The 133,388-nt window shown below is 38.3% G+C and overlaps 3 protein-coding genes and 1 pseudogene across 4 annotated transcripts; 3 read left to right on the forward strand and 1 right to left on the reverse strand.

Moving 5' to 3' along the window:
- The first annotated feature begins 692 nt into the window (after positions 1–692).
- LOC127648969 (dual specificity testis-specific protein kinase 2-like) lies at positions 693–53,465 on the forward strand. Its single transcript, XM_052133835.1, has 10 exons — positions 693–988; positions 17,503–17,624; positions 26,217–26,265; positions 42,317–42,463; positions 45,753–45,835; positions 46,989–47,073; positions 47,175–47,258; positions 47,454–47,540; positions 50,099–50,240; positions 51,374–53,465. The coding sequence occupies exons 1-10, from the start codon at positions 764–766 to the stop codon at positions 52,285–52,287; spliced, it is 1,938 nt and encodes a 645-aa protein (XP_051989795.1). The 5' UTR covers positions 693–763; the 3' UTR covers positions 52,288–53,465.
- Positions 53,466–53,765: 300 nt separating this feature from the next.
- On the reverse strand, positions 53,766–61,084 carry LOC127648970 (target of EGR1 protein 1-like). 2 transcript variants are annotated; one of them, XM_052133837.1, is made up of 7 exons: positions 60,585–61,084; positions 60,416–60,456; positions 60,235–60,331; positions 59,987–60,145; positions 55,941–56,200; positions 55,658–55,820; positions 53,766–55,247 (listed from the first exon to the last, which is right to left on the reverse strand). In XM_052133837.1, exons 1-7 carry the CDS (start codon positions 60,696–60,698, stop codon positions 54,597–54,599), a joined length of 1,485 nt encoding a protein of 494 aa, XP_051989797.1. In that variant the 5' UTR covers positions 60,699–61,084; the 3' UTR covers positions 53,766–54,596. The 2 variants fall into 2 exon arrangements, with proteins under 2 accessions (XP_051989797.1, XP_051989796.1); XM_052133836.1 differs by having other exon boundaries at positions 60,229–60,331.
- A 293-nt stretch (positions 61,085–61,377) lies between these two features.
- Positions 61,378–73,818, forward strand: si:ch73-382f3.1 (uncharacterized protein LOC100151273 homolog). Its single transcript, XM_052133838.1, has 4 exons — positions 61,378–61,762; positions 61,909–62,062; positions 67,523–67,695; positions 69,390–73,818. Exons 1-4 carry the CDS (start codon positions 61,538–61,540, stop codon positions 69,762–69,764), a joined length of 927 nt encoding a protein of 308 aa, XP_051989798.1. The 5' UTR covers positions 61,378–61,537; the 3' UTR covers positions 69,765–73,818.
- A 2,001-nt stretch (positions 73,819–75,819) lies between these two features.
- On the forward strand, positions 75,820–93,108 carry LOC127649702 (elongation of very long chain fatty acids protein 4-like; annotated as a pseudogene).
- The last annotated feature ends 40,280 nt before the right edge of the window (positions 93,109–133,388 follow it).

Raw genomic sequence — 133,388 nt, forward strand, 5'->3', positions numbered from 1 at the left:
ATGTAGCAGAGAATTTGGCTAAGACAAAAAAATATTTTAATTCCATTGGACATTATGATTATTTGGACTGTGTAACCGATGTAATTTTAAGCTTGTGTTGCGATACACCGCAATATGTTGTCTGCACTGTAGCTCGCTTTGCTGTTCTTATTTTTTCCAGTTAGGAGGACGATGCTTAATTCCTACTTATTATTTTTATTTTTTGCTATTTTCACCTATTTGCCTTAAAGGGATAGTTCATCCAAAAATGAAAATTCTCATTTACTCTCCCCCATGCCATCACAGATGTGTATGACTGAGTACATTTTTGGCTGAACTATCCCTTTTATTCTGTTAATAATTTAATGTTTTAATAATTTGGCAATTTGTCCTTGGTAGTGTGATTAATTGTTATCCAACCAAACAGTTTTTTATAAATTTTTTTAGAACAAAGTTCTCTCGAAGAGCTTAAAGAGATTGACCCTGGAAGCATAGTTTATTTCTCTATGAATACAGAGGCCATATTCTTTTCAAGATAAAGCTTGTTTCATAATCTTTAGTCTACTGTTTCTGTTTGACCTTCTTTGAATAGATTGCTTCGCTATTTGAATCATTGATGCAAGTAGTCAAATATCCAGTTATTGTAAGAATGGCTAATTGGGGAGATCCCACATTTAACAAAAATATTTTACTTTTTATTACTCTCTAGGTCTGCCAAGGACAGTCAAAAATGTGAACTGGTGATTGAGGGGTACTCTACCTGATTTGTTGTCCACCAGAAGCAATGGAGCGGAGCAAACGCAACTCCATTGCTGGGTTCCCCACACGGCCAGATCGGCTGGAGGACCTTGATGGCATAGGAGTTGGGGCAGAAACTGGTCCACCACAGCTGGACAGAGTGTGTTCCTCTTCCTACAGGGCTCTCATCAGTGCCTTTTCTTGCCTGACCCGACTTGATGACTTCGTCTGTGAGTGGATTGGCTCTGGGTTTTTTTCAGAGGTCTACAAGGTAAGATGATTGTCTGACAACAATGTGCCATTGACATTTAAAGTTTATAACCATGTTGACACTGTCTTACCGAAATAACTTGAAAGGTGCACATATTTCCAGAAAGAACACCAAGAGCTCAGTAGAGCAGTGGTGCTGTAGTCCTGCTCCTGGAGAACCACCTCCAGTGATTTGTTCAAACAGGAGTTTAATTGTAAAACACTTGAGCTTATGTGGATAAGCTTTTTCATCTGTTTTAGAGTTGTAACTACATTTTTGTCATCTAGGACAGGATTTTTTATACAGGGGTCCAGGTACCCCCAGGGGGCCACTGGGGGGTCTGGAGAAATGTAAAAAAATTAAGTGTAAATATGTTTGACATTATCTGCATTAGTGTTGTCAAAAATACTGGTACCAAGTCGGTACTCAAACAAAAAATTATTTACGACACTAGAATTTCTGAAGGTACCGGGCTACCGAGTACCAGGAACTTTCGAACGCTCACAACAAGCAAAAGATGACGACAAGCAAAGCTGCTGCGGAGTCTCAACTGAATCATGTCGAAATGAAAAGTGGAAAAAGCCAGGTTTGGAAATTATTTGCATTTGAGGCTGATGAAAAGGGAAACATCATAGATCAGCAAAAACCTATTTGTAAACGCTGTTTTCACAATTTTCTGACGGAAGGAGGAAACGCGTCAAACTTAAGACAGACACCCGGATTTATTCAAGTAAATAAAGCAGGTGAGTTTAAAAGCATATTATCATTTACATTAGGGCTGAAACGTTTAGTGGACATTATCAACATCGTCGAAAATGCAAAATTGATGAGAAAAATGTTCGTTGTTGAATAGCTGTTTGATCTCATTTAACGTAACATGAAATCACATTAAACTGTAACAATGACGCGTGAGAGCAGCAATTCACGCCTGCTGGAGGAAGAATTACACAGATCAGTCCAGATGCACTCGAAACTTTCACAGTTTATTTTATGTAGATCCCAAAGTATTGGGGAATGATGAAAAAAAAAAAAAAGTACATTCAGAAGCACTCTCGTTGTGGAGTAAGCCGAGGCGGAGCTCTTTAAAGGAAACATCCCGCCGTAACATCTTAAATGCACTAAAATTGCTTTATTAAAGTTCAAATAATACAGAAGCAGCTCATGTTAATAACTATAAACTCAGAAACTGGCATTTCTCTGTGTGGTCGGTGCCTCTTTAATGAGTTGTGTGAATGTCCTGATCTAATGGGGAGAGATTGAAACTGCACCCAGCTGAGAGAGAGACTCTATGGCAAGCCGTTTGAACTTTTATTCATTTCCAGGATATGAATTATTGATATCAACAATTAAATTTTCACTAGTTAAAATGTCTATTCTTGATATCAAGAATTACGTGGTTACTAGTAAAAATGTCTATTCTAGATATCAACAATTGAATTCCCACTAGTAAAAATAAAAAAAATTTGATATCTGAAAATGTATTTATGATATCAACATAATTTCAGATATCTAAAATGGCTTTCTTACTAGTAACAATAACATTTATGATATCAGATATAAACATTTTCACTAATGAAAATGGAATTATTGATATCAAAAATGAACATTGTTACTAGTAGCAATTCAATTGTTGATATCAAGAATAGACATTTCAACTAGTGGCAATTTAATTCTTGATATCAAAAATAAAGGTTTCTACTAGTACGAATTTTATTTCTGATATGTGAAATTGGAATTTCAACAAGTAAGAAATCAATTCTTGATATCAACAATTGATTTTGAATTGCAGCCTATGGTGACATTTCACTAGTGAAAATACAATTACAGATATCAAGAATTAGCATTGTTACTAGTGGAAATGTAATTTCTGATATCAAAAATTGCCATTGTTACTAGTAGATATCGAATTCCTGATATCAATAACTATCATTTTAACTAGTGAAAATTGAATTGTTGATATCAAGAATTCATATCCTGGAAATTAATAAAAGTTAAAACGGCTTGCCATAGAGAGACTGCCACGGGGACATCATCCGTCGAGCGCGCACGCTAAATGCAGCTAAATTAGAACGCGATTGCTCGCGACTTGTTTAATCATAATATCTAATATATATATATATATATATATATATCAGTGAGGAAAATAAGTATTTGAACACCCTGCTATTTTGCAAGTTCTCCCACTTAGAAATCATGGAGGGGTCTGAAATTGTCATCGTAGGTGCATGTCCACTGTGAGAGACATAATCTAAAAAACAAAATCCAGAAATCACAATGTATGATTTTTTAACTATTTATTTGTATGATACAGCTGCAAATAAGTATTTGAACACCTGAGAAAATCAATGTTAATATTTGGTACAGTAGCCTTTGTTTGCAATTACAGAGGTCAAACGTTTCCTGTAGTTTTTCACCAGGTTTGCACACACTGCAGGAGGGATTTTGGCCCACTCCTCCACACAGATCTTTTCTAGATCAGTCAGGTTTCTGGGCTGTCGCTGAGAAACACGGAGTTTGAGCTCCCTCCAAAGATTCTCTATTGGGTTTAGGTCTGGAGACTGGCTAGGCCACGCCAGAACCTTGATATGCTTCTTACAGAGCCACTCCTTGGTTATCCTGGCAGTGTGCTTCGGGTCATTGTCATGTTGGAAGACCCAGCCTCGACCCATCTTCAATGCTCTAACTGAGGGAAGGAGGTTGTTCCCCAAAATCTCGCAATACATGGCCCCGGTCATCCTCTCCTTAATACAGTGCAGTCAGCCCTGTCCCATGTGCAGAAAAACACCCCCAAAGCATGATGCTACCACCCCCATGCTTCACAGTAGGGATGGTGTTCTTGGGATGGTACTCATCATTCTTCTTCCTCCAAACACGGTTAGTGGAATTATGACCAAAAAGTTATATTTTGGTCTCATCTGACCACATGACTTTCTCCCATGACTCCTCTGGATCATCCAAATGGTCATTGGCAAACTTAAGACGGGCCTTGACATGTGCTGGTTTAAGCAGGGGAACCTTCCGTGCCATGCATGACTTCAAACCATGACGTCTTAGTGTATTACCAACAGTAACCTTGGAAACGGTGGTCCCAGCTCTTTTCAGATCATTGACCAGCTCCTCCCGTGTAGTTCTGGGCTGATTTCTCACCTTTCTTAGGATCATTGAGACCCCACGAGGTGAAATCTTGCATGGAGCCCCAGTCCGAGGGAGATTGACAGTCATGTTTAGCTTCTTCCATTTTCTAATGATTGCTCCAACAGTGGACCTTTTTTCACCAAGCTGCTTGGCAATTTCCCGTAGCCCTTTCCAGCCTTGTGGAGGTGTACAATTTTGTCTCTAGTGTCTTTGGACAGCTCTTTGGTCTTGGCCATGTTAGTAGTTGGATTCTTTCTGATTGTATGGGGTGGACAGGTGTCTTTATGCAGCTAACGACCTCAAACAGGTGCATCTAATTTAGGATAATAAATGGAGTGGAGGTGGACATTTTAAAGGCAGACTAACAGGTCTTTGAGGGTCAGAATTCTAGCTGATAGACAGGTGTTCAAATACTTATTTGCAGCTGTATCATACAAATAAATAGTTAAAAAATCATATATTGTGATTTCTGGATTTTTTTTGTTTTTTTAATTATGTCTCTCACAGTGGACATGCACCTACGATGACAATTTCAGACCCCTCCATGATTTCCAAGTGGGAGAACTTGCAAAATAGCAAGGTGTTCAAATACTTATTTTCCTCACTGTATATATATATATATATATATATATATATATATCACTACTCATTTCTTATCATGAAGAAAATTGGCAATATGCAGCTTTATTAATTAGAGAGCACTTTGCACATTAGTTTGGAAATTGTTTTTTATTCATTCTATTTTATGCTTGTTTATTTAGGCTTTTTTTTAGTACTTGGTAAAAACTTAAATTAAAAGTTGAAGCAAATCTTATATAAGTGTTCAAAATACTTTAAGCATGCACTGTTCAGTTTTGTTATAATTAAAAAAGAATATATTTAAATTAAAGTGTTGCCGAATGGCATATTTCTGTTCTTAGTTCTGCTGCTAATGTTTTGTAGACTTTGTTAAAAAAAGAGTGTTGTTGAGTAACCTGTTTTTTCTTTGGTACCGACTACTGAAATTTTGGTACCGTGACAACACTAATCTGCATATACATTTGTTGAACTTTTAGCTGTCACCTTTTATCTTGCTCACAAGGGGTTTTAAGGCCATATTCTCAGTAAAGCTGCTTTAAAATAATATTTATTGTTAAAGTACTATTCAAATACTTCTGAATTTAATTTAGAAAGTTTCTCTTAAGGTTTATGTACAAATATAAATAGTTCGGCATAAATTATCAGGGGTTTCAAGGCATCAAAGTTTGAAAATCTGTAATCTAGGATAACTCCTACATTTATTAAGCACCTTGAGGTGTAGCTGGTCTCAAAGATGGAGAGAAATTAATGGAAGTGGTTTTAGATGTTTGGCCTAAACATCTGTATATCTCAAAACTTTTATTTTTTTAAAGTAGAGGTTTTATTCCACTTCAAAGCTGTTTAGATACAGTTGGAGCTGTGGCGCACAATGTAGTGCATGTGTTCACAATGCATAAGAGCTATTGGCTCATTGTTCAAATCTGGCCATATGTCCTGATCCTATTCCCTCTAATCCCAATAGTTTTCAGTCTCTGACTTCTTGTCCTTGCATATAAAGGCATTAACCCATTAATACGTATGTTTAGATAATATGTTAGAGGGTAGTTTTAGATAGTCCCTTGCCTTTTCTTTTTAAAGAAGGTTTGCTTAAAGAAGTTTAAGTTGTGTGTCAACCAGTACTTTTTCGCACCTTCTTCGTAGTGGCTTCTCACTGAGTTTTTCAAGCTTAAATTGCTGTCTGGTGGTTTGCTGGCTTTCCTTGATGCAACAAGTATCTGCACAGTTCTCAGTGTGTGTTATTGATGGTACCATATTGTATGTGCCTGGAAACAAAAGGCTGTTTTTATTACCAGGGGAAGTGTAGAACAGTGACAAGTCAGATAATGTCATTCCTGTTGTATACAAAGAGCTTTGTGCACTGTAGAGGTGATTAGAGTGGCTAAAACTCATCTCTTGTATTGTGGTATTGGTTAGCTGTTTCCTGCATGTAAAGTCCTGATGAACTCCAACATTAAATTGAACTGAACACTCCCCTTGATTCTAAGCATCAGTAGTACACTAAGCTCTGATTGTTTATATTTACTGAGTAACCCAATAAAGTTTGGAGGTCAGAAAAGCCCTGGGAGAACAGTGTTTAATCATGCTGCCCATTACCACTATAAATTCCTCTCATAAAATGTAATTCGGTTTAAAAAATACACTTGTATACAAATTACACATATATTTCAGATACATTCTCTTAAAGCAAGTCTAAATATCTTAATGTTGCTTCTCGAGTAAATGTATCTTGTTTGAAGGATTTCTAGACCATTTTAAATGGGGAAAAAAAGACAAAAACACTTTTCCCTTTAATTCAGTGAATGTCATTTAGAGGAATTTTTAAAAGATGATTTTGTCCTCTTTATTGTAAGTAAGAACATTTAATACAACCTTTAAGTCGGTGGATCTTTGTCATTTTTAAGAATCCGGCTGATCCGGGCTTGTCATGGTTGGCAGACGCTTTCCATTCTTTAATGATTCTGTATAATCTTCTAACAAAAGTGAAGCCAATGCTGTAGCATAAGATCTAAAAACAAATCAGTGGCAAAACTGTCTGGCCACGGAGCCTTGCCTGTAGGCAAGGCCTTAATTACCTCGTCAAGCTCCTCCGAGATTATCTCAGAATCAAGATAATGTTTTTGCTTAGTCCTCAGGAGTTCTAATGGTTCCACAAAGTTTCTAATATCTTCATAGACTAAGACATGGAACTTTAGAGATCAAGATGGTATTCTTTAAAATCATTATTAATATAAGTGGCAATTGTTTTACCACATGCTGTATACTCTGTACAATACTCTGGCCTGCTGCTCAGGGGTGTCAGCTCGAGCACGTAAGTGTCTTTTAATGTCTCCAGAGCCCGAGGATTTTTAATTCTTTTACATATTGTCTTCCTAGTACAGTTAAGGATCAGGGTGTGTCGAATCTTACCGGTTTATGACATAAAAAGTATTAAACCAGCAAACTGCACAGAGCTCGCCGTTCACACGTCCGAACTTTGCATAGCATCACGTGACTCCCATTTTGTGTTATTTTTATACTAACTCATGTTCATATTAATTTCAAAATCTGTTCATTCAGTTTTGGGCTTTTATTTTGAAAAATTATATCCAAAACCACTTGCCATAGACATACACTTTCTGCTTTGGTTTAATGAGCTTGTTGTCAGTCCACGCTGAACTTAAAGGTGCACTCATCTCTAGTGATGTGATGATGGCAGCGGACACTGGCCGCTACACTGTACTTGTACTTCTCGATTTGAGTTCTGCCTTTGACACGGTAGATCACAGTATACTGATCAACCGGCTTCAAAATGAGATGGGACTATCTGGATCTGTCCTACAGTGGTTCTCTTCCTATATTCAAGACAGAACCTTTAATGTTTCTATAAACAATGTACAGTCAGATGTGACCAATTTGTCCTGCGGAGTGGCACAAGGGTCAGTTTTGGGGCCTATTTTGTTTTTACTGTACATTTTGCCACTTGGTCATATTATGGGTTGTTTTAAGGATGTATCGTATCATCTTTATGCCGATGATGTCCAGTTGTATTGTTCTTTTAATGATGCTGAGTTCCATCGATTGTCACTGTTCTTAGAGTGTGTGTCCTCTATCAAAGACTGGCTGGCCACAAACTTTTTGCAGATAAATGCAAGTAAGACTGAAACATTGATCTTTGCTCCAGACCATAAGATCCCGGTGATCAAACAGCACCTTGGCTCCCTTGGCTCCTCTTTCAAATCCAGCCTCAGAAACCTGGGGGTTGTGTTTGACCAGGCCATGTCTTTGGAGATACACTCAAAACAGCTTGTCCGAAACTGCCTCTATCACCTCAGGAATATCTCTAAGATACGTAAAATGTTGTCAAAGAAGGATCTGGAAATTATTATTCATGCTTTCATATCAACTAGACTTGATTATTGCAACTCTGTCTTTACCTTCATGAATAAGTCTGCTGTGAACAAGCTGCAAATGGTTCAAAATTGTGCTGCTAGACTTTTAACTGGTGCCCCAAGAAGGTCTCATATCACTCCCGTTTTGTTGACTCTCCACTGGCTCCCTGTAAAATATAGGATTGATTTTAAGATTTTAGTGCTGACTTTTAGGGCATTAAATAGTCAGGCCCCACAGTACATCAAGGTCCTTTTGAGTCAGCACTCCTCTAGCCGCACTCTTCGGTCTTCTGGCCAGAACCTTCTTATGGTCCCCAAGACTCGTTATAAAACCCGTGGGGACCTGTCTTTTCAGTCTGTTGCCCCCAGACTGTGGAACGCCCTGCCCCTGTCTCTGCGTCTGGCTGACTTTGTTGACTCTTTTAAAAAAGATCTGAAGACTTGTTTATTTAAGAAGGCTTTTGGTTGATGGGTTTTAACTAGTGTCACTTTGATTTTACATATGTATTGTATATATTTTTATATTGTTTATATAAGATTTTGCTTTTACCTTTCTCGTGTACAGCACTTTGTGATTTTATCTGTGAAAAGCGCTTTAGAAATAAACTTTACTTACTTACTTACTTACTCAGCGATTCCTGAGAAACACTGTTGATAATCGAACTCTACTGCCGAAACAAACACACCCCTCCCTGCAGTGCTCCTTTGGAATCACTGCCCCCCAAATTCATGCACGCTAGACGGTTTTACGCACACCAGCTCCAGGCAACTCAAAACTCTCCTACTACTAAATCTTAACATCACAACAACAGCATATATGGGTTCCGTGAAACATAGCAAAATTTATGTTACCCACCTTTCGAGAAGAAAGAGCAATTTCTGCATCCGTCTTCAAGCCTGTTACCTCTCGGAGGTCTCTCCACTGTTGAAAACCCTCGCCGATGTTGACGCGGCGCCTAGCACTCGACTTATCATAATCCTTCTTTTTTTAGTTTCTTATTCGTCTGACCTTTTTCTCTTGGTCTGTTTCTCAGCCATCTATCCTCGGAGTTTGGAAATTTAGCATCAGCCAGTTTTGCCGTCACTCTTCTAAGGAATTTCCCTCTCGCTCTACCCCCATCCTGAGCACGTGTATGAACCACCTCCTATTGCTGATTGTCTTGAGAATTGTTATGTGGATTGGTGTGATTTTTGTCCCATTTACAGAGCCAGGGCTGTGTACAAATACTAGATTTTTTTTTTTTTACAGCTAGCAGACTAAGAGGAGATATTTGCAGAATTTGACAGTTGGATTAGAATTACTTTGTGCACCTTTAAGACTGATAGGAAAGATTTCTTGGAATGGGACAACACTCCATTAATTAAAACAAATACTTTGATATATCGACACAGGCCACAGCGGCATATAAACAAGCGAATTTTGTGTTTTTAAACTGGTGTCATTTATCTACACCAGGGGTGCCCAATACGTCGATCGCGATCTACCAGTCGATCACAAAGCCAATGCTGGTAGATCGCACAAAATGTAAATGTACTTTCGTTAAATTTTAATAGAAATAAATATAATGTCTTTCCTTTTAGTTTCTGTCTGACTTGCACTTGACGAGTAAATATTGACCAGGCGAGGTTTTGTTTATTCAGTTGCCATGACAACTAGGTTTGCGCACACGCGCCTTCCATGGACTTCTGAGAACAGAGCGCGAAACTGCGATACTACTACCCGGATTAGGCAAAACTGTCTGATTTCATTCAGTGCAAGTCATCAGAATAAGGTAAATTCCCTGGCTATTGTAATCTATTGTGCTGTAGGTGTTTTGGGTTTAGTTTTAAAACTGAATGATATCAACATTGAACATTTTATTATATATTTTTTATTAATTAAAGACGAATTCCATGTAGGGATACATGCAGTAGTCCCAACAAGCATTTTCTTATTTTAAATGAAACTGTGTTATTTTTTAGTTGGTAGATCTTATTGACTTGGTCATTTAAAAGTAGATCATCACACAAAAAAGTGTGGGCACCCCTGATCTACACACAAAGCAGTGAAAGCACAGGCTAACTCCGCTTACAGCTACTTATGCAAAAATTGAGACACGCTCAATTTCAGTCAGCACCTGCACATTGCACGCAGACACAACAAGTGGCAATCGTGCGCACATTCAGAGCCATTCTATCAAGTGGAGCTACAAGATTAGCATAGCAATGCGTGGGTGGTACACTGGTGAGGAGACAATGTGCTGCCTCAACATAAAGATCAAATCACTCTCTGAGACAACTTTATTCCCAAGTCATATAAAAGATTTGTTAAAAATTAACATTGTTCATGAATGGCCCATCACTTCTAGGGATGGGCAATTGTACTCGAACGTGACAGCGACTAGCGATCATAAAAACGATGATCATGTGAGTTTAAAAAAAAGAGATTTTTATTTTTTCTGATTGGTTATAGCAGAATTTTGGGCAGCACCTTGAGCTCTGATTGGTTAGCGTTGCCAGAGCATGCGGTCAGAGTCCAGATGGAAGAACAGAGAGAAACATGGCTTCAAAGTTGCATAGTGATGTCTGGCTGCAATTCGACAAAATAGATGAAAATACAATTCAATGCAAAATGTGCAGCGCCAAGCTGTCACACAAATCTACCACAAGTACAATGCGTTATCATTTAGTATTTGTACATAAAATGTCTTGTGATACCAGAGAGGCAACTCAGACGAGCATCGCATCTTTTACCGTCAGACAGAAATGCAACGTAGCCAGAAACAACCACAGCAGAAAGTACCTGAACACAAACTTATCCAGTACTGTAGCAACATTGGATCCAAGACACAAACATCTGAAGTTTCTTGAGCTTCGAGAGGGAGAGAGTAAAGGAGAATCTGAAACCGCTTTACGACACCGTTACAAATTCTGTCACACCCATACAAAGTGACTCTCAGCCTGATCGAGCAGCAGTTACTGTGCTCAACGCTCTTTTTGGTGAGTATTACAGCGCAAGTGTTTTTTTTTTGTTCGCGTGACACCGAAATCTAAAGTTACTTCAGTGAGCCGTGCATCTCTGTAAACCAGGATCCCTTACTGTGGTGGAAGGTAAATGAGAATCGGTTTACAAAGCTAAGCATTGTACTTCGCTGTTCCTGCGACATCTGTTCCAGCGGAGCGCGTTTTTTCCACTGCCGGCCTAATTGCGAATAGACTCCGCACACGCTTCTCACCTGTGAAGGTAGACCGTCTCTTCTTTTTGAACAAAAATATGTAGGTGTTTACAAAAATAAAACGTGTTAAACCTTCTTTCTTTAGCTTTGAAAATAAAACTAAGCTGTTCATTTTTGTTGTTGTTTCAGAAGCTGAAATATGCTGCTAATGTAATATTGAAGAGAACGTTTTATTTAAAAATTACAGTTGAATAAAGTAGCCTAAAAGCAATAATGTGTGTTCATTTTTAAATCACATCTGATAATAAAAACACAGAGACAAGTAATATTAAATAAATCAGAAGCCTATATAAAATAATATATAATAAATCTAATACATTGACTCTATTTTTACTTGCAATAACGAATGCAGAATTAAAGTTTAGTGTTACAGAAATGGCCTATATTTGGAGAAATTATGAAAATCAACCCTTTTTTTTTTTTTTGTCACAGTTTTTATCTTGGGATGAAAATATCCTTTAAATTATATTCATAATTCATCAATAATCATCATGTGGTGTTCAGTAATTTAAGTCAGTTTTACTCCTATTATAATGTCATAATTTTAGCCTATATATATATATATATATATATATATATATATATATATATATATATATATATATATATATATATATATATATATATATATATATATATATATATATATATATATATATATATATATATATATATATATATTAGGTGATGTCAGCAATCTCTTGATCAAGTAGATGAAAATACTGTAATATCTGCCATATACACTCACCTAAAGGATTATTAGGAACACCATACTAATACTGTGTTTGACCCCCTTTCGCCTTCAGAACTGCCTTAATTCTACGTGGCATTGATTCAACAAGGTGCTGAAAGCATTCTTTAGAAATGTTGGCCCTTATTGATAGGATAGCATCTTGCAGTTGATGGAGATTTGTGGGATGCACATCCAGGGCACGAAGCTCCCGTTCCACCATATCCCAAAGATGCTCTATTGGGTTGAGATCTGGTGACTGTGGGGGCCATTTTAGTACAGTGAACTCATTGTCATGTTCAAGAAACCAATTTGAAATGATTTGAGCTTTGTGACATGGTGCATTATCCTGCTGGAAGTAGCCATCAGAGGATGGGTACATGGTGGCCATAAAGGGATGGACATGGTCAGAAACAATGCTCAGGTAGGCCGTGGCATTTAAACGATGCCCAATTGGCACTAAGGGGCCTAAAATGTGCCAAGAAAACATCCCCCACACCATTACACCACCACCACCAGCCTGCACAGTGGTAACAAGGCATGATGGATCCATGTTCTCATTCTGTTTACTCCAAATTCTGACTCTACCATCTGAATGTCTCAACAGAAATCGAGACTCATCAGACCAGGCAACATTTTTCCAGTTTTCAACTGTCCAATTTTGGTGAGCTCTTGCAAATTGTAGCCTCTTTTTCCTATTTGTAGTGGAGATGAGTGGTACCCGGTGGGGTCTTCTGCTGTTGTAGCCCATCCGCCTCAAGGTTGTGTGTGTTGTGGCTTCACAAATGCTTTGCTGCATACCTCGGTTGTAACAAGTGGTTATTTCAGGCAAAGTTGCTCTTCTATCAGCTTGAATCAGTCGGCCCATTCTCCTCTGACCTCTAGCATCAACAAGGCATTTTCGCCCACAGGACTGCCGCATACTGGATGTTTTTCCCTTTTCACACCATTCTTTGTAAACCCTAGAAATGGTTGTGCGTGAAAATCCCAGTAACTGAGCAGATTGTGAAATACTCAGACCGGCCCGTCTGGCACCAACAACCATGCCACGCTCAAAATTGCTTAAATCACCTTTCTTTCCCATTCTGACATTCAGTTTGGAGTTCAGGAGATTGTCTTGACCAGGACCACACCCCTAAATGCATTGAAGCAACTGCCATGTGATTGGTTGATTAGATAATTGCATTAATGAGAAATTGAACAGGTGTTCCTAATAATCCTTTAGGTGAGTGTACATAACATTATGAGAACACTATAGAATGTTGTGAATTCTTTTTGCTTGCCCGTGTTTCAGCGCGCTGTTAGAAGAGCACATCCACAACGGGAGTTACACTCTCTGGCTATAGCACGTAACTGCATTTGCATCCTTTTGTGCAGATACAAGTTGTAATGTTACGTTTATGTTGTGTATCTAGAATATCTGATTAATCTCATAGGATGTGTCATAGAAGGGGCTTCAGTTTACTGGAGTTAATTTATTCTTTAGCTTCACCTAATTCAGCTATATTTCGGATGTTTCTTTCTCGATAACATTGATGCAGCATAAGCAGTGTTATTTTTTTTTATAGTCATGTTTTCATGTTATTTTATTTATTTAACATAAATTTTCGTAACAATTGTAAAGTATTTTCATTATCTCCATGACGGACACGCCCCGCCCCTCGAGTACCTGTTTTTTCAGACCTATCAATGATCGAAATAAGAAATTGACAAAAATGCCCATCCCTAATCACTACATGACTGCCACTATATGGGGGAGGGAAAAAAAATTATTGTATGTGAATGTTGGAGGCAGCTTTAGAATCTGTAGGGTGTTGGTTTAACCCACGTGTTGTCTTTCGGTCATTTTGACCCAAAGAGCATTTTCTTTTGCCTGAAAATTCGAGTTATCCTATTGGACTAAAACTTGGACTAAAATTTCATATTATTCATGCAATCTTCATTTGGACAGTCCTGAGCTTGAGTACTAAAATAAACAAATCTATATTTTACTAGTATTAGAGTGCAGATGGAGTAATTGGTTAGGTGTTAATGTAAACGGTAGGGTTGAGAATTGCCACAGACCTCCCGATTTGATATTACAACGACATTTAGTTGCAGATTCAATATATTTTGGGATTCTGTAATATTGCTATTTGATATAATATTTACCTGTTAACTCCCCTTTTTTAGAAATAAATGTTTAGTGAAACATAGTTGTCTGTCATGACTGTTTTTTCATTCTGTAATACAGAAATGGCAGATAAATGGTAGGGATGTGCAAACTACTAATTGATCAGTATTGATAAGTTGATTATTTGTCTGGGCTATTAGTCGATTAGGAAAATAACATATAATTACACAAACTTTTTCTTATTTAATTTTTTTTCCCAACTAGTAGGCTTATACAAACTATTATTTAATGTATATAAGATAGTTTGAAATTAAGCCTCATTCTTTGGACTGAATTTGAACTGATAACCCATTGGTGTAATTAAATTTAAAGTGAAAATTTTGGTTAGTTTGTCACCATTTCATTAAATTATTTGTATTTATTATTTTATTATATTACATTTTGCAATGCATTATATTATAGTAACTAAATATTTTAAATAGATTTATTATATGTATGTTCCTTCCTTTTCATTTTGTTGGTAATATTAGTTCCGCTTACACTCCCTTCGGAAACAAGTGAAATAAGGGCGACATGCTCTCTCGTGAGTTAAATAAATGACAGGAGACTGGAGCAAGAGCACTTGTTTCTGGTCTCTACAGGTGTTGCTCTTAATGCTGTTTGCTAATTAATCATTTAATAAAGATGTTTGAATTATACCCCATCTTGTATTCCGTATTATTATGATTCCTGTGCCTTTGCGGAGACTGAGATGCTGCTTCCGCAGATAATGATAAAAAAAAATGCTTCACGCAGGACGCGCCAGTTTAGTGTAAAAAAAGCCTTTAGCAAACGGAACCGAACTCAAGAGTACTTCTGTTACTCTTAAGCATGAGAGGGAGTTGTGGAGCACAGAACTGCTCTGAAAACACCAACAATGCTGTAACTTAATATTCACTGGACAGAGAAGCGCAACTTTGAAAAGTTGCAAAAACTTTGAAGGGAGCAGACTATTTATTTATTTATTTAAGTATAATCAGTTTCAGTTTAATAATCGCACAAGGTCATATTGCGGTTTCGATTTTACTTCGATTAATTGTGCAGCCCTATATATATATATATATATATATATATATATATATATATATATATATATATATATATATATATATTTGATAAGAATAAGTGTTTCAAAATTTTGTACCGGTAGTCTGTATATAGTTTATGTACTTGTTGATAAACTCAAACACTTTGTGAACAGCACAGTTCTTGTCATGAGAATGGCCTTAGCTTCTGACATGGCATTAAGCAAATATTTACCTACATGCCTTCAGGCAGGGACTCGGGCAGCCCGAAGTGACAGTGCGCAGTCACACTCATTTGTGTGTGAAAAGAATTTGCTTGTATTTTACGATTTCAGACGTTTCTAACATTATAACTTGTGACTATTCGAGTATGATCTTATCCATTCACATTGTTTATTGTGATCACTTTTCATAAGTGATACAGTGGAACAGTCACAGATGAGCACTGTGCGTGTGTCTTTGAATGAGACACTCATGAGCACAATGCTTACACACACATTATCACACAAACCACCTCTGCACTCACATTCTGCCTGCTTGCATATTGCACCATATATATACAGAGATTAGGGTTTTTATTGTGTACTGCTTTGTTTAATGTTTGTACATGCTGTTTAATGCATTATTACAGCTGTTAGAAGTCTCTCTGAGTGATTCATGAGAATTATGTAAACACTCATATAAATGAGCACCATATAATTTATGGAAGTGTACTATCATTCAAATCAGCATTCATCTGTTATATATGCATATTTCTGTTTCATGTACATCAGCTAAAACTTAAATAGCAGCAAGTCCAAATTCCAAGCTTTTAAAAGAATCTGCTTTAAATAAAATATCTAACAGTTGAGTGTTAAAGTATTAAAAATTATAACTTAAAAAAAAAAAAAAAAAAAGTGTGTGTGTGTTATATATATGTATGTACATATGTATGTATATATGTATATATATATATAATATTGCCCCACCCTACTGTCAATTTTACAATCCACCTCATGAGCTTGACGCTCGGCTTCCATAGGAAGGAATTGAAAGCGCTCACTCCCATTCACTCACTACGCGCCAGTGGGAACATACGACAAGAAAGCCAAACTGCTAGCGTTTTTAGCAACACGCATGTCTACATGTAGAACACAGGCTAAATATCGAAAATTACTCATCATGGAGTTTTTTTGTTTTGTTTTATCGCCCAGCCTAGTTGGGGGCTTCACTAGGAACCTATTCTGTCTCAGTCGATTTAAACAAATGAGTCTGATTCTGTACAGTCAGACAACATCAGGAGCTTGTACAAACATCTTCAACACCCCCAGAGGAAGTTGGAGAATCCCTAAATAATCATATTGCTCAATGTTGAAATCCATCTTCATTTGAGGAACTGAAACATTTTCCTAGGACACTAGATTTGTTGCATGGAGACAAGCTGTGACATGATAATAGCAGAACAGACTGTGAGTTTAGGTTGTGTAGAGGAGGCAACATCTGGGCCTGTGCATCTAACAGGCGCTCTCACTGCAGATGAGTGGTTCGGTGGATGCACAAGACAGACTCCTCCTCAGCTGCTGAGGCTAGAAGTGGGGTTGGTTTCAATACAGGAAACAAAGTATTGTTTGCGTTTTTATGTCACCTCTTGTTAGGCCTATATCAATATCATGCTAAAAAGAGTCAACACTCTTGAAAACATTTACTGAATTTGAGTATACTACAAATGCTTTGTAGTAATCCTTCAGCTGTGTTGTATGTCCAGCTCTGCTAACAGCTTGAGGAAGTCAGCATTTTCAGATATAGGAGATTCATATTTTTTTCACTCGAGGACATCCTGTGGTTGATATTTTGTTTCTTTAATGTATTTTTATTGGTCAGCTCAATGAATTCACAAAGAGGAAACAGAGAGAGTTCTGCAGAAGCACGTTTCATAGATGTTGCAAAACTAACATTTGTCATTAAGCAGATCTTCATTAAGGCAGTGTTTGTGTTGATTTCCTTTCATCAGGTCATGCTAGAATATTGGTTGTGTAATAATAACCATTTTTAGAAACCATCTTTTTTTCCAGATCTCATTTGCTATTGCAATGTGTGGCACATCTCCGTTCAGTGGTATTGTTGGTTTAATGTGACCGGATTCTGCAATTTAAGGACAATCCTTGAAATCATAGTTGTACATGAGAAGCAATCGGCCGAGATACACTGAACATAGAGCTGTATTTTATTCCTTTTAAAATGCATTATGCAAACATTCAAAGCATTAAAAAGAACTTCCTATTACCCATTTTAGTTATTGCCATTATATTAGGAAGTGTGGCATATAATTGCTCGTTGGTCTGTGTGTTTTAGGTGCGTCACAAAGCCTCGGACCAGGTAATGGCCCTGAAGATGAACAAGCTGAGCAGTAACCGTGCAAACATGCTGCGGGAGGTTCAGCTGATGAATCGACTCTCCCACCCCAACATACTCAGGTTTGCTTACTCTCAAATCCATTGCACTCAGTGTAACTCCAACCTCTGTGTCTTCTCTGTTAATAAATTGAAGCAAGTTCTCATGCTTTTATGTTTAGTTGATTGTGATCAATTTATTGAGCTGTTGTGGTACACATTTACCTATTCCTTTAACAAAATGTTTTACCACAGTTTTGTATGGTTGTTGGGGTCATTTGAACTTGAAATCTAAATGAAACACTTTTGAAAATAACCCAAAAACATCCATATTACGGACACATTGAAGAAAGAATCGCCAATCGATAGTACCTTTTTGTTTTTACTCGCCAGATTTTTGTTGACATTGAAGCGTAATGCAACTGAAAAAGATAATAAGCATCTTCACTTAAATTATTAATATAGAGTATATGACTTCAAACGCTATATAGTATATGAGTGTGTATGTTTTATAGAATATTTAGCTTTATCATTTTAATCACATTTTAGCTTTTTAAAATTGTACAGATTTCACAATTGCATTCTATCAATTTGCATTTATAAAAATGATACAAGTTGATGTCACCGTTTGAAATTCATACACAATGTTTTTTAACACAAAAAAAAAAAAGTGGGAGGCACATATACAAACGGTTGTAATTCCTACACCGTTCACCTGATTTGGATGTAAATACCCTCAAATTAAAGCTGAAAGTCTGCAGTTAAAGCACATCTTGTTCGTTTCATTTCATATCCATTGTGGTGGTGTATAGAGCCAAAAAGATTAGAATTGTGTCAATGTCCCAATATTTATGGACGGACGGACAGACGGGCGGGCGGGCGGGCGTGCGTGCGTGCGTGCGTGCGTGCGTGCGTGCGTGTGTGTATATATTAGAGATGCACCGATTGCAATTTTCTTGGCCGATTTAGATTTTTTTTACAAGTGTGACCGATACCGATTTTGTTTTTTTTTTTTTTAATTTTCTTTCTAAGAACTATTATTGACCGCATATTCAAACAAAATCTACCTTTCTTCAATGCAAAATTGTATATTCATAATAAAATAAATTATTAAACATTACAATTTTCCCCAAACTGCACTAAGTTACAGGATCTTCTCTCACTTAAACAACTGGAAAGAGGTAGAAATAACAATTAACTGCAAATGAGTTGCTTTATATAACAGATGTCATTTTCCACTATTTTTATAAATGGACCTTTTTCTCTTTATTACTCATCTAACAAAACCATTCCAAAGATCTGAAAACCATACTTGTCAACACTCCCGTTTTTCCTGGGAGTCTCCCGTTTTGTTATTTCTCCCCAAAAAAACTCCCGTAATTTGTATGGCCCAAACCACGTTATATGAATAATCACATCAATATATTATTCCAAGGTTGTCCAGTTGCCAGATCTTGAATGAAACGCATCCTACTCACACAATCGACACATCATACACATTACAAATAATTTGTGACCTCAACCTAGCAACCTACAACCCATTTGCGCTGTTGATATCTGCGCAGGCAGTAGAGGTGGGATGTTAAATCAAGCATCACTGGTAGATGGGAGAAGAAGACTCAGCTGGTGGGCCGGTGAAAAAACTAAATATACATGTAAATTTAACAACAGCTGGACGGAAGAATTTAATTTAATATCCCGAAGCCATATCGACAATGCCCACGCCTTTTGCAAAGTGTGTCGCACTGATTTTAATATCGGACACGGTGGGAAGAATTACGTTACTCACAACGGCACAATTTGTATGTATTTAGCCTGCCTCCGCCATCCAGCACCCCCTCTTCCCATCTCCCGGATTTGTGTACCCAAATGTTGACAGGTAACCAACCGGCTGCATGTGTGACATGACACGAGATTAAACAACTCGGGCAACGCAATGTCGGAAAAGTCTACTCTGTATCTATCAACTGTAATTTATCAGATTTCTGAACCCTCTGTCCTCAACTATGGAGAACAGCTGGTCATCCAGGGCCATGAATTCCATAATTTTCCTCGTAATTGCTTTGGTCTTTTCGCTGCTCATTCCAAGGGATGATAAGAGGGGCTGCTGACTTGTGACTGGCTCTGAGCTCTGGCTAGCTTTAGCCGCTTTCCCTTTTTAGCTTCTTTTTTAAAATGGGCATTTTCAGCTGGGTGATGGTGTTTTAAATGTCTAATTAGGTTTGTTGTTCCGAAAGATATTGTGGTGGTTCCCCCACGGTTTACTTTGGCCTTACAATTATTACAGATTGTGAACTTTATGTATTCTTCACTCACAGTGAAGATCTTCCACGCCAATGACATGTTTACGTGCGGCTGTGACGTTATTGCCTGCGCCGCTGGCAACAAAACGGACCGGCTTGGGATCGGTAAGACTTGAGGCTGACCGGCCGGTCTCCGGGCCGAGCATGCGGAAAATCGGCTAATTCCGGTCCCTGGCTGGTCGATCGGTGCATCTTTAATATATATACATATACACACACACTGGCAGCCAAAAGTTTGGAATAATGTACAGACTTTGCTCTGATGGAATGAAATTGATACTTGGAGTTCTCATCAAAAAACCCTCCACGTGCTGCAATGACAGCTTTGCAGATCCTTGACATTCTAGCTGTCATTTTGTCCTGATACTCCATTGACATTTCACCCAACGCTTCCTCTAGCACTTGCCATAGATGTGGCCTTCTTGTCGGGCAGTTCTCACGCACCTTACAGTCTAGCTGATCCCACAAAATCTCAATGGGGTTAAGATCCACAACACTCTTTTCCAATTATCGGTTGTAAAATATCTGTGCTGCTTTGCCCACTCTAACCTTTTACTTTGTTTTAAAAGTGGCTTTTTCTTCCCATAAGGCCTGTACCCTTGGGACTACTCTTTAATGTTGTACATGAAACTGGTGTTGAGCCAAAAAAAAAAAAAAAAGAATATCACAAAGAATGTGATGGTTAACGTTTGATTTTAGTATTGCATACATTTACAGGAGGTGTACGCTCGACTTCACATCCTAGCACAAAAACTGACTGTGTGAAGCAGTGCACGTTTATTCAGTATGCAAGACTTGTTGGACATAATAAACATGGGAGTGAATTTACTATATAGAGATTGGAGACTTCACCAGCAAGTGGTGAGCCAGCTGTGTGGAAAACGCGGGCAAGCTGCCGTGTCTCTGCATTGCCTGAAAACGCTTTGTCGTATGAACCAGTGTCAAAAGCTAAACTCATTATGTGCTCTATAGGGACTGAACAGCAACCAGAGAACATAGTTTTGAAAATTTTAACTTTAGCAAATTGAGCATTCAATTTGTTTTATAGCTGTATTGTACAGTATCTTATTATGCATTGGCATTGTACACTTAAGTTTTTTTGCCAATAAAGTTTGATAGAAATTGAATAGAAATATCTGCGATTAATTAGTTACAATTTATTAATTGACTCACAGCCCTAGTTTAAAGCATTTGGTATTCTTTCCATTTGGCTATGTCTTTGTACAGCAGCATTTTATTTTGTGGGTGAATGAGAAGGGGGAAGAAAGCAAAAGAGAGGGGTCTGTGTGTGTTTTACAAGCATACCATTGTACGAAATAAACTCTTGTTAAATGGATGTGGAAGTATTCTAGAGCAGACAGGAGAGGGCTGAGGGGATCTTTGTTAAACAAATCCCAACACAGATCTGCAATAAAAGCCAGGTCTGGGGTTTATGGGGCCATAACTCTAAAAACACAGGTAAATTTGTATCCTGTGCAATGACTTGTGTGGGGTGCCCATTCCGTGACCATTGATACATTGTGTCGTGGCTGAGAACAAATTAGTGAAAGAATACTGCATGTCTATGTCTGTTAGTGGAAGAGCTACTGCATGTATAATTGGGCACATGTTCATTAAACAGCATGCATTGTGTTATTGATGTTGGGAGATTCAAACCACTCCATAAAGTCTTCTCCAGCACATCCCAAAGACATTCAATGGGGTTAAGGTCAGGAATCTTTGGTGGCCAATTAATGTGTGAAAAAGATTCCTCATGCTCCCTAAACCACACATTAACAATTTGAGCCCGATGATTCTTGGCATTGTCGTCCTGGGATATGTCCGTGCCGTCATGGAATGAAAAAATTCATTGATGGGATAACTTGGTCATTCTGTACATTCAGGTTGTCAGCTGACTTTTAAGTTTAATGCTGCATAACATTGCTGAGCCTAGACCTGACCAATTGAAGCAACCCCAGATCATAACAGCAGTGTTCTGGTTTACATGCACCATTTAATGGTGTGCTCTTTACTCCTGTATACATGCGGCTCAGCCAGTAAACTGCTTTCTCCACAGCAACATAATTTCCCTGCGATGCTTGAGTGAAGCAAAATATGGTATCAGAAGAAGTTTTTTTTTTTATTCTCCGTTGCTGCGCTTTATTTCCAGATATTCCAGAGTTGTTGCTGTGTTTGTTTCCTTACCTCTCTACCGTGACCTGCAGCGAAACTGCGCTTCAATAGTGAGGTTTCCCGTTACATAAAACTCTGTGATTCCCTCAATGTATGAGCGCATATACGTGAATGTGAGGGACCGTCAATATTTTACAGTGGTGTTTATAAATGGGTTTAGTGTATGTGCTAGGGCTGCCCCGACCAAAGATTTTCCTAGTCTACTAGTAGGCATTAGTTTAAGCCATTAGTCGACTAGTCGCATGTTTATGATATTAATTGAATTACATAAAAACCAATTTCTGACCCCCCAAATATATTTGAGTTCCAGGGCTGAGAAAGAATGTTATAAGTAACATTGCTAACACTGTTCTACATTACGAAGAAATACTAAACCATAATAATGAGCCTTTAAAATATACATTTTACACGCACAAAGCGAGCCACAGTGACACCGGCAAAAGCGGTAATGATCCTGAATGTGTCGGAACAACCATCAAGGAGACTGTCTGAACGTTTTTGTTAATTTATAGTTTGAAATGCACATTAGGGTTTTGCCGACAGACAATTATCTCGGGGTTCCTGATCGTGAAATGCATCAGCTTTTGGCGATCACTCTTACCATGTCAAGACGATATTTGGTTCATTTTCCCATAAATGTATAAATATTATCAAATTAATGTTACATATTTTTTGCGGTTAGACACACACAGATACGTGCTTGAAGAAACACACTTTATTATATTATTAAGAGCAGATGACACGCCGTCTATTCGTCTATGACAGGCTGTTTGATGCGTGCTGTCTCGTGGAACGTGCATGTAAAGGGTTCTCACTCTTTCTTTTTTTTTTCTTTTTTTTCTCCCCCAAGAACAGTATTGGCTTTGAGTGCTGCATATGACCTCTCAGCTCAGGAGGTGCTTTGAGTTCAGTTCACTTCATTACCACAGAGCAGTTAATTGTGACCACAACTCTGCAGCCTATACATCTGTGATTTTAAAACCTAAAATAATACAAAATCACATTCACCTCGAACCATGATTTATATCTCTGATTTATCATCTTTATTATTATTATTATTTTTACATTTATAATTGTTTTTATGTCTTCATTTGTGTAAGTAATGTTCTGCCTGCATGATTAGATGGATGCTTGCCTGATGTAAATGGAAAGGTGGTTACTTTAATATAATATAATACATATATTATTTTTATCACTTTACTATTTTAATTGCCTTTTCATTTAGTTTGGAGTGCAAATTGAGTTTAAAAATGTATTTGATTTAAGTTTAAATTTTTTTTTATTTAACTTTCAATGCAAAATCACTAAAGCAAGAATATTCTCCGATCCCTCGGCTACCGAGGGTTGCCTACGTAATTGGATATTGCGATTTATATAAATAAATAATATATTAGTGAAGGAGGTAACAAAAAAAAATTATTCACACATGATGTATTTTCCCAGACAACTAAATACCCGACCGGTAGAGAATACACGGATGAAGTAGGTTCTTTGCCAGAGAGATGTTGTCCTTCACAACTGTTGTAAAGCCATCTTTCAAAAAGAACAACACACATTTTAATTGCACTTAATTTTTTTCCAGTTTCATTTGATTTTTTTTTTTTTTTTTTAAATAAATACAAAATAAAGTTCAAAGTTTGAAATCAAAGTGTCTTGTTTTAATGAGTAGGCTTATCCCTAACCCTGCTTAACAAAAATTACCCCAGAGTACCACCTAGTGGCCAACCATACTGCTGTTTGTCGGTTTCCTGTGGACCAATAAAAACTTGGCTGACCAAGATTCTTCTCATGGACTAATATTTGGGCTATTTGGGGGCAGCCCTAGTATGTGCTTTGCCCACTGTACTCCCAGAAATGTTTTGTTGACTTGTTATTGGGCTCCATCCTATTATGTTTTTTATTTGGTTTGTTCCACACATATGCGCACTCTTCAAAAACCTGTTAGAATGCTGCTTATGTTTTTACATGTCCACATAAGCCGCTTTCTCCAGGAGAAACCAAGTTGTGTTAAACCACTTTCTCTTAATCCCTTAAACAACATAAGGAAATTGGCGTTCTTGTTTACATGACGTTTTAGAACTGTTTACATGACGTTTTAGAACCCTGGAATAAACCGCTTTCTTAAGTGCATGTAAATGTGTAAGTAACTGCCCTGCCTGATTGAAGTCTCACAGGTCTTGAGTAAAACATTAAATAAACACAGTTTAGACTGTGTTATATAGCCTAATGGTGTACTTCAGGCTAGTGGTACTTCAATAGTTCTCATTTCATTTCCATTTGGACATTTATAACTTGCGCATCAGTATAAGATTAATTCACTAACTGCTTTGATGTATAAGTGTTTTTAAATCACTAAAAAGAACCTGCTCATAGGAGTCATTTGTTTGGGATTGGAAAGAACTGGGTGTGTTGTGCTTCATGCTACTGATTCAAAAGAACAGGCTAATAAGATAATTTGTGTTTCACGCTGTAGATTTAGTAGGGAGCAGCGCTGCTGATGAAATATTATTTTTCAATCGAACATGTTCTCTGTTCCCAACTCGAATTAAATGACCCATCGTTTGAAATTATCAAACACCCTTTGCTGTTTTTATTTTTTTTAAGTAATGTTACTTCAAAATAGCACCTTTTTATAAAAGTATTTGCACATGGTGACACATTTTGCCATATCACTGTAGACCACGGAGGCCATTGCCCTATAATCAAAACCAGCTTATTGTATCATGTCGATTCACATACATCTTTATCCATCAATGTTCAATAGAATTAAAAACATCTTATGTGATTGTGACTTTACACATCCAGAAAAAAGCACACTTTCATTGAGAACATTTAACCCTAATATCTTGCTTTAACATGCTTACCTTTCACCTTCCTACATATTTTATGGCGTCATTTTTAAAAGCTGTTTCTGACAGGTGAAATGAGCGTAGAGCATAAAATAAGCCTGTTGGGCAGCAGCATAATAAAATGTCAGTGCTGGTGTAGACAGTAACCGCTCAGTCTAGTACAGGGGTGGGAATCTATTTTGGTACAGGGGCCACATCGGGCTTTAAGTAGTGCATAGGGGGCCACATTGTACTCCTTTTGGTTCTTGTATCTTTTAAGCCCAGATATAGTGGTGTACTTAATTTTCTGAAGTGTATATGCCACTGATGGTACTATTCTGCAATTGCCTAAAGTATTGTATTGCTCTACAAAGGTAGATATGTTTCAGTCAGGAATTAAAGAAAAAATATTTTACCATATCTACTTACCTGGTAATTTTATTCTTAATTTTAACACAAACTATATCAGGAATCTATTTTATAAAAAATTCATTTTTTTTAATTTTTATTATAGAACCTTTAATGTTTGTCGCAAAGAGGGATGTTTACTTATTTTATTCTCAAAACATTACACTTTTACGCGCTGAATATGTCTTGATGCGGGCCTCATCAATGGTTTGTCCGCCGGTGCACACAACTGAACAAATCAGGTTGCATGACTATGATAAATGATTACTGCAAGAGTTCAATTAAAATACAGGTGCGAGGGACTTCAACATTTCTAAATTACATAAATAAAAAAATATGCATTCGTCGCTTGCTTGCTTTTGCTCGTGTGTCAATGATTATGACTCTGCATGTCAATGCTGTGATCCGGTTATATTTTATTAAAGTTCATCACTGAGAAGGTTTAGTAGCACCAAACAGTACAAGCAGCCTCAAGAATCAACTCAAAGTGGCCGTATCAAAGTTTTGCTTGATCTGAATGTCGCACTAGCGAGAACTAGAAAGAGCGCGCTCCCATGCGTGGTTGCCAGATTGCACAAAATATGTATAACATTAGACTGAATATTTCTAATTTGTGCAAGTACAAATCTCTAATTGGGGAGTTTGCAACTGTTATCTGGCATTCCTGAGCATGATCAATGATTGTGGAGGCCCAATGCAAGATAAATGAAATATACAATGAAAAACGCTTTTAGGATAAATGAGCCGTGGGAACGATTAAACCATGTGGAGGGCCGCATCTGGCCCGCTGGCCATAAGTTGCCCATGTCTGGTCTAGTAGGTGATGATGGTTTTTACTTAAGGATGTACCTTAAGAATAATATGTTCCAACTTGTAACAGCTGCTTTTTCAGAGCAATACTTGTAAACAATAGAACATTAAACTAACATTTATCTCTTTTCTTTTCCTGTATTGTGATCTTGTAGATTCATGGGTGTGTGTGTACAGGAAGGTCAGCTCCATGCTCTCACAGAGGTAAGCACCTTCAGAAAACAGGCTCAGACATGTTTCATACACCACACATTTGTTCACAAGAGGCATTTGACCCTTCTGTATAAGCAGCACCTTGCGCAAGACTATACACTCACATTTGCTGCTTTTTAATTAAATAATCCAGGTCCTTTTGAATAAATTTATACAAAAGGATTTGGTATTTAATAAACGAAGCATTGAAAGTATTTTTGCTAAATATTTGGTCTGTGACAACCTAGTGAGCTGCCTCTCTGTTTACTGCCTGCATTATTGCAGCCTTCGAAGGCAGCATCCTGACCATCATGTAATCTCATAAGTGACTGACTTTGAATGCTCTATATAGGCATCAACTCTGGGTTTGGGACATTCTGTTGATCTGTGCTGCTACAATTTCTGAGGTGTTGCGTCACCCACTGTAAAATGTTATTTGTCCAAAAGCCCCTCAAAACTGTACAATTAAAAATCTATTTTGTTCTCTCACGCTGTATTACCACATTCAGTGTGGACAGAAAAATGTGTCGCTGAAATCTTACTGCATCGATTCTAGTTGGTGTTAGAATTTGGCTAATTAAGTTGCCTACTGTCCTTTTTTACTGATAGTGCTGTATTGTATTTTCAAGTTAGGGATGGGAAAAAATGTTATTTACAGATGTTCTGATCTCTATATTGATTCTTAAATCCCAAGATCAATCTTTAACTCTACGCAGTAATCCACTCGCATAAATCATTTGCATATGCAACCAAATTTCACCCTATGCTACAAAAATATCTGTGATTTATCCTCTGTCTGATAAATGTTCAGATTTCAATCACTAATGATTTAGTATAGTGGTGAAGAAGTTTAGCACTGAGATACTTTTCACTACCTGTTTGGTTTTACTCATGCATTTAATGTGTGTCCAAATACAAAATCACATAATCCATTTGTCATTGAACAATGTCTCTTAATATCTTTTATGTTCTTCACAGTCAGTTATTGATCATAAACAATAAAAAAATGTACATTTAATTCTAATCTCACACAGCACGGATGAGGTAAAGATGCTCGTGTTTATGTGCGCTCAAAACACTTTTGCGACGCTGGCTGAACTACTGGTATTCTTAGAGGCTGTCATTTTAGCATGCGTTCAACAAATTGTAAATACTTGGAGTACAAATTATGCATGTAAACAATAAGCATGTCATTATTTATATGTGTGTGTGTGTGTGTGTGTGTATATATATATATATATATATATATATATATATATATATATATATATATATATATATATATATATATATATATTATACTTGTAATCAAATTTGTAATATTTAATATTTTTGTAATGTACTTAGTTAGAAGGTCCCTTGAATTTGCTGTGGAAGAATTTCTTTCATATGCAAGCAAAATGAACATTAGGACTGAAATATACCCATATTAATCAGAATAGAATCCGGGAAATGTATATCAATACCCAGCCCTTTTTCGTGGAGAGATCAGGTTTAGAATTTATCCTCGCAAAATGGTTGCACTGCTGGAAAAAAATTGGTGTAAGAGTGCTAAGATTCCTAAATCAGTGACATTTACCCCTGTGAATCTAATGACTTACTGTGGAATTGAACAGTTTAGTCTTTGTTTAGAATTGTCTGAGGAAACGTTTTCTATTAAAGAGCCCATATATACATACATATATATATATATATATATATATATATGTATATATATGTATATATGTATATATATGTGTGTGTGTGTGTGTGTGTGTGTATATGTGTGTGTGTGTGTGTGTGTGTGTATATATATATATGTGTGTGTGTGTGTGTGTGTGTATATATGTATATGTATGTGTATATATATTATAATATTTTTTTTTTATTATTATTTTTTTTTATTGAAAGTTATCCAACACCTTTATCACCCATGTGAAAAACGAACTGCCCCTTAAACTTAATAGCTGGTTGTTCCATCTTTAGTTGTAACAACAGCAACCAAATGCTTTTGATTACTGAAGATCTGCTGTGGTGGAATTTTGGCCCACTCTTCTTTGCAGAACTGCTTTAGTTCAGCCACACTGGAGGGTTTTTGAGCATGAACTACCCATTTAAGATCATGCCACAGCAGCTCAATTAGGTTCAAGTCAGGACTTTGAATAGGCCATGCCAAAATTTTAATTCTGCTTTTGAGCCATTCAGAGGTGGACTTGCTCTTATGCTTTGGATCATTATCTTGCTGCATAATCCAGTTGCGCTTGAGCTTCAGCTCACGATTGATGACCAGAAGTTCTCCTTTAGGAGTTTCTGGTAGAGAGCAGAATTCATGTTTCCCTCAATTATTGCATGCCGCCCTGGCCCTGAAGCAGCAAAACATCCACACCATCGCACTGCCACCACCATGCTTGACCTTTGGTATGATATTCTTTTTGTGGAATTCTGTGTTTAATCAATGGCTGGCACATTCACTGACAATGCGTAGCGAAGAGGACTGACTCTCTGCGTGTCGGGGAAAATCTTGGCCAGCCGGTGTTGATGACGAATAGCCCCACTGTGCGGTAATGGATAGTCTTATGCTAAAGATTAGCAGTAATTACACAGGAAAAGATCCTAGAGGGGGTTTTACATCTAATGAAGAAAACTGAATAATCATGAAGAGGAAAATAGAGACATTCAAATCTATGCAGCTGCACAAAGATTCAATTTTAGTAACACTACAAACATCCACAGACATGCTGTAAAAACGATAAATACCTGTCTCTCAGCCTTTCTGTTCTAGATGCTCCATTCTTTGCTCTTGCCATTTAGCCCTGTGACCTTTTGCTCTGCTTTTCTGATGTACATTAATGTAAAAGAGGTATTAGTGCAATAGTAATCGTGGGTAATCGTGGGTAAACTGGCCTGCTGAGGGATTATTCTATTATTTAAAGCCACTACGGCCTATTTTTGCTCATGCCATTAAGACATTTCTGTCATTTTTCCTCCCTTTATTTTACCAGTAAAGGCACCTCATTGAAAGACTGTTAGTGAGTTGACATTGTATTAATTTAACCCTCTTATTACTCAGCAGCTAAGATATCAGCAATGCATGAAGGTATTCACCATACTTTGCTTTAGCCTGCATCAACACCCAACAACTCTCAGCCACTCAAGGTTGCCGGTCACTGAGAGGATTAGCTCTATATAGAGGAGTAGGTGGATGTGCATCAATTATCTAATCACTGAGTAGCAAAGTTTAGACCTAACCTCGGCCATGATGTTCTGCCTAGTTTATAGGGAGTAGGATTAGTTTTAACCCTTTGAGAGATGAAGCGGGCAGACAGCAGAAGCAGGGAAGCTCCAGAGGAAAGGGTTCCTGAGCTAGGATGGAGATGGACAATGGACATGAGATCCAGTGTTTAGGAAGGAGGAGAGAGAGCGAGAGAGCGAGAGAGCGAGAGAAAAGGGATTAGAGGGGTCAGCCAGCCACATGGTGTGATTTGTATTTTGCTAAACGCAAGCACATGTGCAGGTTTTGACATATACTTAACCAATCAAGGGCAATGCAGGTTCTTTTTAGCCCAAAACACCGATTTTAGATTGCTAATATTTATTTTATGGTTTCTTTAACTTCAGGCACTTTTAGCAATGTTGACTTGAAGTGAAGTCTTGTTAAAAAAAAAAAAAAAAATCACACACTTGCCAGTTTACTTTGTCTACTAACAATGTCCATCATTGTATGTACAATACATGCATCACAGGAGATTTGTCATTTTTGTCTTCTTTTTTTTTTTTTTTTTTAAGTCTTGTGGTGTGTGGTGGTGGCGTAGTGGCTAAAGCACAGGGCTGTTAATCAGAAGGTCACAGGTTCTAACCCCACGGCCACCACCATTGTGTCCTTGAGCAAGGCACTTAACTCCAGGTTGCTCCGGGGGGATTGTCCCTGTAATAATTGCACTGTAAGTCGCTTTGGTTAAAAGCGTCTGCCAAATGCATAAATGTAAATGTAAGTCATGAACATTTCCACCATCTCAAATTCTGTATTTAAATGTAGTGTTTTAATCTAAAGCACGCTCAATACTAACACATTTGTTGACGTGGTTAGCAAGTACACTGGCTTTCATCGTAGTTTTAAACCAAACAATTTGTATTTTCATAGTTCAAAGGATTATTCTGGGTGAAATCCAATCGGTTTTTGTGTGAGACAAAATATAAAAAAATGTTCATTGTACATATTGCCATTGCAGTCTTTGAAAGTCTTTGCAGGCATGATCATGATTTCAGAATCGATTGCAATTCCTAGTGCTAGGTGGCATAGTGTAATCGAGCTTGAAATCATGATTGCCATGTAGACTATAGATGACAAGGTTTGTAGTGAAAAAGGAGTTACATTTGGTCTGTTCTTACCAAAACCGATTACTTTGGTTGTTTTTGCAGAAGAAAGAAGGTCATACACACCTGGGATGTCATGAGTAAATGATAGAATTTTTGTTTTTACTTAAAGCTCAATCAACAACATTTGTAGCATAACGTTGATTTCCAAAAATTATTATTGAAAGATATTTAAATTAATTGTAAAAAAAAAAAGAAAGTCCCTCATTTTTCCTTTTGAAAAAAAATAAAAAAATAAAATCTGGGTTACAGTGAGACACTTAGAATGGAAGTGAATGGGGGGCCAATCCGTAAACATTAAAATACCCACTATTTAAAACATATAGCTACAAGACATAAACAATACAGGTGCTAATTTGGTTTTAGTGTGATAAAAATTGCCTAACCTTTCCTCTCAGTTATATCCAATTTTACAGCTTTACTGCTCAAATAATACACAAGTTTTAACAGAAGAATAAATGGAAGTACTTTTTAAAAAATTATTAGTTTCTTCCCCTACTCATTTTTTATTTTTATTTTTTTTTAATAAAGGAGGGACAAGTCAATTATTTTTCACAGCAATCAACATTATGCCACAAATGTTGTCGATTTGAGCATTACTTGTCTTGAACTTGAAGTATTTATTTTAATATTCAAAGTCTGGATCTGGGACGAGGCTAAAACAATAAAATCTTGCATAACAGGCATTTGAAAGTAACAAAAATAAATAAAAGCATTGTAAAAAAAAAAAAAAAAAAAATTTTTCTAATTCAGTTTTAATGTTATATTCATATAATAAAAAGAAAAAATGAAAAATCAATCCCCTAGGATATGGAATTGCTTGACGTTGAAGAAACAGCCATACACACAGTGCTAGCCAATTAGTGGTAAAAGTGTAATGTTCTTCATACTTCTTTAGGTCCCTAAATTGTTTACTGATTGGATGTCTTTTGGCCACTCGTCTGCTGATTGAGGTAAACAGAGCAAAAATAGATATGTCCAAGGAGGTGAAGTGAGGGGGCATATATATTTAGCCCCGAATCCAAAACCGTATGTGTGGAACAAGAAAACGAACACCTATCCTCCCAAAAGCACTAAATGCTGAAGTTCTGATCAGCTTAGAAGGTTCAGATCAGTTTCTAGAAACAGAACTGAATGTAATGGTTGTAATGTCAAATTTAATAAATGTGTCTGACGTATTTAACAGTCCTTTTTTTTTTTTGTACATGTTAACTATTGCATTAACTAATGTTAACATATACAACCCTAATAACCCACTTTAGTGTTACTGAGTTTTGCTCCTGATGATCTGAAGTTTATGACAGTGAATTCTAAGAAAGTGATGACTTTTACCTTAGTGATAAGATTTTACCTTAGTTTTTTATTGTAATAATATGAATGAGTCGTCAGACAACATGCGCACACCCTATTTGGTGATATTAATCACTCCAGTTATATGGCTTAGAAGGGATTCGAATAGATTAGGAGCAGGTCTATTGACAACCTGAGCTCCTGATTCATGGCATCAGCATTTCATGGGAAACATTCATGGTGCTATTATTTTAAATCTGCCATCTTGTCTTTCTGTTGGTGTCTTACCAAAGTGACCTGAGGTCCCAGTTTATTCAACCATGGCTAATTTTGTTAGTTAAATGTGGAGCCCTGTATGTGTCAGCACAGATAATTTCAGGCAACCCAAAATAAGGACACTGATGAGAACATTGCCCTGTGGTGAACGCATCAGGCTCCAAGTTAATGGCATGTTTGCCACAGTAACTAAGCTCTCAAGGACTTGTTTCAAAGATCCAACATAAACCATACACTGCTGCAAAAGTATTGTAATAATGTCCCTTACAGAATAATTAGCTAATTATTGGATGGTGCTGTCGTGTAAACTACACTATGTGAAAAATAATATGAATATCAAGAACTGAAAGGGGCCCTAATGGGGCCCTGCAGTTTTGCATGCTTTTGTGACTCCTTAAACCCAGTCCTCTGGAGAGTTGGCATGGATTCCTACATTTAGCCGTGGGTAATTGATTAGATTCAGTTATGTATTGTAAACCCATACTGTGACCATCTAAATAATTATAATCATCATGTTGCCAAGAATAGAGTCATGACAGATTTCATTGCTGCCAATGATTAATTTGTTTTTATTCATTTTAGTAAAAAATTATTCAATATTACTTTGATAAAAAAATCTTGTGCATTTACAGTGGCAAGAAAAAGTATATGAACCTTTTGGATTTACCTGCGTTTGTTTAAATGTGTCATAAAATCTGGTTTGATCTTCATCGAAGTTATAAAAATGAACAAACACAATCACTTTTAACTAATAACACAAATTATTGTATTATTGTACATATTGAATATCATTAAAATATTCACAGTGTATGTTGGAAAAAGTGAATGACAATGTGAATCCCTAGGCTAGTGATGTCAACAAAAGCTAATTAGAGTCAAGAGTCGGCAAACCTGGCATCCAATTAATTAAACCAGATTGGAGGTGTGGGTTAGAGCTACTTTGATTTATAAAAAGCACTCAAACATTTTGGGTTTGTTATTCACAAGAAGCATCTGCTGATGTGAACCATGCCTCGCAAAAAAAGAGATCTCAGATGACCTACGATCAATAACTGTTGTTTTGGTTAAAGCTGGAAAGGGTTACAAAGTTATCTCAAAGAGCTAAGATAATCATCTGTCCACAGTTAGACAAATTGTTTTTAAATGGAGATGATTTTGTACTGAAGCTACTCTCCCTCGAAATGGCAGACCAGCCAAGATGACTCAAAAGGGCAAACCGCAGAATGCTCAGTGAGGTAAAAAAAAAGAACCCTGGAGTGACCGCTAAAGACTTGAAAGAACCATTGGAACTAGTTAACCTCTCTGTTCATCAGTCTATTATATAGAAAACATTAAACAAACATTATGTCCATGGCAGGATACCACAAAGAAAGTCGCTGCTTTCCAACAAAAACATTGCTGCACACCTAAAGTTTGCCAAAGACCACCTTGACACTCCACAATACTACTGGGAAAATGTTTTGTGAACTGATGAATATAAGGTTAAATTGTTTGGGAAGAACATGCAGCACTATGTATGGACAAAAAAGGGCACCGCATACTAACATGAAAACATAATCCCAATGCTGAAATACAGTGGAGGGAGCATCTTGTGTATATATAAAAATATACCGCCTGAAGCGCAGTAGAAGTTGGGTGATGCAGCAGGACAATGACCCTATGACCTAAATATAGAAGTAAATCTACCAAAGTATAGCTTCAAAAAATGTTAATACATTTTAGATTGGCCCAGACTTTAACCCAATAGATATGCTGTAGCGAATCAGCTCTATGAAATATTAATAATCAATCATAACTTGTTATAATCGATCATGAATATTTGGATCAGTTAATCGGGTTAACTTGATGTAGCTACATTAACATTACAACCAAATGCTCGGTTCATCCCGTGAACACTCAATATTGGTTATTAATTAATTAATTAATAGAAAGGTACATTTCCGGGGCATGGGAAATGTCTTTCTTACTACGTATTAAGAGCAAGTAGTCAAAATCTATGATTAGTGACTTTAGATATGAGCTTGAGACACAGACAACTTTACATGTGACATGAACAAGACTTTATTAACTAGACTAAACATTTAAACTACTCTAACATACATATACATACATGCATACAGTTTACCAAGGGAAAGAGGGTTGAAACAGAATACAGGAAGGCAAGAAGTTATAGCATTGTTTGAAATTCAGCAGATCAACAGCCTGAGCAAACCATCATATTAGTTCTGACACACCCTTTTTAGAAAGGGGTGAGGATACTTAATGTATCAAATAATGAGACTAAGTTTGATACTTGCATGTCCCATTTGAATTAAACTGTCCTGATGCAATTGTTGAGGCTCCAGTTGATCTTTGATGTTGTCTTGATGAGAGAGAGAACCAGTGGGGGTCATATTGATCTTTGGTGAATGGAAAGACAAGGCCGTAGCCTGGCGCATGCTTGGGAGTCCTTGGGGCCTTTTAGTTCAGCATCATTCAGCAAGAGAGTGAGAGAGCACAAGGCTCAGAGGGCAAGAGAGGCAGGAAGCAAGAGGAGCATAAGAGAGCGAAGAGACGAGAGGACTAAGAGAGCAAGAAATAAGAGCTAAGAGCATTTATAACCTTAGAAAACATGTCCCACCTCTCATTGGCTCAACCAATGAGAAGGGTTTGGGTTCCAGGCGGGAATTTGGTTTATTGCTCTTTGTTCTCACATTTCTCATTGCATGAGCAAGAAAGAAACTAGGAAATATACTTGTAATACTAATATGTTGTTGTTATCGACATATCTTGTACACAGTCATTTTGATCTTCAAAATACCAAGTTATAGAGACCAAATATGCCACACATATGATTTCGGTTAACCATAGTATGCAAAGTCTGAAACATTAACCCATTAGAGTTTGAAAGAAAACACAGATCAAACAACATTTAGGAAAATTATGAGATGGAACATTAGATACATGTCAATGAATTTATCACATGGTTATATAGAATATATATATAGGATTAACAGGGTTCATTTCTCTTTCTCAGTAAGAGAATGAAGTGAGGGTCAGCACTTCTCTGAACATTCCTTTGGAGGTCGTAAAAGTCTCCCTTACTCTGGGCATGAGAGAGTTCCTTTGTCAAGGCTCATTTGCATGTTTATGACAGTAAGAGATTTTGGGCTGAATGACTCAAAAGATAGTAAAACATCGCGTAATATCATTCTACAGAGATCTTATATTCGAATTCAGCTCGGACAAATCGTAAGGTTTAATTTGATACCAAGAAACGTGTGTTTAGTACACTTAAAAAGGGAATATACCCTCTGAGGCTATTAAATATGAGGCTTCAGAGTTTAAAACACACAACGAAACAGTTCTAACGAGTTTGATATACCTCAGAAATATACAACATACAGGGATTACACGTATTTCATTAGCAATATGCAGTTCTGTGTTTAACTGAAAAACACACACACACACACACATTGTTACGTTCAAAGTTTCCCCCTTCCTGTCCACACGATAAGCACGTGGTGAGCATGCGGATGTCACATGCGGTTCTCTGTCAATAGTTCATTGTCTCTTTGTCAATACATTTATTGTGCTTGTGGAGACTGGTTGGCGCTATTTCAGTAATTAGGGGAGTTTTTAACAGTAAGTTCTTGTTTGTTCATGAATCTGTTAAGGCCACTGGTCCTCCGCCATACCTTACAGTCCCCCATTTCGTGAGGTGGTGTCCCTGTTGGAGACATCATCGGACGACAATCATCACAATGGCGGATGGCAGGTGAATCATGAGGGTTTTGTAGCAGGTGGTTGTTCCACGGTGGGTGATGTAGACAGTAGCCAAATCCAGGTCTCTGCAGCAGGTGCAGAGGCAGCAGGTGCTTTGACAGTGTGTCACCTGTCATTATGAAGTCAGTTCGTTTGAGGCAGGTGCTTGTTTGTGGCTGCATTGAGTGGTTATGGGCATTGTGTAGTGTGGAGAGAGTTTCAGACTGACCTAGTACTGGTAGCAAAAGGGCAGCAGGTGGCCGTTCGCCCTTGGTTCGGCACCCAGTCACCAGGTGTCTGAAGTCTGCAGTGTTACTCTGCTCTGGCAGCAGTGCTGACTTGAGCTTGCCTGAGTGGTGTTGGGCAAGAGTCAGAGGTTTGTTCTTCCCAGTACTCCTCAGGGGAGTTCTGTTCCAGGAGCTCTTTTGCTAGTGCTAGCAGCTCTTGTAACTCAGAAACAGGCGTTTCTAGCTGTCTTTGTGCAGCCTCTGTTTGGCACCTGTTTGAAAGGTGTACAGGAGGATGTTGTTGTAGACTGCTGTGGGACGTCCTGTGGTGTTTGCTGGGTGAGGATGTTCTTTTCCATGGCTTCTCCCAGCGGTTGGTCTTGTGTCTAGATCTATGGCCATGGTGACGGTTCTGCCTTCTGCTGGCTAGTAGCGTTTCGTTGAAGGCTCTTGCATTGTGGCAATGCTGGGTGCCTTCTGGTACCAGCTTTGGATTCTGGATTTTGCAGTTCAGAATCACTGGGGTCTTACAAACTCTTTTTGAGGAGGCCTTGTGTTTGTTAAAGGCCTTCTGTGTCAGGTCACGCAGTTGTTGGATAGGCATTGTGTGGGGGCAGGCCATAATGCCTAAATGGTGACTTACCATAGGATGGAGGTTTCGGAGGAAAAGGCTCTTGAAGCTGGCGTCCTCCTCCATCCCAGGTATGTTGCGAGCTCCGAAGTAAGCTTGTCTGAGTCTGTGGTAGTAAACATAGGGAGTTTCATGCCGACCCTGTTTGGTGTCTAGGGCAGCGATCAGTCCATTGTTAGACTCTGAGAATTCCCTTATGATGGCTTGTTTCAGCTGCTGGTAGTTAGACTGGATGTTTTCTGGCTGTCGAGCCAGAAAGCGTCGCAACTCTGGGCTGGATGTGATCCAGATCAGATGAAGTCTATCTTGATGGTTCACACTCATCAAAGACTGCAGGTGAAAGTCAATGTCTCGCAGGTAAGCGTGGACGTCGTGGTCTCCTGCAAGCTCTGGTGTAAATGCAGGGATATGTCTGGCCATTCGGTTGAGGTCTTTGAGTGTCGCTGCACGTGTCGTTTCAAGATTCGTCTGAATCAATCCTTTTCCGTCCGCGGCTGCAGAAGCTTTAAGGAAACTGTCCGATGACGTGTTAAGCAGAGGGGATTGTCTCCCCCCTTTATAACTCTGTGCTTGGCTGGGGAGGTTTCTCTGCTGATTGCAAGTGGGGGAGTGAGATGTCTCTCCTGCTGTGGTTCCTTTTGCAGCAGGTAAGAGTGTCTCAGTTCTCGTTGGACCATGTCAAGTTCATCTTTGGTGTTGTCCAGCTGCTGAGTCAGCACTTTAACTTCAGCTCTGGACACATTCAGTTGACCTTCACAGGCCATGATTCTGGCATCTTTGTCCAAGAGTTCAGAATTTGCTGTTTTTAACAGTGAATCCTTGTGGAAAAAGTACCTTTTCCAGGTGCTCTCTGGCTGTCTTTTCCAACTGCTCTTGTTGTTTAGCAGCTGTCAGAGCCGTTTGAAGTCTGTGGATTACCTCCTGTGACTCTCTTCTGCTAGGGTCCTTGTGTCTGTCCTGAGTCTCCATCTCTAGCTGGTCTATGCGGTTTTTAGCATGTGTCAGCTCCGTTTGGGACTCAGTGATCTGGCGATGGAGGTTGTTTACCTCCTGTTTCAGACCTGTGAGGTTGTGGGCCAGGACGATAACCTCAGTCAGATATTTGTGCTCATACCTCTGGTTTGAGTCGTCTGTCATTAGTTCTTTTCCCTCGTTTTCCAGTTGCTTTTTGTTCTGTTGCTGAAGGTCGTCAGCAGCCATGGATAAAAGGGTGTTCCTCAAAACACCTAGCCAGTCCTTTTGGCCTGCCATCTGGGCAGTTAGGCTAAGCATCTGCAACATTTTGGCACACTTCTGGTGAGAGTAATGGCAAGAGACTAATGCAAGATCAAACAGAATTTGGAGCTAAAGGCAAAGTGAGACAGCAAGGTGTATAATGTACAGCTAGGTTTTGCTAGGTGTGGTTAACAAGTGAAATGTGTTCCTGATTATTACTATCTTAGCTGTAAATAGCAGGATGCTCAGATTTGTGTGGATCTGAGTGGCTTTGCTGAAAGAGCGTAAGCCTAGATTTAATAAATGACTTAAGATGTTTCTTTGGGTCAAATTATTTATCAGCCCTTACTGATAGCATACAACAGGCTTGATCTTTGAACACATGAAGAAGAGAAAGAAAGAGGAAGAAAAGAGCTTTTCTATTAGATTGTGTATATTAGTGGTGCTGAAATTATGCCCTAGAAATCGTCTAGATTACTAGTGTAGCTGGCTCATAAAATTTAAGCAACTTGTTGCAAATAAACACAAAATCGAGAAGAAAAGTATGTCTAGTTACTTTTGCAGTTTTATGGGGAAATAAACTACACTAGACCAAGAGGGTTAAATGGGAAAATGAATAGCTGACTTCTATTATTAGTAAAAATAATAAAAAGACTTAAAGAAGTGATTAAAATAGCAGAATAACCTTGTATTGGGAATAATCAATAGCACTTATGATCAACAATTAGATTTGCTTTGGGCATCATTCTATAGTTGGTCACAGCTGTTACGTGTTCAAGACCACACAATGTGTTTGTCCCTCTATAAAGTTTAGTCAACGTGCCATTGAAAGTTCCCAATAACTATAAAAATTATTCTCTATCTAAACAGTTTACATGTAATTAAGTTTTTAGATTTAATTAACAAAGTAACTGCAAATTTAGCTGAACAGCGTTCAGTAAGGGATGCACCTGAAAGGTGCAGGTGAAGTTAGATGAGAAGAATTAAAGTTAAGGAAAGAGAAAGTGAGAATTCAGAAACCAGAAATGGGGTTAAAGGAAAATGGTTTAGATCACTTCACTCTGCATGCACACAAGCTGTAGATAAAGGCTTCATGTAAATTATGCTAGCAGCTAACTGTTGAAGCTATTAGTTAGCTTAGCCTAAGCTAAGGGGCTGCTAAGTTGGGTTAGCTTAGCCACCTAGGCTGGTTTGTTTACAAAATGGCGTCGGAAGGAAACACATGTGCTATCTGGAGTGAGCACTTCCTGTGACAAGTCGTTGTCATGGGAACCAATGCACTTCAGAGTTTCAGTGAGTGAAACACAGTTTTGATCACCAGGAAGCTAAGCCTTTTAGATGCACAGATAAAGTTTAGATGAAGGACATCAATCTAACTATAATTTGTAAGGCCTTTATACTGTGAAAAGGGGAGCATCGCCCAAATCTACATTTATATAACACTGTACTGAGATTTCTTCATCAGAAACAGGTTAAGCAATCAATTCTGGTACAGTTTACATGCCGCTGAGCTGAGATTCCTTCATCAAAACAGACTTACACTTTAATACTGAAATTAGGGTTTCTCCGCTAAAATCATATTACTCGTACACTGATGCCTTTTGAAAATATGCTTAAATGTGTTAAGACTCTTTCAATTACAGTAGAGATTTCAATTCAAGCCATCACTTTATCCGCATCCAAACAAGCCAGCAACTAGTGAAGCAAATTCCGTTTCGCATGTCATGTCCTATTCTGACCGGAATTATTCAATGCACACTTTTAGGTTGACAGTGGTTCAAGCTCATAACCTTTGTTTAATCATGCCCGCATCATTCTCCACCATTAATAACGAATCAGCTCTATGAAATATTAATAATCAATCATAACTTGTTATAATCGATCATGAATATTTGGATCAGTTAATCGGGTTAACTTGATGTAGCTACATTAACATTACAACCAAATGCTCGGTTCATCCCGTGAACACTCAATATTGGTTATTAATTAATTAATTAATTAATTAATAGAAAGGTACATTTCCGGGGCATGGGAAATGTCTTTCTTACTACGTATTCAGAGCAAGTAGTCAAAATCTATGATTAGTGACTAGATATGAGCTTGAGACAGAGACAACTTTACATGTGACATGAACAAGACTTTATTAACTAGACTAAACATTTAAACTACTCTAACATACATATACATACATGCATACAGTTTACCAAGGGAAAGAGGGTTGAAGCAGAATACAGGAAGGCAAGAAGTTATAGCATTGTTTGAAATTCAGCAGATCAACAGCCTGAGCAAACCATCATATTAGTTCTGACACGCCCTTTTTAGAAAGGGGTGAGGATACTTAATGTATCAAATAATGAGACTAAGTTTGATACTTGCATGTCCCATTTGAATTAAACTGTCCTGATGCAATTGTTTAGGCTCCAGTTGATTTTTGATGATGTTGTCTTGATGAGAGAGAGAACCAGTGGGGGTCATATTGATCTTTGGTGAATGGAAAGACAAGGCCGTAGCCTGGCGCATGCTTGGGAGTCCTTGGGGCCTTTTAGTTCAGCATCATTCAGCAAGAGAGTGAGAGAGCACAAGGCTCAGAGGGCAAGAGAGGCAGGAAGCAAGAGGAGCATAAGAGAGCGAAGAGACGAGAGGACTAAGAGAGCAAGAAATAAGAGCTAAGAGCATTTATAACCTTAGAAAACATGTCCCACCTCTCATTGGCTCGACCAATGAGAAGGGTTTGGGTTCCAGGCGGGAATTTGGTTTATTGCTCTTTGTTCTCACATTTCTCATTGCATGAGCAAGAAAGAAACTAGGAAATATACTTGTAATACTAATATGTTGTTGTTATCGACATATCATGTACACAGTCATTTTGATCTTCAAAATACCAAGTTATAGAGACCAAATATGCCACACATATGATTTCGGTTAACCATAGTATGCAAAGTCTGAAACATTAACCCATTAGAGTTTGAAAGAAAACACAGATCAAACAACATTTAGGAAAATTATGAGATGGAACATTAGATACATGTCAATGAATTTATCACATGGATATATATATATATAGATATATATATATATATATATATATATATATATATATATATATATATATATATATATATATATATATAGGATTAACAGGGTTCATTTCTCTTTCTCAGTAAGAGAATGAAGTGAGGGTCAGCACTTCTCTGAACATTCCTTTTGGAGGTCGTAAAAGTCTCCCTTACTCTGGGCATGAGAGAGTTCCTTTGTCAAGGCTCATTTGCATGTTTATGACAGTAAGAGATTTTGGGCTGAATGACTCAAAAGATAGTAAAACATCGCGTAATATCATTCTACAGAGATCTTATATTCAATTCAGCTCGGACAAATCGTAAGGTTTAATTTGATACCAAGAAACGTGTGTTTAGTACACTTAAAAAGGGAATATACACTCTGAGGCTATTAAATATGAGGCTTCAGAGTTTAAAACACACAACGAAACAGTTCTAACGAGTTTGATATACCTCAGAAATACACAACATACAGGGATTACACGTATTTCATTAGCAATATGCAGTTCTGTGTTTAACTGAAAAACACACACACACACATTGTTACGTTCAAAGTTTCCCCCTTCCTGTCCACACGATAAGCACGTGGTGAGCATGCGGATGTCACATGCGGTTCTCTGTCAATAGTTCATTGTCTCTTTGTCAATACATTTATTGTGCTTGTGGAGACTGGTTGGCGCTATTTCAGTAATTAGGGGAGTTTTTAACAGTAAGTTCTTGTTTGTTCGTGAATCTGTTAAGGCCACTGGTCCTCCGCCATACCTTACAATGCTGTGGGATGACCTCGAGAGCTGTTCACACCAGACATCCTAAGATGGCTGAGCTGATGCAGTTCTGTAAGAAAGAATGGTTCAAAATTCCTTCTGAACATTGTGCAGGTCTAATCCTCACCGGAAATTCTTGGTTGAGGTTTTTGCTGCCAAAGGAGGATCGACCAGTTATTAAATCCAAGGGTTCACTTACTTTTTCCACCGCACTGTGAATGTTTAATGGGATGTATTCAATAAAGTCATTAAAAGTTAGAATTGTGTGTTCCTGTGACTTTGATTATGAGGTCTCATTTTATGACTAATTAAAGCAGAAAAACATCTAATTCCAAAGGGTTCACATACTTTGTCTTGCCACTCTATTTTGTTCTTTTTTTTTTCCTTTTCCTAATTGTCCAATCTTTCTTATCTATTGTACTCTTGAATACAATATGGGCCCTTTGAGCACTTCAGAGATGATTGTCCTCTGATGTTAATCATATGATGTGTCTTTCTTTTTGTCAGTACATTAATGGTGGTAACTTGGAGCAGCTGCTGGATGGCAATAAGTATCTGAGCTGGGCCGCGCGGGTCAAGCTGGCCTTAGAGATTGCCATGGGCCTCAGTTACCTTCACTCCAAGGGTATTTTCCACAGAGATCTCACCTCCAAGGTACAAAAGTCTTATCATCTTTTTTATTGATCTTACTCAGCCATAAATGTAATTTGCTTTTATGACTCTGTCTAAATGGACGGCCAATACATTACTTGAGGTTACAAACATCATGAAGGGCCTTGATAAGGATGCGCAATTGAATTATCCCAGTAGGACGGGGGCTAATTGGATATATTTTAAGTACTACAAGATACACTTGTCCTCTGCCTTGTAAAGGTGTAAAGGCAATCAGTATTTTTTGTTTATTCTGCACTGGGCAATATGCTGTGGATGCAGCATCATGCAAAAGCAATAGTTTTCAGGGTAACACTTTACAATAAGGGTACATAAACAATCATGAATTAATACCTGAATTAATACTTAAGCTTGATTTATTGATGAGTTGAGGCATGGACTAAGCAATTCATATGACTCCAGTTATTTTTAAAGTAAGCTCTTGAATACCAGCCACCTTAATTACATGTTGGTACATGTTTGATAGTTAATGCATTAATTAACATTTGATGGTAAACTCCCAAAATGCTACATCAAATGTTTGTTACATGTTAAATCGAACGGGCTTCGTCAGAAAGAATATGCAGTACTTCAACCTTGAATTAAACATGCATTATTTAACCCATTTTTCATGATTCTCCATCCCATTCCCTCACCCTAACACTGTTGGTCCCGCAACTCATTTTACTCTCCATAAACGTGCATGCTATGACTACAACTTCATGACAAACCACCAAAAGATTATAAAAGATATGTGATTTAAACTGACATGAATACTAAATGTAGTACTTTTGTAGTTAATGAGATCAACTGTAAAGTATGAGAGTAGTTAATAATGATGTGCCCCTCTAAGTAAAGTCATGGCATTGTTACATTAACAAATCATTTAATAAACTTAATTATTAATTAATATATATAATTCAAAGGGGGAAAAACACTTCTAATTTGACAAAACAATACTGCAAAGACAATAGTTCATCTTTCATCAAGATGTGTGTTGAAATGCTTCACAAGTTAATCATTTGTCTTATCATTCTAAACATGTATTCATACTTTCATGCTTCTGTGGAACACAAAAGGAGAAATTTTCTGAAGAATGTACTTGTTGTTTCTATGCAAGAATGGGGCCAGGAAGTGTTGCAGTTAGACTGGATGTTTTTGATTGGAAATTTAATGATGAAGGAATGACAGACACCAGGAACTGAGAACTATTCTTTTATATTTCCCAGGAACAATTCTGTGAAGACCTATTGAAGGCATTTTTGATGAATGACCTTATGTGCATCAGCCATGATTTTCTATGATTAAAAATAATATTGAAATTATGCAGACAGAATTAGGTTAAAGAAAATAAATAGGCCTATACATATTTTCCCATCTCACAAAAATAAAATAAAAATAATTTTCTTTTTAATCACCAATTTCTTTTTAGTAAATGATAATGTTATGGTAAACATAAAGGCAAAAATTGAATATTGTCTGTAAACTACATGAACTATATCAAATCTTTTTTTTTAAGAAATCTGAAATGCAAGTAAACTATATTGAATTCAATCTAATTTTAAGCATATACAGACTCAAAGGAAACCTAAAACTGAAAGATAAGACACTTTTAGATTATTTATATTGTTTGTTTCGTCTGTCCCCATCTTACTGAATGTCAATTCTAATAGGCTAATGTTAGATCATAAAACGTTCAAATAACAAAATACATTTAAATATTGCACATAACCGATGTGTGTGACCCTTACTTTTATCATTAATTCGGTCTAACAAAACAACCAAAATTCAGATTAAAAATGCCATTACAGAGAAGCGTGGCAAACGCCAACAGTAGAGAGTGCCACTTATAAGTGCCCTGCCAGAAACAAGCTCTCCACATACTGTAGTTCCAGGCAGAAAGTTGGCTAACTCCACTCGCTTTGGATGAAGCTTGTGAAGTTGATGAAATTGTGTTGATTTACATTCATAAATGTCCTCATCATCAACGACAACATAATTTGCATCATGGCGTCACGATGAATATTTGCCTACGTGTGTAAGGGACCATCTGAAAACTCCACACATTGTGCTAAAACGTGCTAATTCTGTGGAGGGTGTGGTAAGGGTCCACAAATGTTGGTATAACTGGAGTTGTTTTTTTTTCTATATAAATGTTCAATAAGATCAAACAATGTATGAATACAGTCATAAAGACAAGTACAGGAGAAGGAAAAAAAATATGTATAAACCATCCAAAATGTATACATAAATAATGACACATAAACAAATGATTCAAATATAAATAAAGGTGCAGTAAGTTAGACTTGGAACCCTTGTTATTAATGACACCTGTGTCCGTTAAGTGAACTGCAGCCAGCTACCTGTTGCTCGTGCTTGCGCACACACTCCATAGGGAAGCGAGCATCGACCAAAATAATGACGGTAACGTACAAAGACGTCTCCAGTGCTGGAACAGGGCTAAAACAAAGTGTGGATATAGGTCTGACTATGCAAGCCTGTAGTTTGAAGTAATCACTTTTTAAGTTGCATTACAAGCCGTTCACACATTGGCAAATATTACATAAAAATTGTTACATATTGCACCTTTAAAATATATTTTTAACGTATAATTTATGTATTTTTTTTTTTGGTCATGGGTCAGGAAAGTTCTCATTTTAGCATTTAAAAAGGAATATACCATTTTTATTAATAACTCATATTAGCCCAATGCATTTATTTCTAAAAATGTGGAGGATGTGGTTAGGGGCTGTGATTTGTCCATTATTAGCGGGTTGCCAAGATAAATTGAGCAGCAATTGCCTTTTCATTTGATCCCAACATGGCAGCCCACTTGAGGTAGCCCAGCTCCATGTAGAATACAACCAGTTTTATTAGGCTGCTGATATAACTGAAACCAGTATTTAAAGCTCTAATTTCTTTAGGGGTAAATCTTTCTTAATGAGGATATATTTGCTGAATTCAGCTTTAATACTGTTACTTTATAAACAAGATGAGTATATCAATCTGCATTCAAACAGATGGTTTTAATTTAGTCCTCACAGTTCTCTTGTTGGTGACACGCACTGACATGTCTCTACCTTCAGCTGTTGCATTCTCTCTCTGCAGCAATTATGGGACTTCCCATAATTATAAGCTCTGAGAATCTCCTCTTGGATTCAACACATACTACACCATTACTTTGTTAAAATTATGCTAACAGACTGCAGCATGAATCTGAAGTGTAAGGTGTCCTGAGGGAGGAGCAGTATGTTCTCTTAGTTATTGTTTCTTCCTTTTGATGTTATTGCAGAACTGCCTGATTAAATCAGATGAGAATGTTTACACTGCAGTCGTTGGAGACTTCGGCCTTGCTGAGAAAATTCCCAGTCATGAGTGAGTAACCAGCAATGTGGGGATTATACTTTCCTCCAATTTAGAAAATTAGTAAAATATGCTCTCATAATTTCAGTGTCACCTATGCACTGATTCTACCAGCAGCCATGGTTAATTTGGAGTTTTGTTGTGTAAAATGATAGATTGGGCACCCCTGTGTAAAATGGATGGTGAGATTGTAAGCGATATGGACCGAGGGGGATGGGCCATCTAATTCGGAGGGAACATGCTGTCCAAATTTAACTTTTGGAGAGCTAATAATACCAGTGCAGCTCAAGGGCCCAAGACCCTTTCTCTCTCATAACCTGCTCACCATACGTTAGCTTGATCAAAGAATTCCCTTAAAGGAATGCTGGCCTAACTGAACTTTCAGTTGCCATTTCAGTCAATGTAAATTGTTTAAAGTGTCCTCATTTACTCATACTCATTCCAAACCTGTATGACATTTTGATCTGTGGAACACAAGTAAACATTTCTAAGAATGTTGATGGACCACCCCCCCTTGGTGTCATAAGTTCGAATCCAGGGCATGCCGAGTGACTCCAGCCAGGTCTCCTAAGCAACCAAATTGGCCCGGTTGCTAGGGAGGTCAGAGTCAGATGGGTTAAACTCCTGGTGGTCATGATTAGGGGTTCTCGCTCTCAATGGGGTATGTGGTAATTTGTGCACGGATCGTGGAGTGTAGCATGAGTCTCCACGGTGTCATGTGCAGCAAGCCATGTGATAAGATGCACGGATTGACAGTCTTAAGAAATGGAGGCAACTGAGACTTGTCCTCCTCCACCCAGATTGAGGTGAGTAATCGTGCCACCACAAGGACCTAATGTGAAAATTGGGCTTTCCAAATTGAGAGAAAAGGGGACCAAATAAAAAAAAAAATAAATAACAAATATAAAAAATAATGTTGATTAAAATGAATGGAGACTGAGACTGTCAGTCATTTTGCCTAACATTTCTTTTTGTGTTCCACGGAAGAAAGTCATGCAGGTTTGGAACAACATTCCAAACCTGGAGGGTGAGCACATGATTACAGACTTTCCATTTGGGTGGAATATCCCATTAAGTTCCTGTATTTATGTAAAGTGTGTAAGCATTCTGACATTGGATACTTTTTCATGTTTTAACAGTATTCTGTATGTGCCTGTGTGTTCAGATATGAAGGGGAGAAGCTGTCCGTGGTGGGATCTCCATACTGGATGGCTCCAGAAGTGTTGAGAGATGAGCCATACAATGAGAAGGTTTGATTCTCCGCTGTACTCTGCATTCAGCACTATCACATGGCTCAGTTCTTTACAGCATGTAGCAGAACTTATTGTCATTCTTCTATATTCCTTTCTAGGCTGATGTCTTTTCGTATGGCATTATTTTATGCGAGATCATTGCGAGGATACAGGCTGACCCAGACTTCTTGCCACGCACTGAAGTGAGTCAAAATCAGCACTATCATTATTTATTCAGCTTATGTTATGCTTTTCAGCACTGTTATAAACCTCTTATGAAGTTCAGTAAATGTTTTTCAGACAAGCTACATGGCTTGCTCATGATAGGATGGAGTAGATGTGTAATGCCTGTTTTCTGAGTATGAAGTTTATTTTCTTTCTCCATACACTCCTTGCAGAACTTTGGCCTGGATTACCTTGCGTTCGAGCACATGGTTGGAGATTGTCCTCCTGACTTCCTACAGCTTGCCTTCAACTGCTGCAATGTGAGAGAGCATTTTTCTTTACCATATTTCACTGTTGTGAATGGAAATCATATAGTCTCGCATAGCTAGACCTTTGTACATCAAAAGGTCTGGGGCTCATTGCGGCTTATTCTGGCATAGAACCACCCTCTTAGACTGGAAGTGCTATCTGAATGACATTTGAAGCGATTAATCACACTTTGTTTCATTCCTACGTACCATTTAGAAGCAAGCCTATCTTAGATTATACCACAATAATAGGCATAATATATATAATAATGTGAGGGAAAAAAACTCCTTGTGCCCTTACTCGCAGAGTTTAATCCGACCAGACATCTGAAGCTGAGACTAGTAATCAGAAGGATTTTTCTGGTACAGATTAGGGATGGACACAAGTACTCCAGTATTCAGAAGTGACAGCAATGATCAATCATGATAATGACCTTGCGTGGCATGACATTTTTATTCAATTTTAAATTCAGTGACAACTATACACAAACGTGTCAAAGAGGGGGGGCCTTTCTTTTCACTTTAAGAGTGATTATTTCAAGGGGTAGCTTGTGGTCCGAATCATCACAGCAACAAGCTCCAACACAGCGCATTGTGAATTTCTGTCCGGGGCAGAGACGGCTCTCAACACTGTGGAGAAGCGCACGCACACCAAGCGAGTTCTTCCTTTCAAACAGTTAGATGGAACACAGCTGACTGGAACAGAACGCAGGGTCTTCCAAAAATTTGTTTAACTTAACACAGCGTAATAAAAACGCAATAGTTATAACATCCCCAGTCAAACCAACCGCGGTTTTAAAATACACAGTTTGGCCAGCCACAATGAAAACAGTGGTGCACGCCTTTTTAGGATAATAATGGTAAAGCACTCTCTGAACATTCTTTTATTTAGTTGGGCAGCGAGGGCTCTTTCCCTTAAATTTGAACCAAATCATTATCAAAGGACAAAGATTATTTACTCTAGCATCACTCAATGATATATTGTGTATATGTATCTTTCATATAGCCTACAAAATCTATTTTCAGTTACAAGTATGTCATTTTGTGGTTGATCAGCTTGATTGAAAGACCTATTCAAGGCTACATACAGAAAATATTGCTTAATAAATTCACCATTTCTAATAGTTTACTTTGCGCAGTTAGACTAGTTTCATACACTAACCTGTAAGCTCAGCACACTTTGTTCATTCTTGAAAAAGTAAAAAAAACATAACTTTGGACTATCTGCTTCACCGCATCAGCTCGTCCTGTGTGTGTGATACCTGTGCCTTTCCTACCCATGACCAGCTTCAGAATTCTATATCACCCTCCTGTGGTCTCCAAATGCTATTATGTCAGACTGTTAAACAGAAGAGTCAATTGATAAGCATGCAAATTCAATTTTGGCTTCTTTTAATATATTGATGTCTCAAATATATCAATAAAATAACATGGCAATCAATAATTGATTGTGGCAGGGCGGAGGGCGGGGCCGGTTCATGATTATACACACCCGGTCCCTTATCATGCTTATCAAGCCTCCGAGAGTGATAAAGGCTGACTGCGTAGGGTTGTGCAGGAGAGAGAGAGATAGTTTACAGACATGTCCGTCATGTGTGTTTGTGTCTTCTGTTTCAGTGTAAAAAGTCAATGGAAAGGAGGCGGCAAGAACCGGCTTGTCAATATAAATAATATTTTAATAATAAACTGAAACGGAAGACACAAACACACATGACGGACATGTCCGTAAACTATCTCTCTCTCTCCCGCACAACCTTCCGCAGTCGGCCTTTATCCCTCTCGGAGGCTTGATTAGCAAAAACTCTAGGCTACAAGATCCAGTTCTCAAATGGCTTGTGGACAAATGTTTATCATGTGTTATGTCTTTATTTCAATTACTTAAAAAATGTTGTTTTTTTCAAAACCATGCATAAACATTATTTTCTCAAAAATACAAGCATGTTGCTCACATATTATTGTAGCCCAGTTTGTGCTGAATACAGTGTTATCAGACTTTAGCCATTAATGTGTTTCTAAGCAATTGAAAAAAACACGTCAATGCAGGTCAAAACTTCTCCAGGGCCCAAAACACCCTCAGACCCCAGAGGGTTAAGTACTTTTGAGGTTATTTGATTACAATAAAACTAGGTTCTAAGCCTTGAACTACACGTTATCATATGAACAACAGTCTTATTTAAGTGTTCCAAACCTTAATTTGCAACATATTTTATTTAGCTAAAATGCTGTGGATTCAGTGGCATTGCAGAAAACACTATCACGATTCACAATAATTACAGAGATATAGTTCAAGAACCTTTGATGAAACCAAACATCCTGAAAATTATTTAAAAAAAAAATGTTTAACTGGTTCTGAATAAAAACCTGTTTTGATTCCCAACTCTACTCTGTGTGGTATTTCTTTTTTATATATATATATATATATATTTTTTAGCATGAAAACAAAACTGTCCCACTATAACTTGGGGTTATATATAGCCACAGGGCTTCATTTTTAGGATAGAACATGTAGCGACTTCAGATTTAGAGGCTGATGTATTTCTATGTTGTTGTTGCCTCCACATATATCCCAGATGGATCCAAAGCTCAGGCCCTCATTTCCAGACACCGTAAAGAGACTGGAGGAGATCCAGAAAAGTCTGAAATTTGAGGACTCTGAGAGGGAGAGGATGCTGTTAACTGCAGGGGAGGTGGATAAAAAACCTGTCCCAAAAGGTTAGTTTTGTGAGGGGTGTTCAGTTATTTACACACATACACATTTGTCTGTCAATATTGGTTTGACTAAACTGAAATGCTTTGCAATTTTCAGTATGATCATGAAAACAGTAGGTGTCCATTCCATTCCAATCTTTCACCATTTCTGGCACTGAACTAAAAGCTTTGAACAAGTGTGAGAATTTACAAGCAATAAATCCTGGTGTTACATTGACGGAGAGCTTGTAAGTCATCCCTGAGACTTGGCTAAATACTGTACCATACAACACCCTCTTTCCATGTAATACCATAGGGCTAATGATTTCTTAGAGCAAGGATGCTTAAAAAGCAGGACCAGAGGAAGTAGTACAGTCCATATCCGTAAGCTATCATGAGCTGGGATGTCCTTGCCTAATGGGAATTACTTTTATAATACACAGTGTCTGGTTGCAGGCTTTACTTACTCCTGCTCTGCTCAGCAATTTTGCAGCCAGTTTCCGTTTAGCACTAATTCATATCTGAGTGAACGAGGAATAAGTCACGCAACGATTTGTGACTGGAAGAGATTAGAGCCTCTTTGAAAGCTTAAGATATCCAGCAATCACTTCATCCAGGCTCCCTTTAAATTTAATTCAATTTCTGATCCAGAGAGTAACACTTCAGGAGCTCTGGGCTTGTTTTAATAATGCTTTAAGTTTTATGTTCCACAAACATAGAATTGGCAGTAGTTGAGGCATATTATCTCGCCTAAACTACAAAGATTATGATGCTCTTCCTCTGAAATACTTTGATGCATAGAAGAACCTTTTGGACATGTAATGCACTATATTTTTGGGTTTTGGTAGGTTTAAAAATGATTGATGTTCTTTGCCTTTGCCACATTTTCGGTCTCAGTCTCAGAACATTACTGGTTTTGGCACCCCCTGGTGTTTAAGACCATTCCTTTTTTAGAGCTGAAGTGTAATTCCTGTGCCTTTAGCATCACCGAACAGAATAGCAAACATTTTCGAAAAGTAGTCTCTGCATATTACATTTATTATTAATCTGGCATAGGACAACATATTTGAATTGAAAACATTACACACTTAAGCGTTAAACATGGAAATGGAATGGAAACGCACTTATGTGGCCTCAATCTCTTATTCTTGTTGTAGGACCTGGTGAAAAGGGCATAAAGAGGTTAAATTCTCTTGGTTTTCAGGATGACAATAGTCCACCCAAGTCACCCCAGCCACGTCGCAACATCTGGCTCTCCCGCAGCCAGTCAGACATATTCTCTCGTAAGCCCAGCCGAAAAGTGAACGTCCAGGACCCTTACTACAACCCCGAACCCAGGGGGCTCATACAGGGTGTACCGAAAGTCAACCCTTTCAATGCCAGAGAAGACCTAAAAGGTGGCAAAATTAAATTTTTTGACATGCCCAGCAAGTCTGTCTTCTCGCTCATGTTTGATTTGAACTCGCCCCATGGCAGTCAAAGTTCATACCAGCTTCACCCAAACATCAGTACCGGAGCCTCTGGCGTCAACTGCTCCACATCCTCCTGGCCGGAACTGTGGCAGCTGCCAGGTCGACAGTGTTACTCTCTCCCCGTCTCTCCACATCTGCCACACTCGGAGTCCTTCTTCTCATCTCAAACTGCATCCAAGTGTGAGGCAGGACAAGCTGGCGGTGAAGGCAGACAAAGAGCTGTGAGTTGCTGGGCTAAAAATTATGCAGTAACTGAGATCCCTCCATACAGACCGCGAAGTGAAACAGAGGAAGAGGGGTCAATGGAGAGCTGGTCTTTTCTGGTCCCTTCTGATGGGGGAGACCCAGAGGCCATGGAGTGCTCCAGCAGCAAAGGAAGCCCTGCGGAAGATAAGACAATCCTCCGCAAGATGCAGAATGGAAGTATCAGTGGCTTCTGTGAGGACATGGAGGCAGAAGACCAGAACAACGTGGTGATCACAAATAAGAACGCCCTCACTTTGACCATGACAGGGGAACCCCAGGAACTCTGTCCAATAGTACTCACAGCCTGCAAAGCCTCCACATCAGCAGACCTGCTCTCCAGGTGTGACATCTAGATGGTCGTATGAAGCAAACCAGCATGACTGAGGGACACTTACTCAAGTTTGAACTGATCAGATGACATGCGAACAGAGATTATTTTCATGTTAAATATTTAATACACCTAAAGCTGTTAATATTGTTTTTCAGAATGAAACCATTGTAAACTAAGCTAACAGGGCTTGGACTAAACAATAGAAATGAGTCTGAAATGAGAGCTGGAAACAGGTGTTAAAAACGAATTAGGTCCATGCATTAGTTGTTACCCGTCACACTATAAAGAACTCAATATGGAGGGAGATAAAAAGGACAACACATGGGCTAATGATAAGACACATTCTGTGACTTTTTTGTTGTTGTTTTGAAATGTAATATGCTATTGGTTGCACATAGCACAAATGCTGTTTTGTTGTTTCTTTAACTAACATAGAATTTTTCCACTAACTGTAAACTATATCCAGTACATATTTAAGTGAGTAGCTTTGGCTATCTCTGTGTTGGCTTTTGTTTCAGAAGTGAATGAAGAACAAATCTCTACGAGAATCTTGATTGCGCATCTTTTCTCTGATGTTTTTGCACTGCATGGGCGTGGCAAAAATAATATGCGACAAACATTCCAAGTTTTCGTCTTGTCGTAATCCGACATCTTAAAAAGCTCTTGTGAGTTCCGATCCTATGCTAATGGTGTGTGCCATAGTTATTTCAAAACAAGTTGGATCATTTTCACTCTTCTGCCTCCTAGTCTTCAAAAAATGTCCATGTCTGTATCTATTTAAAATCTTAATTGCACTAGAAATGAGAAATAAATTAATAGTTTGAACTTTTTAATCTATTGTTTGTCACTACATTTCTATGCAATAAATTCAACCAAGGCATGATAGTTTTATCGAGAGGATTTATTTTGATATTTATATTGAGAAAAAAGTAATTTTACTGTTTTCATGTCTGTGAATACCATTTGATAGATTTCTGTAAATATCGAAAATGACTAGTCTCTTGCTAGTTTGTTCTTAATTCTATTTTTCTGCATTTTTGGTCCTAACTGTTTTTTCAACACTTGTAGATTATAGATTTGTAACTGAATCAGAGCTGTATATTTCTACCAAAGACAGATCAGGACTTACCCTCATTTATGTGGCTTTCATTGTTCAGAAGCATGTGTATTCCTATTTGTTTAAAATAAATGTATCCTATTTTATTGTACTGTTTTCCATGAACAATGTAGCATTATTCAAGGAATGTTCCAGGTTCAATACAAGATAAGCCCATTAATTTTGCCAACCTAACCATGTTAGTTTGGCTAATTATTTACATTTTTTTTTTTTACTGTCCGCATCCCTTTCAGAACAGCCCTGCTATGCAATTTTGGGTTGCAACCCACCAGTTGAGATCCACTGCATCAGACCAGAGAAGCATTATATTGAAAAGATAAGTAGACCCATGAAAGAGCCAATAAAAACAAGACCAATTATGGTTTTAAAGGAATATTCCAGGTTCAATACAAGTTAAGTTCAACCAGCAGCATTTGTAGCATACAAATATTTTTTTACTTGTCCCTTTCTCAAAACAAAAAAATTACAGTAAGGCATTTACAATGGAAGTGAATGGGGCCAGTCGATATACCGTTTCAAAATGATTGCCACAAAAAGTAAACGCATGTAAACATTATTAGAATCGCTTGTAATATTTGATATAACTTATGTTAGTAAGTGGTTTTATCACACTAAAATCATGTAAACACATGATACATATCATTACAATAAACTAACATTAAAAAAAAAGATTAATTTGTGATACCAAATACATTAAGTAATGTTACCAAAACGCTTCTGATGCCGTTGTGCGTCCAATCAAACTCTACAGTATTGTGGAGTAAATTCACCTTTCATTTGGTGCCAATACTAATACAATTTTTGGTCCAATGTTGGCTGGTAAATCCCTCTTCTGTAGTTGTTTATGCATTTATACCATTGTACATTTTCCAATTCAGCCTATTTATTTTAATAATTTAGCATACTGATGGGACTATTTACAATAAATCCTTTAGCAGGCTCTTCTACCCAAAGCAAATTAAAAATCAGGACCATCATAAGCAATTTGGCATACAAGAGTAAGCTAGAGCAAAAGTAAAAAATTTATAAAATTCAAAAACAAGATTAAGTTTATGGAAAGAGCTTTAATATCCAATGAAAAATCTGGATCCTGAGAACTACTGCTGTACTTGTCTTTATTGCCTAAACTTAAATTTTTCATTCAGAAAAAAACCTTGTCAAATGTATTTTGTCAATTTTACACTGAAAAGAAACCTAACAATAATGTTTATACACTATTCAGTTTTGACAGCAGTGCTTTTCCCCCAGACATAGTCCATCTTGTGCACATGAGCCTTTGAAGACTTGGAGAAGGTGCTTTTGGCTACATTTAGAGGAACAGACTTGCCACTGAGGTACAGCTTATTGAGACATCCAGGGATCAGGGGAGCAGTGGTGAATTCCTCTGACTTTGCTGCACAAGTTTTGGCAAAAGCAAAAATATAACCTGTCATAAAAGCATCAAAGCCTGCTCTATGGGTTCCTCCCTCGACTTTCTTCTCATTTGGTCTATCAGGCGCTTCAGAAGATGCTTGTGGCTGAGATACATAATTTCCATTCTTGCTGGCTGTTTTCCCATGCTCAAACGCATGCCCGCCATCTGTTGGTTCAGAAGCTACTGTCATCTCTTGATTTTCTGGCAGTGTAGGTTGAGATCTGGTCTGGTCTTGATGGTCCACCTCTGCATCCATGCCTTCGAAATGCATCCTTTTGCCTTGTGGGGACTCACATGTTTCAGGGGGTACTTCTGCTTGAGAATCTTTATTTTTATTCTTGCGCTTCCTCTTTTTCCTCTTGTCTTCTCTGGTATTTTCATCATGTTGGATTATAAGGTCTGTGTCATGTGACATGGAGCAGTGAGAGCCATTAGGACACCATCCATAGGCCTTCCAACACATCAGAGCAGAATACAGTTACCAAATTACTCATGTGCAATCTTAAGAAATAAGATCACACCAATGAGCTAATCTGAGAGCACTGATGATCTCTCTCTCTCATATATATATAGCATGTTACTACCCATCTCTGCTCATTATTAGTTGGTATGACTGAAAGTTCCTCTCATGCATAATTTATAAGAATCTTTTGAGGAAGCAGAAGTTGTTTCATGCATCAAGCGTTGGGCAAATTAAACTTAATCATAAAACTTTCTTTAATACAAGAACTGACATCTTTACATATAACTGCAATAGCAAGAAAAGAACAGCGTATTTGCACAATGTTTCCATCACACTAGGGGCCAGAAAATAAATATTAATTTAGGGGGTTATAAGTTAAATGAATTTAATGAACTCACAGAGAACTGAATACAGACGCTGCGGACTCCATCCTGACTCTGGTTGTCCACACAAGGCCTGTAGTCTATATAGCTCTGCATGTTCCCAATATATTTACAAAACTCCAGGAACACATGAGTCCCATTTCCACCACTTTCAATAGCTCTGGAGTTTTCCAGCTTACTGTTGAGGATAAATGAGATACATTAGAGTTTAGGGACTGAACAGATACTTACAGAGCAATGGGGTCAGTGCATTTCTTATAACTTCACTATGCCAGACGTATTGAAGTATTACACTTACCACTTCTTATAGGCATATTCCAGGTATGACGCTGCAAACCGAAGCTCATACTCAGTTGCATACTTGGTGTCATAGATGCCTGAGGGAAACATTTGGGATAGATCTGCAGTGAAGGTGCCCAGGCGCTCAGGTAAATGGGCATAGAAGCACTGGTACAAGAAGACCATGTCTATCAAACCATTATGGACCAGCAAGGGCTTGTTTGCCCTAAGCAATTCTACAAACAAGGATCGCATGTTTACCCCATGTGCATCACCTCCCTAAAGATAAAAACAATTGCAGTAAGATAAAACACAACTAATAAAGGTGCATTCAGTATTTTTTTGAGAAATGGTGTAATTTCATTACCATTAAAGCTTAATAATGTAATATTTTGAGCAACACAAAATAAAATCGAAGGACAGCAGGAAAACGGCTATATATATACAGGTGAAACTCGAAAAATTAGAATATCGTGCAAAAGTTCATTAATTTCAGTAATTCAACTTAAAAGGTGAAACTAATATATTATATAGACTCATTTCAAGCCTTTATTTGATATAATTTTGATGATTATGGCTTATAGCTTATGAAAACCCCAAATTCAGAATCTCAGAAAATTAGAATATTACATGAAATCAATAAAAAAAAAAGGATTTTAAATACAGAAATGTCGGCCCTCTGAAAAGTATAATCATGCATATGTACTCAGTACTTGGTTTGGGCCCCTTTTGCATTAATTACTGCCTCAATGCGGCGTGGCATGGATGCTATCAGCCTGTGGCACTGCTGTGGTGTTATGGAAGACCAAGATGCTTCAATAGCGGCCTTCAGCTCTTCTGCATTGTTTGGTCTCATGTCTCTCATCTTTCTCTTGGCAATGCCCCATAGATTCTCTATGGGGTTCAGGTCAGGCGAGTTTGCTGGCCAATCAAGCACAGTAATACCATGGTCATTGAACCAGGTTTTGGTACTTTTGGCAGTGTGGGCAGGTGCCAAGTCCTGCTGGAAAATGAAGTCAGCATCTCCATAAAGCTTGTCTGCTGAAGGAAGCATGAAGTGCTCTAAAATGTCCCGGTAGACGGCTGCGTCGACTCTGGACCAACACCAGCCAATGACATGGCTCCCCAAACCAACACAGACTGTGGAAACTTCACACTGGGCTTCAAGCATCTTGGATTGTGTGCCTCTCCATTCTTCCTCCAGACTCTGGGACCTTGGTTTCCAAATGAGATGCAAAATTTGCTCTCATCAGAAAAGAGGACTTTGGACCACTGAGCAACAGACTTTTTCTTTAGCCCAGGTAAGACGCTTCTGACGTTGTTTGTTGTTCAGGAGCGGCTTGACAAGAGGAATACGACATTTGAAGCCTCAGTCCACTCCTTGTGAAGCTCCCCCACACATTTGAATGGCCTTTTCCTGACAATCCTCTCCAGGCTACGGTCATCCCTGCTGCTTGTGCATCTTTTTCTTCCACACTTTTCCCTTCCACTTAACTTTCTATTAATGTGCTTTGATACAGCACTTTGAGAACATCCAACTTCTTTTGCAATTACCTTTTGAGGCTTTCCCTCCTTGTGGAGGGTGTCAATGATGGTTTTCTGCACAACTGTCAGGTCAGCAGTCTTCCCCATGATTGTGAATTCAACTGAACCAGACTGAGAGACCATTTAAAGGCTCAGGAACCCTTTGCAGGTGTTTAGCTGATTAGAGTGTGACACTTTGAGCCTACAATACTGAACCTTTTCACAATATTCTAATTTTCTGAGATTCTGAATTTGGGGTTTTCATAAGCTATAAGCCATAATCATCAAAATTATATAAAATAAAGGCTTGAAATATCTTACTTTTCATTGTAACGAGTCTATATAATATATTAGTTTCACCTTTTAAGTTGAATTACTGAAATTAATGAACTTTTGCACGATATTCTAATTTTTCAAGTTTCACCTGTGTGTATATATATATATATATATATATATATATATAAGTCAAACTTCCATTGACTTGCTTACGTTCACATTTTGATAATTTTTTCTCTGTACGAGTGAGATGCACAAAGAACCGTTTTACCTCATATTTTGCTATATGAAATTCAAACAAACTGCTGAACCCAATTTTTGAAGCCTACAATTTTCTGAACTAAATGCATTAACTAGAAAAGATATGACTTGAAACTAAAAGATTTAAACCATAACACATGTATTACGTGGTAAATCAAGCGTGCAAGTGTTGAATGTTGAGTCAGATTGATGTAAAAAATAAAAATAAAAAAATAATTAAATGGACCTGGTTGTTCCAACTGAAGGCACATTGGAAAAAATCAGGTATGTTTATTTCAAATCAGAAAGGTTCATTTCCACACATGAAAGTGGCCCAGATCGGATTTGAAAATGTCATATTCAAAGCACTTTTGTTCACATGTTAATTGAATATTAACAGAATTTGGGCCACATTCAGCTGCGGTGTGAATGTAACCTATGATCAAGTGTCCAAAAACAGGGTGAATTCTGAGATTAAGAGAGTATTATTTGGCAGGTCATGTGATCCTAGCATGGCAGCCCCCATGAGGGGACCCTCTCCATGTAGAATAAAACCACAATTAAAAGGTTACCGACATGACTGGTGTCTTCACCTCATGTTAGTAGTCATTGATTATTGTATTTTTTTTTAAGTTGCACTTACATTTTTCCTCATTGAAATAGTTGTACTTCTAAAGAAATAAATAGTTTAATAACAAGAGATGAAGCTTCATTCATATCAGTGACCTTATAAAAGCTGTTTTATTCTACATGGAGAGGGTCCCCTCATGGGGCCTGCCATGTTATGATGACAGGACCAGCCGAATACTACTTGCTTAAAGGGATAGTTCACCCAAAAACATTTTTCATCAAATTTAAAATATTCACTCATCATTTACTCACCCTCACAGATGTGTATTACTTTCTTCTGCTGAATATAAATTAAGATTTTTAGAAGAATATTTCAGCTCTGTAGGTCCATACAATGCATGTGAATGGTGGCCGGAACTCTGAAGGTCCAAAAAGCACATAAAGGCAGCATAAAAGTAAACCATGCAACTCAAGTGGTTAAATCTATAACTTCAGAAGCAATACAATATATGTGAGTGAGAAACAGATCAATATTTAAGTCCTTTTTTACAATAAATTCTCCCTGCCCAGTAGGTGGTGATATGCACGAAGAACTTTAATCGCCACAAACAAAAAAGAATGTGAAAGTGAAGATTTATAGTAAAAAAGGACTTAAATATTGATCCGTTTCTCACCCACACCTATCATATCACTTCTGAAGATATGAATTAAACCACTGAAGTCCTATGGCTTACTTTTAAGCTTTCTTTTTGTGCTTTTTAGATCTTCAAGTTTCTGTCCACCATTCACTTTAATTGTATGGCCCAACAGAGCTGAGATATTTTTCTATATTTTCTATATTTATGTTCAGCAGAAGAAAGAAAGTCATACAGATCTGGGATGGCATGAGGGTAAAAGATTAAAGGTGAACTATTCCTTACCCCTAATCTCAATCTACCTTGATTTAATCCACTTTCACTTGTGGATTAAATCAACCTACAACATAAATTGCACAGTCATACCGCAAACGGGTATTTTAAAACTGTATTAAATAACATTAAAAAAAAAGAAATTTAAACGCACGCCGGCTTCAAAATTCACATTTGATATTTGATCAACCAAATATTACATCACATATTTGTGTGTCATTTATGTTGTAGAACAAAATGTTCACGTTTCATCAAGTAGTGTTTACCACAGACCTTCTTTTACTCAAAAAAAAAAAAACATTAAAAACCCATAGGAAAATCCAGAGGGAATTAAGACTTACAGGTTTGCCTACAAATTGATGTCACAGCTAAACAGCTCTATAGTGAATTTCTATGTCATCTGTAACAAAAAACTATTGCATTTTAATGATGCTGCATCCACACCTCTAGCTGTCAGTAAATCTTATTGAGATGATACTACTTCAGTAGTATTGTTGCAGTTAATTTGACAGATTGTTTTTTTCCTCATAAGTTTAAAGATACTCACTTTATCATTACCCTTGTAATAGGGAATCCCTTGAGCATATTGTTTATTGAAGTCAAACCCATGCTGCACAAGGAACTGCACTGATTGGGGTTCAATTATGTATTCCTCCGAGCAAAGCAGGGTTAGATTGTAAACCTGGACCAGGTATGTGTTGTCTGCCTAGAAACAAGAAATTAGAAAACATTAATGCAATGGCATGTCCGTTTAAACCTTTAAATGAACAATATATGTTGAATGCATACCCTTACTTTGTTGTCAATTTCTTTATAACAAGCAATCCCCAATGAAAGTATCGAGCGTGTGCGAGCTGCATGGCATATGGTTTTGTATCTGTCTTCAATGGATCTTAAAATACAGGTGAACAATTCAGTATAACATTTGCATAGCAATGAGGAAGAACAAAAAAGACATCCCAAACACACAACTCACTCTGCTAGTAGAGCTTTTCTTGGTCCAAGACCACTCAGTTCCTGAAAGAGATTAAAAACAAAACAGACATAAAGTGATGAATGCGTCTATTGGAATAAAATGAGAAATGTGGCCAAAATATTTTTCATTTACTCATTCAGTTTCGTTTCTAAATAGTGGGGAATCTCACCGTATCAAGGGCAATGAATGAAGATGTTTTAATGGCTAACACCATTGCTCCCCACAACTCCTTAAAATTGTTGCCTTGCACATCTATTACTGGGACTATCATGGAGGACGACATTACTTAAAGTCACTTAATAAAATAACCAAAATCTGACGTATGTTGAACACAGGAATCCTTAGAAATGACGGTATTTACTGAACTTTCAATAGACCAGCAAACACTCGCACTTTAATCAGCATTAATAACTAAACGCTCTGCGTCAGTGTTTTTCTTATTTTTATTTTTTTTTTCAGTACAAAGTTTTGCTGTTAATGCAATGCTGTACATTAGACGACTAATCGGCAAACAAACCAAAACCGAATATATCTATTATGTACCTAGTCAAATCAGAATAACTGTTTCCCTTTGACTTTCTCCCTGGCTGTTATTTTGCTTACTACTCTGTATGAACGTCAAAAAAATCATAACCTTGTTGCGCACACTTTCATCAGAGTCACCGCCTGTGCACCATGTGAGTCTATTTTCTTTCCGGTTAGAGTGTACGTCACTAGTAAAGGCAACACCAATTTTTTACGATTTTTTAATAACATGACAAACAAACGACTAACCACTAAATTATACATAATGTTTTCACAATATAAGCATGCTTTGCAGGCATAACTATTTAGTCATTTATAGCCACCAAATCTGAGCGAATTTTACACAGGCAAATCAGAAGTCAGCGCTCACACGGTACGTCATTACATTCGCCCGTAGAAGTTACAGACGCCATTTTGGCTCAAACAAACTGCATTTCACTAACTAGAAAAATATATTCGTCTTAAGTTATTGCATTTTACACTCAATGCATAAAAGAGACAGCCTGTAAAGTCATTGTTTACGTATGCTTAAGATACTATTATCTATTTTTCTGAAGTGGAAAGTTTATTTTCTTTACAATACACCTGCTAAACCTTATGCTAGCAGACAGCGACGTGTCATCGTTGTTTAGTCTCGATGATAAATTACACCTTTGGCGAGTGTTTTTAAAAATGGGTGGATGCTCTGCTCCCAACTGCTCGAACTCTACAACTATTGGAAAACAGCTCTTTCGCTTTCCGAAAGACCCCGTGCGCATGAGAAAGTGGCTTGTAAACTGTCGGCGTGATTTCGAACCAACCCCCTGCTCCAGACTGTGCCAGGCAAGTGAAAACAATGAGTATACAAGGCGTTGAAAGTTTCGTGCAGTGTTTTATATTGTGCGAATTAAAATATTTATGCCACCCTCGTGAAATAATCTTTATTTACCTGTATATTTCCTAATCATAAATCTTTAAATTACTTGCAGGACCATTTTGAGGAGAGCCAGTTTGAGGAGATTGCGAGATCACCAGCAGGGGGAAGAAAACTCAAACCCAATGCTATACCCACACTTTTCAATGTTCCTGACCCCCCCTCTCATGTCACCCCACAAATAGTATTTCCCGTCAAAAATGAGCCAGGTAAAGTTATTAAGACCATCTGACTGAACACAAATTTAAAAGCTCAAGAAGTCAAAACAAATAACAATTTATACGTTTATTTTTACAAACTTCTTTTGGCAAGAAAGTATCTGTAAGACAATCAGTATATATATAAAATTATGTCAGTTTATTAATTTGACATAATTTTATATTTGTGTGTATAATACATACAACAGTTAGTTACGGTCCTCGAATCTGATTGGACGAGAGATGTTCCATGAGCACTGATGGTCTGACGCCATCAGCACTCCAACACTACACTGTGTGTATCACTCTGCTTGTGTTCATGCCATTCTTAACTAAAGTGTAAGAGCAGTGCAGATGTGTTAAGAGCTACTGTTTGTCGTTTTTACATGTATATTTTTTTAACATGATATTTGTTAGCCAGCAGGTGGTGGTAAAATAATTTGTATGTGTAATATGAGCCAGTTAGGAGACGTGAAGTGAATCCGCATCAGCCAGTGATTAAATACAGTACTCATGATTGCTGGTATTACTACAACACTACTTAAGCTAGGAAATAGCTTTAAACAAACAACTTAGACATTATGGCTCATCACAGCTGAGAGACACAACAGACTGGTTAATTACACAAACGGAAGGCGCTTACCTCTTTCCACATTGGAGAGGATGCACTGTTTAAAATGGTGGTGGACATTGCGGTTTCTATAGTGAAAGACTCTTGTGCACCTACTTCTGCGAAATAGGGAGAAATACCCCTGCTTGGATGCCTACATTTCCACTGAGAAAGCTGATCTTCATAAAGCTGACTGCATCTCTGCTTGTTTGTGGCAACAGGTGATCGCACACACTCTGTGTGTGTGTGTGTGTGTGTGTGTGTGTCTCTCTCACTCACACACTCACATCCATCCTTGTTTATCCAATAACTTGTTAGAAACAGCACAAGCCTTGATACTATTTCTGATGTGGCATTTTTCGCCATGTAATAATGTATTTCCATGCACAAATGTGTTTTTTATGACCCTATTTAGTTTTTCCTAATTTTTAAAAAAAATTACCTTTTCATTGAACTGTTGTATATAAGCAATATCACACTCGCAATAGTGCTATATGGCCCTAAATCAGCACTGCTGTGATTACCTAGATTGCCTCGGCCTAATAACAGCAGTGCAGATGTAGGGCCATATCACACTCTTGCTCTTGTGATATTGCTTTAAAAAATATAGAAATATATAAATACATACACACACGCACACAGTCAGCCAAAGGTTTGGAATAATGTACAGATTTTGCTCTTATGAAATCTTGGTCACCAAAGTGGCATTCAACTGATCACAATGTATAGTCAGGACATTAATAACATGAAAATGACTATTACAATTTGAGAAAAAAAAAAATCAGAACTTCTTAAACTACTTCAAAGGTTTCTCATCCAAAAATCCTCCACGTGCAGCAATGACGGCTTTGCCGATCCTTGGCATTCTAGCTGTCAGTTTGTCCAGATACTCCATTGACATTTCACCTCACACTTCCTGTAGCATTTGCCATAGATGTGGCCTTCTTGTCGGGCAGTTCTCTCGCACCTTACAGTCTAGCTGATCCCACAAATGCTCAATGGGGTTAAGATCCATAACACTCTTTTCCAATTATCTGTTGTCCAATGTATGTGTTTCTTTGCCAACTCTAAACTTTTCTTTTTGTTTTTCTGTTTAAAAGTGGATTTTTCTTTACAATTCTTCCCATAAGACCTGCACCCCTGAGTCTTCTCTATACTATTGTACATGAAACTGGTGTTGAGCGGGTAGAATTCAATGAAGCTGTCAGCTGAAGACATGTGAGGTGTTTATTTCTCAAACTAGAGACTCTGATGTACTTATCCTCTTGCTTAGTTGGACATCTGGCCTTCAACATCTCTTTCTGTCCTTGTAAGAGCCAGTTGTCCTTTGTCTTTGAAGACTGTAGTGTACACTTTTGTATGAAATCTTCAGTTTTTTTGGCAATTTCAAGCATTGTATAGCCTTCAATCCTCAAAACAATGATTCACTGACGAGTTTATAGAGAGAGCTGTTTTTTCCATTTTATTTTTACCTAATAAGACATGCAAGTCTATCGCATACTGTGGCAACACAAAAAGAAAAACAAAGACAATTTTAAGCTTCGTTTCACTGTGTTTGATATAATGACAAGTTCATTTCTAGTACTAAATTATCAATTTAGCATGATTACTCAAGGATAATGTGTTGGAGTGATGGCTGCTGGATATAGGGTCTGTTTAGATTTGATAAAAATTACTTTTTTCATATAGTGATGTTGCTGTTTTTTTTACATCTGTAATGTCCTGACTATACTTTGTGATCAGTTGCCACTTTGGTGAATTAAAGTAGCAATTTCCTTCTGAAACAGCAAAATCTGTACATTATTCCAAACTTTATTGGACCATTCTACCAAATTGGTACAAACTCAAAGATGTTTTTTTCCACAAAACTTTGTCCACATATAGAATGTACCATATCTTATGTACAAATATGGAGTATATTTTCAGAATTGTATGGAATTTATTTTTTATTTTATTTTTTATTTTTATTTTTTTACAATATATGCCACTACCAAAACATAGAAATACACCAAAATAAAAAGGATTATATTTATCTGATAATAATTTGTTTCCATTCCCCCTCTAAACATAATTTTTCTGAATATTTCGAAAATATTTTTATAGCCAAAGTAATAAAGTTCAATTTATACGTTTACTAAACATCTAGATTCAAATTTTCTCTGTAAAATACATACACTTCATGATACTGATTTGAGAGTTAATAATTCATTAAACTACATATATTTATAATCAGTCATTATCATAAAAGACATGTCATTGTCAATTTTCCTTTATTTATGAAATAACACCAGGTGTTAATGTAGTGACTTCACTGTTTCAGCAGTGGCATTTGACATTTTGTTTGATAAGTTGTCATAGTCCCTAAAATATTTTGCTTAATCTTAAAAAAAAAAAAAAAGATTTATGTTGAAAATATTACAAACACTAATAATTCTCTCCATTTTATTTATCATAAAACATTTAAGACCTAACAATCGTTTCTATCATCCGTATTTGGAAGGACAAACACTACTTTTGAATTATCATTGAAGTTAAGGACTGCTTGGTCATACAGCTTGTTTTCCATGCACATGAAAAATAGTTAAAAATAATAAATCAAGTGGTTTCATTTAAAAACAAATTTAAAAAGCTCAACCATAATATTAGTATTAACCCTTAGCTGTCTGACTTTCTGAGCACTTTGTTCACAAATTTATCCTACAAAAAGTCAATAACAAAACAAACAGATCCTGCATCAACCAGGAAGTGAGACTGCATCGCTGTCCATCATGGCTATATGTTGAGTAGTCAGATCCCATCATTTTGAAGTAAATGTGCTCCAAAGTCTGAAAAATTAGTGTTTAACTTTAAGAATGTCATTACCAAAACATATATTCTCTGCAATTTATGGTTTAAATCTAAAATAATGTATTTATGTATGTATCTGATCAAAGCTTATTCAAAGTTTACTTTAAATTAATAGTTGAAAATAACATTCTGTCACTACTGAAATAATCACATCATTATAGTCACTTTATCATATTGTATGTCTATGTATATGTTTCGGTAGTGATAACTAGCTAATTTTGAGCATAACTCGAAAATGTGTTTTTTTGGGGGGGGTTTAACCTTAAATGTTATGTTTTATGTATGTGCAGCTTGTTAAAGCTTGTAGTTATTTCATTAAAATGAGCCGTTGATGATAACATTTTGTCACTGCTTAAAGTAATCGTGTCACTACTAGAAATTATTATATGTTTTGGTAGTGACAATTTTAGCTAATTTTAATTTGTGCTAATTTTAGCTAATGATTATTAGGAAATAATATGTTTTAAAATGCTGTACCTACATAACTGAATATTTAAATTAAAACCAAATAAAGTTGATTTAATTGCAGAGAATGTGTTACGGTATTGACTATTCTTAATGTTACACTGATTGTTCAGACTTAAGAGCACATTTACTTCAAAATTATGGGATCGAACTACACACTATATGGCCATGATGGGCAGAGATGCAGTCTCACTTAATGGTTAGTAATGCAGGGATGTGGCTCAAATCAGGTTCAAACAATGGACTAAAACATTTTGTTTCGGTAGTTACATAAAAATGAGGGACAGCATTTTAAATAAAGTTTAATTATTTAATAATTAAGCCATCAATAGAATCAAAATAACTTCCTTTAAAAGATATGTAAAAAATATTTTACAAAACAACATTGAACAAAAATGTGAAAAAAATATTAAGTATATTTGATATGTTTAAATTTAAGGGTAAGAGTTTGGGACAGACACCTCCTAATAGAAAGTACTGTATAAATTAGGATTTTGTATATATTTAGCTTATAATTATTTGAATTAATGCCTTAGGATTTAATAGATCATAACATATTCTTATGTAATATCTATTATCGAATTTCATATATATGATTATGTAAAAATTCTTGTTGCAATTAAATCTGTTTTGAATGCTATTCTGATACTAGTGAAACTTTGTAATGTGGCACTTTTCGTACCAATGTCTCCTTATGATGATTTGCTTATGTTCTATTTTGTAAGTTATGTGTAAACATAAAAATATTAAACCAATATTTGATGTGACCACCCTATACTTCTAAAACAGCACCAATTCTCCTAGGTACACTTTTGCGCAGCTTTTCAAGATTGTTGGCAGATAGAGTTGAGAACTTGACACAGTTCTGTGTATTTAGGCTGTCTAAATTGCTTCTGTCTCTTTATGTAATCCCAGACTGACTCAATAGTCACTTTTCCACTATCGGGCCAGTGCGAGTTAGTGCTATCAACTGGTCAGCCAGAGCCCCGCTGTGTTGCCCTAAAACCCGCCCTTAAAAAGAGGCCCTAGTGCCACCCCGCCCATTTCACAATCATGAGAGAAGCTCAAATTGAGGCATCAGACACTGTAGATTAGCTAGCCCTTGAAATGAACATGGTTGAGAATGAAGTTTCCATTTGTTTTCTTATTTTGGTCTTTGCTTGGTGGAAAGCGAGACCTGACTCAGCAAAACTCTACCTTTGACATCGACCCCGCCTCAATCCCCAGTTTGCCTTCATTGGCCCAAGGTTAATCGGCAGGCTGTTGGCCCCGAGGAAGCCCAGAGGAGGCACGATGAAGCCCCGGAAGTGAGACTGGGAATGCATCTGACCCTGGCACTCACTAGCATGCCCTCATTTGTGCCTAAAGTGGAAATGTGCCTACTGATGTTGAGATCCAGGGGTCTGTGGTGGCCAAACCATCTGTTTGTAAAAGGAATATTTTGAAATCTAAAACTGATATTTCCTATTTTTTTTATAGATATATTTAAATGTTGGTATGCCCTTGTCACTTTGTATACTACAACAAAATATGTAATGTTGTTTATTTAGTGGAGAAGGACTTGAATATGGGGGACCATGGTTATGCTCGGCGACAGCCCCCTTTGGACTCAGAAGAGGATGGAGTTCTGAGGGCAGAGGAGGAGCGACCCTGCTCTCTGTGCCAGCATTACAAAACCAAGCTGGAACAGCAACAGCAGCACACAATCAGACTACAAAGAGAGGTCACGTTTTATCATTATGAATCATGTATATCCACCAATAGATTATTCCGATAACCCCCGATTATTCACTGTAAGTACAGTGGCAAGAAAAAGTATGTGAACACTTTTGAATTAGCTGGTTTTCTGCATTAATTGGTCATAAAATGTGATCTCATCATCATCACAGTCACTCACAAGTATAGACAAACACAATGTGCTTAAACTAACATCACACAAACAATTATAATCTTTCATGTCTTTATCAAACACTCATCCCATTAAACATTCACAGTGCTGTGGAAAAAGTGAACCCTTGCATTTAATAACTGGTTAATCCTCCTTTTGCAGCAATAACCTCAACCAAGCATTTCTGGTAGCTGTAGATTAGACCTGCACAACATTCAGAAGAAATTTTGGACCATTCTTCCTTACAGAGCTGCTTCAGCTCAGCCATATTCTTAGGATGTCTGGTGTGTCGTTCATGTGTCTTGAGGTCATTCCACAGCATACATTTCTGGGGTCTGACTGGGTCACTCCAAAAGACATTCTGTATTGTATTTCCTTCAATGTTTAGGCTCATTGTCCTGCTGCATCACCTAACTTCTACTGAGCTTCTGCTGGCACACAGCCACCCTGACATTATACTATTGGATGTCTTGAGAAACTTGTGAATTAATATTTCCCTCGATGATGGCAAGGCAAGCGGTTCAGGCAGCAAAGCAGCCCCAAATCATAATGCTTCCTCCACTGTACTTAACCAATGGGATTATGATTTCATGTTTGTCTGCAGTGCCCTTCTTACGCCATACGTAGTGCTGTATGTTCTTCCCCAAAAATTCAACCTTAGATTCATCAGTTCGCAAAACATTTTCTCAGTAGTGAAGTGTTAAGGTGGTCTTTGGCAAACTTCAGGTGTGCAGCAATGTTTTATTTGGAAAGCAGCAGCTTTCTTCTTGATGTACTGCCATGGAAACAGCCTGTTTAATGTTTTCTGTATAGTAGACTTATGAACCAAGATGTCAAACAATTCCAGTGATTCCTTCAAGTCTTTAGCTGTCAATCTATGGGTTCTTTTTTAACTCATCTGCGGTTTGCCCTTTGTGTCATCTTGGCTGGACGGCCACTTCCAGGGACTGATGCCACAGTATTAAATCGTCTCCATTCATAGACAATTTGTCTAAATATGGACAGATGAATTTCTAAGCTCTTTGAGATAACTTTGTAACCCTTTTCCAACTTTATGTAAAGCAACAATTGATTGTAGGTCTTCGGAGAGCTCTTTTTTTTGTTAGGCATGGTCCACGTCAGCAGATGCTTCCTGTGAATGGCAAAATCTAAATATTGGAGTGCTTCTTAAAAGTCAATGTAGCTCTAACCCACACCACCAATCTCATTTAATTAATTGGATGCCAGGTTTGCCAACACCTGACTAGCTTATGTTGACGTCATTAGCCTAGGGGTTCACAGTTTTTCTAACCTACTCTGAATGTTTGAATGATGTGTTCAATATGTACAAGAACATTACAATAATTTATATGTATTAGTCAAAACATATTGTGTTTGTTCATTATTGTTACTTATATTAAGATAAGACCAGATTTGAATCCATTTTTACATAAATGCAGGTAATTCCAATGGTTTCACATAATTTCTCTTGCCGCTGTACAGATAACATTTTGTCCAATAGATTTATTCATTGTTTCTTTGTTATACAGGCAGAGGAGATGAAGAAACGTCTTTACAAACTGAGCAAAATAGAAAAGGGTCTGCAGGTGTTCCTGTATGAGGATCAGATACGTGCACTAACATTAGCCAAGCGCTCTCGTAGAGCTGTGTGGTCCCATGACACTTTACTGACAGCCCGAAAAATCCGCTGCACAGTGGGAGTTAAAGGATATGAATATCTCAGGGAACTTGGCTACCCCTTGCCTTCTTACAGGACACTGTGCAATCGCCTGGAGCCCAAAATGATGGTGACAACAAGCATGCAGGATGAACTAGCAGAGCTTGGCCTAGGCATCATAACTGCTTGCGACAGTCCAGAGGGCAATGCAACGAACGATGAAGGACTCATTGGAGTTATGACATGAGTCCGTGTCAATGTAAGACTGCACTAATGCTTAAGTTATCTCTTAAACAAGCCAAAGGACTCACTGAGGACATCTTTGTTTACTGGGTTATTTTGGGTTGTCGTTACATTTTAAAACCGTTTGCATTAATACCACAACAGTCTGGAGTTGATTCACTCTTTTCTGTGTTGTTGTTGTTTTCTTTTTCCAAGAAAAAAATTAATATTTTGGCTTTGTAGTTTTTTTTCAAGTATTTTTACTCCCTTGATTCAAATATTGAGAAAATGTAGATAAATTGTTTGTGGTTTCATTGTAGCGGTTAGCAGTCGAATATGCCCTGTACACCAACAGTTATCATGCCAGTTTTTGGATGACTGACTTAAATGAATAAGAGGAATAGTTCACCCAAAAATGAAAATTCTGTCATTTAGTCACCCTCATGTTGCTCCAAACCCATATGACTTCCTGTCTTCCATGGAACTCAAAAGGAGATGTTAGGCAGAATGTTAAAGACTGACAGCCTCAAGTCAACATTCACTTTAACATCTTGTTGTTTCCATACAATGAAAGTGCCCATTATCTCCATTTGTGTTCCATGGAAGAAAGTCAAACAGGTTTGAAACAACATGATGGTAAGTAAATATTGACAGAATTTTCATTTTTGATTGAACTATTCCTTTAAAAAAGCGCAGGCTTGTTTCTATGAGGGAGTTCGCAACTGAAACGGGGTAACTGTTAGAATTGGCACAACGATCATTGTGAAGTCACTATTTTAAAGTGATATCTGATTATTTCCTTTCCCATGTCACATGTAGTAAAAGTGTTTAGCAGTCAAATAGATTATATCTCGTATTATAGACCCAACACATAAATGACGCATACGGATGCCACACCGAGGGCACTGTTCTGAACTTCTGTCAGGAAACCAGAATTTCTGGTTACATCTTTCCTTTGTATTCATGTAAAGATTTTTCTTTCATCAGGTGATTATTATCATCAAACGGCTCTTTGATGTAGTCCTTGACAACAATAGCCATGTTGTTCTACCTTGTTGGTAGAACAACAAAGTTTTAAAAAATGTAATGTAGTGCTTCCTCTACAGACTATTTTTATCATCACCTGGAATGTTTAACTAAAATGTTGTTCACAGAACACATTAAAGGAATATTCCGGGTTCAATACAAGTTAAGCTCAATCGACAGCATTTGTGGCATAATGTTGATTAACACAAAAATGTATTTTGACTCGTCCCTTCTTTAAAAAAAGCAAAAATCTGCATTACAGACAGGCACTTACAATGGAAGTGTATGGAGATCAATCCGTAAACGTTAAATTACTCACTATTTCAAAATTATTGCTACAAGACATAAACAATATGCGTGTTAACGTGATTGTAGTGTGCTAAAAAACTGCTTACTAACCCTTTTCAGTGTAAAGCTATAGCCAATTTTACAACTTTGTTGCCATGATGATGTAATATCAACAAACTAAAATTAATGTTTAAAAAACTTTACAGCTCAAATAATACATGAGTTTTAACAGAGGAATTAATGTAAGTGCTTTTATAAAATTATAAGCTTCACATTTCTGCCGTTAAACCCTCCAAATATTGTCCCCATTCATGTCCATTGTAAGTGCCTCACTGTAACCTTGATTTTTGACTTTTGTTTTTTAAGAAAAGGAGGGATGAGTTGAAATTATTTGTTGTGGTAATCAACATTATGCCACAAATGCTGTCGATTGAGCTCAGCTTGTTTTTAACCGGGAATATTCTTTTTAAAGGTGATATTGGGGAAGCAAATCATGTTAAAATGGTAGTTTCTATTAATTAAACGATTAATACATTGGATCATTTGTACTACTTAACATGTGTTTTGACCAAAAGTTCCTATTTGGTTGGCTCTCTCATGTCTGCTTCGATATTTTTACTTTAGTGAAGGTTGTTGCTACACAATTTAAAGTCTGGCTTTGGCCCAATCATTTCAAGGGTGAAACACGCTGTTTGCAAAACTAAAATCAAGTACTTTGTCCATGTGATTGGGTAAGGCATTTCAGGAATGTTTGTTCAGTGTAAATCTGAGATTATATTAACTTTTGTGGATCCAGAGAAATGCTCAAAGTCTGTTATCTTATTTATGTTCTTTTAAGTGTGTGGTGTATGTCTGAGACCCTAGGCTCTATGAATATGGATTTCTATGTTATCTATTTTTTTAAATTATATTTTCATAGTTTTAAAGGGATAATTCACCCAAAATATGACAATGTAATATGTAAATAATGTTATACTGGTTATTCCAAACCAGTATGACTTTCACAGGAGGAGATCTAAGGCAGAATGTTAGTGTCAGTCACCATTAACTTTAATTGTATGGAAAAATGCACTAAAAGTGAAAGCTAACATGTTGCCTAACATCATTGTTTGTGCTCCACGTCACACAGGTTTGGTAAATGATGACAGAATTTTTATTTTGGCTGATCTATGCCTTTAAAAATATCCATGGTGAATAATTTTTCTACAACCTTTATTGGAACTGTAAATGGGCTGCATTGATAAATGTAGGTGACTGATTTTTCTATTGCATCGTTTGAACAGATCAGTCTTTACATTTCAATCTATCTTTAAATATTTCCCTAAAAATGTCAACTAAAAATAACCAGGAGGCCAATAAAAAATAAATACTCCATGTCTTTAATGTTAAAAAAGGGCACTTTTGGGAAAGTTGGGTGTAGATTCTAAAAGTCAGAACCACAAGAATACTTGTTTAATAAGCATGCCTTTCACCAATTTTAAAGTCATTTTAAAGGGATAGTTCACCCAAAAATGAAAATTCTTTCATCATTTACTCGCCCTCATTCCATTAAAGATGTGTATGACTTTCTTCTTTTGAACATAAACAAAGATTTTTAAAGGAAATCTCAGCTCTGTATGTCCTTACAATGAAAGGGAATGGTGACCAGACCTTTTGAAGCTCTAAAAACACATAAAGGCTGCATAAATGTAATCCATACAACTCCAGTGGTTCAATCCATTTCTTCAGAAGCTATATTATAAGTGTGGGTGAGAAACAGATCAATATTTAAGTTCTTTTTTTTACCAAAAAATCTCCACTTACACTTAAAATGTGAAAGTGGAGATTTATAGCGATGATAGTCCATCGATTTTTTCTGTGCTAACGTCTGTGGACTTTTGAGTGGCTCTGCAGTTCCAAATCTGGATCGCCAGAGTTTTGCACAGGTTGGGCACCGGAAGACACTTTCTGCTACTGGATTAGCAGCAGGTTTGTGGCGTAGGTTGTGGGAGGCCAGCTGTTGTGAGCGATGCTGGTCCTCTAGCATTTTTACAGCTGTGTGGGTAACTGCACAATATCTTGGTTGGTCGGTGGCCAGCACTGATTGGGTGATACCGCACCACTTGATGTCTTTATTCAAGTCGTCCTTGTAGCGTTTGCTGTGGCCCTTTTCTAGTCTTCCATAGAACAGCTGCTTGGGGATCTGATTGTCTTTCATTCATATGATGTGGCCTGGCCAGCGTAGTTAAGACTTCAGCAGCAGGGCTTCAATAATGTTGGCTCATTCAAGGACCTCAAGATGCAAGACTTTGTTTTATTGCTGATTATTTTTATACTGCCTTTTCGCAGATTTTTGGAGCTTCAAATGCCTGGTCACCATTCACTTTCATTGTAAGGACCGGCAGAAGTGAGATATTTTCTAAAAATCTTTGTTTGTGTTGTGCAGAAGAAAGAAATTCATACACATCTGTAATAGCATGAGAGTGAGTAAATGATGTGAGAATTTAAATTTTGGGGTGAACTATCCCTTTAAGTAAAAAAGGATGTTGAAAAAGCTAAACTTCCCCACTAAATAACACCACATACAAAGAGTAGTGTGTGTTACACAGAACTGCCCATTGCCAAAACTGTTGTTAACGTAATTTATTTGTATTTTTATTCGTTTTCGGCCATGGCAACATGTAAAATGAAAATTTGATCTATACTTTAAGATGTAACTAAAATCTTGTTTATTATCAAAGCTCATTTGTTATCAACAAAGTTTGTATCTTGGATTTCTCATACAAATAAAAGACAACACTGAAAACTTTGTAGTATATCCAAGGCCAATCTGCTCAAACTCTATTTACTGGTTTGTTCTTTTTGTTGAGAGGGTGGGCCATGTCCAGTGAGACCTTAAAAAGTCTGCAACAAACAGCTTACCATAATTTCTTTTCTTTTTTTTACCTAGAGGAGGCAAGAAACAGAGGTTAAGGTTTTTTTAAACACACTAACTCTTTATGTGTGTTGCACTATAAAATGTGAGGAATACTTTGGAGATATTACCAAATGAGGTGCTGATTTATGGGATCAATTCCATGCCACATATATTTGCAAAAATATTTCAGCATTGCAAAATAATTAGTAGGCATTGCAAAGAAAAAGATGTGTGGCAAAATCATTGCTGCCTAAAAATCTGTTGCAGAGATAAAAAAGGATAAAAGTTCTTTAGTTTCTTTTACAACAGTCATTGATTTTTGCAATTAATTGTATCTTGGTTTTTGCTATATTTTATTTATATTTTGCAATTCTTTATTTTTGTTTGCAAAACTTTCTTTTTTTCTCTCGATACTTTATTTTACATTTGTGATACTTAATTTTTGTTCAAAAAAAAAAAATTGTTTGCTCAATACTTTTTTTCTTTTGCAAAACTTTATATTTTTGCAAATATATGTGGCATGGAATTGATTCCATACTGATTGTCTTTGTTTTTTAGGTTTTGCAGTGGGTGAATTACAACAGGCATAATGCAGGCTCTGGGCTCTGTGGTTGTCTGCTTTTCCAGCTCTGCTGGGGGCTTCAACACTGTTAGTCGAGAAAGAAAATACTGACTCAAGGATCTGCAAGTCTGCACCACATTGGGAGATCGATGACAAGACTCCAGTGAAGGAGCTTGTGGGAAATGTAGTTATCGTGGCTCTTCTTAAAGCGAGCTGACTCTTCTGTATCATGCAGGCTGCCAGGTTAGAGCAATAGTTTTTGTGCTGTGAAACGTTCTCACTCAGAGTGATATTATTATTGTTTGTACAGTACTAATTCCACATATAATTAACAGAAATGTGAGATATAAAAAAAAAAAACATATGAATGAAAAACCTGGAAATATCAGAGAATTTTAAAAACTGCATTTCCAGGACTGGAAAAGTAATGGAAATAAAAATAAATAAATAAAAATTGTACAAATTCATGGTAGATTTATTTTTTTTTTTACATTTTTTTTTTTTATTTTTTTTTTATGCTCTGCTCTAAAATATGTAATTGGCTATTACTTACTATTTTTATTAGTCTATTATTGTTGTAATTATTTTTATAATAATATTTTTAATTATTTAAATTATAATAAATCAATAGAATTCAAGTAACCACAACTGGAAATAGAAATTATTTGGTTCAAAAGGTATGGGAACCCTGAAAATTAGTTAATTACTTAATTACTCAATTAAATGTACTTGTTTTCTCCTCTACAGTTGAAGTCAGAAGTTTACATACACTTAGGTTGAAGTCATTAACCACTCAACAGATCTAATATTAGCAAACTATAGTTTTGGCAAGTTGTTTAAGAAAGATTGTTTCACTTTTAATTGACTATATCACAATTCCAGTGGGTGAGAAGTTTACATGCACTAAGTTAGCTGTGCCTTTAAGCAGCTTGGAAAATTCCAGAAAATTATGCCAAGCTTTTAGACAGTTAGCCAATTAGCTTCTGATAGGAGGTGTACTGAATTGGAGTTGTACCTGAGGATGTATTTTAAGGCCTACTTTCAAACTCAGTGCCTCTTTGCTTGACATCATGGGAAAATCAAAAGAAATCAGCCAAGACTTCAGAAAAATATCTTTTGGACCTCCACAATTCTGATTCATCCTTGGGAGCAATTTCCAAATGCCTGTAGGTACCATGTACATCGGTACAAACAATAGTATGCAAGTATGAACATGCCATCATACCACTCAGGAAGGAGTCTCATTCTGTCTCATAGAGATGAACATAGTTTGGTACGTAAAGTGCAAATTATTCCCAGAACAACATCATGGACCTGGTGAAGATGCTGGAAGAAACAGGTAGACAAGTATCTATATCCACAGTAAAATGAGTCCTATTGTCACATATTCCCTGTTGTCTTTTGTTTTTGTGCTTTTATGTTGAAGTTCTTGTTTAGTTCCTGTTTCCTTTTAGGTTTTTGTAGTCCTTTTGTAGTTTCATTTTAGGATTGGTTTTGCCCTGATTGTTTCTTATTCCCTGATTGTTTTCCCAGGTGTTCCTTGTTTTCACTTGTGTATTTAAGCCCTTGTTTCCCCCAGTTTATTTGTCAGTTCATGCATGTTTTGTTATGCTCTGTGCTAGGTTCCCTGTGTTTTGATTTATTCTGAGCTTTCTTGTTTATTTTAATAAAGCTGGGTATAGATCCTTATTCCTCGCCTGCCTCATCACAGAAGAACTGACCAAAGATGGATCTAGCAGCCGTCAGAATTCTCCTTCCTCGAGCAAGGGGTCCGTCCAGTTGAGGATCACGTCCACAAGTTTTTAGAGCTGGCGAATTTGGTGCACTACCCAAACTAATCTTTGGTGGTTTTCTTCAGGGCTGGTCTCAATAGTGCACTAAAGGAGCTATTAAGGATTATAAATGAGCACGGCCAACGAGCCAACACCCACGCCTGCCATGGCCAATGAGCTGGAAGTCTCATCCTTCCCATAGCCAGCCTTGCCAGCCTCGTCCGTCCCAGAGCCAGCGTTGCCATTGCTCCAAAACAGCCATTAAAAACCCAGACTACAGTTTGAAAGTGCACATGGGGACAAATATATAATTTTATGAAATGTTCTCTAGTTTGATGAAACAAAATTTGAACTGTTTGGCCATAATGACCATTGATTTGTTTGGAGGAAAAAAGGTGGGGTTTTGCAAGCCAAAGAACACCATCCCAACCATGAAGCATGGGGGTGGTAGCATCATGTTGTGGGGGTGCTTTGCTGCAGGAGGGACTGGTGCACTTCACAAAATAGATGGTATCATGAGGAGGAAGATTTTGTGGATATATTGAAGCAAAATATTACATCAGCCATGAAGTTAAAGCTCAGTCACAAATAGGTCTTCCAAATGGACAATGTCCCCAAGCATACCTCCAAAGTTGCAGCAAAATGGCTTAAGGACAACAAAGTCAAGGTACTGGAGTGGCCATCACAAAGCCCTGAACTCATTCCATTAGAAAATTTGTGGGCAGAACTGAAAAAGTGTGTGTGAATAATGAGGCCTACAAACCTGACTCAGTTACACCAGTTCTGTCTGGAGGAATGAAACAAAATTCCAGCAACTTCTTGTGAGAAGCTTTGTGGATGGCTACCCAAAACGTTTGACCCAAGTTAAACAATTTAAAGGCAATGCTAACAAATATTAACAGTGTATATAAACTATTAAATAGACTGGCATGTCTTATGGTCAATATTAGGTCAAAAATGGCAAAAAATAAACATCTTTCTATAGAAACTCATCAGTCAATCATTGTTTTGAGGAATGAAGTCTATACAATGCTTGAAATTGCCAAAAAAAAAAAACGGAACATTTCATACAAAGGTGTACACTACAGTCTTCAAAGTCAAAGGACAACAGGCTCTTACAAGGACAGAAAGAGATGTTGAAGGCCAGATGTACAACTAAGCAAGAGGATAAGTACATCAGAGTTTGAGAAATAAACACCTCACATGTCTTCAGCTGACAGCTTCATTGAATTCTACCCGCTCAACACCAGTTTCATGTACAATAGTAAAGAGAAGACTCAGGGGTGCAGGCCTTATGGGAAGAATTGCAAAGAAAAAGCCACTTTTGAAACCAAAGATCAAAATGAAAGGGTTGGAGTGGGCAAAGAAACTCCGACATTGGACAACAGATAATTGGAAAAGAGTGTTATGGATCTTAACCCCATTGAGCTTTTGTGGGATCAGCTAGACTGTAAGGAGAACTGCCCGACAAGACAGCCACATATATAGCAAGTGCTACAGGAAGCGTGGGGTGAACAAACTGGACAAAGTGACAGTGAGAATGCCAAGGATTTGCAAAGAATTGAGACTGATGTGCATGAAAATCACAGGAGATCAGCAGTTACAGAAATACTCAAACCAGCCTGACAAGACAGCCACATCTATGGCAAGTGCTACAGGAAGTGTGGGGTGAGAACTCTTTGAAGTAGATTAAGTTCTGAAAAAGAAAATCTAATTGTAATAGTAATTCTTCACATTATTAATGCCCTGTGACTATACATTGTGATCAGTTGAATGCCACTTTGGTAAATAAAAGTACACATTACAGATTTTGCTTATGGAAAGAAATTTGTACTTTTATTTACCAAAGTAACAACACTATGATTTTCAAAAGGTGTTAAGTTATATCTCTTAAATGTTTAAAATGTTGATTAATTAAAACTCTGTTTTAAATAAATGCCAACTCCACCATACCAGGAGGCTTTAACAGTAGCAAAAACAATGACAATGTACACACAGGAGAGAACAGTCATTATCATCATGATGATAATGAGCAACGACATCATCATGTTCCAAATGACAAAAGTCTTGCTGATGATTCTGAAGTGCCTAAGGACCCAACCAGTCATACTCATCGAACATTTTGTTATTACAATACAGGGATGTAAGACCTATAGTATTCACTTACACATGGTCAGTCCATAAGTAACAGATAAGGAAAGGTTCATAACAGACACTAACCACACAAACATCCACCGAATGAGGTCTGTGTACTGATATGTTCCGAATATGTACAGTATCGCTCTGTGACTGTGCAAATAGGATGTATTATGGGTCTGTTTTGGATGCTAATTGTTATATTTAGATTTTATGTTTTATGTTTATGGAAATCTTTACAGAGCTGCTCTTGTGTCAGACTTTTTATAATGACCTCAAAGTGAGAATTCTGATGGTTCTTTTTGTTTTGAAATATCAAGTGTTTTTCTTCAATTGTCTTAATGAAATTGTGAACTGTAAACCTGAATCAGGGGTCTGCATAGAAATACTGAGCAGATACATTTACTCAATATATAGGTAATATTTCAATTGTTTGCATTGTCATTTCAAAGTAAAACCAGCTGCTATGAGTATGATAATGAAGGGAATGTGAAATTTGTTTGCAATGTGAGTGATCTAAAATATGCAAAGGGCCATATAAAGAGTAAATACACATTAGCACCTGGCATGTTCCCTTTCATTATAACAATAACAATAATAGGATTAATAAATAAGTTTATTATTATCACTAATGAATGTATGTAGGCCTAGTTTAAAGGAATATTCTGGGTTCAATACAAGTTAAGCTTAATCGACATAATTTGTGGCATGATGTTGATTAACACAAACATTTATTTTTGACTTTCCCCTCCTTTAAAAAAAAAAAAAAAAAAAAGAATCTGCATTCCAGTGAGGCAATGGAAGTAAATGGGGCCATTAAAATGTTCACTGTTTCAAAGTATTGCCACAAGACATAAATAATATGCGTGTTAACATGATTTTAGTGTGATAAAATCACAACCTTTTCTCTTTAAATTTATAGCCAATTTTACAACATAACATTGTAATGTCAACAAACCCTAAAATCTTAGAATAACTGTAAACATGACAATTTAAACAACTTTACAGCTCAAATAATACATGCGTTTTAACAGAAGAATTAATCTAAGTGCTTTTATAAAATTATAAGTGTTACATTTCTGATGTTAAACCCACCCAAAATTTGCCCCATTCACTTCCATTGTAAGTGCCTCACTGTAACCTTGATTTTTGCACTGTTTTTGGTTTTAAGAAAAAGAGTGACGAGTAAAAACCTTTTTTTTCGTTCGTCAACATTGTGCCACAAATGCTGTCGATTGAGTTTAACTTGAATTGAACCCAGAATATTCATTTAAATAATATATATAATTTTTTTAAGATGTGTGTGTGTGTGTAGGCCTGTATGTATGTACACTCACCTAAAGGATTATTAGGAACACCATACTAATACTGTGTTTGACCCCCTTTCGCCTTCAGAACTGCCTTAATTCTATGTGGCATTGATTCAACAAGGTGCTGAAAGCATTCTTTAGAAATGTTGGCCCATATTGATAGGATAGCATCTTGCAGTTGATGGAGATTTGTGGGATGCACATCCAGGGCACGAAGCTCCCATTCCACCACATCCCAAAGATGCTCTATTGGGTTGAGATCTGGTGACTGTGGGGGCCATTTTAGTACAGTGAACTCATTGCCATGTTCAAGAAACCAATTTGAAATTATTTGAGCTTTGTGACATGGTGCATTATCCTGCTGGAAGTAGCCATCAGAGGATGGGTACATGGTGGCCAAAAAGGATGGACATGGTCAGAAACAATGCTCAGGTAGGCCGTGGCATTTAAACGATGCCCAATTGGCACTAAGGGGCCTAAAGTGTGCCAAGAAAACATCCCCCACACCATTACACCACCACCACCAGCCTGCACAGTGGTAACAAGGCATGATGGATCCATGTTCTCATTCTGTTTACGCCAAATTCTGACTCTACCATCTGAATGTCTCAACAGAAATCGAGACTCATCAGACCAGGCAACATTTTTCCAGTCTTCAACTGTCCAATTTTGGTGAGCTCTTGCAAATTGTAGCCTCTTTTTCCTATTTGTAGTAAAGATGAGTGGTACCCGGTAGGGTCTTCTGCTGTTGTAGCCCATCCGCCTCAAGGTTGTGCGTGTTGTGGCTTCACAAATGCTTTGCTGCATACCTCGGTTGTAACGAGTGGTTATTTCAGGCAAAGTTGCTCTTCTATCAGCTTGAATCAGTCGGCCCATTCTCCTCTGACCTCTAGCATCAACAAGGCATTTTTGCCCACAGGACTGCCGCATACTGGATGTTTTTCCCTTGTCACACCATTCTTTGTAAACCCTAGAAATGGTTGTGCGTGAAAATCCCAGTAACTGAGCAGATTGTGAAATACTCAGACCGGCCCGTCTGGCACCAACAACCATGCCACGCTCAAAATTGCTTAAATCACCTTTCTTTCCCATTCTGACATTCAGTTTGGAGTTCAGGAGATTGTCTTGACCAGGACCACACCCCTAAATGCATTGAAGCAACTGCCATGTGATTGGTTGATTAGATAATTGCATTAATGAGAAATTGAACAGGTGTTCCTAATAATCCTTTAGGTGAGTGTATGTATGTGTATATATATATATATATATATATATATATATATATATATATATATATATATATATATATATATATATTATATTATATTTATTTAGGTTTGGGAGGGTTACTTTTGAAATGTATTCCACTACAGAATCATGTTGTAAAATGTCACTTGTGAGATTACGCAAGGTCAGTAATGTAATCTAAATACTTTGGATTCTTCAGCACTGGTAGATTTTTTCACTTGTTTTGACTATAAAAACTCTGCCCGTACTTTAAGACAAAATACACATGTTAAAAATATATTCTCTGAAAAACATAAATATCTTATACAGTGTTGTTTGTTTACTAACATTTAGTATTTTAAATACGTAAACCCGTTACATGTGTTCCGTTACTATAGTATACCCAACCATATATAGCCTATATATATATATATATATATATGTGTGTATATGTGTATATATATATATATATATATATGTGTATATGTGTGTATATATATATATATATATGTGTGTGTATATATATATATGTGTGTGTGTGTGTGTGTAAACCTAATCAACAGTTAATTGTGACTGAACAAAAACACAATCACAAAATTGCTGAGATGGCATAGACACACCGATGAAAACGATGAATAAAACGGTTATCCTAGGGATTTTGGTAATCCGTCTTGGAGAAGGATGTTAAGTGTAAACTAGGCCTCTTAACTCATCAGTGACCCAGTGACTGTTGAACGAGTGCTCTGCGTCGTAATTCCTTTGACAACATTGTGAACATCTTTGTGGAACTTAAAAAGCATAATTATTTACATTTTGAAACAGTTAAGACCTTCAAACATTTCTCGCGCAGCTGCATGAGCCATCCGATAGATGGCACCATTTGAGCATTCCTGAATGAACAGAGCAAGCGTAATGGTAAGTAATTCCCATCCTAAATATTTTTTACTTTGCATAAAAGACACTTTTAATCATGAAAAAATGCTCATTATTTAATGTGTCCATAAATTATTCATTAAGTTATTTGTGCTGTTTCATCCATTGTTAATCACTCTGTACTCAGGTGTTCGTATCGCCGTCAACATGGCAAAAGATCCAAATATTTCATGGGTCTTAGAAAGCAGAGGTATATTTTGTCTGTTTTCTTACTTTAGATTTTCTCTTTTTTATTTTCATACACCATAATAAAATACAGTAGCCTATATAAAACGCGAAGTGTTCAAGAGTTTCAGGCATCTCGGTACCTGCAACTTAACCCAGACAAGACTGATCTCCTATTCTTTCCAGCCAACCCTGCTGTTGAACACAACATCACCGTGCAGCTGGGTTCAAGTACAGTAACACCTTCCAAAACGGTCATAAATCTAGGAGTAACCATTGATAGCCAAATACATTTCACAGACCACATCTCAAAGACAGCATGATCATGTAGATTAACACACTACACTATCAGGAAGATAAGACCCTTCATCACTGAACATGCGACTCAACTTCTCGTTCAGTCACTTGTCATAACTAGACTGGACTACTGTAACGCTCTCATTGCAGGCCTCCCTGCATGTGCAATTAGACCCCTGCAAATGATACAGAATGCATCAGCACGTCTGGTCTTTAATCAACCAAAGTGAGCACGTTACACCACTCCTTGTCTCTCTTCGCTGGCTGCCGGTTGATGCACATGAACAGCCACTGGGTCTGCTCCAGCATACCTAAAATAATTTCTGCAGAGCTACATTCTCACCAGAAGCCTGCGGTCAGCTAAGGAACAGCGCCTTGTTTCCCGGACTTTCGGTTTCATCGTACCACATTGGTGGAATGACCTTCCCAACATCATCTGTGAAACTGACTTATTTTCTGTCTTCAAAAATGGCTAAAAACACATCTTTTCCATGAGCACTTAACCAGTCTTTAAAAAACAATTTTTTTGATGAAGTTGTTGCACTTGTATCTGTCTTAAATACTACTATCCTAATGCTAGTGAAACTTTGTAATGCAGCACTTTTCGTATTACTGTTTCCTTAAAATGATTCGCTTCTAATGTATTCCTCTTTTGTAAGTCGCTTTGGATAAAAGCATCTGCCAAATGAATGAATGTAAATGACTAATGTTCTCATGGTTCTAATATGAAAATGTTTGTTCAAACTATTTTAACAGCTACATAATGTACTTTAACGGGCTAATTAAGCACTTCTTACATTCATACAGACAAGAGGACAGATGGATGGTTATTGGTTTATTCTCCAGTGCCTCTCAGTTGCATATTTCTGTGTTCCCTTCTCATCGCCTGGCTTAGCCCAAAACTGATGCAACACAGACAGCCAGTCAACATCAAGGCAATCCTTATTATTTACAATTTATCCATGGTGTGCGTCTCTGCCTTTATGTTCTATGAGTTATGGAGCAAGTCAGATTTTTTAATTTTATTTTTAATTTCATATTCTTTTATCAGACCTGAAATTTGAACTTCCTTGAAAATGTATCTATTTTAGTGTCGTTGGTTATTGTTTTAACTCTTAGTTCACGGGATCATCTTGGTTGGCAAATTACACTTTGTTGTGTCAGCCTGTTGACCACTCTGAAAGTAACAATGAACAATAATAAAAATACAGTTGTTCATTATTTGTTCATGCTAGTTCATGATGCATTAACTAATGGTAAATAATTAAACTATTGTTAAGAAAAAAATATTACTATATGTTGAAATTAACATTAATCAAGATAAATAAATGCTTAATAAGTATTGTTCATTGTTAGTTCATGTTAAAAATTTTGCTAACTAATGTTAACAAATGTAAACTTATTGTAAAGTATTGCAGTTATTTCTAGATTGTTACATTTTGTAATTGTATTCCACTCAAGAACTACAATGCTTTTGCTTGTCTGTGTAATGTTGATGTTGTGCAGATGGCCAGAGTGTGTTGGTGGTTTTACTTCTCTAAAGTTATTGAACTTAGTGATACAGTAAGTAAATTATCTTCTAGTATTCTGATTCCAAATCACACTTTTGATTAATGTCTTATGATGCTTTGAGAGCATTAATGAGTAAATGTCATTATCATCAGATGTTTTTCATTCTGAGGAAGAAGAACAATCAGCTGACCTTTTTGAATGTCTACCATCATGGCACATAGATTTTCAACTGATAGGCAGGAGTCAAGTATGTTGCAGGAGAGCTGTGTAAGTGTTCTTACATTGAAATTAAAGCAGATTATTATAATTGCCAGATATATTTACATTCAACATGCACAGCCTTGAGTAGCAACAGTCCACATATAACAGTATAAAATGTTCAATAGAAATGCAGTTGACTCTTTAATGAATTAAGTTTTAGATTTATCTATTTTTATATATTTTACAATTAGAGTTATTTGGGTGAACCAGAAACAGGTCATGTTGAGAAAGGTGTAGACTGTCTTTGTATCACAATAAAAACAAAAATCGCATTATTAAATATGGCATTGAATCCACATTTTAGGCTTGTTTTGGTTGCAGTTGCTTTCTGATACCACTAGGGGGTATATTGTTTCAAACATAAACAATTCTGAACTCAAAAGTAAGGCTTTGGTGTTAGACAACTAATAAAAATGCTAAAAATCTTATGAATGGTTTCTTTTTCTTTCTTTTTTTAATCTGTTTAAGAGTTTCATACTTTTTATAGTGTCAAGGCTTAATTCAATGTGATTTTTCCCCCAGACCAATGAGAATGAATTATAGTTTTACGACAATGTTCTCTCTCCCTCAGCTTTTCACATTGGCCTCATAAACTCTTTTGCTTACGTGATGTATATGTACTATTATCTGGCTGCATTGGGCCCAGAAATGCTGAAATTCTTGGGTTGGAAATGCTACCTCACTTTTCTCCAGCTAGTGAGTCTGATGTGAGTAAATCTTATTTATAGACCATTTACATTATTACAAATTCCACTATATCATGAAATAGCCATAACGTTCTTCACAGCCTTGCTTCCAATTAAATAACTTGCTGTATTTGTGTCACTATCTTTCCTTGTCTCCTCCTGCAGCTCCGGTTCTTTATTGTGACCATTCACACTGCGGTCAACCTCTTTGCTGACTGTGACTTCTCCGACCTCATGAATACTGTGGTTCATGTGGTTGTTACCTTTGATTGTCTGAATAAAAATTCTATTCAACAACCCCCTCACTCTGAATGAGGCAGTTGAGACTCTTGTCTTAACCTCCCTTTAATCCTCTATCTCACTACCATTTGTCTATGTTTGCTCCCCTCCTCCAAACAGAGGGGTTGTCCACAAAATCTCTATATGCCATTCTTCCCCATCCCCCTCTGGTCATTAGGGATTGAGACCCTGCAACGCTCTAGTGATCCTGCCAAATTGAAATAAACCCGAGTTCACCTTCTGCTCCTCACTCACTTATTTATCTAATCTTCCACTGTGACGCTTCATTTGTTTTACCACTCATTGGATCAGGTCGACCAATCACAGTGCAGCTGGAGGGAGTGTCTTATTTAAGGCTCTGCCTCTGCCATAGCTGTCCTTTACTACCTTATTGATGTTCCAAGTTCAAGACAATAGAAAGCATTTATGGCATGATGTTGATTACCAAAAAAAATTACTTTGACTCGTCCTTCATTTATAAAAAAACAAAAACATTCATGGTTAGAGTAAGGCATGGAAGTGAACAGGCCAGTCCATAAATGTTAAAATACTGTTCCAAAAGTATAGCCACAAGAAGTAAACATAATACATGTTAACATGATTTTTTGTGTAATAAAACTGTAATTAACCTTATCAGTGTAAAGTTATTTCTAATATTTTAACTTCATTGTCATGATGACGTAATGCCTTTAATCTGGTAAATGCTTTTCACTTTTATCACTTTAAAATCATGTTAACAAGTATAATGATTGTCTTGTGGCTATACTTCCATTGTCAGTGCCTTGCTTAAACTGCATTTTATTTTTAACATGGGACAAGTGTTAATAATTTTAAGTGGTAATCGACATAATGTCAAGTTTTTGTCAGAAGAACCCAAGCACAGGCAGTTAGAGCTCTTTTACAAGTCTTTATTTAGACAAACAAAACAAAAAAACACAAAAAAGTTAGCTAACAAAAAACTCCCATGAGAGGGAAAATGAAAAACTAAAACTTTAATTATTAACAAGAGAACAAAAACAAAAGCACTGGACCTGAATCTAATAACAGAAAACTGAATTAGAAACCAGTGCTAACAAACAGGCCGACTGGGAACAAGACAGAGAGAAGAATTTGACACAATACCGAGCACACAAGGGAAATATAAAGGTAGAGAAATCAGGAGGGTAATGAGGGAAGACAGGTGGGGACTATAAACTAATAATCACTAAAGACAAGCCAGACATGTATGCACAAGGAAATGAGAAAACACAAAACCAAGTGCATTCACATAACACAAAACAAAACACATGTTCCTGGACTCAGCCACTGAGTAAACAAACCAAACCAACTGGAGTGGCTGAATCCAGACACAAGTCAGAGACTAACATGACATGAGAGTGAGGGCTCTGCCACCAAAGTCAGGAAGACAAAACTAAGGGAAGAACCCTGACACATAATGCCATAAATGCGTATTAACCTTATATTCATAAACTTATATTGAATCTGGAAAATTAATTTAAGTCTATGCCTTTTAAAATATACCGTACAATAGCTTTGGCAAACACAATGTACATTTTTATTTTTTAGGGGAAAAAGTGTAGCATAACTGATTAAAGCTTAATGCATATTATAGCTTTTTAAAACTGTTCAGTGTTAACCTAGCTGATTGTATTGTACAATTGTTACTATTTTATCTCTTAATGTACTTAAAAATTGGTAGAGTAGAAATGAGGTTGCTCTTAGAAAATTGGTCCAGTCAGTTCTGTGCTGAAATGTATAGCAAGTGTTCTCCAAAAATACTAGGCACGCATCCTGTCACCTGACTGACGTGTCAAAACAGTGAAAATGTCCTTTCATTGCAGGCGAAGGTAATGGCATGGAATTGCAGACTATTTTGCTCTAGAGTATCCGAGACTACTGCACAAAATTAGATGCTGTTATGGGCACTTAATATTGTGGCGCTATTCCATATTACCTTTTAAATATAATTCAGTTTTAACATTTGTACTATTGATGGCCTCTCAAATACCATTCCTCTTATGAGCAATGTATTTAACATAAATGCACAGAACAGGCATAGTTTAAAGGAATAGTTCACCCAAAAATTCAAATCCTCTCATTATTACCCAGATGTGAATGACTTCCTTTCTTCTGCAGAACACAAACAAAGATTTTTATAAATATATCTTTGCTCTGTAGGTCTGTACAATGCAAGTGAATGGGTACCATATGACTCCAATTGTTAAATCCATATCTTCAGAAGTGATATGATCATTTTAGTTGAGAAACAGATTAATATTGAAATACATTTTTGCTAGAAATTCTTCTCCCTGCCCAGTGCATGAAGAATGTGAATTATCAAAATCCAAGCAGAAGAATGTGAAAGTTAAAGTGGAAATTGACTTAACAGGGAGGAAATTTATAGTATAAAGGACTTAAATATTGATTTGTTTCTCACCCACACCTATCACGCTTCTAAAGACGTGGAACTATGTGATATTTGGAGCTTCACAATGTTGGCACCCATTCACTTGCATTGTATGGACCAAAAGAACAGAGACATTCTTCTAAAAATATTAATTTGTGTTCTGCTGAAGAAAGTCATACACATCCAGGATGGCGTGAGGGTGAGTAAATTATGAGAGAATTTTCATTTTTTATTGAACTATTCCATTAATGCAATGAAGGAATTCATTGCATCCTCATGAATACCTGAAAGCTCTCCAACAACTCCTCTCCAACATGTCCCTCATCTGACAGAATGTGCCCAGGTAGCATTTGACCTGTTGAAATGTATGTTTTTTACAACGCCATCAACTTGATATAAAATTGGCACTCTGTTCATGCATTCCATTGGCCATTCCAGTAAACAGACAGTTCTCAAGGTGCACCTCTAAATGTAATTTTTCTTGCAAGGTGTCAGATGAAGGTCTTCCTTTAATATGGCTGTCACTTTTAAGACCATTCTTCCATCTGCCTCTCTTTGTTTTAGGTGTATAAAGAGCAAGAAGTGAATGCCTCTCATGCAGGCTGACAGAAATGGAAGTGCTTGTAAAAAGGAAAAGAAGACAAGGAATCTATCCACCCCTCCCTCGATTTTCTTTTGTTTTGCATTTTATGGTCACACATTTTTCAGGTTTCTTGTTTCAAAAAAGCATGCCTGAAGAAGATTCTTAGTGTGACACTGTGGAGCGGAGGGGGGTGGGGCCAGGCTAGAATGTGGCATGCCCGGTCCCCAATCGGCCTGATGGGGCACGTGAGGGATAAAGGCGGCCGGTGACGACGGTTCGAGAGAGAGAGAATTACGGGCATGTCCGTCATGTGTGTGTTTATGTTTGTGCTTTTGGTTTCAGTTTTCATTAAATTATCATTTATATTGACAAGCCGGTTCTTGCCTCCTCTTTGCTCATTATAACCCCCTTACATTGGTGCCGAAACCTGGGAAGGAGGAGGGATGCCCGTCGCAGAGTCCTCGACACTGCCGTCCACCCAGGGGAGCGCCATTACCATCTGCCGGGTGACGGAGTAGCCCGACCGCCCGGACGCGGGGAACGGCCGCCGTCCATGAGGCGAGTAGGGACTGGATTCCCCGACCTCCTGGAGCGATGGAGCCGCTGCCAGGGGCGGAGGAGTGCCCTGCCGTCCCCCAAGGGGAGGAGGGAAGTAACTCCCCGATCGCCTGGAGCGGTAGGGCCGCTGCCAGGGGCGGAGAAATGTCCCCAAGTGCCAACAGAAAAGCGGAGGGGCGTTAGCTGGGGGTCGGAGATTTGACTCTGGTTCGCCCGGAGAGGAGCGGCTGTCGTCCACCGGAGAATGTGGCATAGTGTTCGAGGACCACGCAACGGTACATCAGAGAACCGGTGAGTGAGTTTTTCTCTCTCTCCTCTCTCTCTCTCTCTCTCTCTCTCTCTCTCTTTCGCACCGTGTTGGCCTTTTTCCCTCGCCGATTTAGTGTTTTCCTCTCCTCCTGTCTCCTCCCAGGTCGAGGAAGGCGTGGATGACCTGACTGGGCGCAAAGCACGCCCCTCTCCAGGGAAAGGGGGGGGGGGTGTAGGTCATGCCGGTGGCACCCCGGCCTGAGGTAACGCCGGGAGGAGTGTGGAGCAGAGGGGGGCGGGGTGGGGCCGGGCTAGAATGTCGCACACCCGGTCCCCAGTCGGCCTGATGGGGGCACGCGAGGGATAAAGGCGGCCGGTGATGGTTCGAGAGAGAAAGAATTACGGGCATGTCCGTCGTGTGTGTGTTTATGTTTGTGCTTTTGGTTTAAGTTTTCATTACATTATCATTTATATTGACAAGCCGGTTCTCGCCTCCTCCTTGCTCATTATAACCCCCTTACAGACACTTTATCTCAATTACACCTTGCAGGCATATCTAGAAACTTAGTTACTCTTCAAGGGAAAAAGGACAATTCTGACATCAATTACTCACCCTCATGTCATTCCAAATCCATATGACTTTCTTTCTTCCATGGAACCCAAAAGGAGTAAATCTGAAGATTGTACTGGCTGCTCTTTTCCATGCAATTACAATGAATGGGGACTGGAGCTTTTTTCCCTCAAAAAGGATGCAGAAGCACCATGAAAGTATTATTAAAGTAGTCCATACAATTTGTGTACTATATTCCGGGTGTTCCGAAGTCTTATGATAGCTTTAGGGGAGAAAAAGTTTGAAATGTATGTTGTTATACACTGATAATCTTCCAGTAAATGTAACCCGAGAACCATTGCAACTAGATAATTGAGTCAGTTGAAACTTGGATAAAGTTTTGTGCACCGAATCATAAGATTCATTGAGAAGATCTGACTCAAAAGAACAAATAGTTCACAAATTGGACATCCGTACTTCTCTCTTGAACTCAAAAAGGAGAGCTAGGGCAGATTTTTATTTTTATTTTTTAAATAACGATTTACATTTTAGTGTGTTTCTCACCCAAAGCTATCGAATGGCTTTAGAAGACTTGGTATATAAAACACAAGTCATATGAACCACTTGAATAATGGTGCTTTTGCATTTTTAAAGGGGTCGTGACATGAGGAATAAAATGTTCCTTGATCTTTTGACATATAAGTGGTCATTCTACTATAAAACTTAATTAAGTTTCAGAACAGAAAATGTACTCCTTAATAGAAAAAGAGCATTTATTTAAACTAAGCTGCAAAAATGGCTCGTTTGGAATTCGTGGAACTTGTAACGTTACAAGGACCAAATACATCTGCATATGCAATTCCTATTTTTCCATCATTGCACCCTTGGCCCCACCCACCAATGCTCAGTCAGACACAAAGGTGAAGAGGAGAGAGATGGGTCTGTCATGGGAAACTCGTCCAAAATGGACTTACACAGGACACCTTCTTGTGCGTGTCTGGATTTAAATGTTTTTCTACATACTGTATATGTGCATTAGACAAACAGCTTTTACCATTATCATAAATCTCATGCCGCTTTTAAAAGATGCAATGCCAAGTTATAACTCATTTGGCTGCACTGACTTGCTGTTGTGCTGTTGGAAGGCGTCCTGGACCATTTTTGCAGCCATTTGGTTTATTTTTAATTGTTGGTTTTGGAAACATGTAAACATCTTTGTTTTGATGCAATTCTGGCTATATGCGCCACGTTTTAAGAGATACCAGCGCAACTTTCAAAAACGCGTCTCATTCTGCTACTGCCACTGACCTGGAGAAACACATGCAGTCCTGTGTGTGACATGTCAAGACCAAAGTCTCTGCTTTGGCCTGTTGAAGCCAGTTGCAGCACCCAACATAACTATGTATTGTATTAAGTTTGAGTATTCTGAAGATTTCAGTTTGAATTGCTTGTGAAACTGTCACAATATTGTATGATTCAAGCATTGCAAAGGAACTGTTATTGAAAGATGGGGCAGTAAAAATTGGACTATTTGACGAAAAACTGTAAGTAACCAATTTCATTCTTGAATATTTAATATGTCATGTATGTTTGATTGTTTATGATCTGCCTGAATGAGCAGTTTGATACATTCAGATGAAATGTGTTGGGTGTACATTATGTGTTAACCCTGAAATGTAGTTTTAATGTTGTGTGGAGTTTGTTCATGTTTCTTTATGTTTCAGGCATATCGGAAAAAAATTCTGATTCAGATATGCCTGTATTGGAAGGGCTGCATGATGTTAGTCAATCATAACAGTGAGCATTTACATTGAAGTCTTAAAGGGCCAGGCAGCTTAAAATCGAGCATTTCAAACAGAGGGCCAGAGACACGGTGGAAATTTTGTATATATGAATATTTATATTTTATATATGAATATTTTGCAATTTTTGGTGCAAAAAAAATGTACCTAACATTCTAAGTGGACCTCAGGAAAGAATTATAGAAAGAAATTTTTGCACTTCTGTGGCATAGAGGAAAGAGAGCCAAACAGCTGTGAAACAACATGAGGGTGAGTAAATTATGACAGAATCTTATTTTTGAGGGATTCTATTCCTTTAACTGCTTTCTCATGTTATAGAAACTGGAGTGTTTTCCTTCTGCAGTGAACTTTAGTGTGGTTTTGTTTTCTAACTGAGGTCGGTTTCCTTTGCACGTCGCCTCCCTCTCAGTCTGAACTGTAATTAGTAATCACTCAAAGCGGGGCTGAGACCTCCTTACCGCTACCTGTCGGTAATCACACATGCCCAGAGAAACAGCAAATTAACTGCTGCTGATGATGCTTTAGGTGAGCCACGGTTTTCACACAAAGAGGGTTAACAAGAAGGTTAGCAAACCTCAGCCACTGCCACACTCAGCTTACTATCCAAGCCCCCTGATGGATGTGGTGTCACTGGGGTTGAGGGCTAATATGAGGTCATAATGCTGATGTTATTAGGTGCTTCCCAAACAACACTCTTCTGCACTATTCTGCATCATTTTGTAGTGTAAGTAGTGAGAGTAGTATGTTAACACTGAAATTGCAACAAAAAGAAGTGTACTACGAGTACCTGGATGATACATTTCTTCAACTTTCAAATCTCTGATGTGCATCTCAATCAGCTCCATTGTTCAGGGCACTGATCAAGGAGTCGGCCATTTCTAAGGCTGTCCAACTTACAAATTTTTTCCAGTGCACTGAATCTTTGCTCCCTAAAAATTCCCAGAATGCAACGTCAAAATCGGGGAGCAATGTTGCTCATTATTGGTGCATCCCAAACCGCACACTTCTGCACTATTCTACATCATTTTATAGTTTAAGTAGTGGAGTAGTATGTTAACACTGAAAATGCAACAAAAAGAAGTGCACTATGAGAACACTGGATGATACACTTCTTCAACCGTCAAAAAGGAGAGTGGAATGTTGGACACTTTTGCACACAGCGCCCGCGGTTTGCCATGCATAACCAGAAGGGGCTGAGTTACCTGGCATTGCTGGTCTGAAAACATTATGGTAAATAATGGAGAATGTAGCAAATAGTGAAACTTACGTGAAGACAGCACCATACAAATGTAAGTTGAATGCTCTACCATCACCCCACACTTTGCTAATATGTTCATTGTTTGAGATACATGTGTTGAACTAAGGTTGGCTAATGTGCTAAACCTAGCGGCAACACATAGCTTGCATTTGAAATGTCTCTTTCACCAGCTGTTAAACAGCAAATTCTTCCATTTAGTTAAAAAGAAGAAACAAAAAGTCAAGAGTTCCATTTGGGACAATACTAAACTTTTAAAATTCTTACTCTACATGGCTGAGTGCATAGTTTACATTGTAAGTGCATAGTGTATAGTGTGTCATTTTGGACAGCGGGAAGATCCGCTAGGATAGGAGTGAGGGTTTTAGAAAACAAATTGGAGAGGAGACATTCTGACCTTTACACAGATACACACAAATCCACAAAGGATGTTGTTGATGAAGTGTTGGGTTGATTAAGTGGGCTCTTTATCTAAAGACAAAGACAGGCTGGTTTGAGTATTTCTGTAACTGCTGATCTCCTGTGATTTTCATGCACATCAGTCTCAATGCTTTGCAGATCCTTGGCATTCTCACTGTCACTTTGTCCAGTTTGTTCACCCCACGCTTCCTGTAGCACTTGCTATATATGTGGCTGTCTTGTCGGGCAGTTCTCCTTACAGTCTAGCTGATCCCACAAAAGCTCAATGGGGTTAAGATCCATAACACTCTTTTCCAATTATCTGTTGTCCAATGTCTGTGTTTCTTTGCCCACTCCAACCCTTTCTTTTTGTTTTTCTGTTTCAAAATCTGCTTTTTCTTTGCCATTCTTCCCATAAGGCCTGCACCCCAGAGTCTTCTCTTTACTGTTGTACATGAAACTGGTGTTGAATTCAGTGAAGCTGTCAGCTGAAGACATGTGAGGTGTCTGTTTCTCAAACTAGAGACTCTGATGTACTTATCCTCTTGTTTATTTGTATATCCTGCCTTCCACATCTCTTTCTGTCCTTGTAAGAGCCTGTTGTCCTTTGTCTTTGAAGACTGTAGTGTACGCCTTCGCATAAAATCTTCAGTTTTTTGGGGGCAATTTCAAGCATTGTATAACCTTCATTCCTCAAAACAAAGATTGACTGATGAGTTTCTAGAGAAAGTTGTTTCTTTTTTTGCCATTTCTTACCAAATATTGACCTTAAGACATGCTAGTCTATAGCATGCTGTAGCAACTCAAAAACAAAAACAAAGACAATGTTAAGCTTCATTTAATGAATCAAATATATCTTAACAGTGTATAAGTTCAGATATAATGGCAAGTGATTTTCTAGTACCAAATTAGCAATTTAGCATGATTACTCAAGGATAATGTGTTGGAGTGATGGCTGCTGGAAATGGGGGCTGTCTAGATTTGATAAAAATTACTTTTTTCAAATAGTGATGTTGCTGTTTTTTACATCAGTAATGTCCTGACTATACTTTGTGATCAGTTGCCACTTTGGTAAATTATAGTACTAATTTCCTTCCGAAACAGTAAAATCTGTACATTATTCCAAACTTTTAGCCACCAGTGTATATACTATATATATATACTGTATATAAATATTGACTGATCAGCCACAACATTAAAACCATTGACAGGTGAAATTAATAACATTTATTATCTCAAGACAATGGCACCTGTCAAGTGGTGGGATATATTAGGCAGCAACTGAACAGTCAGTTCTTGAATGAAATGTGATTGAAGCAGGAAAAATGGTAAGTGTAAGGATCTGAGCGACTTTGACAAGGGCCAAATTGTGATGGCTAGATGACTGGGTCAGAGTATCACCAAAACGGCAGGTCTTGTGGGGTGTTCCTGGTATGTAGGTGTTAGTACCTACCAAAAGTGGTTCAAGGAAGGACAACTGGTGAACTGGCAGCAGGATCATAGACACCCAAGGTTCATTGATGCATGTGGGGAGTGTCTGGTCCAATCCCACAGCACAGATTGCTGAAAAACGTAATGCTGGCCATGATAGAAAAGTGTCAGAACACACTGTGCATCGCAGCTTGCTGCTTATGGGGCTACGTAGCTGCAGACCGGTCAGAGTGCCCATGGAGCAATGGAAGAACGTGGCCTGGTCTGATGAATAATGTTTTCTTTTAGATCATGTAGACAGCCGGGTGCATGTGTGCGTCATTTACCTGAGGAAGAGATGGCAGCAGGATCCACTATGGGAAGACTTAAGGCCGGCAGAGGCAATGTGATGCTCTGGGCAATGTTCATCTGGGAAACCTTGGGTGCTGGCATTCATGTGGATGTTACTTTGACACGTACCACCTATCTAAAGATTGCTGCAGACCATGTACACCCCTTCATGGCAAAAGTATTCCTTGATGGCAGTGGCCTCTTTCAGCAGAATAATGCGCCCCTGCCACACTGCAAAAATTGTTCAGGAATGGTTTGAGGAACATGATAAAATGTTCAAGGTGTTAACTTGGCTTCAAAATTCCCCAGATCTCAATCCGATTGAGCATCTATGGAATGTGCTGGACCAACAAGTCCGATCCATGGAGGCCCCACCTCACAACTTACAGGACTTTAAGGATCTGCTGCTAACGTCTTGGTGCTAGATACCACAGGACACCTTCAGAGGTAGACCTCCAACTTCCCCAGCTAGATTCTGGTTTTGGCTAATCAGGGCGGAATCAATAAATCACTTCTTTTTTCTTTTTTTTTTTAAATCAACATTCACTCTCTTAGTTAACTGAAGTTGATATCATTCATTAACATGTACTATTACATAATATTACATATATAGCCTATATATATATATATATATATATATATATATATATATATATATATATATATATATATATATATACAAGGAAGTATGTGTGATTTTATGCTTGTAATCAAATAGACAGTTCACCCAAAAATTTAAATTCTGTCATCATTTACTCACCCACATGTTGTTCCAAAACTCTGTGATTTTCTTGTCTTCTTCTGTGGAAAAGATGATTGTTAGGCAGTATGCTAGTCTCAATCACAATTCACTGTAATTAAATTTTTTCTATACAATGAAAGTGAATGGTAACTGTCTAACATCTTTTGTGTTACATGGAAGAAAAAATATGGATTTTCTGTAAAATATTCTGTACTGTGTATCGTATTAGTGTTCGTATTAGGCTTCTGGATTTCTTCTACAGAGATGTCTGATAGTAATCACAGTGACAGTTGGAGTCATGTGGTAGGTGTGGAAATGGAGCATATCCAATCAGCTTTACTGCTTTTTGCTGGGAGCTTCACTTCATTGTGCCATACTAGGATGTAGATCAGCGCTCATTCTCTTCCTGTTGGAGGCCCTTCAGATTCACTCCTCCTGTTATAGCCCTGCTGCTCTCACACAAGCACACTGAGACACACATACACACACTATACGACCATGTTCTGCCACATGCCATCAGTGATTGCGAAGAGGTAGTGGTGGATGAGTCATCTCCCCAAGTTTGCTGCAAGTTTTCTTCAAATGCAGGTATTACATGAGGATGTGCTCATACTGCATGGCCCGTAGCTGTCCCAGGCTCTTTTGATAAGGACACTGATACTCTGTCATGACTGGTTTTTGAGTCACATATAGTAGCAGTTTTGTCCTGGATAATGTCATGCTTTATCAGATGGCTGAAATCATGTGCAACTATTGATGGTTAAAGCTAAAGCTGAAGTATAACTTGTGTGCCAATAGCATTACCAAACAGCCGGAATTGCAAAAATGATTATTGTTTTCAAACAGCTTTCCTGAACACTATCCACATCTGCCATTGGTCAAACATACAGATAGACCTATCACAATTTCACAGCATTTTTTAAGCCAATGTTGCATTGCCAGGCTGGTCAAGACACTAAAACAAACAGAGCAATCTTGTGAAGGCACCAGAGAGCCACAATGTTTACACTGTTTGTAGAAATCCATCTTTGAATGGCTTGCTTATAGTTATCTCTGTATATTAAACTGGGAGAGGAGATTATTAAAGGAATATTCCAGGTTCAATAAGCTCAATCGGCATTATTTGTGGCATAATATTGATTACCACAAAATATATTTTTGACTTGCTCCTTTTTTTAATAAAAAAAAAAAAAGCACAAATCTGGGTTCCAGTGAGGCACTTACAATGGAAGTGCTGCCCACAAGATGTCGCCCATGCCTAAATCATATGAATTTTTCGCACCTGACAGTCTGACAATTCTCTTTTGACCTCTCTCATCAACAAGGCATTTTTGTCCACAGAACTGCCGCTCGCTGAATGTTTTTTGGCACCTGTGAAGGTGGAGGCATGGCCGAGTGAATCTGTGTAAACAATGGTGTTGGAGCGCACTCTGCTGGACAAACTATGTTATGACAGCAACTCTAAATCACCCCAAGCATTGTTTTCTGCATTATATGTTCTGAAAAAAAGTTTGCATATATGCACATATCGGAAAACATATACACCGATACGATATATCTGTGAAAGGCGTATATCGGCTAAAATCGGTCGGGCACTCGTTTTTATGAGAAGCTATATCATTGTGCATTTAAGTGAACGTATTGTGTTGTCAGTACACAAAGTGACATTCCTGAGTTGGAATTGCTGTCTCCCGTTTCCTCATTCCTTGTACCTCATTACAGCTCCATTCTGAATAAAATTCTAGAGACTGTTGTATGTGAAAATCCCAGGAGATCAGCTGTTACAGAAATACTCAAACCAGCCTATCTGGCATCAACAAACATGCCACAGTTGAAATCACTGAGATCGCATTTTTTCCCCCATTCGGATGGTTGATGTCAAAATTAACTGAAGGTCCTGACCCGAATCTGCATGATTTTATGCATTGTTTACACACGATTGACTGATTAGATAGTTGTATGATTAAGTAGGTGTACATGTGTTCCTAATAAAGGGATATATATCTCTCAGTATTGCTGTTCTAAGTTTGCAAAATGTTGCTTTCAATACGTTGAGCCTATGTAAGGAAATTGTGTGGGTCAGCTCTCAGTGGTCCAAGCCTTTCCGAGGCTTGACCTGTTTGTGCCGGCCCAGTTGTCAGCTTTTCCTCCGTCTCTGCATTATTCACTGCATAGTGACCAAGGGAAAGCACTCTCTCTCTCTCTCCTCGTGCTTCACTTGAAATGATTTTTGCCTTGCATCATAGCACATTTTTCTTGACAAAGAGACAAAGGACCAGAGACACATGTGCATCTTCAGAGTCCCTGGAAATATTAAACATTAATGCTGGCATAATTTCTGTGGCTCCCAAGGAGCTGAGGAGTGCAGCCTTGCAGTCATCAGTGAATTATGTGTTTTTCCCAATGGCAGAAAGATTGTCAAAATCAATTGTGCACCAGTTGGTGAGACAATTCAATGTTTAAAGCCATGTTTAAAAGCTTATAGCAATACTGATATGTCAGGGCCTTCATGCATCCCACATTGACTACTGAGTTTTTCTCATCTCTCTTTTATAAATACTTGGCAGTGAGATCTTAAAGAAAATGTTATTTTGTATAGAGTTGCACAAACATCTGCATATATGTATGCGTGATTGGATCTGAGTGCATTTTCTTTGTGTGCAAATGTATGGATGTGTGCTTCCATCTCAGGCCTCGCCACAGTAAGCAGAAGCGTATGCACACCGACTGCACTGTCTGTTCGGCAGCTGCATGAGTGAGCAGATTCTACATTTAGCCAGCCATTATTTATGTGCTGTGTAGATTCAGCCCCGCAGAGCACGGCAAGACACTTTAACATCAAAGCCAAGTGAGCAGGGCCTCCACTTTCCCGTAGGAGCATGCTTTTGATTCTCTCTTTCTATCTCATCCCTATCCTCCATGTTCCCTCTCTCCATCAAGTGTTTCCCCCTCACCCCAGCACAAGTTTCCAGGGTCGCCTGACGCAGAGCAGGGGCCTGCCGAGGGTTGGTCTCTCCTGGGCCTGCCGTGCCTGTGAATTACAGCGCCGTTCAACGTTATTAAACATGACACTCCAGTAAGATAATGTAGGCTTTCTTCATCCCCATTTGAAATCCTAATCTAATTTCTTTGATTAATAGGCGCTGATCTGCATATCAAGGGCTCTTGTTAATTTACTCCAGCAAAACCCCCATTTTATGATGCACTCGCAAAAGAGATTGCGAGGGGGGGCACCCATTTCAGTGTTCTCAGTCTCTGCCCTTTCTCCTCATGGTGATATGATGCATGGAGAGTGAGATGAAAGTGGTAGGGGTATAAATATGGGGGCAGCTCTTTTGAGTGATATGATCCTTTTTGAGGATACAGATCTCGTTGGGATCATCACTGCAGATTTGGCATTCCACACACTGCGTTATGTTTAGAAAGACAACGCCCCTACATTCTGCTTCCCCAACATTTCAAATCACAAGGAATTTTGCTTTCATTTCATCACAGACCTTCTGCATTTTTCAAAGAACTTACATTCATACTTACAGGTTCCCTTCTGTAGATATTATTCCCTTTAATGTTATCTAGAAGTACTGCTCACACTACTGCTGCTGACAGGCTCAATTCCTGTATGGCTATACCCTGTTGAAAAGACCAGAATTCATCACCATCATACAGTATGTTATGTTTTGAATGATGGTTCCCAGAACGGGATTCTGGTGTCCCCACAATGCTTCTTAACTAGCTTAACCAACAAGACTTCCTTGTGCTTTAAATGCAAATTTTACTCTACACTGCAAGCATCCTTTTTGTGGTTCTGAAACAATCATTAAAGGGGTCATGAAGAATAAATTTTTCCTTAATCTTTTGACCTAGAAAAGGTCATTGCACAATAAAAACATTCTGTAAGTTTCAGAACTCAAAACTTCCTCCCCACTGCAAAAAGAGCATTTATTGAAACGAAGCTGCCAAAATGACTCGTTCTGTACATCCTCCACTTTGTGATGTCACACTGTGGTAGACATGTGCATCTGACCACCTCCAAAACAACACATCAATGCCTACTTTACATTTAATCACTTCCATAGTTGCCCAGTATTGGTGAGCTGTGATATGGCAAGTAGAGACAGCTCAATCTAGAGCAGAGAATCATAATAGTGATAATTTACAGTCATGTCTTAAAGAAGCAGTATCAAAACCAAGCGTTTCTGAAAGAGGGTCAGAATGAGGATGGAAAAATATTGTGTTTAACAAATATACGGTATGTTTTTTGTGTGCAAAAAATCTTTACTAATATTATAAATGAACCTCAAGGAAAATATTAAAATAATAAAAAAATGCCTGCCATGACCCCTTTTTAATGCCTTTTTGCTGTTTAAAACGAATTTACTACTATATAGGCAGGGTATTGAAATAAATGATACTGTAAATAAAAAGTTACGTCTTACCATTATTATGAATAGATAGTCCACTAGTTATGTTTTCATTGGAAGTGTGAGGGGACCCGGGTTCAAATTCTGACCTAACATCCATTTTTAATGATCAGCTTACATAACCAATACAGCAACAAAAAAAGGTTACACAAAAGAAAAGAGTGCCAGCCGGAGAGACAGCAGAAACAGCACTACAAATATTCTTTGTAATTACTACTCACCAAAGTTCAGGTCAGTGAACTTTCAGCAATCAAGTTGTCTGCCCTGTGTTTACGCTGCATCCGAATATGCATACTTTACTACAGTACTGTACAGTACACCAAATGGAGTAGTATGTCCGTGTTCGAATTCTCAGTATTCATAAAAGAGTAAGCGAGAAATACCAGGATGATTTAACTATTTTTATCAATATTTTTCAGTATTGAATTGATTATTAGTATACGTTAAATAATAATAATTTATTTAGTCACTGAGCACATTATATTCATGTTCAATACAATAAATAATTTTATAGCAGTTGTTAATCTTGGCGTGGAGGGTGGGGCCGGGACGTGATTCTACACACCCGGGCCCTTATCAGGCTAATCAAGCCTCTGAGAAGGATAAAGGCATGTGTGTGTTTGTGTCTTCTGTTTAAATGTATTATTAAAATATAATTTTTATTGAAAAGCCGGTTCTCGCCTCCTCCTTTCCATTGAACTTCTTTACACTTGGTTAATGTTAAATTAAACAAATAAAACTGTACACAAACACGTAAAAATGCCCATAGCCACATAACCCGTTAAGTCACTGTTTGGTTCTCAGGTCAGTTAAAAAGCAAGCTGGTTTGCTACAAGAATCAGCAGAGCACAGATTCTGGCACGAGAACCAGCACCATTTTGGTGAATAAGGGCTATGTGTGACCTTTCCATCTCAGTACAGCACGGCAGGGCACGGGATGCCTAGAGCGCCTCCCCATCTGATCCCTCACCTACAGGCAAGAAGGGAGGCAGGCATGCCTGGGTCAATAACACTCCCCAATTATTGAGTCAAACTGGGGGTGATGTGAGAGCTCATTAGTGAATGGCTACTCATCCCTTTGTACCAGTTCTAGATTCTACAACAGCGTGGTGGTATGTTCTCATGGCTGAGAAGCAGCAGGGAGCAGATCCTTGCCCAAGACCCATAGCTTGTGAGGAATGCAGACGTGGTCAAGACAGACACTCCAACCTTTCTGAGACTTCCAAGCATGTGGAGGGGACTAGTGGGGGAGGGATGCCGCCTGTCTTCTCCCCCTGGAGGCTGAGCTCAGATCTGAGAACTACCAATTGTTGTGCTTACCTTCATCTAGTGCACAATGATTATCCCTCTCTCGCAGGAAACTTAACCACATATCAATGGTTCATCTTTCAAGTATGCCTCCATCTAAACGCTCCCTGATTTGTTTTGGTTTTCAGGTGCAGTGAAGAGAACGAGTAACGGTCATGCTTTTGGCTGCTTTGCTGAAGAGAAGGGCCCACTTGATAGCAAGATGAGACATTTATGTAACAATCAGGACAAAAGATCAAGTTTGTGTTGTTCCCAATGCTTTACCAGTTGTCACTTCCATATTAGGAGTGCCAGTGAAAGTAGAGAAATGCAGGCTTGTACCTCTTTTTAAAAGGTGTTGGCTAAGGTAAAGCATGAACAAGAATGGATGTCCACCAATCTGTCAGTTTTTGACAATGAAGACCAATTGGCCTCTATATTTCTCTTGTAAACAAAGGGCTAACACCAACGTTGCATTGTATTTCAGTATTTGTTTATGCATGTCGACTTGGACTTACACTGACATACTGTATAGGAGCATGGATGAAGCATTACACAAATGCAAAGGTTTTCAGTTACCAATGCCTTTGTAGAAATTCCCTATTCACAGTCAATCATGACTAATTTAATCCATGTGTGAAAGTGTCAAATAACTGGGATTAAGTGAGTAGTATTTGGCTGGTCATGTGATCCCAACATGGCAACCCCCATTTTTTTATAAGATTTAAAAAACATCTATTATAAGATTAGTGATATGTCTTAATCACATGTAAGTGCTCATGATTTGGTACATGTTTCAAAATTGCAATTAATTTCTTAAGCAGTAAAACTTTTTTTAATGAGAAAAAACAATTCTGAGTGCACCTTTAATGTTATGTTGGCATATATTTTAATGTAATTTCTGCACCACTAGCGACACCAAATTCAATTGCAAAAATAATCACTGTTTTCAAAGAGGTTACAGAATACTCCCATCTGCCACTGGTTTAACAAACAAATAGCCCCGCCCCAAACTTGCACCGTTGTTTTAGCAAATATTGTTGTGTCAGGCTGGTCAGATGCTTAAGCAAACAGCTGTTTTGACAGAACCACAAATCCAAGATTTTTACACATCTCTGGGATTCAATTATCCAATGCTAACTTATAGTTGTTTTTGTGCAATAAGCTGTGATACAAAAAAACATTTAAAGGAATAGTTCACTTAAATATTCAAATTCTGTCATCATCCGTGCATCATGATGTCAGGAAATTTGAATACAAGATGCACAAGAACCAATGAGGTTTATTGTTATCGACATTTCCACCATATAGGATTCAGCGCTGTTTACATCGTTTTTCAATTATTTAAAATTGAAAGTGCAAAACAACTTAAATTATGGTAATGTGGTAAACTGTTAATCATCCAAAGTGATTATATGCCTTCAGAAGACTTGTAATATGTTGCATGGACACTTTTGGGTGCTTTATTAAGTTTAAAATAGGCCCTTTCCCATCTAAAATCCTGGTATTTACCTTTAGAAATTTTCTATGAGATTAAATGAGAACTCTTATGAGGAACGGAACACCCAAGGAGACTTTTCCCCAGTTGCATTTGCAATCAGAAAATTTACCACCATAGTGACGTCATCTAGTATCGACCATTTTTCCTTCTGACGTTGTTGGAATGCGTGATTCAATAGCAACAACAACACCGAAATCAACAACATCGATGGAGGATGCCGAGATCAGAGCTACACTTTTGTACTTTTGTTTTGGGCTGTTTTACATGAGCTTTGACTTCATCTGAATATGTAGGCAGCTGCCTAATCAGTTAATGGTTTAAATGACAGCGCTTCTGGATGACTGGAACTCTAAAGGAAACTGGTCAATGAACAGTTTAAAAAGCACCTTATTTAATTCTACCTCCTTATACAGCCCTGAAGGCAGCATTTTCCCATTTTCAGATTCAGTCTTCAGGTTACAGTTTAAACTAAGTGTGAGAGAGCTGTGTGTGCTGCAGCCGTAGTGAGAGATGAGACGAGCAATCAGACTACCTCGTGGGTGATCCTCTTTGTATACTTTGTTGGTTTTATTTTATTTCTGTTAAGGGAATTTAAAAATTTGTGCAATCCTCTGAGAAGCAGGCTAGCGTCTATTTGTTTACACCTTTCTCGATGCTTTGTAAATCCAGTTCAGAGGAACTATACTTCCTTAGGTGCAAAAGTGACAAAAAATACTAGTCCTGGGGAAAAGTACCTAAAATAGGCTTCAGTACTGCCATTGCATTGAATTTAGCCAACATGACTGGATTACATTATCACTGAATAATCTCCTTTTGTGTTCCACAAAAGAAAGTAAGTCATATGGGTTTGGAACAACATAAGGGTAAATAAATGATGAAGGAATTTTTATTTTTTAGGGTATTCCTGTAGACATTCCACTACCACCATCATCCACAGTAACTGTTCAGTTCACAAGCATCCCCATGAAAAGTAGAATATGCTGCAGAATTAAGATGCTTTCAAATGTAAAGCTTCACTTTTCCTAATTTGTGGCTTGTAGCCAGAGGTATGATGAGGTAATTAACCAGCTCATTTCCAAAACACCTCTGAGGGTCTTAAAGCAAGTCAATGGCTAATTTTCAGGTTAAATATTAAGATGGGGGAAATGTAAACATTGCAAGAATCAATTTGCAAGCTTTCTTTGCACTGGGGAATCCTGGGGAAATCTACTTGCAGATCTTGTAGACAAAACAACAGATGGGCACACAGCCCAAAAAGCTGAAGACCATTGCGAAATAAATTGAGGGTGGGCTCCTCAGGCAGCAGTCTAGAGCTAGGCAATACAATCACAATTATGTCAGCTCAGGCAATGAACATCTTGAAAGGTCAATGTCCTTCGGTCAGGCAAAGCAGTTGTAGTAATACAGCTAATTTGAAAACAGGTGTTACAAACCAAGCATATAATAACTGACATATATATACTGTAAATGCCATCACACATCTGTCGCTTCAAGATTTTTCTTTGTATCAGACTAAATTAGCTCCTCCACAGTGGCTGAATGTTAGAAACGATAAACAACTCAGTCACAGGCCATGCCATTTGGTGATGACATTGTCATTGGAAGGCCCATTGTGGCTCTGTTCATTTGATTATGCAGTGTCTGAACACTCCGAAGAAGGCATATTTCTGTGATCTACAAGCTCTGAAATTTTTATTATAAACATGCAAGTAAAATCACATTGCAGTCAGGGAATATAACCTGGCTAAAATAATTAGTGGGGGAGTCCTCTGTGTGACTAGCACTCTCAGCATAAATAAACTGGAAATGTTTATAATAACCATGGTAACAGAATCATAATTTCTAGAAAGTTCTCTTTTCTCTGAGAAGTGGTGTGGAAGAAAAAGATGAAAATTAGTCCTTGCTCACAGTTAAACCTCCATTAGTTGTATGCATTGTGTGCAGTTATTTGTGTCTCAAAAGACAGCTCTGCCACAGGCTCTCTGGCTCATTATTTGGTCAGAATGAGGGCAATTAGTTTTAGGTTTGTGAAATGTTTTCCTCTCACAAAACAAAAAAGTAGTCACATCTGCAAAAGTTCACAGATAAAGGCTGTGGAAATTATGTAAAGTGCCTGCTGTTTTAAGCTTTTAAATGAAAGCATTCTCTTTCAATTGGAAAAAATCTGCAACTTGCTCTCATAGAGTCACGTTAGTATACCTACATTTTTCCAAAATGATTTTTACGTGGCCTGTTGCAAGTATCGCTGCACTTTCATGATTAAACAAACACTAGAGGCACTACAACATTAATGAATTTTATTCAGCTTCACACTAATCACAAGTAAAATTGCATATTATGAGTTCAATAACATTTACTTTTTGCCCTGTTCCTCACACATCATCAAAACACTTTTATTCTTTACAAAGACTTGTAAAGTGATACATTTTAACCTTTGCATAGAAACACAAGCTTGATCAAATGAGATCAAATTGGTGGCAGCTCGACTGATTGATTGTTGCCCTTGCCTAAAGGACAATGGTTTGAGTCCCGAAGATGTGATGTCATGGGACATTGTGTCATAAAAGCACAACAAAGTGACGTAGCTTCGTCTCACATTTGCTTTTTTTAACATTAGTAAAGTTTAGGTTTAGGGTAGGGAGGTAGGGATAGGTTTTGTTGATTTAAAACTCAATAGAGCATTAATCTAAAAACCTTATCTGTTTTGGAGTACATTAACTTGCTTTTAGTACCACTCAGTGGACATTTCACTTCGGAACTATGGCGATACTTGCAATGAATCACTTAGCAAAAATTTTGCCAGACACATCATTTTCTAAAACTAAGCCTTCATCTAAGCCAGATCATGTTTAAAACATGAAACAGAACACAAGATTATTTTATACGATACAAATTTGATACAGATTTCAGGTTTTTCTGTCACTGGATCCCACGTTAGCAATTCTGTAAGCTGACTCCTTTGTAAAGCATGTCCTGTCTCAGCCACACAAAAACAGGTTTGAATCGTGTTAGATAATAAAGATATTACTCTTGTTGGCATTCTCTTTGCTGTGAACAGTGGAAGGAAAATTCCTGGCATGTAAGTGAGAGAGAATGTTCAGAGTGAGAGAGTGCAAGGTAAGACGGAGAGAATGCAGAGTGAATGGCACCGTGCTGGAGGAATGGTGGCAAAAAGCACAGAGAACAAGATCCCCCAGATACTGCTCATTCCTGCTCCACTTTTGTGCACTTGGGCTATGTCCTTTTACTTTGTCATGCAGCTGTCTTCTCTAGGCACTCAGCATACAGTCTTCCATGAAGCAATTGTTCAAGAGTTGCTCAAATAGCGTTGTGATATGTCCACAGCTACCCATCACAGTATAGCTAATATTCTGGATTTAGTGGAGGAGCTGCAGGCCTGTTTTGAGGGCCTGCCGTGCCCCACCTCTCTATGGGGGACAGTGGAGAGCTTTGTTCCCCTCTCATGCCTTGCATTCCCCATGCAACCAGGCCTATGTGGAAGGCAGAGTTCATAGAGTGGGGATATGAGCCTTTTCTCTTGTGCTAAATCCAGCCCCAGGCACACCCATTTAACACAAAATGAACCTACGGTTCCAGGACCCCTATAATTAAATAAGAACAGCCAGAGACAATCAGAGCAGAGTGGGATGCTGTGAGGTGCTGGCTGAGTGTTTGGGTGGGAATTAATATATGCCTGGCAGCAAGAGGAACAAATATTGTATAAAATGCTTATGGCTTAGTGAGTGTGACAGCGAATCACATGAAAATTCATGGGTTACTTGGTGAAATAGCTTCATATGGGGTGGTTGTTTTTGCAAACATTCAGCTCCCCACATCCAGTAACATGGTACATATCATATTCAAATGATGGAATGTTTTTTCTATTACATTTTGTCATGAAAATAGCTTATTAACAGAAAATGAACTGTTGTAAACAGTATACAGTATACACAGTATGTATATATATATATATATATATATATATATATATATATATATATATATATATATATATATATATATACTAGGCCTTCAATTAAATTAGTTTCTTATATGAATTGATATATTTATACATTAGGAACTCATTCAAACTCAGATTGAGTTAAGCATTTATCATTTAATTTACTGTAATGCAAGAGATACTGAAATCTTAACGTTCATAGCAATAAATTGTTGAATGAAGCACAGCTACATATAACAAAAGCTTAAAGGCATAGTTCACCCCCAAAAAGTTTCAATTATTTAATTGTTCACTCGTGTTGTTCTAAACCCATATGCCTTTCTTTATTCTGTGCAGAACAAAAGGATATGGTGGTGGCGTAGTTGGCTAAAGCACATAACTGTTAATCAGAAGGTTGCTGGTTCGATCCCCACAGCCACCACCATTGTGTCCTTGAGCAAGGCACTTAACTCCAGATTGCTCTGGGGGTATTGTCACTGTAATAAGTGCACTGTAAGTCGATTTGGATAAAAGCATCTGCCAAATGCATAAATGTAAATGGATATGGTAATTTGTTTAACCTCAGTCACTATTCACTTTCATAATATAGAAAAAGATGCAATTAAAGTGAATGTCAGAGAGAAAGTCATCTATGTTTGGAACAACATGAGGATGAGTAGACAATGACAGAATTAAAATTTTGTCCCTTAAAAAGTATAGTTTTACTACTAATAAAATTCATGTTTCTTTATAAATTGATATATAAGTACATTTGGAACTCATACAAACTCAAATTGTGAGAATTACAATATGCAGAAAAAACATTTGACCTTTAATTTACTCTAAGTGCTGAAATCCTGTAGTAACAACATGTTGTTTAATGAAGCACAGTTGCAGATAACAGAAGCTTAACAAAGGACAGTAGCTATAATTAGCCTTGAAAATGTAGCTTTGATTAGGTAAATAACAGCTAACTGCAGCATTTTGCAATGTGGCTAAACAGATTTGATGAGCAACGTATTTGTTTGCTTGCATTGTCAAATAGAGTGTTGGTTGCTGCTCTGTGATTGGCTGATTCTTTTTCGCTGAGAGGAGAGTGGGGAGTTGCCCCAGGCAGCTGTTGTTGCCTCCATCCAAAAGAATTGGAGCAGACATCTCAGGGCTAGCTGTGCTGCAAGCTCCCTGTAGAGGATTTGTTTAATGGAAATATGGTGTAGGCAACATCCCCCAGAGGGACACTGAGCTGTAACAAATCACAAGGACGTGTGCAGAAATATGACATTTTACCCGCCACTGGCATCACTAATCATTAACACCATGATGTACCAGTCCAGTACACATACACACACCCCTACCTCCACAGAAATAGCATGAGAGTCCGCACACCTGCTTACTTGCTCTTGCCGCCATTTTGTGTTGTCCATTGATGTAGGAGCAAATGCTCTTTCTGGTTTATCAAAACGCTTGAGGCATTGATGATCAATTTTAACAAGATTTTTTTTGCTGGTGACGCTGTCCTGCTATCATAAATATTTATAGCTTACAATAATACACAAAATAGATGTTCACTAAATATATTAGCTCTGTTACAAAACCTAGTGAGCTGCCTTGCCTACTGCCAACATAGGTAGCAGTCTAAAGTAGCATCCTAACCATCATTGAGCCTCATAATTGACTGAGGCAATATACACACTAATACATTTTAGTCTGAAAACTCTTTTTTTTGCGTGGAGGAAAACGCTGTCCAGTGTAAACAAGCGGCAAAGTGCAAACAAGTGACGTAGCAAAATCAAAACATTTTTCACTTAAAATGTATTAAAGGAATAGTTCACCCAAAAATAACAATTCTCTGATCATTTACTCACCCTCATGCCATCCCAGATGTGAATGACTTTCTTCTGCTGAACACAAATGAAGATTCTTCGAAGAATATCTAATCTCTGTTGTTCCATGTGCTCCAAAAAGCAAATTAAGGCAGCATAAAAGTACTCCAGTTGTTAAATTAATATCTTCAGAAGCAATATGATAGGTGTGGGTGAGAAACAGATCAATATTTAAGTTTGTAAATTCTCCTCCCTGCACAGTAAGTGGAGATATGCACAATGAATGTGAATCACCAAAATCAAAAGAAGAATACATTTATAGTAAATAAGTACTTCTATATATACTGTATGTCTTCTGAAGCAATGCAATCGCTTTGGGTGAGAAAAATACCAATATTTAAATCATTTTTAGTATAAATATCTTTACTATAACAAGTAATAGTAAAAAAGGATTATTATATTGAGATAAGACATGGATTAAACCACTGGAGTTGTATGGATTACTTTTATGTTCTTTATAGAGCTTTAAAGTTCTGGCCACCATTCACTTGCACTGTATGGACCTACAGACCTAAGATATTCTTTTAAAATCTATTTTTGTGTTCAGAAGAAGAAAGTCATTCTCATGTGGGATGGCATGTGGGTGAGTAAATTATGAGATAATTTTCATTTTTGGGTGTACTACTATCCCTTTAGTGTCAATGTCACCTGAGTTGGTATGTTGCAATAGTGTTTTGCCTCGGAAACTCAACTCACAATTGATTTCAATAGAGTTTTCTAGGTTGTTGCTAAGCTAACAGCACAAAAAGCTTGTATAAATATACACAACATAAAAAAATTACTTTTGTTAAAAATTTTCAGTGTTGAATAAAATATAGCTGTGTTTGTTATTATGCGATTTTAATGTAATTTCTCTTGCCTCGTCTGACATCTTGTATTTTTTTATAAAATTTCTTTTTTTTTTTTTGCTGAGCTCTTGTTTGAACAGCATTTACGTTACATGCACATAATGCTTTAGGCCACTTCCACACTAATCTGTTTTCATTTGAAAATCATTGTTTTCCAAAATATGTAGAGATTGAAAATCTCAAAAGAATATCCAGATACAATCCGGATATGAAACATGTTAATGCAAGGTGAAAATGAGGCCTATTTTTTTATGCACAGTTGCAGTGTGGATTGGAGGCATAAACGCTGCAAAATCAATGCATTTTCAGACAAAAACATATTAGTGAGGACGTGACCTTAAAATTCTGCCTCCATAGGCCACTTACTAGGTTTTGTAAAAGAGCTACTGTGTGCACCACAATGCTAATGCAGCCCTGCTTACCCTGAAAAGAGGGGAAAAGATCAGATTAAGCTGAAGGGGTGAAGCGCCAGCAGCGTTGGGCTGTCTGTTGGGAAAGTTAAGGGTGGAGGAGGCAGCTTTGCAGAGAGAAGGTGGGAGGGTAGAAGTGTCTGATGTAGACAGGAATGAGCTCCGACAGCTCTAAGGACAGAGGAAGGAGCTTATTTCATGGCTGATTTGTTTTAATATCTGGAGCAACAGCAGGAGAGTGTGGTGTAGAGGCACGGACCGAGGGATTGAAGGCAGCGGAGGAGGGTATACCGGGGGGAGCTGTAAAAGGAGAAGAAGAAAGGGAGAGTGTGCGGAACTGAGGAGAGAAGATAGGATACAGAAACAAATGGGGGAGGACTAAGTGTTGCCAGGTGGTCAAGGCCAGTAAGAACATGCAAAAGAAGTTAGAGAGTGAATGTGAGACAGAGGGGAAAAAATTAGATATAAAGAGCTGCTGCACTGATGCCCCTTTTTCACTAACATGTTGTCAATGCTGGAGTTAATGCCCGATCTGCAACCATTCCACCCAGTGTTATAACTACAGGTAGTGCACAGTGTGTACAACAGGAATCAATCACAGGACGACAGCCAAAGAAAACAGATGATGAAAACAAAATTCCCGTCCCGAAAATTTTTTTTTATTGGCATGCAAAATCAACTCCACAATGGTCCCTAAAACTGATAATGTCAAAGTACAGGGAAGCAAAATATCAGCACCAAATTATCAGAACAACAGCAACAACAACAACAAGCTGGCTAGACACAAATCTTGCGCTAAACTAGATGACTTATTATAATCAACAAAGTAATCAACAAATCAACCAAAAATATACACAATAAATACCCAATAGGGCAAAGCGACGTATCTTCAGTTAAAGGGGATACCATTTAGAGACTGTTGTGTGTGAAAATCCCAGGAGATCAGCAGTCACAGAAATACTCAAATCAGCCCGTCTGGCACCAATAATCATGCCATGGTCCAAATCACTGAGATCACATTTATTCCCCATTTTTATGGTTGATGTGAACATTAACTGAAGCTCCTGACCCATATCTGAATGATTGTATGCATTGCACTGTTGCCAAACGATTGGCTAATTTGATAATCGATGGATGATTGTTGGTGCCAGACTGCTGATCTCCTGGGATTTTCACTCACAACAGTCTCTAGAATTTACTCTGAATGGTGCCAGAAACAAAAAACATCGAGTGAGCGGCAGCGGATGGAAACACCTTGTTGATGCGAGAAGTCTACAGAGAATGGCCACACTGATTTGACCTGACAAAGTCTACAGTAACTTAGGTAACCACACTGTACAATTGTGGTGAGAAGAATATCATCTCAGAATGCTATTCTTAGATGCGGGCTGGCGCTGTGTTTGGCATCACGAGAGGAGCTACACAATATCCAGCAGCTGGTTTTAATGTTGTGGCTGATCAGTATATATAAATATTTAAAGAAGAAGCGTGTAATTTCTGTGCCACTAGCGCCACCGAACGGAATTGCAAAAATAAACATTGTTTTCAAACAGCTTTCTGAATATCTGAATATTTTTAAAACTTGTAAACAAAGGCTGTAAACAGAGGTAAAATCTTTATTTGTGGTTAGGTTATTTAGTAACTTAGTCAGTGAAGTCATCATTTGCCTCTTAAAGGAATAGTGAAAATGAAAATTCTCTCATCTACTTACTCTCATGCGATCCCAGATGTGTATCTTCTTTTTTCTGCTGAGTTCAAACAACAAGAATATTTCAGCTCTGCAGGTCCATAATATGCAAGTGAATGATGGCCAGACCACTAAAGCTCCACATATCACATAAAGACAGCGTAAAAGTAATTAATGAGACTACAATGGTTTAATATATGTCTTCTGAAGTTGGATGAGAAAGTTTTGGGTGAGAAACGGATGAATATTTAAATAAGTTTTACTATAAATCTCCATATATCTCCTACTATAAATGTGTACTTAAATATAATACTATAAAGATATGGATTTATCCACTATAGTTGTGTGGATTACTTTTATGTGACCGTTTTGTGATTTTTGGAGCTTAAAATGTCTGGTCACCATTCACTTGCATTGTATGGACCCACAGAGCTTAAATATTTTTCTAAAAACCTTCATTTGTTTTCAGCTGAAGAAAAAAAGGCATACACATCTGGGATGGCATGAGGATGAGTAAATAATGAGAGAATTTTCATTTTTGGGTGAACTATCCCTTTAAGTAAGTGGAAACATGGGCCATTTCTGATCCCTCTGCTTGGTACCAGAAGAGCACCAGGAAGTTTATCATTTCTAATGCCATCATATAATATTAGAAAAAGGGAAGAGACAAAACATCTGTCACAGGCATCAAAAGCCAAGCTCAACTCTTCAATCTGAGATGCAATCACAGGAGGACTGATAGGAGATTTGACAGCAGCAGGAAGTTGAATGAAAGGGCTTTACCTCTAGAGCTGAACAATTTCAAGGCATGACTTTCAGAGAGGCAGAGAATAGAGCTGTGGTGAACACCTTGAAAAAATACAGAGCATGTAAGAGGTGAGAAATTCAGACACTACTGATATTCTTTTTCTCCTCATAGGACATTTTCAATGTCTTTCATTTAGTGGTGAATCAACAGTGTGTTTAGAAATGTGCTGGTGAAGTGATACATTGAGATTCACCACTTTACTGAAAATAAGTGTTGGACAACTTGAAATTCCAAACTGTCCTTGTCTTTTCTAGCCTCTTATCACAGTGCATGTGAGTCATCCTTGTATTTCAGCCCTCAGTGCATTGTTCAGAATAAACAACATGAAATTCACTGCCTCTCCATTATTTTGTTTCACATAAAATTGAGCCTTTCTAAAGCCATTTGGTGAAGGTAAGTGCCCATCTTCTTTAATGCATGGCAGTTTGGAGGTGGGCACAAAGTATATTGGAGAAAAGCCAAAGTGACATACTTGTCTGAAAGGAGTACTTGAACATACTCCAAAAACAAAGAGCACTATCACATGTTGCAGTTCAATCCCTCTGATTTGAAGGCTCTCTGGCTAGAACATAAATTCATAGTGCTCTTGTCTGTTTGGCAACAGTACATATTTCTCATCTTCCATCCTGAAAGCTGGTTTCATGACACCTGTTGCGGTGCTCGTGCCAAATTACTGTTGCATCTAATTGGTGACATCACTGTTTTCATCTTATTCTCAGAAGTGATTGTGAGCAGAGGAGTGAACACTTTGAAATCAAAAGCTTGTGAAGTGTCACTTCTGGAATCCAGCACTATCAATCTGACCCCATTCTGAATTCAGGTCTCATCCCCTCACATCACCTTTAGGGACATTGTAGAACTGGAGCAGTGTGTGTATGTCTGTTCCAAAACCTAGTGAAATTCTACCTACATAGTCAGCTACCTCCTTTGGAAGCATCCTAAAAGACATGGTTCCCCTTCTGTCGCTCTCTCCATGTTGTGTTGGAGAAGCGACACTAGGGGTCTCTCTTGAGCACCGAATATACCTCTGATCTATGAAAAAAAGCCAATGAGAAGTTGGCAGCTAGTATTTGCATACCCCGCCCCCAGACATACGGGTATAAAGGCGAGGCAAATACTAGAGTTCATTCAGAAATTTTCTTCAGAGCCGATGGTCGTGTATGCAGTCTGCTGTTACACACACACCAAGTTTCCGTGTATTCCTCTGACGATCTGCATGCTGTTGGATTTGACGGCGCATAACAGCGGCTTTCTCCTTTCCTGTGCACGGCTGTGCATTGTTGCCCCTGGGCGCTTCGACAGCGCAGATAAAACTTGAAAGAGTTTCCTTAAAAGAGTGATTTTATTTAAAAGAGTAATTTCCTCTAAAAGAGCAAACACAGCGAGTGTTGAACGTCCTTTTCAGGACGGGTCTTTATAAAGATGCCGTTCCACCGTTGTGTAGTTCCTGGGTGCGGTAGAGTGCTCTCCGTTTCAGATGGCCACAGGCATTGTCTCGTGTGTCTGGGTAGCGATCACACCGAGGCTGCGTTTGTGGATGGTTCATGTTCTTACTGCGAGAACATGACCATGACAACGTTGCGGTCGCGACTTGTTTTCAACTGAGAACAAGCCACTCCAGCCGCCCCTTGCATTGCTCCTTCTTCCCATGGGATTGAGGACGGTGCGAGTGGCACTGGAGGCGATTTGGGGATGGCAGCGGGTGCGGTTCCGTCGGGTACAGAGACCCGCGGACCACCCGTTCCCCGGCACGCTCGTTGACTCCCGTCCGTGCTCGAGGCAACAGCGGCTCGCCTCACAGCCAGCCTGCCTATCCTCTAGAGCTCGAAGCGGATGAGCTCACTGCTGCATTGGAGAGCGTGGCATCTGACACGGATGACTCCCCTGGGCTGCCGCCTTCGGGTCAGCACCCCCAGGCTGAGGCTGACGCTCAGATGTCCGACATGCTTTCCCGGGCCGCCGCCAGCGTGGGCTTGGACTGGAACCCTCCGTCCTCCCCACAGCCATCGCGGTTGGATGACTGGTTCCTGGCGTCTGGGCGCCGCTCACGGCCACGCCCCCCCAGTCCCGTTTTTTTCCCGGAGGTGTATGATGAGCTGACTTCGCTGTGGAGAGCGCCTCTCACCTCTCGTCACAAAGCCACTCGCTCATCCGCTCTCGCTACCCTCGACTGCGGAGCGGTCCACAGACACACAGCAATTCCCCTGGTGGATAGGGCTGTTGCGCTTCACCTATGCCCCGGAAACCCTACCACCTGGCGGGGTCGCCCTGTACTCCCCTCCAAGGCCTGTAGGACAACATTCTCGCTGACAGCGAAGGCCTACAGCGCTGCTGGACAGGCCGCTTCCGCCCTGCACGCCATGACCCTCCTGCAAGTCCACCAGGCCAAGGCGCTCAAAGAATTGCACGTGGGTAGCCCTGATCCCGACGTGCTGCAGGAACAGCGTTCAGCGACTGACCTCGCCCTCTGAGCCACGAAGGTCACAGCGCAGTCACTCGGGCAGGCAATGGCCACCCTTGTGGTCCAGGAACGACACCTGGGGCTGAACTTTGTCGAGATGCGTGAGACCGACAAGACTCGCTTTCTCGACGCACCAGTCTCCCAGTTCGGCCTCTTCGGCGACACCGTCGAGGACATTACCCAGCAGTTCTCCGCGGTGAAGAAACAGACGGAGGCGATCTCCCAGATCCTGCCCCGCTGCAAGTCTGCTGCCTCGGGCCATCTGCTCGCCGAGGGCGTCCCCCTGCGAAGAAACAACAGGCTGCTCTGCCTCAACCTTGGCCCAGCTCTCAGCCCACGCGTCGAGCGCCCCGCAGGAAGCAGACGCCCCCCGTCTCACGGACCCCCTCGAGGACCCGGAAGGCTCCCAGGCGCTCCTGAGACGGACCAGCCCAAGACGTTAGCTCCAGAGATGGTAAGACCCCTCCATCCCCCAGTGGAGGGACGGGAGGAGAATTTTGTTTTTAATACATTTCATTTGCTGCTTCCCTTAACCGGGGCAGCGGTACCCAAATTCTCAATAAAAGAGATATTTCCTTTGCCTCTGGGTCATCTGGCACTCTGTCCCCAGATCTCAACAGTCCCGGCATGCTGGACGCGGCCACAGGTCCGCCTTCAGCTCCACTGCGGGTACTCAAATCTACCCTGTACTGGAATAGGTGCTCCACAGGGTGTGGACTCCTAGGCGGACTCCCCCTGTGTGTATTTTCCACGATATGGTCCCCTTACAAGCGGACCTGCGTTTTCCTTGGGTAAGTTTCGGCTGCCCTTCGGTCGCCGTGTGTAGCAACTCCCCCTTCGCTGAGGCTGGATCTACCACCGCGCCACTTTCACGTGTCGCCTAAAAACACATGTGATGTATTCACCACCTTACCTCCCCAGCTGGGTAGGGGGGGTCTCTGCAGGGTCTTTTCCCCCTGAAAGAATAGGAAATTGGGTAAGACCCCTTCCCTCAGTGCGTGTAAGGGCCCTGGCTATCTATTGCTCTATTCGAGAAACATAGAGAGAAAAGAGGCCCAGCCAGGCCAGGTTGGCAAGCGTTGCCTTGTTCCCATGTCAGGGTAACCAAAAGGATTCCGACGACTTTTGTGGGGCATTGGGGAAGGGTACGTGTAGTCTGATACAGCTGGTCGTCTGGCACGTAAAAAACACCTGCCCACTCCTGTGTCAGACCACGTACACTGCTCAGCGCATGGCGTAATTTAAATTGGACCCCTAGTGTCGCTTCCACGATACAACGTGGAGAGAGCGACAGAAGGGGAACGTCTAGGTTACGAATGTAACCTCCGTTCCCCGATGGAGGGAACGAGACGTTGCTGAGCCGAGCCGCTGTAGTGGCCGGACCATTTCCGGCTCCTCAGAAAAATCCTGAATGAACTCTAGTATTTGCCTCGCCTTTATACCCGTATGTCTGGGGGCGGGGTATGCAAATACTAGCTACCAACTTCTCATTGGCTTTTTTTCATAGATCAGAGGTATATTCGGTGCTCAAGAGAGACCCCTAGTGTCGCTTCTCCGACACAACGTCTCGGTCCCTACATCAGGGAACGGAGGTTACATTCGTAACCTAGACGATCCTTATAATTGACTGATTTGAAAAAATCTACATTGGCAGCAACTCCATGCAGCACACAATTAGCACTCTGCTTGCTTAGGACTTGGGGAAACTTGACTCACAATTGATTTCAAAGGGATAGTTCACCCAAAAAATAAAATGTTCTCATCATTTACTCACCCTCATGACATCCCTGATGTGTATGACTTTCTTTCTTCTGCAAAACACAAACAAAGATGTTGGTCCTTACAATGCAAGTGAATGGTGACCAGCTCCAAAAAATCAGATAAAGGCCACAAAAAAGTAATCCAAAAAATACCAGTGATTAAATCCATATCTTCAGAATGATATGATAGGTGTGGGTGAGAAACAGATCAATATTTAAGTTCTTTTTTACTAAAAATCTCCACTTTCACTTACAAAATGTAAAAGATTGTGAAAGTGAAAAACTTAAATCACTCTTTAAGTGATGTACGGAATTCAAGAGCGAAGAGCACGAGATCTTGCTGATGAGTCAGTTGTTATCATTGCTGGTATCGTCGTTGAGAAAGAAATCCTTTTGGATCTAAAAACACGAGATGTTCTGCAAGACCGTGAGATTGCTTAATTTATTAATCAGGAAAGTAGAACTGATTTTCACTTCAAGTAAATTGGTAAGTGCTTTTTGCATTGTTATAGCAACATTAGGAGTTTTCTAAGTGTAAATTAGGCTGCTGGAGCATTCAGTGTCGGATCAAGTTTTGAAAAGTAGTGCTGCGTTCTATTCAACTCGGAAAGTCAGATTTTCCAACTTCCTACCTGGAAAAGTGCAATGGAATGCATTTTTAATTTTAATTTAATTAAACTTGTAGGCTCATGCAGATATTCTCAACTCTGATTTCACCGAGATGTAGGGGCATGATGTCACGCAAACATGTTGACACTCAGTACATGATAAACATTCGCTTTATTAATTTCCCCGCCAGCGTTTTTTAAAAAAGTTGCCAGCCACCGCCAGGGTTTTTGACGATTTTCGCTAAACTTTAATGGCCCGCAGAATATTTTCTTCCATGAATATATGAAGATGCTATATATCAAAATAAAGATCTGAGCCTCTGCTTTTAGGCAAAAAAAAAAACGATTTTATTTTATCTTCATTTGTTTTTTTTTTATTGCCACTTTAACAGAGGTAGGTTTTGTCAAAAACAACATTTCGGACAAAAAGCTGAGAAAAAGGCATTTTTATCAAACAAGTGCTTTAGTATTAGTATGGTGTTCCACTTCACGTTTGAGACGATCGCAGTCTGTTTCTTTGATCAAAGAGTTGCGTACTCTTTCAAAACATGCGTGCGGGTCTTCCTTACCGTATACCACCTAAAACACGGATACCCGGACAATTCCGTGTTTGGCGGGGAAGCGTTTTTTCATAAAACCCGGAAAAGTCTGTGTTTGGCGAGAGTTAAGTAATATAATAAAAAAAAAATGTGTTTCCACATTACATGATATTAAAGCTTGTTTAACAAAAGCCTGCAGAAACAGGTATATAAAACTTTATAATCTCTTTTGATAATCGTACACCTGAAGCACAAATGCTAGCGCTGCAGCATTGTTTATCCGTTGGGTTGCTAGGAGACATCTCTAATGAGAGTCAAACCCCTGCTAAGCTAACAAGAGCGTTGCAGTTCTGAATATCATGGAATGGAATGCATTTATGGTCGGAGATATCAAGTAGGAATATCCCACATCTATCTTGACTAGAACGCAGTACAAACGTGTACCCTGATGAAACGAAATTTATTGCAAGCAACATTTAAATCGCAAATATTATTAGATATATTTTTCCAGGTATTATTGATCTCCTTGGTGGATTCATATGGAAAAATTATGATTTTTGAATGTCTGGTCGGGAAACGTTCATTTCACAAAACAGTCATGCTGCAGTTAAAATTAGGCTTGCTTGAGCATTAAGTGTCTTTTCAAGTTTTGGCTTTCAAGCGTGGACGTGTTTTTAAAATGTCAATTATTATTACTAGTTGATGGCGACATAATGTATGATGCCCAAAGGTAGGGTGTCTTATTCATTGTGAAACTGTGTTTTCTTAATGACATGAATCACACTGAAAGCCTGGAATTTAAATGCAAGTTTTGTTGGTGTAACAATATATTCAGGTTGATTCAGTGATGATAAATAATATTTTTGACTTGACAAACCAGTTCATTTAAATGTTACTATAAGCAAATTTTTAGGTGAACATTTCAATGTGCTCTATAAAAATAGGGGTTTGCCCTTTTTTTTTTTTTTTACAATAAAAACATATGTAAAACACTTGATTTAAAACGTAATAATAATTTGCAACATTATTAATGTGTATTTTTAAACAAATTTTATGGATTCTTTGGTGAAAAGAAGCAACAATTTCTTTCAATTACAAAAATGTCTTCGTGTTCTATCAAATGTTAGTGAAGGGAATGTCATAATACTCTAATATGCATAAATATACATAGTATAAACACTTTTTGTATTGAAATCTGAAAATGCTACGACTTCAATGACAAGACAGACAGTTGTGTAATATGAATGGTCCAAGAGAATTGGCAATTTCTCTCCAACTGTTCTCTTTCTCACGGGAGCGAGCTCCGATTTGCCTATGATTTCAGGCTTTTGTCAGCGATCTCCACAAAACTGTCGGCGAGTGAAAATTGGGCTTTAGTGTAAACTCTGTATTAAGGAGCTATTTCAGCTGCTCCTGTTAGGGGTCACCACAGCAGACCATCCGTGATCCCCGTATTTGACTTGGCACAGGTTTTACACCGGATGCCCTTCCTGGCGCAACCCCTATGGGGCCCCTATGAGTCTCCAATTCACTTAAATGTATGTTTTTGAACCACCTGGAGGAAACCCAGGTGAACATGCAAACTCCACACAGAAGGGCTCAGTTGAGCCGGGACTCAAACCAGGGACCTTCTTGCTGTGAGGTGACAGTAGCTATGTTTCCATCCATGTTGTGAATTTAATTTATGCGAACAAATCTGAATATCGCAAAAACAGTGTGCGGATAAAGCCGTGTTTCCATCCCTTGCATTCAAACCCGCGCTTTGGGAAAAAGTGCAAGTTTGTGTTATTTAACTTATTTGCTCAGTAAACTCTATGCAGGCTTTGGATTTTTTGTGACACTGGTGTTTCAGAATGACCAGGGCAACTATTCAAATGCGATGTCCGCTGGCTCGTCTAGTTATGAATTAATTATTCAGTCACATGATTTTTTTGATGCACATCTTGTATTCCTTCATTAAATTAAAGGGGTCATGACATGGTTTTTTTTATTGTATTATTATGTTCCCTTAGGTGCAATTATAGTATTAATATATTTTTTTTTAAGAAAAACTTTTAAAATCTAGTGATTTATGACCTTTTCCCACCCTGTTTCTCATCCTCTGATTCAAACAGTCTGTTTTGGGGGCGTTTTCCATTTAAGACTTCAGTGTTAACGCCCACTGTTATGATTGGCTAACGTCAGTGCCTATGTATCAATTATTGACGCCTCCAGCCAGAACAATATGCAAGTAAACTAAGTAAAAACACTGTGATTATTCATAATGAATGAAATTGCGCTTTAAAAAGTAGTTTAAAGTTTAAAATAGATTACTTACAGTTTGCGTCGTCGTTGTTCCCAGAATAGTCGGCATGGACTTATCTTTGAGCAACAGTTTTCTGGCAAAGCCAGCATCATATTGAGATTTGTTCTCAAAAAGTCATCCTTAAAATGTACAGAACAAACGCTTAAGTTAACACTGCCGTGACTGGGACGTCCTCAAAAAATAAACTGCATCCATTTTTCCCTGACGTCTGGATCTTTCGGCAGCTTATTCAGAGGTTTTGTTTGACCACAGCCAGGAACAGCACATCTGTGTGGCATCGTAATTTTCCTGTGCACAAGTAGTCTCTGTCAGAGCTCGCTGTCCATCGACTGAACACTTGTGAGGCGCACGGCGATACTGAAATGAGCGTAGTTGTCTTGCGCTTAAAGCGTAGTTATCTTGTGCTGGAGGCGGTCATATGCAAACGCTGTTACGTCACTTCTAACCGACACGTCACTTCTAACCATGAATCCAGAACGAGCTGTATTTTGAGCTTGATTAAATAAATGATTCGTTTAGAATGGGGAGGACGTCTTAAAATATTAAACTTGCAGGACGTTTTAATGATACAAAGACCTCTTATATACCAAAAGATCAAGGCAAATTTGGTTTCTCATGTCATGACCCCTTTAAATTCAATAGAGTTTATTCAGTAAATGTGTTTCCATCATAATTAATGCACATTTCTTCTAATCGAATAAAACATTTATCCACCTCAATGAGCGTATACATTTTATTTGCATCCTTGTGATTCCATCCAGCAGATTTTATGCAATATCCTAAAATGAGCATAAAAAAGCTTTGATGGAAACATAGCTAGTGCTAACCACTGAGCCACCGCGCTGCCCCTAGCTATTTCTACTTGATCTAACCTTAAAATTGGTTTTGTTTGTGTAACCTTATGTATTCAAGTTGATTCAGTGATGTTAAATAATATTTATGACTTGAATCATATTGGTTAAATTAGATGTTACCTCACAAAGCACATTTTTAGGTGAAAATGTTTTCAGTGTGTATCACTATCTTTTTCAGTATTGATTTGATTATTGGGGTATGTTATATATATTTGGTCACTGAGCACAATGGTTAGAATATGGCTAAAACGAGGAATCACAGGACACAGCATAATAGAGTTGCCTACCTTTTGGAACAGACATTTGGAATGTCTGGATGATGCCTTATATGCTGCCTCTATAGGCAGCTCACTAAGTTTGGGAACAGAGCTTGTGTGTGTGCATGTGCTCTTTGCTCAGGGGTTGAACTGTGCTGTGACTCACTATACAGCAAAGAAAGAAGTCACTTTATACCAAACTGTTCCTCTATTGAGGAGCACGGAAATTATTATCCACTTCTCAGTCAATAACTTTTTCAGGATGTTTTCCACACCACTCCATGGCTTTTTGCCTCCGGGATGTGTTGAAGTTTTAAAAGCCATAGCATAAGGATTTCTGAAAGCCAGCCAAGTGACATCACTGTCACAGATTTGGACATCTGAATCTCTTTGACTTTGTACAATGTGTGTGCGTGTGTGTGTGTGTGCGCGTACGTGCGTGCATGCGTGCGTGCGGGTGTGTGCGTGTGTGTGTGTGTGTAGTAGATGTGTGTCTCACACTTTGGACAGCTCTCTCTAAACCCAGTGTCTGAGCTGCTCCAGTTAGCTAATGGTCCTTGCAATGTGTTCCCTCAGTGGTGCCATTACTCTGCATTCCACATGGCTGGCGCGCTAATAAACAAACTGTGAAATGCATTAAAGTCCGGAGAGAAATTTGCAGGGGAAAAAGTACCCTCTTTTCAGAGGTATTTAGATTTATTTTATTGTGAATTTCTAACCGAGAGGTTTTTTAATTGGCCATGATTGGATACTCGGTGAGCCCAATCATTTCTCCTCTGCTTTGTAAACAGATCTGTTAAAATCTCTTGAAATGCGTGAAATGACTGCACCGCTGGTAACCTCCTCGAAATGAGCCTGTGCTCTCTGTCTTCTGGTCGGAGGCTTGACTTCTCTGTCCACACATCCCTCTGTTTATTGTTGGAGCAGATCTCCATTTGTCAGTCTGGCACTTGGTTTACCCTTACACTCAAAGAGGCCTGCGGGGGGAAGGCAGAGAATAGGTCATGAACAGTGTGTGATAAAACAGCTGTGCTTAGATTAGCTAGTGTCGTAAGGCTGCCTATATGGTCTTGATCATACAGCAAGACACTTTCCACGTGAAGATGGACAATGTAACCCCAGCAAAGAATAGATTCCTGGAATTAAAGGGCCTCAGAAAGCCAATCTTTGGCTTTTGATTGTCCTATCCATCCATCCATCCATCCAGTCTTTCTGTCTGTCTGTCTGTCTATCATCATTCTTCTGATCTATCTATCTGTCTGTCTGTCTGTTTGCCTTTTTAATATAGAGAAAAGTTTAGAGCCACATGAAAGTGGGGGGAAAAGAAGGTGAATGGACAGAGTCAAACCGCATTCCCATGAGCACAACTGCTGTTATACAGTATGTTGTGCAAATGCACTTTGCACTGTACCACACCTTTGACATTCTTTTATCAACAATGTGTCTACACTTCACACACTGTTAATACATTGGGATATGAACAACGAGGCTCATAATATTACACATTTATATAAAGCAAAAAAACAAAACAAACCAACAACAACAAGCATTTACCAATTTTTTTTGTATCTGTCCTCCTTGTATACACTTCCGGCAGTTATAAAATCTTGCAGCTCACTTTATACCTCCCTTGTTATATCCAATGGGGAGTGGCTTTCACGAGAGAGTTGGATACTGCAAATGAATTATCTATTTTCCTTTCCTCCCTCAATTAACAAGATGAGCCAACTTTCAACCCTGCACCCTTCCACTATGAGAGAGTTTAGTGGCCCTTCCCCTCGCCAGGATGCAGAAATAGATGGACATAAGCAATTGTGGAAGACTATCTCACAAGATGACTATCAATACCACAGTGAAGTAACGAGAGGATCTAAAGAATGATGAATAGACCAATTACACTGAGGCTGGATTCCAAAGTCAAGGCATTTCTTTTAGGGTCATTCACAACAGAGGCTGCAACAACAGCAGGACTGATGTGCCATTGTGTGCACATAAGTGTGTATGTGTGTGTGTGTATGCATGTTTAATGGTGTTGTGGAAGGAGTGCTTATGAAAGATGTGTGCTCATATCTCTAATTAGAAAGACTGATGAGAGCTGACACACCTAGCCTGCCTCATGCTATCAGTCATTAGCGAGTGAGCACCAGATTATGTGGGCCACGAACTATGCAGTGGTGAATTACCTTTCCACCATTCTACCCAATTCTCTCTCCACTCAGCCTATATTGCTCTTACTCTCTAATGCTCTCTAATACATCCAAGTCTGGTAAGGTATAAACCATTTCTTCAAAGTAACCTTCACACATAAGACACAGACAAAAGTGATAAAACTAGAAAACCACACCACTATATAATGCATCTCTCATTTATACTCGGTTGATAATTGCTTTGGAGCATATCCCTGGTGCTTCCCCTGGTGTAAAACTGATACTTTGCCCGATATGTTTCAGGCCATCTGGTGGTTCCTATAGCAGACAATGGTCTCATGAGATGGGGGTTGATGGAGAGCATTTGGCTGTGCAAGGGGTATCAGCTTTTCACGCAGTGGTCCAGAACACTATGTTCAGTCAAAAGATGGACAGGACAGAGCGCTGCCGTGGCCTGTGTATGCTCAATGCCATTGTTGGGGGAGGAGGGTAGCAGGCAGTAAAAGGGCAGGATGGAGACTCTTATGAAAAGTGCATGATTTATGATCTTTAATTTACTGCGCTTTCAGAGTGCGTGTTGTTAAGTGGATTAGTGGTATTGCAGGTAGCTGTGTATATGGGCAGTGTGGAGACCAAAGCTCTACCTCAAAACCTGGATAGAACACTACCTCCTGCTTATATGTTGACATCTCTGTAGGCCCAGGTGTAGAGAAACAAGCAGCCTGGCTGGTGCTGGTTCTTCATTCTGTTGTTGTCTGAAAGGAAATCCTTAAAGAGCTGGAGACAGCAGGAAAGTAATTAAACATGATTTCACAGCATTGCTTAATTGTGTTTACAAAGAACTACCTAAGCTTGCCATGCCGTTGGACTTCTGTAGGTTTTTCTTCAGAGAGAGAATGAAAGGCTAAATGGCAAATTTTGTTGCGTCATGCATCTTTAAAAGTGTGCAGTGATGAAAGGATTTAGGAAACAATAGATTATCGTAATTTTGACACTTTAAATGATGAAGACTCGAAAACAGACAGAACATGATTCCACTATAACGGCAGACATGAAGATTTAAAAAGCAACCAGACATTGGCTGAAAGACTGATCCATTTTCTCAGCTTTTGTGAAAGTCGGATAATTGCAAAACAGTGTAATAAAAAAAAGATTAGTTACACCTGTTTTATAGATGTGATTCCAAATTATACTAAACAATACTTTTACAGCATTTATCATTCTTGCTTAATGTTAATTTCTGCATTTACTGTATACAGTACTACTAATACATTTGTACCATTAAGTTATACTCTCAAAGTATATAAATATGTTAACATTAGTTAATACATTTTGAACTAACATGAATGGACAATAAACAATAGTAAATTAATAAATTGACATTTAAATTACATTAAATTAACACTAAAATTATTAGTTCTGTGTTGAATATTTAGTTTGTTGTGAGTTCATGATACTGAATGCATTAACTCCAGACTCCTTTATATTTATTATATATTATATTATATTGTAAAGTCTATCATTATGGTTGTCTTTCAACACTGCAACATTAAATAGTAAAATTATGTATGGGTTAATCTTAAAACCATTATTTATATTCCAAAAATAGAGCTGGTCAAAATTTGGCAATGTACCACAGGAGGATCATGATGTACCTCTGTATCCAATACCCAGACTCATGGCTTCCACAGCAACAACTCTCTCCTCTGCTCTGTCAAACTCATTTTCAGTCATGCAGTAGTGAAGAGCAGACTCTCAGCAGGGTCAGACCTCACCAAAAAGGCAGCAGAGGGCTAGAGATGTTACCTCTGAAAGCTTCAACAATGGCTGAAAAAAAAGTTCAGCAAGGGTTGCAGCACGTATTGTGCTCACAAAGAATGTTTGCACACACTCAGAATGATGCCAAACTTATAGTTTATATTCAAGACACCAGTTGTTTATTTCAAACCACATACCTCAACAGACAAATCTAAAAATGGAAAATTAAATGAGGAGAACCCTTTCAAATGTATCTATGTAAATGGAATGTACATATGCTGAACTGTTTTGTTGCTTAGCACGTGTTCAAAGCACACAAACAATAGCTAGATGAAACTCAACATTCTGTTTGAACCCTTTTATGCATGAATTATATAAAACCACAATATTTTGTCTTTCTCCAAAAAAAGAATATAACTACCGATATTCATAATGGTTTTCTTTTTCACAATGATGTATTTTTAATGGTTTAATTGGATGTAACGTCCCTTGTATTGGACACCGTGCATCAGAGGGTTAAATTAAACAGTGGATGTTCATTTGGGTTATTTCTGTTAACTTTTTAAATTAGGAGACTTGTAAATGTTCCTGCTGTTAATTGAGCACACAGATTTGTGAGGTGTGGGGGAGAGTCAGCAGAGATTACAGACAGAAAGGAGATACTTGTGCCGGTACAATTCAGTGAGCTGGAGAATGAAGTTTGGTATATATCAAAAAGGGACAAAACAACAACAATCCCAGTATCATGTGTATGTCACCACTGTTGTAAGTTCATTTTCATGGTTACATATCTTTATTGTATCTAGACTGGTATCCATAGAGACAAGCTTCATGGATCATGGTGGCATTCCAAAGTAATATCTAATCTTCAGCAACCTGATCTCATTGTCATTCATCTAAAGCTTTGCCCTTTTGGTGGTATTTATTCTAATGCAGATTTTTTTACTTATATGATTATGCAAATGAGGTATAATATAGAGCTGAGGCATCTGCTTTGCTCAAATACACACATCATGGTTATCAGGATGAGCACCCACCACCACAGCCCATATCACTGTAGTCACATAAGCCTCTTGGAGTGCATGGAGGCGAGTGATGCCAAGAGGCCTGATGTGTGTAAAATCACCCCCTAACACCATTAGAGACATCCAAGCAATCACACTACATGGGCGTGAGACAGACAACAGTGCTTTCTGTCCGTACCATTTTGAAGCTATTCAGACAATTTTGTGTAGAGGCTCATTTGGGAGACTGGCTGTTTCCAATGCCCATTTCATGTCTAACAGAAGCTTGATAGTACTCTTCACATGGACATGATTATTATAGGAAAACATTAAACTGGTTAGAGAGAAAATTTTAATAGGGGAGACTAGGGCTAGTTTTCACATTGGGAAGTTGTCTCAAGATCTATACTGCATTAAAGGAATATTCCAGGTTCAATACAAGTTAAGCTCAATCGATAGCATTTGTGACATAATTTGATTACCACAAAAATAAATGTAAAATTGTCCCATATTTTCTTAAAACAAAAAGCGAAAATCTGATATTAACATAAACTTTACAACTTTGTTGCCATGACGACATAATGCCATATTTAAAAAACTTTACAGCTCAAATAATACACAATTTTTAACAGATGAATTAATGTAAATGCATTTATAAAATGATACCCTTCACATCTCTGCCTTCAAACCCTCCAAAATTGTCCCCATTCACTTCCATTGTAAGTGCCTCACCTTGATCCTTGCTTTTTGTAAACAAAAGGAGTGACCACACTAAAAAAAAAAAATATTTATGTCTCTGCAGATTAAAAATGGGCTTTTCCCAATCAGTTGGTGTTTTTAAACCATTGAGATTCCCTACTGTTATTGGATAGTTTAGAAACACCCACCCTGGTTTGGTAACACCCACTGATAACTACATTGATATTCCCTACTTTGACTGGATAGTTTAGAAATGCCCAGCCCAGTTTTAAGACTAGAATACAGATTGGAAAACACCCATTATTGTTCCGCAGAGATCTATACTTGCAAAAATTTGAAATAAATTTTTGTGGTAGTTAACATGATGTCTCAAAAGCTCATTGAGCTTAACTTTTTTTGAAACTGGACTATTTCTTTAAAGGCTATAAGGAAAACAAATAAAAACAAACAAACAAACAAAAAAAGGTAAAAAAGTAAAAAACCCTCTTAAGTAGAATATTTTGTCAATTCTATCCTTCAAACTAAAATTCCAATATCATCATATTTTGAAACATCTGGTAGGTATACAAATGAACAGAATAAAACTAAAGTAGCATACATTCAGACAAAGGCCAACAATAGAGGTAGATTTAGGTAGATTTTATCCAAAATGTTGAACTGTATCTCAGGACAAAGGTGTTTCATCATGAATGTCAAGAATTGGTCATGAATATCAGATTGAGGCATGTCACATTTTTACTGAGGCAAGTTGTCACAAATGTTTTAAATATTACAAATCCATGCAATTTATTAATCACAATATTAGTTGGCCAAAACAATGTTTTGATGTTTTTGTACGTTATCTTTTAAATGTGTGCTGTTTCATCAATTGTTTCACAGTTTAAATGTTGCTGAATTGGCTATTGGCCTACAGGCTGATTAATTGCCATTTTGACAACCCAATATAGTGTGACAACATACCCTGCTAAACACACATAAACCTTGCAAATGGTCAGTGTGTGCTCAATTAACTGTATTTTTGTTCCTGTGCAAAAAGTTGGAAATGTCCAATAGTTTGGAGATTCAAAAAATAAAAAAATAAAAATACTGTCAACATTTACGTAGCCTCATGTTGTTAGCCCCAGTCACCATTCAGTTTCATTCCATCTTTTATTCCATAAGATGTAATTAAATGGTGACTGATGCTGTCAATCCGCTTTACATCTTTTGTGTTCCACAAAACAAAAAAAAAAAAAGTCATAAGGGTTTGAAACAACATAAGGGTCCATTTTTGGGTGAACTGCCCCTTTAAGGAATGTGCTTATACAGAAATCGACTTTCAAAAATAGCCTTTGGAGTAAAATGTGTGCAAACTAACTAAATGGCACAATTTTAATTCCTTTCCCTCTGTAGCTACTGAATATTTGAGGATTCTTGAGACAGGTAAAGTGGACAACACACAGGCCTGCTGTAGTGTCTTTAGCAGGTCTTTTTCCTGAAGCCGTATGCCTAGCCCCAAAGGACATATTAGTGCCTCCACAGTAAACACTTCTACTATTTGTCCTGGGCTATCTCAAGATAACAGCTCCATCCTGCACCCTTAAATAGCTTTAGGCCACAACAAAGAGTGAGATTGGGAAGGAGGAAGGTAAAAGAGAGAAAGAAAACATTGAGAGGGCACCAGCACATAAGAGGAAAGAGGGAGAGGGTGTGTGAAGAGGGGATGAGAGCTTCTGTCACGTCTGGTGCAAACACTGCAGAACTGAACGGTGATGGGGGGTTGAGTGGATGAGTATGGACTGTGTCATAAATGTAGCTCCTGTGAGGCTGGAAATGTGTTGAGGAGAACATGTGAGTGAGCCAATACACAGGCAAAGGAGAATAAAGGAACTGACAGAGGCACACTTGTGGGAGGAAGCCCACTGCTGAAGTAACACTCTCTTGTGCTATAATAGAACTTGCCCAATACGCAAAAACCTAATTGACGCCAATGTCTCAATCATCACACTGTCAGCACAACAAATGCTCAGCCTGATCTGACCCTGACAGACATCTTATCTGCCCAATCAAACAGATCAAATGAGACAGAAAAACCTCTCACCACAGGAAACAAAGAAGGTAGGCTTAATACGTTTTGCACGCCAAACTACGTGCTGTCTTCTCTATTGTGTGGGGTAAAGTCTTTGTGAAGAGACCAGCATGCCTCCGAGACATTAGCTGAGCCACACTCTGTGAGACAAAGGGTTTAGGTAATTCCATTTTTTCTCACATGGGTGAGTAAGTTTCTCCTCTCCTGCTAAAGTCTGACTCAATTTAATAAACATTGCAAAGACCGATGACAAGAAGAGCCTGGGGGAGGTGGCCGCCATACTGCCACACAGATAAAAATCAGGCCCTACAGTGGGAGCTAGGTTCTCTATCAACACTGCTATTGTTTTCCTCTCTCACTGCTGCACGGCTAAAAGCCGCAAACAGCCCCGATCCTGCTGACATCATCACATATGGAGGGAGGATGTATATACTGTCAAAAGCCTCCAACAAACAATACACTCTCCTTTTTTAAATGTTTTTTCTCCCTTTTTTTCCCCAAATTCGGAATGCCCAATTCCCAATGCGCTCTAAGTCCTTGTGGTGGTGTAGTGACTCGCCTCAATGCGGGTGGCAGAGGAATCTCAGTTGCCTCCACATCTGAGACCGTCAATCTGTGTATCTTATCACGTGGCTTGTGGAGCGCGTTAACGCAGAGACATAGCGTGTGTGGGGCTTCACGCTATTCTCCGCTGCATCCACGCACAACTCACCACATGCCACATTGAGAGTGAGAACCACACATTTTAGCGACCACGAGTAAGTTACCCCATGTGACTCTACCCTCCCTAGCAACCGGGCCAGTTTGGTTGCTTAGGAGACATGGCTGGAGTCACTCAGCACGCCCTGGATTCGCTAGTCAGTGTCAGTACTCGCTGAGCTACCCAGGCCCCCAATCAATACACTCTTTAAGATTTCAACATGTTTTTAGTCCATCCCCTTACCGCTCTCACTGGTTTTCTCACTCCCAAGCCCAGGAGATTTAGTTATGCTGAAAATGACTGACATAAGCCGTCAGTGATGCAGTCCCAACTATTAAGCCTAAAGGCTTCTTAACATTCTTAGACACTGTGTCAGGCTGAGCAACACCCCAGTTGAGTTGAGTTTGCCAAGTCTAAATACAGCCTAGAGGAAGAAGCGCCATGACTGCTTGCCATACTGTAAAACATGGTAGTGAATCCTGCAAAAACAACAGACAGGACATTTCTAAATCATGTAGAGCCTGTGAACAATCTTTGTGAATGGATTGATACTTCAGACTTTTTTTTTACTCTGAAACGATGAAAGAATGACAGATGTGTTGAGACCATAGCATTGTGCCTGTTTCTCAAATAGATGGACAGGGGGCTGCCGATGGCTTAAAAGGATGCAAGCCCCTTTATTGTATTGTTGTTATTCCCAGAGAGACTTGCTTGGATTTTTTCCACTCTCTTGTACCCCATCAATCTTTTTCCAATTACCTGTCTTGTCTCCCCCAAATCTGTCACAATTGTTGCCTTGGAAACTGGTAGCATCCACCACCATTATATTTGGGTCCATTGTTCAATTTGTGTTGATGTGGCAACATTCCCCCAGATGAATGATCCTGAGCAAAATAATTGAGATATAGGGTTTAGAAATACTCAAATTAGATGTAATAAGTATTTTTTCATTAACATTTCTAATAGCATTAAAATATTGGGTCTGTTCTAAAATCTAGAGAGCTGCCTCGCTGCCTCGTGTCTATGTGGCAGCTGACTTCTATGGCAGCATCCTAACTAACTTGCAACCTTATAAAGTGAGCAATTTGGAAGATTTCTACAAACTCAACACACTACACAAAGAGCACACCTCATGTGAAGCACATTGGAGACTTGAGTCATAAATTACTTCACTGCAGTTGATGCAAGAGGAACAACACAATGCTTAAATACTTTTGAGTAAAATAGTCTTGAAAATACTTAAAATAGATATATTACTTTAAATATTTTTTATCAATACATTTCAGTAGTTAACTGATACTTATATCAGTAGTTATAAGTCCATTTATAATAAAAATGTATCTCGCTTCAGCTGCCATCTTAGATTTATTTTTTCACCAGGCTCATCATGGTTTATTCTAGGATTGACTTCCGTGCAAAGGACATACATGATGCTGCCTTAGAATATGGCCAAAACTGAATATCTTAGGAGGCAGTATAATTAAGTTATCTACCTTTTTGAACTGCCTTCATGTCGGGAACATGCATATGATGCCTCCGGAGGGAGCTCATTAGGTTTTGGAACAAAGCTTTTGTGTTTGATACACCTCCATGTGAATGCACCTCCATAATAATTGCAGTTGGTATGTGGGGTGCTGTGCATAAAAAATGCCTCCGCCCACAAGGACATTTCTGTATACTGAGACCCCATGGTACTTTGAAAAGCACCAGAAGTGACAAGATTCCCACATCCAGACTGTCATGCTTATACATATAAACATACAGAGATTTACACACTCACACAGAGAACCCACAGAATGTCATTAGAGGCCTGGTATCCTGTGTGCTGAGTTGTCAGCTTGTCATCTTTCGGTCGGTGCATCCGACTGGACAGCAGTGAGCATGCTGGGATGTGACAGCCAGTAAAATAGAGTCCTGTCATTACTTCTCCCCACACCTTCTGTTCTGGTTTCCTAAGCGGCAGCAAACAAATAAACATATAAACAAATAAAAATGTTTAGAGCCAAATATTGTTATGTCAGTTTGATGGAAGAGCATACATGTAAATAAATTATCAAGGTGTCGATTTTTAACCTCATTTATTTTTATTTCAAAACATGATATTTTACTTCATCGTGAAATTCTCTGAATGCAAAAAGCAAATAAATAAATAACTAAATTAATATATTTTCAATGTAAGATTACATACAATATCCAGGTGATCAGCACTATGCTGGAAAGACCAGCATGAATTTTCATGTTAGTACTGTCTGGTTAATGCTGATTAGTGCTGGTTCACAATTTCTGATAAAGTTCGTCAGTCAGTTTGTCTCTTCTGGTGAAGCTGGTTAATCAACAAAGTGTTGCTGGTTAAGTTAGTTTAATGGTGCACTCAAGTCCTCTTGGGAACTTCATACGTATGTGGTCGAAAATCGTATTTTATACCTATTTTTGAATTCTTGTGCAGCCACATATAATTATGACAAATGTAGTATGGTTGAATATGCTTGTCGCTGGGGGCCTGGGTAGCTCAGCGAGTATTGATGCTGACTACCACCCATGGAGTCGCGAGTTCGAATCCAGGGTGTGCTGAGTGACTCCAGCTAGGTCTCCTAAGCAGCCAAATTGGCTTGGTTGCTAGGGAGGGTAGAGTCACATGGGGTAACCTCCTCGTGGTCACGATTAGTGGTTCTCGCTCTCCATGGGGCGCGTGGTAAGCTGTGTGTGGATTGCAGAGAGCAGCATGAGTCTCCACATGCTGGGAGTCTCCACGGTGGCATTCACACTGAGTCACATGATCCTCCACCACCTGGATTGAGGTGAGTAACCACGCCACCACGAGGACCTAGTGAGTAGTGGGGATTGGGCATTCCAAAATTGGGCAGAAAAGGGGATTGCTTGTTACTGCATTAACCAGCTAAATTATTAACCACTGGAGTGGTAGTGTAGTGGTCTAAAGCACATAACTGGTAATCTGGTAATCAGAAGGTCGCTGGTTTGCTCCCCACAGCCACCACCATTGTGTCCTTGAGCAAGGCACTTAACTCCAGGTTTCTCCAGGGGGATTGTCCCTGTAATAAGGGCTCTGTAAGTCGCTTTGGATAAAAGCTTCTGCCAAATGCATAAAGTGTAAAATGTAAATTATTCTTATTTTCTGGCAAGTTTTATGAGAAAGATATAGCTGCATGCAGAGCTCCAAAAAGAGGTGAGAGCAGAAAGTATTCACTCGATGATCATGCACTAAATGGATGGGTTTAGCCATTGTGCACCCTCTGTATGTTTACATAAGCGTCTCCTGCAGAATGTTTACATACTCCCGGGAACGTCGACTGGACAATACCGCGACTGCTCCCACATGAAAGCCCAGGTAGGCCCCTGCATACAAACTGAACTGCACAGTCAAAATCCTCAAGTAAAACTGAATTATTACCAATAACAATTGGCTTCCACATTGATTCTTAAAGCGAAATGCCGCCAACTCAGAAAGTTGGGGCTCTGTTTCCAAGAAGGATAAAGCAGTATGTAGCGCTCCAAAAAGGGGCGGGAGCTCCAAACCCCAGCAAAGACATAGAGAGCCCCCAACCTAAACTTTTCCCTAAACCCTAACCATTTGTGGAAGTGATGCACCCTATTGGAGAAACCCTGCCCCCTTCTGAATTAACTCCACCCACTTTCTGAGATTCCTCCCTCATTTGGAGATCTTCAGCCTGCAGCTATACCTACTTGGAGTCTCCCACTCATAATTACGAATGCACCATAAGCATATAGCACATGAGCTTCCCATGTAAACGACCAGCAACAAAAACATAACATATGCTGGTGACCAGCTGTGCTAGTCTAGGTAACAATCAGGACATCACAGTCTGCAGAAAGTAAAGAGAATCACATGTATTGTTGTGGGTAACATTACTACCAGCTGCACTTTGACAATCTCTTTCTTGAAAATCTGTGGGATCTATAAAGCTTCTATGCTGTATGAAATTTTAAGAAAACAATGAAGTGGGAACATTTTAAGTGACTGACAAGAAAGCAACTACTTGGCCAAGAGCTCATAAGAGGTTGTAGCCCA

The sequence above is a fragment of the Xyrauchen texanus genome, chromosome 9, assembly GCF_025860055.1.
Source record: "Xyrauchen texanus isolate HMW12.3.18 chromosome 9, RBS_HiC_50CHRs, whole genome shotgun sequence".
Taxonomy (NCBI): domain Eukaryota; kingdom Metazoa; phylum Chordata; class Actinopteri; order Cypriniformes; family Catostomidae; genus Xyrauchen; species Xyrauchen texanus.

Excerpts from the sequence above, each read along its gene's own strand:
- LOC127648969 (XM_052133835.1), top strand. The coding sequence starts at position 764 with ATGGAGCGGAGCAAACGCAACTCCATTGCTGGGTTCCCCACACGGCCA. Across the intron at positions 17,625-26,216 it reads TCCCACCCCAACATACTCAG|ATTCATGGGTGTGTGTGTAC; the intron begins GTTTGCTTACTC and ends GTGATCTTGTAG. Across the intron at positions 50,241-51,373 it reads TAAAAAACCTGTCCCAAAAG|GACCTGGTGAAAAGGGCATA; the intron begins GTTAGTTTTGTG and ends TTCTTGTTGTAG.
- LOC127648970 (XM_052133836.1), bottom strand. The coding sequence starts at position 60,698 with ATGTCGTCCTCCATGATAGTCCCAGTAATAGATGTGCAAGGCAACAAT. Across the intron at positions 56,201-59,986 it reads ATTACAAGGGTAATGATAAA|GGAGGTGATGCACATGGGGT; the intron begins GTGAGTATCTTT and ends TTTTATCTTTAG. Across the intron at positions 55,821-55,940 it reads GAATATGCCTATAAGAAGTG|TAAGCTGGAAAACTCCAGAG; the intron begins GTAAGTGTAATA and ends TATCCTCAACAG.
- si:ch73-382f3.1 (XM_052133838.1), top strand. The coding sequence starts at position 61,538 with ATGCTAGCAGACAGCGACGTGTCATCGTTGTTTAGTCTCGATGATAAA. Across the intron at positions 61,763-61,908 it reads CCTGCTCCAGACTGTGCCAG|GACCATTTTGAGGAGAGCCA; the intron begins GCAAGTGAAAAC and ends AATTACTTGCAG. Across the intron at positions 67,696-69,389 it reads CAATCAGACTACAAAGAGAG|GCAGAGGAGATGAAGAAACG; the intron begins GTCACGTTTTAT and ends TTTGTTATACAG.